The sequence below is a fragment of the Toxotes jaculatrix genome, chromosome 9 (genome assembly GCF_017976425.1).
Source record: "Toxotes jaculatrix isolate fToxJac2 chromosome 9, fToxJac2.pri, whole genome shotgun sequence".
Lineage (NCBI taxonomy): Eukaryota > Metazoa > Chordata > Actinopteri > Toxotidae > Toxotes > Toxotes jaculatrix.
In genome coordinates this window covers 22,767,373-22,908,800 of record NC_054402.1, presented here as the reverse complement: position 1 = coordinate 22,908,800, position 141,428 = coordinate 22,767,373, and the positions used below count along the sequence as shown (strand labels likewise).

The window sequence follows — 141,428 nt, the reverse complement described above, 5'->3', positions numbered from 1 at the left end:
AAAAGAGGAGATAAAGAGACAGGCAGAGAGGAATATTAAAGGGGGGGGGGGGCAGTGTGAATAAGAGTAAGGAGGAAATGAATAGAGGGGGCAAGAGCAAATGAAAAAAGTAAAAGGTGAAGTGAGTGAGTAAAAGATAGAGACAGATGAGCTGTGGGTGAGCAGTGCTCTGAGTGTGTAAAGCAAAAAAAGTTGAGGGCAACAAAATGTGGCTGCAGGGGGAAAGAGTCAGACGCCCCATTTCCACCTGGTATGAACGGGATCTGTATCTGGATATCTTATCTGGATAATGCCATTGGATTATCTTTGCTTTTACACCTGGTATTGATACACATTTCTCAGTTCTGCCTGCACTGGGATCAAATCTGAATATTCAAATTAGGTGGGTGGGTCTGGCTGACTGTGAATAAACTAGTCAGCCAGGTCCAGTAAAGCTGCTGTATGGGAGCTTTATAAACAGCTGTTTTGGAGCTTGACCCATACTAGTGAATGAAAGGATGTCTCAGCCTCTGCTGCTTTGATTTTGACTGCTCTATTCCTTTAATCTGTGTCCTGTGAGTCCCCCCAACTTTATGGAAGGGCAATACAAACTTACTGAGGTTACACTGTGCAGTCTGCATTTCAACGGGACCACCAGATGTGTCTGACTGATCCAATAGCATTCCACAGGCAAAGCACTATGTGTTTTCTGATATCTGTTCAAACCTATTTCCAAAGCACAGTCTACAACTGAATATTGTGAAGTAAAAAACTTAGTTTGTTTGTTACTTAAATTCTAAAAGTTAATGACCAAATAAATCATCATCTGCTGCTTTCTAAATATGTTTACCGTTTTATTATGATGGTTTTTCATTTTATTAGCATCCCTTCTCTGATCATTAATTCACATATTTTCTGGAGACCTCTTGCCCATGGTGCATGAGTCATCTCTTCAGAGTATTTGTTGTCATCTGGCCTGTGCACACTCAAAAACTCTCTTTCATCCTGAAGCTGGAGTGTCGCCAACCAGGGAGTTTTAATATTTATATAATAAACAAATCTCACAAACAGACAACAGAAGTCTTACCAGCAGCAAAACGTGCCTCCTGTTCTCCCTCTGTGAGGTCAGAATAAGAGTTGAAGTCTGATTCGAGGGCTGCTGGAGTGTCCATAGGCTTACACCAGCCTTTCCACTCGATCAGGTGGGCTACTCTGCCCTGTGCCATTGCTGTCGGCTTTGTCACATGGTCCTTCACTACCTGGGAAATACCTGCAAGGCAAACATCAGGGGTTATGCTACAGGATAACCTTGTAAATGATCACACGTTTTCAGTCTGAGCATATATTCATGCATCTACTGTCATGACTAGCCCCTAAGGGGGCTGTTCTTTGAACCCTTTTGTTTGGATCTCTTTTGTGGACATTTGGACCTTTTCAGGTGTTTAGTTTGTTAAGTTTTGTTCACTGTTCCTGTTTTATTTTGAAATCATGGCCCTTGTGTATCTTGTCTTGTTCTACTTCCTGTCTTTGTCTTGTTTCCCTCCTTTTGTGATTGTCTGCCCCGCCCTAATTGGTTTCACCTGTTGCCCATTGCCTGGTGTATTTAAGTCTCGTTATTTCCCTGTGTCCTTGTCGGTTCGTCTGTGTTCCATGCCCGAGTCTGTTTCCTTGCTTGAGTGTGTGTGTCTTCCCGTGATCGTTCCCGTACCTGTGTCTTGCTTTTTTTCCCCACCTCATGGGCTTACCTTGGTTTCCTCTGTTTGCGAGTAAGAACGTTTTGTATTTTCGTTTGGTTTGGTCTCTGAGTACTTTTCTCCTGCGTGGATGATTTTTGGTTGTTTGACTTTTGTTCCCTGGCCCTGGACACTGCCAGTGATTTTTGGTTTATTAAAAGACTTTAAGTTACTCCTAGCCTGTCTTGGGGGTTATTGCTTTTGGGTCCTGGCCTGATCCCTAGTCTTAGCATAACATCTACAGCAAGTACAAATGTACATTTGTATGTGAAGTGGATGCAGGAACTTGTTCGTGTGTTTAATGTTGCACTCACCATGCAGGGAGGATCGCGCTAATGCAGCAATCTCTTGAATGGTGAGAGCTCTTCTTGATTTTGGTAACATTTCAATGGTGTCATCAACATTCACCTGCAAAGACGAGAAAAAAAAAACGAGCGTGAGTCTTGGGAAAACTGGTACGGTAGCTCGGCTCAGCATGAATGTGAGAAAGCCTCTGAAAACATCCTGCTATGACTCACTGGAAAACCCAGTGTTGTCTTTTGAGTTAGAAGGAACTCCTGTGTTCAAAGTACTTCAAATACTTCAGTGTACTTCAAGGCCTCGGAAATTGAAGGTTTTTCTCGTTATGTGCCAATCAGCATTTTAATAAACTACAAGCTGTATGACAAAACACACACATACATGCATGTACACAAATGTAGGACTATGTTTATGATTAAACCATGTACACCATGCATGTTGTGTAGCGTGTTATAGCATATTAAGAGGTTAGAAGTCATTATGACCCAATATCTGTTCAACTAACATCTGATTTGCATAATATCAGATTTGTTGCCACTAACAACAAGCCAGTGGTAATGGTGGCTAGTTATAGCCACATGTGAGCCTCAGTGGCTTGTTATATTGGCCTTTTGGCTAATGAGCAAACAGTTTGTTCCGATGACTGAAATGACTCTTCTCAAACTACCACTGAGAGTATTTTGCTGTAACTATGGATGAAGACCAGAGTGCATGAAAAGAAAAAGAAGTTAATCTTCAGTTTATGTATTTGCACATTATCTGCACACAGCCAAAACCCAAGAGGATCTCAGGAGGGGTGTTCGATGTGGCTGTCAGGATATTTTTGATACAAGTGCAAATATTGAATTAATTATATAGGAAAACCTATTAAAAGAAAAGTGATAAAGCTCTGTGCCCAGACAGCTAGATAGGTAATTTCCTTGCAGTGAGTTAACAGAACCAGACAGTGGGCTAAAGATGGACCCCCCGTTCCCGGTCTGTCCTCCATCAAATCTGTCTGCACTGTAAAGTCAAACCACAGAGGGAGTATCAGGTGTTGACAAGTTCCTTTGTCTGCTAACTCTTTTTATATCCCTACCTGTACTCACGTGGGAAACAGGCACGTCAACAGCAAAGGCCACATGCCGAGCTGACGCTGGCGTGTTGTCACTCAATATGGGTCAACACACCTGGCTGACTGAGCAATTTGATGACGGTTTAAGGTAGACAAGTATATCTCAACAGGTACTGATTGTGTCCAGTCGTGTGATGACTGATAGCAGCTCTCTGACGCTCTGGTTTCACCCGCTTTCATGTAGAGGCACAGCCCTGAGCTACCTGACTCGCTAGAACACCTGAACAATTAGTAAACATAATAACTATCTGGACTGTTGAGTCATTCTCAGCAAGTTAAATCTTCCTATATTTTCCCCTTTCATTAATGAGTCACCACTCAATACAGATTTGATTGCAGTAGATAAGAAAACTGCGATGACGTTAGCTCATCCCAGCAGCGTGACCCTGACCTTGTCCTGTCAGTTCCATTTAAAAGCAAAAAAAAAAACAACAAAATAAAAAACAAACAACAACAAAATTATCTGTCAGAAGGGCCCAGCAAGAGCAAAGGGGAATCCCAAGCTTGCGATGGCATCAGCAGCTGCCGCGAGGCGCGATAATCCTCTTGTGCCGCGGAGCAGCTCACAGATCAGACGGAGGATAATCTGGGGGAGACGTGACATATACCCTCGAGCAGTGTTAGAATGATATATTGTTTTGGTCTTTAATTAAAAATCAGATGTCAGGAAGGTAATGTCGTCCACCCACATCTGAATACGTTTTATTTTGTTGTCAAATTGTTGCCCGGAGAAATCACTCCAGTGTGGTGTGGGAGGATTTTATACAGTACATCTACAGGGCTATCCAACTTTAAAACGCTTCTCTCACCCTGCTTAATGCCTCTAAACCTGATTTCATCACTAGTTTTTCAAGTGGAGTATCCCATGATGATCTAAAAGGCAATTCAATATTTTGACCCAGAACAAGAACAAAATTTGGAGAGAAAATTTATCATTCATAGCCAAAGTTTAATTTAAGCATATTTATCAGTGTGATCTTTTAAAAACTGGTTCCAACCCTGCGCTCAAGCAGCACCGTGTCACACAGCTTCAGCTAACAGCACTGCCGGCTGCCGACTCCCGACTCTGCTCCTTCATTCACCCCCTCCCCTCTCTGGTCCCCCACTGCCCTACTGAACAGCAGAGCGAGCACAGAGGAAGACATGAGCAGTACTCAGAACAGACCGAGCGCTTCGATTAGTCCACCGTGCCGCATCTTTTCCATCACACGCCTCAACAACGTGCACGCAGCATATACATCCTAACATTAATATCCTAAACTAGCACACTTATCAGGAAAGACTTGTGTCCATTGTCAAGATATTTGGCCCTCGTAAGAAAATTTGTACAAACACATATATAGTATCAAGAATCCATAAATCTTCACAGTCTGGTAAACACAGACAGTGGAGAGGCTTCAGCTTTAAAACCATTGGTTAACTGCTGTCTCTGTGAGCGAGTGTGGTGGACTAGCATGGCCTAGAGACAGCGCAGAGAAAGACACAACAGATTCAGGAGTCGGGAGCAGGCTGGGTGCAGGCTGAGAGTGGGTGACGTGACTGGTGTCTCCCTATCTGTGTCACCTGCAGGCCAGCACAAATACACACACACACCAAATCACTCTTCAAGGATTTTAGGGGTTTCGGGTGTGTGTGTGTGTGTGTTTCAGGATTGAGGCTCTTTTCAAAATTTAGATTTGATTTAGATTTGTAAGTAAAATAGATAAATAGATTAAATAAATTGTAAAATCTAATTTAAGAACCCAACATGTCCTTTTAGGCTTAGTTATATTACTTGACAAACAAATGTTAGTGCCTTTTTGTTACTGTACTGCCTCAATACAGCGCCACAGGTTTCCTTAGTGCCGAAGACGTATTTGTATTTATTGCTCTATTTTCTGAGCTAATTAAGGCTACATCACAGCAGAGATCTAACTAGAGCCATTGTACCGGCTGATTGAGTCAAATACCCTTATTCTTATTTAACAAAGGTCAACTGCAAAATACAATGGCATAGTCACATTTTACCTGTTGCTTGGATTGCTCTTTCAGTTCCCCATCAAACACACACACACACACACACACACACACACACACACACACACACACACACACACACACACACACACACACACACACACACACACACACACAGGCATAGATGGAATTCGTTATGCAAAATTGTATGAGAGGGCTGCCCATGAGTGGCTTCAGTGGAACAGACTGGTGTGATATCTGCCTCCCCTGGTGGAAAATAACCTGAACATCCTTTGACATGCCACGTTTCTGCCTGACCGTGCGTACCTCTTCCTCCCTTTTCTCTCTCTCTCTCTCTCTCTCTCTCTCTCTCTTTCTCAACTTTTCCACAATGGGAACATTTCTATGGCAACCGGTCGCCATGGAACAATTCCTCCCGGCATGTCTGCGTGCTTGAATCACTGATGATGTCACACGCTCAGTACACCAACCGACGGTCACAACAGTCAAATTAATGAGTCTTGCACATGCTCCCTGCTTTTACTTACTGTAGACGCTGCTGCTCAAAGATATGCCACGCCTAACACGGGCGTCAGAGACGAGGCATTCGCATCATCATAGCCAAATTTAGTCTCATGTGTTGCGATATAATGAAAGGTATGAGGAAAAATATGTAAGGTATCTACTTCAATATTTTTAATTTATTTCAGTTTTATGACCATGATAAGATAACTTCACATTTACCAAATGGTTACTTTATCAGTTACCAGCTGGCTCCAACAAAAGACGTAAATCTGAATTATTTCCAAACACAAACCCTGACCATCTGCAGCTAATGTGTATCCTTCTGAGTGAAGTGTAAAGCATTAGAGAGCCCTTCCTCTATAAAAGAGATATGATAAGATCAGCAGTCCAGCCAACCTGTCTCTCACCATAGCCAGTATTCAATAACAGGCCCACCCATGAAGACTGAGAGGCTGCATTTCATAATGGATCACTTAGGAGCTGCTAATCGTCACCTGGCTGGCTCACTGCGACACATCACATTCACACCCAGAGGGTGAACACTGATGGATAAAAGAGGCAAGGTGGATTTATCATCCTCATTATCATCATCAACATCATCATCTCTGAGACAAATAAACATCCTTCTAACTTAATGCCAACAGCTTTAAATTAAAAAGCACAGACAGTAATGTGCCTTAAGGTCCAGACTTTCTACAAACAAACACAGTAGGTTATTTTCTGTTGCCTGCTAAGCATTATTTTCTAAACTCACAAACCTGGGGGCTTCTTAGGTTATAGTGGTTCATTGTAGAGCCACCACACTAACCAAAGAGCCCACTGAAGTCCTCTCCTTTGCATGTATCCTGCCTAAATCATTGCTACAACCATCTATCAGGGTGGTTCTTGTCAGTCTTGGGGACAGGCTATCCTGTTAGTCCAGCTGTCTGTGAAATAGAAAATCTACAATTAACTGGTCAGATGGAACCAGAGGAAAGCAAAAGGAAATTTTGAATTCAAACAAACATTTGGGTGGTTACTGCAAATGTAGCATCTCACAGCTGAGTTGATCCAGCCAAACATGCATGGACTAAAAGTACAGTCAGTCCCACGTGCCACACCTCTAGAGAAGAACTTTTGCGTTTTATATATACACAAAATATAACACTTTTTTGTCCAAAGGTTCTGTGTCACTTAAATCCCATTTAAAATCCTAAATTAAAAATTAATTGCTAATTACGCTGAATGACTTGCAAATAATTAGAAACCAACTGCTTAACACTAATGAAAACTAAAATGGAGAAAGAACTCAGAGTTGAAACACATTAAAGACTTGGATGGCTTGATTAAAAAGGTAATTATTAAACCAGGAAGGGTTGAGAAAATAATTTTCTGCTTCATGTAGCGAATTACATCTCAGACTGTCATCTTTGATTAGGTAGATCTGGTAGGTGCCCAACTAGGTTATAATACACTAAAGCTGCTTGTAGGCTGCCTCTAATCATGCAAAGTGATACACATAACATCCCATAATTCATGTAACAATAAAAACGAATATCCTCACAGTTAGCCTACTGTAGCTGTAGCTTTTTCTTACACAAATGGTAAACCAATAACCCAGTGACCACCTATTATTGCTGAAACTGAAGCACAAATTATTTAGCATAATAATAATAATAATAATACTAGTAATAATTACAATAATTCTTAAAACAAAAGATTGTTGGGTTCCACAGCAGGTGATTGTTAAGTTAGCCTAATTACCAAATGGATTATATAAGATTTGTAGACCTACCTGGGGAGCTTTAAACCGGTTCTATAGGCCTATCTACAACTGAATTGATACAGTAGGCTGTTCCCTTATGTGTAAAGGGTGACAAGGGTTACTAAACGAAATGTTGGCCTTTTGGCCTATTTCCCTTGACAGTAGGTGAAATAGCCTACCACCTTTCAAACAATCATTTTCTGATTGCATGAAGTGATGCCAAACTCTTTTGCCCAGCATGGAGACTAATTAATGAAAAGGCAACATTAGCTGGGCTTTGTTACAAAACCAGACCAATGTGAATTTAAAAAAAAAAAAAGAGAGAGAGAGAGAGAAAGGAAGGAAGAGAGAGAGAGAGTTAAGGGCACCTCGCTGAAGTCCAGTGTGCCCAAAGGTGCTGTCAGAATCAGTCTGCGCGCCAAGCAGGTCCGCGTGTTCCCCAAAAGCGCGAGGTCAGACAGGGAGCTTGCCGAGCTCCAGTCCACGCGCAATGAACCGTCAACCGCCACTGTCAGGAGGAAGAGAGCCACGTGAAGATAATAGCAAATGAACAGTCGTAAAACTCATAGTAGCTCCGTACCACGTGCTCGCTCCAGAAACAAATGAATATAGATAAATGTAATATTATATTATGACAACAACGCTTCCACTTTGATGTGACACTAAAACATTATTGTTCATAATACATGTACAGTATTTCTATTACTGCAACAATGGCCAACTATGAGTTTTAAGGTTTTCTCTAATCCTTAGTGCGTGTTGCCTTGTGGTCATAGTTGCAATCACCATGCCAACCCATGCCTCCGCGAGGACCTCAGGGACGATGACCATATCAGGGAATGTCATTTTGCCGTATCTCACTGCAGTTTCCTCCAAAGATAACCACAAACACATAGACTACATTTCATTTAAATACGCCTACATAAACAAACCAGCCAGTGTCCAGGTTTCTTCTAAAAGGAAACATAGGCTGCAGTAATGGAGGGGTTCGAGGCCACTGTGAAACGCAGAGATTCACAGTATTGAATTGAATATTGAAGATTTAATTTCTATTTTCATTTGTTCTTTACAGCACCATCAGGGTGTAGTTAGGCTTTCATTTTGGGTGCTGTAGTGCTTTAGGCGTGTATGACATAAGTCTAGGTGTTGGGCTCAGCCTTCACAGAACCCTTTACTGCAGCGTACTCTGTAGAGACTACTTGTAGTGAGATAACATGGGTGGGGGGACGGGGGGGGGGGGGGGATACTCCCATGCACTTTAAAGCCATGCCATATCATGCAGGTGAGGCTCTGGCAGCAGCCCAAGCCTGTGTGGTATTTTCTGGAGTTGGTCCTGCTCGGTCAGAGGGAAAGCGCGGGTAGAAAACATAAAAAGCACAGAATAAGGGACATGCCTGAGATGGCATTATGCAGTTTTACCCCCTGTGTTGTTTAACACACATTTATCTGACGTGACCAGGCCACGTCATTAACACACCAAACACAGACAAGCGGCGGAGCCAGCAGCGCCGCGTGGAGCGCAAATGTCACCAAGCAACCTTCTGGCTGCACGCGTCACTTTAATGGCTTGCATATATAGGACACCTCGGTTGATTATATGAGTTTAACCTTTCTAACAGCTGCCCTCGCCATGACCTAACAGCCTCGTGGGCCGTGATGGACCAGATCGTGCTTGCAAACCTCCTGCTGCGGATGGGCCCTGGTACTGCTGTCACACCAACAGCGCAGCGTGCAGCGGAACATTTCAGCACCTGGACAGCTCCCATACTGAAGATCCCTCCCTAAGCCCTCCGCACGCGCGCGCACGTGCCATCCTGCCCGTGCTCGCCACTCTTCAAATCAGATTTACAAAACCAGATTAAGGGGTGGGCCTCTAAATGTCAGTGGCTGGCTCCTCTTTCCGGCCCTCCACCGCAGGGAGGCGTTTCCAGTTACTGTCGGTGAAAAGAACAACTCGCTCGATTAGTCGCCAGGACCCATCTCAAATACTGAGCCCAATATCAAGGCCAATCACTCAGCCCGGGGTCAAAGACCTGCCGTTTAGCATGCAGAGCTCAAGTTGCCCACCAGCAGAATTCAATATGTGCCATTTAATTGGGTGTGATGAGATCAGATGCCCGGGGTGTATTGTATCGTTGAATCTGGGGCATCTTGGTCAATGAGAAGAGTGAGAGATGCGCACGTGTTTTTGTATAGGATTGGACTGATGAGCAGAATGTGACAGTCATCTGAGCCCGGTGCAGGCTGTGCAGCCCCGATGTTTTCCTTAACCCAGCGGGATTTTTTTGTTCTGGTGACACGTCAGCAGCTCACTGTCAGAAAATGCTCATATTTCGCACGGATCGCCACCGTCTCCTCCTGTCAACCTATGAGTGTGTTTAGAGCGAGTTCACTGCGACACACCGGTAGAGTTTAAACGGTATTGCGCACATTTCAACAGAAATACTTTGCATCCATGTCTGTAACGAAAAACTCAGGTAAGTCACTGTAGCCCAGTGGTTTTATAGCAATGACCCTGAGTCAGACCAAAATGCAAGTGAAGTCAAATGGACAGGAAGACAGACTGATGGGACTGAACAGAGTGGCATTCTGGGTGAAACAGGAGACACGTATAATATAACAACATATGATGTGTTTGACGGTAGTGTTAGCCTTTTTACTGCAACTTGTGGCGACTCTCTGCTGAGGGCCCTGCGGTCATCCTCCATCTGTGGCTAATTTGTTCATTTTGTTCCATGTCTTTTTATCTTAATTGAAACGTGAAGACATGCAGCCACACTGACAGAGACAAAGGGAAAGGAAACCAAACGAATACGAAATGGAAAATGCCACCAAAGAAAGTCAGTATGGTGCAGGTGAGGAAGAGTTGGAGGAGATCACAAAAAACTTTGTCAGATGAGCTGAGCAAAGTGGCTTAACCACAAGCTGTGACTTGATCTGATGGGTGAATACAAACAACTGAAGAACCTTGTTAAAACTGATAGCCTAGACTTGCAACAATACACACGAATGGAGGATTTAATCCTAAGAATGCTGAATACTGCACACCAAACTTATACCAGGAGGCAGAGACAGAGGGAAACTACAGACGCTGGAATAGCAAGTCATGAAGTCCTCTCAGAGTAAGAACATGAACACTGGGTTGACATACCCTTCTTGGAAGGACAGCTAAACAAAGCCTGCCATAATGGTTCGTATGGTGAATTGAACACACAACACTGCTACGGAGGCATACAAAGAAGCTGGAGGGGACGGGGTGTACCTGAATGAGCATCTGATCACTGGCAGACATGGACGCATCCCAAGGAAATAAGACAAGATACGAGCAACATGGACAAGAAACCACAAAGTGATTTTACGGTTAAATGGAACAACCGGAGAAGTCAATGTAGTCACGATACGAGAACTCAAAGACGTAGACCAATAAAGATAAGGAATTGATACTGACCCGGAAAACCTCTTCTATAATGACATCAACAACAATTCTGAGACCTACACAAATGAACAACTCAACAGCAGTGGGAGAATAGAGGGGAATTTATCAATAATACACACAGCAGAAGCCTCTATGGAAACATCTCTGAAACCACGGACTATTTGAGTGGGTTGAATAAGTTTAATGTAAATGATGTATCTGAGGCTTGTTAATGAGAAAGGTTATGATGTGAAACTGGAAGGATATAAAGTGTTTATGATTAATAAGATCAATAAAAAAAGGGAGGGGGAGTTGCTCTGTAGCTGCTGATACAGCTATAAGATGTTTAAATGTATGTTAAACACCGTAGAAAATATTCTGGAATAATTAACTACAGAAACTGATGTTGAAAAATCTAAAAATATAATTAATAGCTGTGTATATAGAACATCAGGAACCTGTTGTGATACATTCAAGGGTAAATTAGCTGGTAGGATTTACTAATCAAATCACAAAAAGGTGCAAATGTGGTGATTTTAATATTGATTTGTTAAACCCAAATACACACAAAATGTCATAGGTGTCGACTTTCCTGTTTGTGCAATTTTTCAGTTTTTTTCATGATAAAACATGAAAGAAGCTCAAACACCAGGAACCATCGCTGCCCTCAAGGTGGACCTAAGGAAACAAAACTGGAATGAGGTTTATGCTAATGATGATCCTAACAAAACCTATGAGGTTTTTTTGTGGACATTAATTGTGCTATGTGAAAAAAAAGTCAGTTGAAAAAAACTCACAAAGAAGCACAAATACCTGGAGAAGCCCTGAATTACCGAGGAAACAGAGCACATACGCAAAAAGAAAAATGTATCATACAGGAGATTTTAAAACACTACTAACTAATCTCCAGTTACAGACCAGTTTCTCTGCTTTAACACTTCTCAAACATTTTAGAAAAACTATTTGTGCAAAGGCTTGGTAATTTCATAGAAAAACACAATTTGACCGTCAGTATGGTTTTAGAGCGAACAGGTCCACCTCTCTGGCAGTGATGGAACTGATCTTGGAACTGTCTTTGAAAAAAAGAACCCGATACTATTGATCACAGCTTATTGATGAAGAAACTGGAGAGATGTTATATTAAAGGGACAGCACACTCATGGCCAAGAAGATACGCTGATGTTAAGTATCAATTTATACAAATAAATAACGTTAAATCAGATTTGTTGAAGTTGCTTGAGGGGTTCCACAAGGTTCAGTGCAAGGCCCTAAACTGTGTGTACTGTATCAAAGATAAATGTAAAGTGTCTAAACTGTCAAAAAATGAGTTCTGTTTGCTGATGACACTCATTTATAAGGCTCTGGGAAAAGTTTGGAATTGCTTCTATAAGTGGAATGGGAAATGAAATGTCTGATTAACAAATGTTACTGAATTTAGGTAAAACTTCAATTTGCAAATTTAAGAAAATGTTTAAAAATAAGGTGGTGAACAAGTAGGAATCTGAAGTGTGATAATGTGTGATTGTGTATGAAACGTGTGGCATTTTCCTTTTAGTTCCAGTTTTGTTTTGTTTTGTTGTATAATTTTAAACAGGTAGCCAGTGAAAGTGCTGCCTGTTAGAGTATGGAAGGTGTAATAAGATAAAGTTGCTAATAAGGCCCGAAAAAAATAGTATTAAAGACTAATTCATCTGCTTCCCCTGACTGTGATCTGTCTGAACAGCGCTGCAGCTCCAAAAGTGTCTCCTCTTCCCTCAAAGCAAACAAGTATTGGCGTCATTTTTTAAAAATTATTTATTTATTTTACTCAGGTCTCTCTCTCTCTCTCTCTCACACACACACACACACACACACACACACACACACACACTCCTGTGTAGTTCCCGTTGTCGTGGAAACTGCAGATAGAGAGACCTCTGCCGTGCATCTCTCTCATGTCTTCCGGGCTCTCTGAGACTTATGAGCGAATCAACACAATTAGGTCAAGACCAGCAGCAGCGAGCTGTCACCCATATACAGGCTAAATGAGAGTCAAACAGGTGGCTGCTATTGACCTACTGTATCTGACACTCTTGATAAACGTGCAGAAAACTAGCTTTATGAGGGGTTTATGAGACTAGGGCACGTCCTTACGCACTCCGAGACAAGGAGACGGGGACAAGGCGCCATAATCATCAAGTGACTGAAGCGACAGATTACACAACCAATTAGAGGAGGAGAGGGGATCCGCAGGCATGGATGTGACGGATAAATCACAGTCTGGAAGGTCGCATTGCCTATAACACTGACATCACCTGAGGAAAAAAAAGATGGATGGATTGAGGGATGGATGGATGGATGGATGGATGGATGGATGTGGGGCAGGTTTGATTTATAGAGGCTACACAGGGCACCCAGTCAAAGAAATAACATGGGGGGGGACATCTGGGGGGGAGACACGCGTCAGAGGTCGGGGTAGAACATAGAGGACTCGGCCCATGGCGACATTTAGCTGCCAGCGGAGCTGAAGGGAGACACGTACAGCAAAGGTGTAAACAACCGTGAGAGCAAGAAGATGCGGTGGCAACAGGAAGCTCGTCTCTTGGCAACAAGCAACTATTCCTGCATGTGTGCGCCTAGGAGCTTTGACCGAGTCCGTTTAAATTTGGACATCTGTGAATGCAAACTAATCTATGTATTTTACTTAAATACCAAGAAGAGATTATCCCGACATTCTTAGAAATAAGGAGTTCTGTACCGCAAGATCTGTGCACGACCGCATGCGTAAGGATGCGAACCAAAAGGTGTCCTACCTTGCAACTAAACTGGGTCAGCGCGGTCAGAACCATCGTGTCCAGATGAGTCTTCTCGTCACAAATATAAAAGCCGTTTAACAGCGCATCCCTCAATGGTGTCAAGAGCGCCTCTATCTTCTCTGTCTCTGGCTGGCGTGCTCACCATAAAGCTTCTTGCAACTCTCGTAGCATCGCGATGTTTAGGCTGCAGATACCAGCCCCTCAGCTCTATCCCACCACCCCACCAAAACGCACCCCTGCGCACATACACACCATTTAACCTCTAACAGACCGAAACTGTTTAAATTCCAGTTATCTATAACGCGTATTAGATGAAGGTTCCTTATTCCTATGCATATGACTCAGCAGCGCTGTCATGTGTCTCACATCTCGGGCACAGCATGCTGTGCACTACAAGCACCCAAATTATCTCATAGCCTCTGCACCCGCGAAAGGCTGCAGCAAAACAAATGCGAAGAGAGAGAGAGAAAAAAAAACAGGCTTCCTCCAGCGTGCTTTTATGAGAGCAAATTAAAACAACTCTTACCAACTGGCGCTTTGGAGCTGATACAGCCCATTTTCTCAGCTGCATGTAGAGCCTTTCAGGAGAGCAATCTATCAAATTTCTTTCCCTAATTTCCTTGTGAAAGAGACGCCCAGCGTACCTCACTGATCGAAAGCCTCTGTCACTCTCCTCATCTACGGAGGCTCCTCCAGGTTCCGGTACGAAGCGAAGCGGCAGCGCGCTGCTGTGCTCAGACAGCCGGAGTGACGCCGAGGGTGGGGGGGAGTCCAGTCATCACTTCTGCTCCGTGTTTTCTGTGTTTCTGACTTGCTTCAAATCCATATATTTATATATATATATAAACGTATATCTATATGAATATAAAGTTTTACTGCGCTGACTCTTGTGAGTCTTGGATGGGTCTCAGGTCTACGTCACCGGTTGAAGGGTCGGGTCCTGTCGGTTCAGCACCACAGCGGACGGACAGCTCTCTGTCAGGCGGCGGCGGCAGCATGAGTTTCTGTCCCGGCCTGGCAGCTGCCGGCGCTGGGGTTTCCCCTCACGGTCACTGCCGGTCAAGTTAACACAGCATCACACGCCGGCACGGATCTCCGGGTCCCTGTGAGCTCTGCGCGCGCTCTGGCTGTCTCTCGGTCAGGCAGTGTACCATTGGAGGGTGACACATTGATACAAAAATCCCACGCTTAACTGCTTATATACAGCCCAGACGAGTTTCCGCCTCCTGGTGCCGTTTTTCTCCGCTAGGTAGAGGCGGAATGAGACGTGATTGGCTGGTGTCACCTTACATGCCAGCCGACATGGGAAGAAGGGCGGAGTTAGTGGTGCGAGCACAAGAGGAGCAAGTTGTCAACTAAAGGATTGCATTTCCCCTCATGTATATATCAGCTGACATAATGATAAATGAGGAACACACTGCATATTTCAACAGGTCTAAAAGGAAAAAAACGCAGAGTTGATAACAGCCTGGGGCAGGTTATGGCGCTGGCCGGGAAATAATAACAACAGCGCAACACTTGTGCAGAAGGTGAGACATTAATTCATATTTTCCTGTCGAGAACAATCTAACAGCCCGACAGAGAAAAGGTCGTGCTGAACGAATACATGCCCACGGGCTTTGTACACGGTGTTGTGCAGTGATGCAATAATGAGAGCACCCAATTATGGCAGCAAAGGCGCATGTGAGGAAAGTGACATTTTTCACACGCCGTCTGACACGTCTCAGGACATCAGAGCCCAGTTTCACAGTGTCCACGCCGGGCAGCGGCCTCGCTGCAGGCTCATTACGACCTCAAAGACCACGCACCTAAATATAGGCAACGTTACCAAAAATAAGCTCAGGCATTCTCAGCTCATGCACGTTCAATAGGAGTAACCCATTATAGCACAACGTATTCGAAGTGGGCGTAATTTAAAAAAAAAAAAACCTATTGTGAGGTCTATTGTGGCCTATTTGTAAGAGACCCACTCTTGTCTCCAGGCAGGTCGACGCTGAAGCATCTTCATTCTCCCTGAGTCTCTCTTAACGCCCACCAGGACTCTAAACATAGAACCTGCAGAGCTGCTGACCCACGCGACCGCTCCTCCACTGCGCCCATTATCTGTTAGCGGAGAACAGATCCACCCGGGGTCCTCCGAGAGGCATTTTCAATTCATCCACCCTAAAAAGGGTAAATTGGTTACATTTAAAGACACCACGAACCACATTCCCACATTTACCTGCACACAGTGTTCATGATGTCTTCTTGGGTTTGATCCTCAGAGCAGGGAGGAAGGCCTACCCACTGTGGCTCTGTTTAATGACAGGAAAACGTTTACATCAACCTATGCTGCAGGACCAGTATTCCCTCTGTGCCATTCTGGAAGATAAATATCTGATCTAAAGATCTGACCTTCATCTCTTGTCATAATATTTCCTCAACATGTCCCCAGAAATGAATCATGGTGGAAGTTTGGTGGTTAAAAGTGATTGTTGGATACAGGCAACCTGCACATCAGCCCCTGTTCAGTGTATTCAAAAGAACAAGGGAAACAGACCGATATGGTTCACCTTGTTAGACCAGTCAGACCGGTACATTAATACGGTCTAAAGATATCTGGCCCACAATGATCCCGAAAGATGTCAAAGGAGAACTTGGATCGATGCGCCAGCGCTGACCATGTGTGCGTAAAATACGCGCGATACAAACAGACAATGGCAGAAGTAGAGTGAGAATGAAAAGCCACTGGTGACACCGATGTTTTTCTTTTTCCACTGTGGACATACATATGTTTCAGCGCCATCGTGAGAACACGCAGAGGCCAAAAATAACCAAGCTCACAAACAGCAAACATTCTGAAAGTGAATGAAAAACACTAGATCCTGATAACTTAAAGGTAAAGAGGATGGATGTGTGCATAATGTGTCGCTTAGCTCATCACACATTTAACACGTGGGAAGACAGACAGTCACACACTTATTTTTGCTCAGGTAAGGCCTCCTCTTGATCTGTGATTTTACACTTTAAAGCACAGAAGACTGTAATCTTCTGTTCCCCCCCTCTTCTCCCGCAGTGCGCACTCAACTCTCATTTCATAACACTTCAAAGTTGCGGCAAAGCCAAAGCTTGTTCAGCCCGCTCAACCCTCTCCTTGCCACATGCCACTTTATCTAGTGCTCTAGCGCCACCGAAAGGACGGCTGCGGTACAGGCAGCTGTGGGAGCCAGAGCAGTGCTGAGAGCCTGTTGCGCAGTACAGTATGTGACTGCAGAGCCGAGACCGCAGTGCTGTGATGGGAGAACATGGGAAGATGCCATTTTCACAGCCTCAGAGGGAAAGTGTTTGGGCTGCATTAGTGGAAAGCTCCACGTCTCGTGCTCGTATGAATGCAAAATTATTATTATTTACAAGAGACATCTACATCTGTCTGACAATTATATTAGAATTGGATAATATACAAATGTATGTAAAAATATAATTTTAATATCTTACAGTAGAGAAATATTCAAATATAAATATTTTTATTTCTCACATTAAATGCGTTATTTTAATGTAGAGATTAGTTTCTATTATATTTATTGTGGGCAAACGACAGTTAGGATGGAAACTGTTATCTGTAAGAAAAGTTTTTTTTTACTAATCATTTCTAAAATTTCATATCAATAATCAGTAAAGTGATCGTGGGAAAGTGAAAGTGACAGGAGAATATAACTTGATAATTGAACCAAAAATCTGTTTCTCTCCTTTCAACTTGCAAAAACTGTTATGAAAACTGAGAATGAATATTAATTTCTGATCTTGAAAATAGTCTTTTGACAGTCAAACCTATCAGATGGCTTCGTTAATTGTATTCAACACACAGGAACTGTCAGACAGAGTACCAGACAAGAATGTACGACCAGTATAGAGCCAGTGTGTGACAGACCCACAATGTGTGTGATAGCGTGCCTTCAGCAATTTAGCATCTGTCACATTGGGATGAAACGGAGTGAAACATCTTATGTAATCTGAACTTGGAATAGTGCAGCTGGTGTCTGCTGTTGACAGAACCGCAATGTACTCAGTATTCCCTCAGAACATAAAGTCTCAGGCCCAGCTCACCACTCCAGGCCTCTTTCAAGTACACATCAGACACCGTAACGTGATCACTAAACACAGATGCAAACACAGAAACCAACCGTCTGGAGTCAGGAGAGTGAATTATGATGTTACCCTGGAGTGGTCTCAGAGTTTTGAATCTTGAATCTGATATACAGTGGGTACGGAAAGTATTCAGACCCCCTGAAATTTTTCACTCTTTGTTATATTGCAGCCATTTGCTAAAATCATTTAAGTTCATTTTTTTCTCTCATTAATGTACACACAACACCCCATATTGACAGAGAAACACAAAATTGTTGAAATTTTTTACAAATTTATTAAAAAAGAAAAACTGAAATATCACACGGCCATAAGTATTCAGACCCTTTGCTGTGACCCTCATATATTTAACTCGGGTGCTGTCCATTTCTTCTGATCATCCTTGAGATGGTTCTACACCTTCATTGGAGTACAGCTGTGTTTGATTATACTGATTGGACTTGATTAGGAAGGCCACACACCTGTCTATATAAGACCTTACAGCTCACAGTGCATGTCAGAGCAAACGAGAATCATGAGCTCAAAGGAACTGCCTGAAGAGCTCAGAGACAGAATTGTGGCAAGGCACAGATCTGGCCAAGGTTACCAAAAAAATTCTGCTGCACTTAAGGTTCCTAAGAGCACAGTGGCCTTCATAATCCTTAAATGGAAGACGTTTGGGACGATCAGAACCCTTCCTAGAGCTGACTGTCCAGCCAAACTGAGCAGTTGGGGGAGAAGAGCCTTGGTGAGAGAGGTAAAGAAGAACCCAAAGATCACTGTGGCTGAGCTCCAGAGATGCAGTCAGGAGATGGGAGAAAGTTCTAGAAAGTCAACCATCACTGCGGCCCTCCACCAGTTGGGGCTTTATGGCAGAGTGGCCTGATGGAAGCCTCTCCTCAGTGCAAGACACATGAAAGCCTGCATGGAGTTTGCTAAAAAAACACCTGAAGGACTCCAAGTTGGTGAGAAATAGGATTCTCTGGTCTGATGAGACCAAGATAAAACTTTTTGGCCTTAATTCTAAGCAGTATGTGTGGAGAAAACCAGGCACTGCTCATCATCTGTCCAATACAGCCCCCACAGTGAAGCATAGTGGTGGCAGCATCATGCTGTGGGGGTGTTTTTCAGACGACTGGCTGCAATCGAAGGAAAGATGAATGCGGCCAAGTACAGGGATATCCTGGACGAAAACCTTCTCCAGAGTGCTCAGGACCTGAGACTGGGCCGAAGGTTCACCTTCCAACAAGACAATGACCCTAATCACACAGTTAAAATAACGAAGGAGTGGCTTCAGGACAACTCCGTGACTGTTGTTGAATGGTCCAGCCAGAGACCTGACTTAAACCCAATTGAGCATCTCTGGAGACCTGAAAATGGCTGTCCACCAACGTTCACCATCCAACCTGACAGAACTGGAGAGGATCTGCAAGGAGGAATGGCAGAGGATCCCCAAATCCAGGTGTGAAAAACTTGTTGCATCATTCCCAAAAAGACTCATGGCTGTATTAGCTCAAACGGGTGCTTCTACTAAATACTGAGCAAAGGGTCTGAATACTAATGGCTGTGTGATATTTGTTTTTCTTTTTTAATAAATCTGCAAAAATGTCTACAATTTTGTGTTTCTCTGTCAATATGGGGTGCTGTGTGTACATTAATGAGGAAAAAAGATTGAACTTAAATGATTTATAGTAAATGGCTGCAATATAACAAAGTGAACAATTTAAGGGGGTCTGAATACTTTCCACTGTAATGTCTAATGTGAGCCAGGAAACTCAGTTATATCTGAGATGATCGATTAATGCAAACAGAGTATTCATGTTTAAATAAAGTGGCAAAAAAGAATAATAAAAGCAAGTGCATACACTACCAAAAAGCAGAAAAAGAAATGACTCAAAACAGCAACTCCATCTGCTGATAAAGGCAGTGAGATGTGGTTGAAAGGTCCAGAAAAAGGTTGTACATCGACCACAAGCTGTAAAACGTCATTTTTCACTGTTAGAGACCAGCAGCTGTGTTCAGCTTGATCTTAGTGGGTTATAGTGGAGGGTATATTTATTTATTTATTTATTTTTTATTTTTTATTTTTATTTTTTTCAGTTTTGAATAAATTCAACACATTCCACCTGCAAGTACCACAACAGGAGTGCAGTCAATGAATCAAACCTCCGGTGGAAGACAACACACTGGCAGATGGTGCGGACAAAGGGTGTGAGGAACTTAAGGAGGATCTTTAGCAGCCCTGAGGCCATATTTTTACAGGAGAGACAACGCTGAAGAAAAACAGCAGGAGGTCAAGTCAGTCACTCAGACTGGGAGCAGAGATTTAACACCATATGGAAACAACAAAGCAGTGTATGCAAGAGAAAAGTCCAATATTCAGCTTCAGGAGGATCCACACTGCTCATAGGGCTGTCATAGTGTCAGACATCTCTATCTGCTCATTGACAAATTATCTGTTGAGCTATCCAAGCTCAAGGTCTTTGTCCCTTTAGGAAAAAAGTAAACTTTACTTTTCCTTGGTCTGACTTGTCTCTGAGTCATTCTTTTGGGTCCAAACCTTGTTTAACTGAGCCTTTACAGCATCGGGGGACCATAAATCTCACAGCCTATCAGCCGAATAACAAGCCCTCAACTCACCAGTCTGTGGAGAAAATCACACCAAATACCAGGTGGTGCCTGTCCAGCAAAATGTGTTGACAAAAAAAAAGTCATTTCAATAGTAGAGACAAGCTGAGAGATGTTGCTGTCCTCTGCTTCAGAGAGCTCACAGCAACAAAGAACATCAGGCCAGTGAGGCCAATGATGAAACAGAGGTTTTCAGCCAGCAGAACCAAACAGACCTTATTATAAATATATTCCAGAGTTTCAGGCTCTCAGTGCTGAGGCTGCAGATAAGATGGAGATGTTGATCAAGGCCCTGCAGATTCAGCTTCTTGGAAAGTCTTGTGTAAGCAAGATAAGGACAAATGGCATCATGGAGATGCCCGGCTGAGCAGAGGAACAGCAGAGGACAACTGAGTGACAGTTTGAGCTTTGACACAGGTTGAGAACCAACCAGGGAGCCAGTCTCCTGTGGCAAGACGAGATGTCCTGTCCCCTCAGGGCTTCCAATGACAACCGGCAGGCCTTCGTGTGGGGACAGAGGCAGCAGAGCTGTGATGGAGGGAAGTATTCACCTGGAGCAGGAGATGGTGCAAAACAACAACAAAAAAGGAAAACAACTAGCTGAAGAGCATTCCAGCAAATTCCTACATCTACTTCTTGTTTGGGACCTTTTTTAAATTCCAGTATGTTCTAAGTATAACAAAGATTTTTTTTTTTCTAACTGTAATAACAAACCAGGCCTTTTCAGTTTTATTTTGCTGGTAATAATAGGTAACAGTAAAATTGATAATTTAATAAAACTCGTCTTGAAATCCTGTCTTCACACACAAACGATACTGTAAGCCCAAACTTAGTCATGAGATCGTCTGATGTGTTGAGAAAAGAGTCACCGTCTCTGCTCAACAGCTCCTTTCTGCCCAGAAATAGTAACTTCCTCTTGCATCTCCTCTCAAGCTGTTGAGTTTAACTCCACCATATGATCTATAAATGAGTATCAGCTGAACGTGTGTAAAAGATGAGAGCAGGCCCATCATCTGAAACTAAAATGATGGCCTCCGGCCAGTCTAAATGAGTACAAGGAGAGTCAAAATCAGGTTTAATAAACTCCAAACCCCAACAGATGTCCAAAATAATTACCGCAATCTGTCACCCAAAGATAAAAATAGGTGATCTTTAAGTATTTTGCATTATTAATGGATTGCCGTAGTAGTGTCATCAAACACAGCCACCTCGAACCTCGGGTTGGTGCTGCAGATTTTGGAGGAGAGGATCAAAGGAATGAAGAGCCATTTTTAGACTCATCATAAAACAGGTCTGAAAATCATAATTTTTGTAAACTGGAATCTCAGTTTACAAAAATTATGGCAGCATCAGCATCCTATGTTGTTTAAGCAAACATACTAAGCTATTTCATCAAACAGATGCGGCCTGAAACAAACCGTATATGAAAATATACATGTATATCTAATGCGTGCTGGCAAGCTCTTTCAAAGTGGAGCCTGAGGAAATTACTGTACATAGGCACCTATGAGTGAACAAATCTATTTTAAAATATCAGTAAAGACATTGATGGCTAATTAATCTCAGAGTAGGTTCATGTATCAGATCATAAATATGAACATATTCAAGGAATAGCTCAACACTATTCTTACTAAAGCAATACATGACATCTACATTGTTTTATACCAACATTAATGAAGTGACAAACCGCCTCTCTATTCAAGGACAGCTTTATTGGAATGACACAGGGATTCAATAAACTGCTAATGTCAAAAGAAGATGAATTTGCTTTCATTTGGTTGTTATTTGTACAGTGTTATTGCCAATCTTCCTTCATCATCTGGAGAATGGGCACTAACAGTACTGAGGAAAACCCTGGTTCAATGAGCCCCAGAGGAACACATCCACCCTGGGCCTTGGGCAAGTCTCTAAATCCCTGCCCACTTGCCTATGACCCTGACCTCTGATCCCTTTAATGTGGCAAGTGGAATGAGATCTAAAGGATTCACCAAGGAAAGGGATCTTACATCAGCAGTGTCAGTGCCAGCAGCGCACTGAGGACAACACTGAGCAGAGTCGCTGAGCCACGAGTTCCCCCATTCCCATACTCATCATTGGTAAAGGTGCTGTGAACCACAGGTGCTGCAGTTTGCCCCTGGCAGTGCCTCAGGTCGGCACCCACACAGGCCGCATAGGCCATGGCGTGGGCGATGTAGTTCTGCTCCTGGACGCCCTGGAAGAGGTGGGCCATGGGTCCACGGGCAAGCACCGCCACATCCTCTCCGCTGTGGGTGGTGGACTCTGTGGGCGCTGCAGACAGCTGGATGTAGTCTTCAGTTTCTGGAGGACACAGAAATATTCTATCATATTCTTTTTGCATTTGTCCAGCAACAAAAACATAACAGTCAGTGTTTTCACATTACATTCCAGCAGCTTAATTGACTTTAAAGCTGCTATGATCAATATTTTTTTATGTTAACAATGCATCAACTACAGAGCTAAAAACATTAACCTATTCATCAGATGGACACAAACACAACACCAAATTAATGCTAATGTTGCTCTGTGTCTGCCAAAGAATCACCTTTTGGCATTAACACCTCAGCCACAACTTCATAAAGTGATAGTATGTCTAAGTTGTGGTTGCAGTTTGTTGCGTTGTAGATTGTTGTTGATTTACTTGTAACATGTATTTGATTATCATCCATATTACCTCAACTGAGCTGTCAGTTTCTGTCATGGTTTATCTAAATATTTATGAAAATTAAATCACAAAAAATGTCAGAGAGAGAGACAGAGTGGATGTAATTACATTATAAGGAAAGGTCACTCTGTGTTACAGGATATGGATCTAAATGCAGTAGGGTAAAATCTAAAGGCCATTCCAATTTTTTTGGAAATTGTTTTCTCTTTCTCACTGTGTGTTTCCAGTTTTTCTGTCCTTATATGGGCTCAAGCTATGGAAAATAAAGAAATAGCTATGAATTACTGACTGTTCAAGGAGAGTTGGAACTTGTCAGGAAATGGGAGAAATGTTAATGAAAGTATCTTACTGGTGTTGACATTGCGGATGTCAGGACGCTTGCCATTGATGATTTTGTGTCCGGGTCCGTTGCCATACATCAGCGTGGTGTAAGGCAGCATGTCCGTACCCCACAGCGGTGATTTACCTGGAGAGTAAAGAAAGACCATCAAACTTTATCTTTGAGTTATCGTTTTCTTTTTTGTTGCTTCTTTCTGCCTCAGTTTGCTAAACACATGCAAAGATGCATATACACACAAACACAAACACAAACACACACACACACACACACACACACACACACACACACACACACACACACACACACACACACAAAAGAGAGGTCTTTGGATCCCCAGGGTGCTGCAGGGGGTCTAGAGCTTGTTCAATATCTCGGTGTTTCTCTCCAGATGAGCCATTAGCCTGGCGAGTCTCCCCGCTGATGAAGAGCTCAGAGTTTCACAAGCACATTAATCACTGCTGCACCGCTGGGAGGAAGAGGAGGAGGGGGGGAGGGTAAAATGAGGACAGGGCAGGAGAGAGGGAGAGCAGAAAGGTGGGAGCAGCAGAGGGTAACACAAGTGCACAATCAATTTGCCTTCTGAAGGCTGATACTGATGCATCACTGGAGTGAATCTTTAAATGTGACAGTTTTCATACCAGGAAATTTTTTAAAATTTTGGGCAGGGTGGAGAAACAGCACGTTTGAAACTAAAACTTAAATATTTAGAGCTTTCTGAGAGATGCTTCAATGATAATCAAAGAAGGAAAAAAAACTTAAAGAGATTAGCAGCTGTGGATGGTTATCTTAAATCAAACCCTGTTTTTGATATCATTTATGCATTTCCTGTAATAGCCCAGTGTGTTTAGATATTATGGTTGCTTCTTTTCATAGTAGTTTTTATTGGTAGTGGCAGTCTGCGCCACATTCACACTGCACTCCTACGTACAAGGGATTCACTTGTACGTAGTAGTGAATCCTACGTACAAGTGAATCCAAAGTATGTCAATGCTGAAATCTGAATTAAAAGATTTCAGCATTTAATTCAGTGTTATTGTTTGTAATTTTATCTCAGCCTCACTCTTATTATTATTATTACTGCTAATACTAACCCAACTTTAGGTTTCCTATTTATGCTGCTAAAAAGCATCCAGCTGACAAAAGACGAGGTGGCTCTTACTGTGAAAAGTATAACAGGAAGTGCAATGTATTGTATTTATTGTTCATCAGTCAGTTGCATCTACAAAACAGGACACGATCATTTTCTGTGTTTAAATGACAGCGGATCCGTTTTTAACAGTGCACAGTGAGCTGTGAGATGAAGAGCTGCAGGCAACAGGCTGCACACCACAGACTCTACAGCAGCATAACCACCCACCACCTGCCACCCTTCCCCACTTTTGTCATACAAAAAAATCCATTGCCTTTTTATATACAGCCTATGGTTGCCTCTGAACATAAAAGGAATTACATTTCCTACAAAACATATTTGTTGTATAGAAACATAATTTCTAGGAGACAAGGTTCAGTAATCATGGATGTCACCAAATCAACTGTTACATTACAACTTCAGTAGGTGTTTGGATGAAGAGATTTTGAATGAAAGATGAAAAAAAAAAAAGGTTAGCCACTGAATGAATACCAACTTTGTTCTCTGCTCTCTTACATATATAAATGTAAGTTGAACGAAACAGGCCGGCTGATATCTGATATCTAGTACAATACAGACAAATGAATAAATCATTTTACCCCTTGATATTACACTCTGTCCCTCTGTGAATGTGGTAGGTTCATCTCAGGTTTTTTAAACCAACAGTGACGGAGAGGAGACAGAAAGCTGAAGGAATAAAGGTAAGGAGCAAGTGAGGCTGACAAAGAGGCACTCAAAGAGGAGATTAACAGGTGAGGAAGACTGACAGAGTGAGAAGAACTTAGAGAAAATAATGTAAGTGAGAGAGGGGCGTCGATGTCGACAGCCAGAGACAGGTAGATGGAAGAGAGACGGGGAGAAAGCAAGGGACTGAAATAGAAAGGCGAGGGACAGAAAGGCTGCTGGCTATATGTGTTTACGCGGGCTGTAATTGCAGGGGAGAGAAAGCAGAGGAAATGTCAAGCTGCTGGTAGGAGAGGCTCACCGAAGCTGAGAGGAAGCTGGCAGCGCACTGAGAGGCATCACACACACACACACACAAAAAGCACAAAATGCCACCTTGGGTGTCTATTGTCATGGGATGTAAACACACCTGGAGGGGGAATAGCTGGCTGGAGCAAAGGATGGAGGGAAGAAAGGAGGAATAAGGGAAGGATTTTTCACATCTCAGAGGAGGTAAACGCTCTTGTTATGAGCAGGAAAAGCACTGAGCAGATTCATGCCTGCATCTTGCAACTCAATTTAGAGGACAGAAGTGAAGTCAGTTCATAATTACCCAGAATGCTTTGCCCTCGAAACGGGAATCCATTGAAGGTAACAGGGTGAGAGTGGTCAGCCATTACTACAGTGAGAGTTTCATGCTCTTTGGTGAGTTCAAGGCCCTTAGCGATGGCGTCATCAAAAGCAACCGTCTCATGGAGGGCCATGTACGCCCGGCCAGCGTGGTGAGCCTGGTCGATGCGCCCACCTGACCACAGAGGGAGGGAAGGGTTCAAGATGATCACTGGTATAAATAATGGTTTCTGGTACTGGTTGGTACATACTTTGGACTTCTCTCAAATGACCTGACCATTAACTCTAAGTGTCTTGCATGACTTGGGACTGTACTCTGACTGGTCTACTGTGACTTCAGATTTGACCTGGACTTGTCTTAAAGGAGTTGAGACTTGTCTTGGGTGACTTGGCTTGAACTTTCTTTGTTGACTGCTCTGCAAGAAAACATCCCAGAAAGTTCTGGAGTTGAAGTAAATTCCAAATCTGAGACTCTGAGATTGAATTTCCCTGCATATTGTTAGAGGTGAGATGACAACTTATTTCACATAGAGGAGACTCTGAAAAATATCTCTTGGAATAAAACATAAATTGGGAAAGGGGTCCCACAGTCTCCAGCAGAGAATCAAAGCTGAATTTTAAATCAGCCCTCTTGCTGGGAGATCTAACTCCTATAAACATTTTTTTTTACTTTACCAAATTCTTCCAGCACTTGTCCTCTTCACCAGCCATACCAGAAAGTGAAGTAGACTGCGTTTAATAAGTTGTGGTCTCAGTGAGCTGTCAGTGATTGGGTGCACCATATGTCTGCTTCTATTTATACATTTGCCTGTTATTTTAAAGTCATTGTTAAGACACTCAGTTGCATTACGGAGTCCCCGGGCAGCTGCCTCAGATTAAAGGAGAGATGAATGAGGAGGCAGCAGTGTGGAACAAAAACACTCCACTCGCACACACACTGCGGCAAACCCACTGAGCTGCATGCAGAATCAATGTCAAGTCAGCGGATCCACTCCAGGTACACACTGTTCTCTGACCTCATATATTCTGGGGGTTGTCGCTATATAGTAGATGCCATGAGGATCACCTCAAACGAATTCAGTGTCAGTGATGAAGATGCTGTTTTATGAAACACATCTTGATGTTTTAGCAAAGCACAACAATTACTGTGTTATAATCGTAATGATTCAGTTGATCCACCTGGACCAACTATGTATTCGTTTCCTATTTTCAGCAGAACCTTTATCTACCAGGGGATTTTATCATCCAACCTTTGATTGATGGAGTAATTGATTAGAAATGTGTGGAAGGTGGTAGAAGCTCTTGTCCTCACCCTCCACTAGCAGGAAGAAGCCTTTAGGGTTTTTCTGGAGGATGCGGATGGCCTTTTCTGTAGTCTCGACAATGGACGGGTCCTTGCTCGGGTCCCTCTCCGCTTCGAAGCGTAGATCACCAGGTTCAAACAGAGCTGTGGGGTGAGAGGGGGAAAAAAAAGATTCATCAGCCAAAGCTTTGAGCAAAAATACAGTATATCCATTTCATCAGCTTCCAGTGGAGGTGCAGCAACAAGGAAAGTCCCATCCTCCTACTATTACTATTTTCAGCACACAGGAAGGGATAAACCACACTGCAGGGGATCCAAAATCCAGTCTCTACTGCAGCAAAAGCTCAGTCCGGAAACAGGATGACGACTGAATCTCCTCCGCACCATCACCGTCTGCTGACATGATTCATCAAACTCGCTCTACACTTCCTCCCCAGCTAGATAGAGCAAAGTTGGAAACTAGCTGGTGAACATATTGGAGCATTTAGCTGCTAAAGAGCCAGATACTTTCATTCTGGACCAGGTGGAGATCAAAAACAGAGCAAATAGTGTGAATATTGGACTTAGATTTGTGAGATGGACACCAACAACAGGATTTCAAATGAATGCTAATGCTAATTGTGCCCCATGTTTGCTGGATGTAAAAATAAGCACAAATACAAGGTGCAAGGTTTTACACCTTGAAAGCATGATGCAGTCAGTTGCAGCAGTTTGAGAGAAAACACGAGTATTAAAGACATGACGAAGCCGGTGACACCACATTGATGTTGTGTTCTTCAAGGGTCTGATGGGAATGCTTTACCTTTATGTGCCGCTCTGCTGGCAAGGAGGTTAAAAAAAAAAGAAAAAAAGAAACTCACCCATGAGGTAGTCCGTGGTTTCAGGGTCAACAGCATCAAAATCTGTTTTATTCCACACATAGTGGGCTACCTGTGAGACACACAGGACATACGCATTTACACTCTGAGTGGGAGGAAGATAGTAAAGGTCTCTGTGCTTTTTATTAGTCACTGCCTGCTGTACATTGTCAAATACTGACAATTTTACCACCTGACAGTGTTTCTATTTACAATCTGTAGCAATTTTAAAATCCATTATAATTTGACAATCCACTGTCAAATTTAGTGTGATACACTGATGCTGAAAAACAATGACACCATGGCTGAGAATTTCACACTCTGTAGTGTTCCAGGTGATGGTCTTACAGATACTGTACTGTGATGTCAAAACAGAAAGTCACTCTGGTGATTTAAACACCACACAGCTCCTTTCATCAAGTGCTTTGCTTGTGAACAAGTGTGTTAATCCTGACTGCCACTTCTCCCTGTTAACAAGCAAACAGTGTATCTGCTTTTAAAAATGTAACGTACCATTTTATAAGTTTCCAGAAAATCTGCTAAAGGAAATTCAAAGTAATGCGTGTTTCCATCCACTAATGTGAAAATATTAGAAAGTGGTTCCTTGAGATAAGTAGCTGGTGGCACTAATTCTCCAGGGATGTGCCATTAAAATGTTTTCTTGGTCACTGTGTCTGTGCTACCTTTCCAATTTTCAAGCTCTGCCACTCATTGATGAGATTGCGCCCGTCTTTTCTTTTGCCCCTGGAGGAGTAATCACTGGGGTACTCTGGGTCCTTGGTGCCTCTGGGGGTCATGTACTTTCGGCCACCACCAATGATCACCTGGAAACACACACACACACACACGCACACACACACACACACACACACACACACACACACACACACACACACACATAATCACATTCAATTTAACAGTCCTAAAATAAAACTTTAAAATGCTAACATCAGAATGATACAGGGGCAGGGAGTCGTACATCTATGTCTGTGTTTCTGATGAGCTGAGAGGCGATGTCGGTGCAGCCGTCCCTTTTGGCAATATCAGGCATGTCGGCGTCACTGTACCACTTCCTGCTGGCGCTGTGGGCGTAGCTGGTTGCTGGAGTAGCATGTTGCACCCGTGTGGTTGTGACAATCCCAACAGACTTACCTACAAGATCAGTTTGTGTCATGATTAATATACAGTACAGTAGAGGTATATTGGCCTCAAAAGCCAAAAAGTCTTTCCCTTGTGGATACTATATATTATGGTTATGTTGTGGAATGGGGAAGTAAATAGTATTTAGTAATTATGAACAGTTGTTGTCCTTCTAACCATATTCATTCCCAGAATTCCTCTTTAAATCTGGATGCTGAGATGAATGAGTTGGAAGCAGCACACTTCATCAGACTTCATGTGTTTTCACTGGGATTGTCTCACTTTCCTACAAACATCCATAGATGTAAAATAAACTTTCAAATTCAGTGTTGCCAGTATCACATTAAAAAACACTTGCACACAGAGGCTTTAAATAGTTTCAGAGTTTTAGAGTATATTTTGTTTCTGTCTGAAAACTTCAATTAAATCTAGGAAAATTAAAGCTAGGATTGCATCATGCTGCAGAGCAAAACACTGCACCCTGGATGCTTTGTATATTCTGGATGCTTTATTGCCATCTATTGATGGGCATGTGAGGGCTTTGCTAAAAGAAACCGTCTCTAAAATGTGTTTTTATGACGTCAAACAGAGTCCTCCTCAGGTCAAAGACACAAAATACATTCCTTGGACTATGTAAGGCGCACACATTCACACACCTGGTGTCAGTCTCAGCTGTGCTGGGGTCAGGGCCATGGCAAGCTACATGTGTGTTGTGAGATATTTACAGCCGTTGATAACAGTGGAGCACGATAAGAGTCAGGATAAGAGTGCTTCCCTGTGCAGCACATTATCCTGCAGTGTAACCCGCGGGCCGCGGGCTGCTGTTGCTCCCAGCTCCCAGGTGGCCCCTGTAATACCACTCTGATGGAGCACTGCAGCTCACAGCAGAGCGCTCAGCTGTAAAATCGGGTTTTGCTGAAGCTGTATAAGACCTGAGGGAATCTTCTTTTTTTTTTTTTTTGTCAGGAGCCAGAGCTAAAGTGTGATACGACAGGGCACCACCAAATCCCATTTGTTGCTTCAATCATAGAACCATTTGAAAACATCCTGCATTATCATCCCCTCGGTATCGTCAGCAGTGTTTTATTAGGATAATTTTTCAGTATTAATTGTATAAATACGCTGATTTAAAAGTTTGTATTTCTGCAAGTTGACGAACAACCTGAATATTTTTGAATTGATGGAAAAAAAATGTTTTGGGCAATTCAGAGGTCTGGAGCCAGACCTCCGAACTGCCTGATTGAAGACCTGTTCAAAAACGAATAGTCTTTTACTGTTCATTCAGTTGTGACACTGAGGCAGTACAGAATGACTTGCTCTCTATCAGATTTAAAACTTAGTAAAACAATGATTAGTACTGACTTTGTCATTTTACTCCACTTATACAATACAATAACCTTACAATTACATCTTTGATGCAAAGATCCACCTGAAGTCTGACCAAATCTTGTTTCAAACATTATTCCCTCTAACAGACTGTTCTATAAAAGAAACAAAGGTTATCACTGTTATTAGATTATTATTATGACCCAAATGTCATCATTTCAAATCCCCAAAACATGAAATATGTGTGAGAGGTGAGTGGGAATGAGTAATGCTCTTCCCTTGTTCGCTCTGCTGAGTCTCTTAAAATTATAAAAAGACTATGACACTACACATATTCTTTTTATTTGCTTGTTTAAGCACCATTTTGTTTGTTTGTTTGTTTGTTTTATATTGTTCTGTTAGTCTTACCAGCGTCTTTGGCCCACTTCAGAATGGACGTGACCTCGTTGCCCTTCTGAGTCTTGCAGACTCCGTTGCGAGCCGCTGCACTCACTCCGATGACGTTCAGGTTGGTTTTCACTCCACACAGATATGCTGTGGCTGTGGCTGCACTGTCTGGAATCTGGAAATCCACGCTATAGGTCTGCACAGCACACACACAGGACACACACACACACACTTAAAAATGAGCTTGAATAAAATATACTGTTGGACAAATATGCATAAACATTATTGTTCCCTGAGTGGGAAATTGCTCTTGCACCAGAAAATAATAATAACAGAAAAGAAAAAAAAGAATTTAATGAGAAATGAGCAAATGAGGCATTAAATTCAACATAAGCAGCAATTACAGCCGTGTAATCTATCAAGTAAATGGAACCATTACAATGAACTGCAAATTAATCTTTTAGACATCTGCATACATTTTTATTTCTGTTTTTGCTTTGACTTTTTCTTTGACTCTTAATTTGTACCCACAAATGATCAAGTAATGTATGATTGGATCTTTTCAGTGTCATTTTGTCTTGAAACTGTGTTTTATCTTTGTAAAACATTTGACAAACGTCTATCGAAATGCTAAATTAAATTTGAAATGCATTATTCATTTGCACTGATAACAGAATAGATGTAGGGTGTGCAGAACTATAGCAGGATGGTCAACTGAGACAGAAAATAATAATGTGTTCTGGGACTATAATTATGATTAATAATACAGTGTATGACAGGAAAATACAAAAGGCATAAAAACATGAATGTATATTGTTGAATGTATATTTGGCTTGAAAAAGCTTTAGCTAAGGTTAACCAAGGCTATCTCAGCAGCTAGCTCTCACTTTAGGCTTTTGATTTATAGCTTGCTAAGGTTTGTTGATTGTCTTCATGTGGCAGAGACTGCAGTAATGCAGGTGTCATTTACATACTTGTGTTCAGGTACCTGGTTTTATGTCCATTCATCCATCTGAACGTGTGTGTGTGTGTGTGTGTGTGTGTGTGTGTGTGTGTGTGTGTGTGTGTGTGTGTGTGTGTGTGTGTGTGTGTGTGTGTGTGTGTGTGTGTGTGTGTGTGTGTGTGTGTGCATACTTTAGCCAATCCCACACTGGGGAAGGTGTCCATGGTCATCACTGTCTCCTCTCCCGTCTGGTTCTGCAGCTGTCCCTTGAGGATACGAGCCGCTGTGTAGGTTGTGATTCCCATGCCTGATGCACATAGACAAATACATCAAATACATATGCACGCATGCTTCTAGTCTTTTTGCAGTCAAACAACAACTTCCTCTGTCCTAACTGAAGCGTCCCTCTGTAATTTGTTCAAGTCTTTATTCCTTATTCTATCATTGTATCCAGTCACATTTTGTTTTCTTTAAATCATTTGTCTCTTTTTTTGAGACAGTAAACAGCGTGGACAGGTGGCAAAATTCCTTAAAAACAAAAAGTGGGTCAAGCAGTAATTCCTGAACCTGCTTGTCTTACCTACTCAGCCAGGCAAAGGTGCCTTGTGTGAGGAAATGACAGTGTTGTGTATTTTTACCATCTCCTAGGAAGAACAGGATGTTCTTGGCAACATTAGTGTTGAGTTTCCTGTCCAAAGCTGACTGCAGTGTCTTCCGGGCTTGTGACCTCCAGAACTCAGGGTTCTCCTCTTCAACTACAGGTGAACACACAAGTTAGACCGATGTTAGTCCAAAAATATCGGTTATTAGTAGTTAAGTAGTTGCTATGAACTGTAGTATTGGTATGTTGTTGTTTTTTTTAAAGTCAGACCGGTTAAACCTCTACTTTGGGGAAAGGGTTGTAGAGTTACAAAAAAAAAAAGAAAGATAATTAAACTACAGCACAAATATCTCAGTACAGCTGTAACTTTGTTCTTTAAGCAAACATGTGACAAATACAGAGCGTCAAAGAGCCGTTCTGTGCATCCTGCAAACATCAATGAGAGCAGAATTAAAAAGCCAGCTGACTGCTCTTTGTTCAGGCCTTGGGGACTTGAACGTGTCTATTAGCATGTTTGTTTGTATCAGCACCTGTCACACCTCCTTCACATGCTCTCTCATCTACTGCAGTTTATCTCTCTGAGCTCAAACAGGTAGGTTTTTAAAACAGTAGTCCACTAACACGAGTGTGCTGATTTGAAAAGTTTGGAGGCCCCTTTCAAAACAAGTAGGAAAGTGTATAAAAAGTGTAAATGACTGCAAAGGATGAAAGGAAATGTGGAAGCTGCGGAATCAGTAGGGAGAAAGTGAGAGACTGAAATGAGGGTAAAAACAGAGCAGAAAGTGAGAGGAGATGATCGAGTTTTAAAACAGCACATAGAAAAATAGAAAAGAAATCTGACTCCAGGGTAAAAAGGTAGGCATCATACATCAAGCTCAACATTTTCAGGCCACTGTGATGTTATCATTTTAAAAAAAAGGCCCAGATGAGCTGGTTTCTGTGAATGCAAGAGAAAGACGTATAGCGATTTATGTGCATTAGCTGCAGAGTTATTTAATCCAAATATTTAATGAAGCTGCAATGGAAGCCCTGAAAGAAAGCTGAGGTGGAAACACTGAAAGGGGCCTAAGGTGAACCATTTATGAACAAGGGCAGTTGTGGGATAGTAGAGCTGATCGGGTTTTCTTTTTTCTGTGCTGAAAGGAGGCGATGGGAGACCTGAAGGGGTTTGAGTTGAGTGCGGTCAGTCGAGGTGTGAGCACTGAAAGGTGATGAAATGTCAGTTGAAGAGAAATTAAATAATGCAGCAGAAATGTAAGCTTATGTGTAACCACTGAAAGCAGTTGAACTGCCATGTGAAAAACAAAAGATGAAAGCAGCTGGAAAAGTCAGCTGAGGTGTAAGCAGTGGAATTAGACAGTCAGCAGTTGAAATGTTAATTTAAGTGTAAAATCTGCAATTAGTTGTCAGCTGAAGAATAATCAGTCCAAGTGTCAGGTAACAAGTGGATAAAGCTGCAGCGTCAGTGAGTCTAAGTTATTAAGACAGAAAAAGACAGAGCAAAAAACTTTAACTTAGAGATTAACTGAGAAAAAAATTGATGCTGAATTAACATAATAGAGAACAAAAGGTGGATAATGGTCTAAAGTTTGAATGATGTTTCTAATTGAAAGTATGAATGAGTTTTAAGGGGCTGAAGACAATTTGAAAAGGTTCAAGGATGGGTTCAGTTCTCAGAGTCTGATCATTCAAAAAGCAGCAAAAAAAAAAGGTGAAAAAGATTTTTTAAAAATAATGAAAGACCAAAAAAATCTGGATAGAAGCACAGATCCTAAATGAGCAGAACATTTTTGGTTTGCAGAAGAAAACAGTTGGAACCTCCAAAGAAGTGTCCAAAATAGAACAAGTTTAAGCATAAGCAAACTAACAATCACAACAAAGTCAGGTCTTGTTTTTTTTTCTTGCCTTTGGCCCTGGATGATCCACATGCCACCAGCAGAGACAGAACCAAGATGGCCACTCTTGTCGACTCCATGGCCAAGCGCAGGTTGGAGACGGGCTCCTCTAACCTTCCCAACGATCACCTCCGTGGCTGAAATAATGCTTGTCTCCAATCACACCAGCTGTCAGTCATCTTTAATAAGGTGTCATAAATACATAATGACCCGCAGGCCTTTGGTAAATTTATGACTGCTGACTGAAAAGACTGCCTCGTGGTTGGATTGGAGCTGAAAACTGGTGGAAAAGAGACATAGAAATGCAAATGTAGCTAAATGATTATATATTAGAAATTAATATTATAAATGATTGGTAAATGTAGTTGAGATTTGTCCACTTGATCCAGTAAACAGTATTTGAGAAATAGTCAAAATATATAAGGTATTAATTATTAACAGTACTGTTAATAGTACACTTAAAGCTTTAATGATAGTGTTTCACGATAGTGTGGATTTAGGACATATTTATGACACTGTGCTAAAGATCATAGATTGCAGCTGTTTCCAAACAGCTCTGGAAAGAGTGTGTGTGTTTGTGTGTGTGGTTTCTGATCATAAATGAACTGTATCTGACAGATAATGCAGCGAGGGCTACGATTATGTAAGTGAGAAAGACAGAGTCCACGGGGACTGAGCTGAATGGCACAGCCATCTATTTTCCAGTGAATACATCAGCAAGAGAAGAACGTTTGTATCGTCAGTCGTGTTTTGTTCTATTGCTTGTTCCAAAATTTCTCCATTGCTGACACTGAGAGAAAAATAGGTTTCATGGCAACTGATGCAAAGAAGCCTGTTTCAGTTCTAATTCAACAGGTACCATGCGTCACACACCACTAATGGGACATTTATCAAAGCTATTTTGATCACCTAATGTTCCCAGTGAGTTCAGTGATTAGCCTTGCAAATGTGGACAGGACATAGATGACGAGGGCTGTGGTAATTTTTTAACATGCAAAGTGGGTTCAACAACCTGAGTTTGCAGGGGATGAGAGAGGATTATATATTTCTCTGAGCACTGTAAATGGAAGCAGGTAGAGCTACTACGAGGACAGAGAGGATTCAATGCACTGTCTGTGGGCATCTCATAGTTATAACCCTCACTCATAATGACGAGAAAAGAAAATAATATAGAAGACATTAAAAAAAAACAAAAAAGCACGTCTCTGCAGCTTCATATTTCCTTACGTTTTAATTGCCGATGCCAGAGGCCTTCCTCAAAGACTGAGTAGTGTTAATGCGTAGGACACGAAAGACCCAGGACCATGCTCCTCATCTGATTCATCAATTTTATTCAATTAAACCCTCAGCTCTGTGCTATTCCATAAAGCTATTTGCTTTTAACATTTTTCTGGTGTCAAAATTGTTATTAAATCTTTGCTTCCTAATGTTTATTGAGTCAGCAGAGACTCGAGGCACAGTGGTGTGCAGGTGGTGGGTAATAGAAGCTAATGCATTCTCCTCTTTGGCTTCTTGGTGGCACTGTTGTGTGACTAATGCTATAAACAGACAGCTAACAGTTTACAGTGAGAGACATCAGTGGTATTTTGGTAAATCAGAGAATTCACAAGCAGAATTTGAACATGAGTGTGCCGATGCTGGTTCAGAGGGTGTGAACCTAACAGCTGACAGTGGACTGCTGCACACATTGAGGGTTAATTTCAGTATATGATAAACTTGAATACATATATTAATAAAAAGTGTCTATTAAAGTCTGTTGTTTCTGCTTAAGTGATAAAGAAAACCTAAATATAAAATTTAAGCCATTTAAGCCAAATATGTGAATCATTTTAGAGAAGATAAAAGTGAATCAGTCACTGTACATAAACAACAACTCTTTATTCAGTTTCATTTAATAGCACAACATTGTGTTACCTTCAGTGAAACACAGGGTTTATGACTAAATATGACCTTGAACAAACTATGCCTCCGTCACACAATCAAACACACAAAGCTCAGAATGAGAGTGTGACAGCTGAATGGGTTGGTGTAGTTACACGGTGAGGGGTGAGTCGAACCGGCCGACATGTTGTCAATGATGCTGGTGAGGAGACCACACTGTGTCCTCACTGGGGTGGGACTCAGCAAGCAGGCGGGACGGCAGCCTGTTGCACACACCCGCTGCCATCTGCTACAGATTTATGATTCATGATGATATGATGTAGGCTCATTACTTAACTGTACACACGCTGGTGTATGTGTGTGTTTGTGTGCAACTACAGTGATTCCTGTGGGAATAAATGGGTCATGGCAGCAATTACTTTTGCCTGTGTGCTAAATACGAAGCTAACTCCGGAAAGTAGTTGGCGTAGAATAAAGACAGGACACAGGGAAAAAAATCTACCTACCAGCACCTGTAAAGCTCAATGATGAGCATGTTTTATGCTGTCTAAGCTTAAGTGTGTCCCTTTGTGTGTCTGTGTGTGTGTGGGTGGCACTTCTGTGGATGCTGCTATGGTTGTGGCAGACGAGTGTTGTTCATGTTCAGTAACTGTGGCAAACAGGACATAGGATGAGCCTAAACCCCCATGTATGTCTGAAAATAGCTTTCAGTGATGGTAAGGATGTCTTGCTCTGAGTGCTCTGATGGTGTGTGGAGGTCAAAGCAATCAAGTCATCATTTAAGCCCTCCACAGTTGGCTGATTGCTCACGTATTTACAGGCGCTCAGTCCACTCTCAGCAGATGTTTTTCAGGCTAATACCATGTATTTAAAAATGGAGTCTGTGAGATTCAGGATGGCTCTGGGTCACTTTCTCAGTCACAATGTTCTGTTTTTGTCCTCTGACCATCGTAAATATTGTTGAAATCTATTTTAACAGTTGGAATTTCACTCCTTTCTCCAAAAACGACGACGACATCTATTTCGAGATACAGCTTTTGCCGAATGTTTGATTGTGACACCACAGTGTGCTGTAATATATGGCCTCAAATGAATGACTTAAAAAAGGACAATGCGTGTAAAGTTTGTCGAGTATGTTAAAAGCTAAGTATGATCCAAACAGCATGAAATCACATATCAGCTGGGGTCTGTAAACAAGCTGTTCTCTTTTTTTTTTTCAGGACCTGAAGTACACACAACCAACCGTGACAGTTCGTCGCCAGCAGAGGGCGCTAAAGAAAGAAACACAACAAATTCTTCTTACTGAAGAAGAAGAACCTGTCCATTACCACATCCCCTCAGTTCCGTTTGCTAGCTGATAGTCCATAGAGCCGCAAGTATGGAGGAGGCAAAACAGAAAGAGAATAAACATCCCGAAAAGACTGATGAGAAGGCGAAGGACAAGGAAAAGGGCCAGCAGCCCAAAGATAAGGATAAGGAGAAGAAAGAGGAGCAGGAGCTGGTAAGTGGGGACATTTTTCTCATTCAAATATGTGCTAAGTAACGTCACAGAAGCCAGAGGTGTTATTTTGCCTTAGTCACTGCCGCTTTGACAACATGGTTGAGCAGGCCGAAGTCAGTGCCCTTAAAGAGAGACGACAAATGGACTTTCATTTACCGTGTGATGATTTCTCATATGAAATTGCGCCACTGTGACTTATTTATGTGTTGTGGACCTTTATAAATCTGCAGAGAAACTCACCCGTTAGCTCACATTAGCTTAGCCCAACTCAACCGGTAAGCTACCGTTAGCTTGCTAGTTGTTATCGCAGCTGTACTGTCATCAGTGTTAGCTTTGCTGCCTGCAGTACGAGGATACCAAGCTAGCTAAGGTTAGCACTGGGCAGCGTACTGTATGACACAGCAGCAAATGTGTATTGAAATAAACGATCACACCACACAAACAACAGTTACCTAGCGTTAACAGCAGACTGTAACAAGAGACTGATTTGGCAGTTTAGCTTGTAGCCGTCTGTATGGATTAGCCATAGCAAAGTGTCACGGGCCATATTATTGATTTTCCGTTTTTTAGTGGTCATGGTCATCTGAAACTTTATACAGACTTGGAAATGTATCATTTTTGTTTTTATACCGTATTGTAATCAATATTATAAGTTATAGGTTACGGTAGCTAAATGCACCAGCCAGGCTTTCACTGTTAAGTTGGACATTAACATTAGAAATAAAACTAGGACTAGTAAAATCCATCACGGTCAAAGCTTAGCTACATTCATTAGTGGTAGCTGATAGACAGTTCTCTTCCTAACTGCTTATGCCAAACAGCAAACAATTCTTACCATCATGCATCTACAAGGTCATTTGGTTAAGTTTGTTGTTCATGATTTAGTGCCCACGAGTACTTAGTTTTATAACAAATATTCAACAGTACACTATGCTGCAGCAGTTGTCACATAGTAGGACGTGCAAAGTATTAATGCTTCGTTCCAACAAAGCACCAGAAGAAAATAAACATTATCACTGCTGTCATCACATTATCAGCTTAAAACCTTTTGATGACAAAAGCAGTAGTGACTGGTGAATCCTTTATTTTAATTTTTATGCTTTTTGATTTGTAATGATGTTGTTCTCATCTTTCACAACTTCAGTCAGAAGAAGACAAGCAGTTACAAGAGGATCTGGAGATGATGGTGGAGAGACTGAGCGTGAGTATTAGATTTAAAATTTTTATTTCCTCCATGTGTCAGGGTGTAACATCTTTTAGTATTAACATCTATTACGAGACAAAAAACTCACCGGTTTCTACACATTGGCAGGAGAAGAACACAGCACTCTACCGTCCTGCATTAGAAGAGCTGCGCAGACAAATCCGCTCCTCAACCACCTCCATGACCTCAGTACCGAAGCCCCTGAAATTCCTGCGCCCACACTATGGCAAGCTTAAAGAAATCTACGAGGGCATGGCTCCTGGAGAGAACAAGGTAAGGTTCTGATGCTAGCAGAAAAAAAATAATACAGCCTCCATGCAGGTGTATGGAATTGAAACTACAAAGAGCTGTTTTTTTTGTCCTTGATAAGAAATGGAAGTTACCATTGTTTTACCCAGAATAAAAATAACAGATATTCATGCATGTTTGTGTGGCATTTGATGAAAACCCAACTTTAGAATGAGTTTAAATCAGTGGTTCAGTATCAAATGGCATCATAAGGTCTTAAATTTATTGACTGACTGCCAAAACTATCAGGATAAATGTTAAAGCTCCCTCACTTTTCAAAACACTGACATTAAAAACACACACATGAAATCAAGCTAGAAATCGCAAGAAATCCACCAACTTGTTGTGTGGCCATTAAATGACTCAGATTCTGATTTGCAGAGTTTCTGTGCTGACGTGGTGTCAGTGCTAGCCATGACGATGAGCGGTGAGAGGGAGTGTCTGAAGTACCGTCTGTTGGGCTCACAGGAAGAGCTCGCCTCATGGGGACATGAATATGTAAGGTAAGACGACTGACTATCAACAATATATGTTGTAGTCTTGTGGCTATTGGTGAAGCTGTAACTTAAACAGAGGCAAAACAGCTCTTTGATACTTTGATGCTCTTTGACAAATATTTTTTTGTCCATCCTCTTCCAGGCACCTGGCAGGTGAGGTGGCTAAGGAGTGGCAGGAGGTGGAGGAGAATGACAAGACACAGCAGGAGACACTGTTGAAACTAGTGAAGGAGATTGTGCCCTACAACATGGCCCACAATGCAGAGCACGAGGCGTGCGACTTGCTGATGGAGATTGAGAGGCTGGACATGCTGGAGGACTACATTGATGAAAACGCTTATGGCAAAGTCTGCCTTTACCTCACCAGGTCTGTTCAGGTTTTATGGTTCTCAGAGAACACAAACCCTATTTTTAAGCATATTAATACAATGACTTAAATTTGTAACTGGAATATAGCCAGTTAATCTCTCAACTTCCCTCATCATCCCTCTAGTTGCGTGAGTTATGTTCCTGAGCCAGAAAACTCAGCACTGCTCAGATGTGCCCTGAACATCTTCCGAAAGTTCAGCCGGTATCCAGAGGCGCTGCGCCTGGCCCTGATGCTCAATGATGTGGAGCTGGTAGAAAACATCTTCACATCCTGCAAAGACATGTAAGGACCATCAAATCACTATTCTATAGTCTGCACTATAGGACATAAGATAGTTATGGTAGTGATAAAAGGTATTAAGCTGTCAATGTGGATAAGTACAGCAACATTTAAGGGTAAAAATAGATATTGTTTACCTCAGTGCTTTGCTTTTGTTCTGATTCTGTTACACATTTTGACATTTTTCCATTAATTCTCTATAGATAGGAATTCAAGTCTCACTGTGTCATAGCACATGGTGTTTACAAAAGGCAAACTTGCTGTATCTTTTGTCAATCTCAGTGTCATCCAGAAGCAGATGGCCTTCATGCTGGGTCGCCATGGCATGTTCCTCGAGCTTAATGAGGACGTCGAGGACTACGAGGACCTGACAGAGATCATGTCTAATGTGCAGCTCAACAGCAATTTCTTGGCCTTGGCCAGAGAGGTAAGTCTGAGGAGGAAGGAGAGATAAAGAAATGTGTGAAGGTTGGGAAAAGAAGACATCAGAGATTCTTTGTTTTTAATGTTAGTGTATGTGTTGAGTTTCACTAACTAAGCTTTTAATTCTGGAGTGTTAAAAAAGCTAATTCTGTATTCAGGATAAATGTGGTGTATTTTTTTGATTTAAAGTATTTTAGCAGGCATTTAAAAACAACACATAACCAAGTTTTCAAAGAGCATTGAATATTTATTCAAACCTACTTGAGAAGCTGGATACGTTTCTGTCAAGATTAGTGCTGATAAGTCGCTTAGATGGCTGCATATCACAGGTCTGAGATATCAGGCTGTTAACAGAACACAGAAGACAAATAAAAAATCTAAATTTAGACTTCCATTGAGCGAGGAGTTAGCAACTTGGCAAGTATGTCATGAACCAAGTGGATTCTGCTGGAAGCCTTCTACTGTGAAGCAACTGCAGACTTGAGTTTTCTAGTGTCATAGGATGCTAATTTGTATATTAGATATACAAATTATTGTCATCATCAGTAGGTTTAGCATAGTAGCATTATTATTGAAAATACATTGGCAAAATAAACTTGTGTGTTAATGTCACAGCAAATGGTCAAAGAAAACTGTCATAACCCTGAATGTTCTGCCTCTACTGTCCAATGAAAAAAAGATTTGCATGAACAGAAGGGTGTGTACAGCCAAAGGTTAGAATGAGATGAAATGGAAAAGTGTATTGTATGTTGGATGATCTATGATTATGAAAACAAAAGGGTTTGGGGATATTTTATGAAAGGAATTTTTTGTGGGAGATAAGAGGAAGAATGGATGAAGGACTTACGGCCTCTTTGACCACTGGAAACTGAGGGAAGGAAATTTTAGAGGGGTGACGCTGAAAAGATGATGATGTATGATTCACAGTAACTGGAGGGGATTAGATGTCCCACTCTTCTCTTTCTAATAGCTTTTAGTTTGTCAGTATGACTCAGCACATTTCTCCTTTATTAATAACACACTCATCCTGTCCTTGCCAGTTGGACATCATGGAACCCAAAGTCCCAGATGACATCTACAAAACACACCTGGAAAACAACAGTGAGTCCGTATGGTTGGATGAATGCTGTGTTTTGTGATTTACTGGCCACTGTGGCAAGTTAACTGAAAGCTATTTTTTGTTCAGTGGTTGTGAAAATGTACGATTTAGCTCATGTTGCATGGCCTCTGTGCTTGAACATGACAGGGTTTGGAGGCAGCGGTTCCCAGGTGGACTCTGCTCGTATGAATTTGGCCTCCTCCTTTGTGAACGGCTTTGTCAACGCAGCTTTTGGACAGGACAAGCTGCTCACAGACGATGGCAACAAGTGGCTGTACAAGAACAAGGACCATGGTAAAAAGAAACACACAAACACAGTAGTAGCTGCTGTATTCAATCTGTACCCTTTCTTGGCTTAGCTGACATTGTCGTGCATATATCCAAGATGGTTTCTTTTGTGGTCTTTGGATGTCAGTGCAGTTTATTTGATTGCTCAGTGACTTAACGATGATATAAATATCTTCAGGCATGCTGAGCGCTGCAGCCTCCCTGGGTATGATCCTCCTGTGGGACGTGGATGGTGGTCTTACCCAGATTGACAAATATCTCTACTCCTCTGAAGACTACATCAAGGTAAACATTAGGCTAGGAAGTGTTGGCAACCATAACTGAGTTCATATTACTTTCCGATAATGAGATGGTTGTAATAGCACAGTCTTTTTAAGGTCGTCTCAACTTTGTTAACTGTTCTGCTCCACTGTTTGTTTGTTTTTATATATATATATATATATATATATATATATATATATATATAATATATATATATGTATATATGCCTTCAGTATAGAAAATCACTACGCTACATTAGTTTCCAGTCAACTGAATTCACTGTATTGACTGAATTACAACTATATCGTCATTTACTCATGAATTTGACGTTCTGAACAACACAAGCTATTCTCAGGCTTATTACTAGGGAGGATGGGCTATAAAAATGAAGCCCTCCAGGTATCTCTCTGGTTTGTCTTACACCTGCGTCATCTCTCTGTCTGCAGTCTGGTGCCCTTCTGGCCTGTGGCATTGTAAACTCGGGTGTGAGGAATGAATGTGACCCAGCCCTCGCTCTGCTCTCTGATTATGTCCTCCACAACAGCAATGTCATGAGGATAGGAGCCATCTTTGGGTGAGGAGAATGTTCACATGTAGAAAGTTAAAGCATTTTTACGAGCTCCAGGCAGTTACATCATGGTTTAGGATACAGTGCTGCATACTGTTTCTTAATTGTATTATTATTTCAAGTTTCCTCTGCTTATCTGTACCTATGATTGCATTTTGTTACTGTGTCTTGATCCTTGTCGTCTTGTTTTCAGACTGGGCCTGGCCTACGCTGGCTCCAACAGAGAAGATGTCCTTTCTCTGCTTCTCCCTGTCATGGGAGACTCCAAATCCAGCATGGAGGTACGGATGCCTGATTTGTGTTAGGGGCTTTTCTCGTTCTTTGTAATTTTCAGTTTAGCAACATTAAAGTGTTTGTGTGTGTGTTTAATCTCCAGGTGGTTGGAGTGACAGCGCTGGCATGCGGTATGATCGCAGTAGGGTCATGTAACGGCGACGTGACCTCCACCATCGTCCAGACCATCATGGAGAAGAACGAACAGGAGCTGAAGGACACATATGCCCGCTGGCTGCCTCTGGGCCTAGGACTCAACCACCTGGGTAGGTAAAGTTAGCCGCAGGCTCCAGCGTCAACAACTGTATTAAATAACTTCAGAGATTGTTCAAAGCTGTGTGACAACAGCTGTAGTGGCTTGAGGGCTGAAAGACAATAAAATACTCTAACAGGTGTTGTGTGACAGCTTTTTCTGAATGAGTTTGTGTACATCAAGATCTGTTGTAGAGGCCAGTTCCGTTACCACAGTAACTTCTTTCCTTTACCTTAATGTTGCTCTAAGTGTTGTGTTTGTGTCATTCACTTTCCTCAGGTAAAGGAGAGGCAATTGAGACAACACTTGCAGCTCTACAGGTTGTACCTGAACCTTTCCGCAGCTTTGCCAACACACTTGTGGATATCTGTGCATATGCAGGTTAGTCTCACAGTACTTTTCTTCCAGCCATTCTAAAGTGATTTAGTTCAGTGGGCCACAGGGTGAGAATTTACTCATGGTGGTGGGTGGCACAGCGTGTGACCGATGTGCATGCAGAGGCTCATGCAGTTTAAAGGGGGCGAGCGTAAACAAGTTTATTTTCTGTAGCTACAGTTTACTGATGTTCCCTAAACACCTCACATGCAGTAAATGCAAGCTAGTCCCCACTCAGCTGCTGCAGCACACGCAGATTAGACAGAGGCTAAGACATTAGTTTGAAAGCAGTGGAATAAAGCATCAAATGCAGTTGTTGGCACAGCTGCAGCTTCAGCCTCTGCTCCATTCGCTTCGTCATAGCCCCCTCAGGTCATCCACATACAGACCTATATCTGCCGATTTAATCTTTTGTTTTCCAGGATTTCCATAACCCACACTAATAATTTGTCTCCATCTCAGGTTCTGGCAATGTCCTGAAGGTGCAGCAGCTTCTGCATATCTGCAGTGAGCACTACGAAGCCAAGGAGAAAGAAAAAGAGGAAGACAAGGACAAGAAAGATAAGAAGGACAAAGACAAGAAGGACACTACAGCTGATATGGGCTCCCATCAGGTAAGTAACATATTACCATGACTATCCTCATAAATTAACTACTTACCAACAATTCTCCCCGTTTAGCAGTTCCTTTATCAGAGATATTATGGAGGCATGTGAAGTTTAATTTTTTGGTTTTCCTGTCAGGGTGTAGCTGTTCTTGGTATTGCCCTTATTGCCATGGGGGAGGAGATTGGCTCTGAAATGGCACTGCGAACATTTGGACATCTGGTCAGTAGCACTCACTCACTGTCGTTCCCCTGTTACTGTTTTGTTTTTACCTTAACTTAATACATTTTTGTTCCCACATCTCAAAACTTCTTATTTCCTATTCTTTCCATCTACTTTCCGTTGTGCCGTCCACTATTTCTTCTCAAGGAGGAGAGACGCTTTTTGTCTGGTTATTTTTACTAAACTGTGCTTTCAGACTAAGAACAAAGCATAGAGATTTCTGTGGGTCATTCCATCACTACTCACCCAGAATTCAGAACTTTTCCCAGTTCACATCATGGATTTTCTCAAACACAGATTCATGTTCATAAGACCATGCAAAGTCCCATAAAGTCCTATAACTACTACAAATACTTTTTAGTCACAAATTTTGTTGCTGAATGTTTTACAGTCATCAAATTAATAAAAATAAATAGTTTTTTACCTAAATGACAAATCTTTAATTTTCAGAAATTCACATCTCTACTAGTTTTCACTTTCTTGTAACCAAATTTTGATTCTGTGTACTATTAATATGGTTTGATCACATCTAGAGGTTATTTGGACCTACATAAAAAATACTGAGTGCCACAGATCTTCCTAAATACTGCTTCAGTGCTGTATAAACCACTTTTTAAGAATGATTGTTTTAATTTCCTTGTTCCTTTTTTTATGGAAAGTCTGAATATTCATTGCAGATATATAAAAAATTAAAGATGTTATATTACTCCATCATTTAATATTCTTTTGAAAATAGCAATTTTTTTGTTCTTTCACTGGCTATAATATCACATTCAGTTGTTTTTTTTCATAGGAAGATATTTGTACTATGTTGACTTCAACGCTTTCTCTCTCTGTGTGTGTGATACCTATTGAGCCTGTTTTTCATTGGGTTCAGGTAATTTGCAAATTACAGTCTGTAATGGTTTGCTGCATACTGTTCTGTGTGTCAGGACAAAATATGAATCTTATTTCCATAGTTCAATACACAGTTATTGCTTCATATGGGATTTTGCAAGGTCCCAAGAATTACTACAAGGGAGGAAAGGATGAGAAGGATGAGAAAATCCATGACATGAACTGGGAGGTCCTTAGTGAGTTGGTGTATACTGTGATTTGACAGCTTAAACATTTTTGCTCTTTTCTTGCTCTTTGCATCTTAGCGATGCATTTACACTCTTAAACTCTCTTCATTTTCTCTCTGTTTATTCCATCAGCTGCGCTATGGTGAGCCCACCCTGAGGCGAGCAGTGCCCCTCGCCCTGGCGCTCATTTCAGTGTCCAACCCTCGTCTCAACATCTTGGACACCCTGAGCAAGTTTTCCCATGATGCTGATCCCGAGGTCTCCCACAATTCCATCTTTGCCATGGGCATGGTGGGCAGTGGTAAGTAGGATTCTGGGCATTTCATGGAATAATGTTAATGGCTGCCTTGATGCCGAAGCCCTCAGTATGTCTCTAAATGTTGTTGCTTTCATTCACAGTAGCCTATTTTTAAAAATATAAATAAAAAGCCAGTTTTTGGCACCAGTTATTGTAAGACTTACATGTTTTAGCTTAGTACACTGTTTTGAAATAAAACTGACAAAGCCAAGTTATGTGATGCAATCAGGGAACATGTAAAATTAAGTCTCCATCATTCAACAATAAACTAACATCCATTCAACAAAAAGATGAGGTTGAGTATTTTGAGTGCAAACAAATAACATGCTGTCAAAGTGCTATATCATAATCATTGTCTGATAATATATATATTGTCTGCTTCTGGTGAGCATTAAAGTTTGGTCATGTTACAGCTGCAGGGACGGTTTCCATGTCTTTATTGTAGCTTATTTTACTTAGAGGCTCATTATTCTGAAGCTCCATCCGTCCTCATAAAAATGTATTAAGTGCATTAAATGCTGACCCCACTGAAGCTTTTAGAAACTAGAAATAGCATTAAATACTTGATTGAAGGTGCATGTTACATATTTGCCATTTTCAGTGATGCACAGTGCCGCCTCCTCTGGGAGAGCCTCTAGTGTCAACTTCCTTAACACATTTAACACATTTTTCCATTTCCTCAGGCACAAATAACGCCCGTCTGGCCGCCATGCTGCGGCAGCTGGCGCAGTATCACGCCAAAGACCCTAACAATCTCTTCATGGTCCGGCTGGCTCAGGTGGGTGGCAACACAAAAGGCACTCTGTACCAGACAGTGTGTTTGCGTGACTATTGACTCTCTGCTGTTTGTGCCTCCACAGGGTCTGACTCATTTGGGCAAAGGCACACTGACACTCTGTCCCTACCATAGCGACCGGCAGCTGATGAGCCAGGTTGCTGTGGCCGGGCTGCTCACCGTGCTTGTTTCCTTCCTTGATGTCAAGAACAGTCAGTTTATTTTCCTCCTGCTGCACTCGCCTCTGCCCTCTGCTTCCAAACACTTAACATTGTCCATTATGGTTATGCAATTTGAAGGTTGTATTCATTCGTCATTTCCCTGTGTTAATATTCCCTCTGGTGTTCATTGTGTGCATTACAGTAATCCTGGGGAAATCTCACTATATTCTCTACGGCCTGGTAGCAGCCATGCAGCCACGTATGCTGGTCACATTTGACGAGGAGCTTCGACCACTGCCTGTTTCTGTCAGAGTTGGACAGGTAAAACTTAGGATAATTACTCTGGGAAATGTAAAGGCTGGAATGCTTATGGAAATTCTCCTATTTTTGTGTATTACAATTCTCTTCTTGACCTAAAAAAGAAATAAACATACAGATTCATGGAAATGAACAGTTTTCCCAGACTTACAATTAGCAAAACATTGGAAAAACTAGCTGAAATGAAAATAGCTCTTTATCTCATGAATTTGTGTGTATGGTCTATGTCCAGGCTGTGGATGTCGTGGGCCAGGCAGGAAAGCCAAAGGCCATCACAGGCTTCCAGACTCACACCACGCCAGTGTTGCTGGCTCACGGAGAAAGGGCTGAGCTGGCCACAGAGGAATACCTCCCTGTCACCCCCATCCTGGAGGGCTTTGTCATCCTCCGCAAGAACCCCAACTATGAAACCTAGACTGCACCCCAAAACAAAAAAAAAACACACACATTCTCGTTGGTCTCTCCCTCTGTTTGTAAGGGTAGCCTTCCATGGCTCTTGGCAGTTGTTATATTTAGTAGTTTACTGTGTGGCTGAAAAGAGTGAGGCAGGCCTATCCTTCTTCCTTGCTTTTCTCACTGTCATCTGTGGCCTAGCTCCAGCAGCCATTAAAAATGGAAGGTTGGGGTCTGGTTAATTGGACTGGTGTGACAGAGAGAGGGTTAAACCGGGACCTTATCCACTCTACATAAATGGTTTCCTCATTGCTTTTAGTTTGATCCACCTCTCCCACATGTACTGAATCAGCTATCTAGCTGACAGGCGGCCTCTTCAAAAGTGGGAACTGTTCACCACCCTCCTGTATATCTTTCAGTCATCAGTAAATGAATAACAACTGCTCAGTCCTCAACAGTGCTTCAGATTTGTTTTTTCCCCACTACTTACCTCTTCAGTCATTTTTTTGTAATTTGAACATTTAAAAGGTATTCATTCATTATGTTTTTCTTAAGTTTTTATTTTTTTGGGGTGGGGGGGTGTTGTTAGATTACTGTACAAGGTTGTATTGAAAATAAAAACTCAGATCCACATGGTGGAAATGTGATGGCTGTGTGTTGTGTTGATTTTGATGCACAAACTATTGTTTGAGTGTTTATAGTTTGAGTTTAGGACTGATATTTAAATCAAGCAGGCTGCAAGTTCTCCACAAGGAGGAGCCACCTAGGGGAAAGGAAACTGAGAGACTATATTCACACATGTATTATTATCATATATATTCTGTACATACAAATATATACATCTGTGGATATTTTTGGAGGAAAGTAATGGCAACAGCAGTTTAAAATTGCATATATCAATTACAGATGACCTACAGGGAAGATAAGTTGCAAGATCTTTACCTGAGGAATGCTGAGTATAGATAGATGCAGCCTTTGTGTCAAAGTTTTTTTTTTTTTCGTTTTGGTTTTGTTTTTTATTTATTCAGAGGGATTTCTTTTTGTGTCTGTGGTTTTACTAAACTTCCTAGCTGAAGTGAATTAACAGAATACACATCGTTGTAACCTCCAGTGGATATTAAATACTCTGAACTATGATTATGCCTGTGGCTGCTGGACACACTTGGCTTTTTAAATCAATTCATTTTTATTTTTCTAAATCTCTATGAATCAGTTATAAGACTGAGCCTTTGCAGACAACAGACCATCAAGTAACTGAGCCTGAAGAAACAGTCACCTGAAAGAAACAAGTTCATAAATAGTGGCTGATTAGTATTTGCTTTGGCCAATAAAAAAAACCTCCAATCCCATGTCCCATGGAAGGACTTTAAATGTATGAATTTTCTAATTTTTCTAATTTATAAATATAAATAACCAACCATTTTTCAACAATTGCAAGTCATTCTTATACATTATTGTAACCTAGTTTATTGATGTTTTTTTTTTTTTTTGCTTGTAAAATGGGACGTTGGATCTACGTTTGAATCAAAACGAATACAAACATGTTGGTCACAAGCAAAAACAATAAAGACATGATAATACAGTATTTCCAGTAGAGAACATGATTACTGGGAAAACTTCACGTGATGGGATTTTGCCGGAATTACCTTGCTACCGGCTTCCGGGAAGATTTTCCGTCCGTCCGGCTCTGCGGACTCAAGGAGAGAAAGGTAACGCCATGGTTCTAAGCTATATTCTTTATTAAAATGGTTTAAGTGTCAAGTCGCTGTCACTTAGAGACTCCGTAGGGACCTTCAACTTTACGTTTCACCTTTTATCCGGAGATATACAAATTTGCGGTGACTTTCTTCAGTGGTTTCTGATGACTGGTGTTCCTGCTGTGTTTTCAGGGATTAGCTAGCTAGCTCGTAGCTAGCATTCCATGCTAAGACGACGTGGGTGTTCTTTCTTCACTTTAGCCAGTTCAGCTAGCAAGTTTACATTACGGTAGACAGCCACGCTGAGCCCGCACTACTGCACGTTATGTTGTGTGCGTGTGTATATTTTATATGACAAGCGAAAAATAGACTGTCGCATCGCAGTGTTGTTGTTTTCGCCGGTTAGCGCAATTTATGCTACTAGCTATCCAACTACTGACTAGCTAGCCAGGCTCTAAAGGTAGCAGTAGGTTGAATCACTCTGGTTGTGTGGAAGCTGCGTTTGGCTCTGGTACCAGCCTTCTAGCAGTACTTGATGGAGCCTGTGTACTCATGTTTGCCAGCGTGGTTTCATGTAAAGAAATGTCTGTTGACAGTTGTGATTGTAAATAATAAGCATACTGATAACTTGATACCTGAACCCATGTGATGACGATGTGGAGTTGGTGCCAGCAATCCGAAACCATTTGCGTTAGGCGGTAAAGTATGGAAAGCTGGTTAAAATATCTAGTTAAAGTCCTCTAGTTACCCCGATAATCAAAAAAAATGTGCCACTACATGCTGTCAGATATTTCGTGGTAGTTGTAACATGCACAAAGGAATGATGTGACACTCCCGGTGGAGGATAAACAGGGTGGCTGTAGACTGATTTGACAGGACCGTTGTTTTGAACCTTGGAGCCTGTGGCATCTTCAATAGGGCCTTGCTGGGTGAGGTGACAGGTCGCTGTTATGTTACACGAGAACTTGGCAATTGCGGGATTTCCCATCAGCGTCTCCCAACAAACAGCATCCCTTCGAAACGCATCGGTGTGAACGTAGGCTGTCGCAGTGGGAATGTTGCTGTTAGGCAGGGCGAGATGTTTGACAGCGATATGAAACGGAGGTGGCTGATTCAGTCTGGCTAGTTACAGTACTCATCTTTGTCACGACACCGTTGACAGTGCTGCTCCTGTGTTTATACCTACCTAGCTAAAGCTTTGGTGCACAGTTAGCGACTGAATGTGAGTAGCATATTGAGCTATTGAATGCGAATGTACGAGCTAACATCCAGTAGCCACCTCCTTAGCCGGACAGTTATCTAGGTTAGTATTTCCATTCATTGACACGGTCGCCGCCACGTCTGTCCCGACCATTGGCTCCCTGAAGCGTCGTATGTTCGGTATGGTTTATGTTTTCAATGAAATAGGTGGTTGTCATGGCCGATATCGGCTGAGGTGTGGCTGGCATGAAGCCGGCAGCCGTGATGTGCATCGCGCCAATAGCAGCAGAAACCACGTGGTAAATCCAGATTGGGCCTAGGAAAGTTAGCAACATGGCTAACACCACAACATACACCAGCACGCGTTCACACCCTTATTTGTAGGCGTTTTGGCAAGAGCTGTGTGTTAATTATAATGGCATGCATATAACTGTCTTTGTCGTCCGCGGTGTGCGTGAGTAGATAGGCAGACACGCCCCTGTGTCATAGCAGTGTGTGTCCCACAGTTTACAGAAATACCGGTGTTACAACTGGATACTTAGCTATGTTTGAACGTCGTTGTTGTCATACAACTCTGACATAGTGCCAGATCGTTTGTTCAGATGGTGGTACGTTCATGTTTAAGCTGTTTTGATCGGCACTTCACCCTGCTTGCTGCGGCAGGCACGAGGCAGGTGTTGAGGACTGCAGACATGTGACCTTAGCTGAGAATGTGGGTCCAAAATGGATGCTGTTTCCTGTGCATGGCACAGGGACAACATATGTCTAATATGGACAGATGTTTATCCCATGTCTTTGTCTCTCTATAAAATCTTTGTTTACCATGCATCAGTCCAATATGATGCAGTGATCTTGTCAAGTTTTAACCAGAGGGAATGAATGAAGCTAACAGCAGAAGTGCAGTGGCAGGACACATGCATGATGTGTCAGAACCAGGCTGTCACAGTTTGCCTTGCCATAAGGACACTACTGAGCTTCCTGTTGTGAAAATTGAAAGCTTAGAGTCTGGGCATGTGTGGGTTTTGGCAAAATATTAGTTAACCAGAGGAGTGTGGAGGTGGGGGTGGGGGAACATGCTGTGCTGGTGTGATGCTGTGTCACTGGATCTAAACTTTCACTGCCGGTGCATCCTTCACAGCTTGAAATGTCTGACTGAGGCTACATTTTGTCTTAAGTATTTATCACTGACACTTAACGGTTGGAAATGTGATCATGGAAAACCTGTTTAGCTTCATGTTTTGACTGATGTTAGTGGCTGGGAACAGTGTTGTAGAGAGTGTGTTTGTTCTGTGCTTTTTTTTCTCACTGCTGTTTATTTTTCAACATACTATAACTTTGTGTGAAAGGAGCATTCCACTAAATTTACATAAGAAGATTACTTATCATAAAGACTACTAGTCAGCCTGTGGCTCTGTAAGGAGGTGGTCTAAAGTCTGAGAAAATAACCCTGATATCATCAACAATAATCCTAGGTTGGGCTGGAGACTCTCAATTTGTAACAGAAATCTGCCATTACAAACTGGCAGTGTGGACTTTAGAAGATGTAGGCATTTAACACACAGGGATTGTGATTGCATCACCGGAAAAGTAGTATTTCATTGTCTTTGGAGTTTAACCTAGACTATAGATAAATCTGTCTCTGCTGCTTTGATTTTGACCATTCTGTTGTATTTTAGTGTAATAATAAATCAGTGGAATACTCATTTAAGAAGCATAGCATTACAGAATTACTGAACTACACCATTCATTTTTACATAACAGTTATGCTGCTTCCTTTTTTTTACCGGCTAAATTTAAGCTATAGTTTTACAGTGAAAGTGATCCATCTGAGTTAAGTGAAGCCTGCCACCACTGGAGCTTTTTGTGTCACTGTGTTACTACCACAACCAACACTGTGGCTCTGCGGCAGGTACAGATTGCCATTTCAGACTGCAGGCCAGTGAGCTGTATACAACAGAGGAGTTACTGAAAGCAAGGGCCAATAGGATTTTAGCAAAGACTGAAAAGTCAGTGTGTGCATTGTATCTTGAAATCTGCAGTTGGCCATGTACTCTCAGAGGCAGTGACTCATGTATTTTTTTTGCTGACGTCACCAAACATTAGAGTTTGCTTAGTTCTCAGCATCAGTAGTATTGGGAAAATCAGCAAGCACTTTATTAAACAGCAAAGTTGCAGTGGGCACAGTGAGTCTAGATTGTGTGTGTAGAGGCTGTGGTGAACTCACAGTGGCTACACCCTCTATACTGTAGGTGACATGATAGGCAACTTCTTTAACAAAATGTTCTCCCACTCTACTCCTTAGTGGGTCATAGGAGTACATGCAGAGGCTTATGCAACAGTTGAATGAGCATGTTTCACCAGCAGTGGTGCTGGTGGCTGGATCTCCATGGTGCTGCATGTCAGACCAGCTCAAATGACTGGACTGTGTGTGATTAGTTGTGGGGTGGGGGTGCCTTGCATGAGCTCACGTAACCACCAAAAACTCCAGATTCCTGCAGAAATGAGGGCCTCTGGGGTACCCCTCTTTGCTGTTTCTGCAGTGCCGCAGACTACACCCAGGATTTGTTCTCATTATTCATTTTCATAAATTCTGCAGACTTAACCAGTGTGGTGGTGATAGTGTGTGTCGCTGGCACAGTGGTGGTTTGAGAATCAGACCACATCTCACTACTTCAGGATAAAGCATTTCTCCAAACACCTGAAGATTTTTAAGTGGTGCATTCACCAGTGAGAAGGGTAAAGCCTCTGAGGCAGTGTAAGTTGTTAGTCTGAGACCCTATTTTAGCCCTCAGAGTGTTTACTCAGCATTTCATCTCTCAGCCAGCCCCGCTCAGTCTGACAATCTTTCTGTCTGTGGTTGAGCCTTTGAAGTACTGCCTGTCAACCCTCTTTAATGAGTTTTTCCCAAGCAGGATTTAAATGGCAAAGCTACACATATCATGCACAAAATTTACATTTTACACGTACTTAAATCTACAGCCTGTCTTGTGTTGCTGCCCTTCTCTAGGCTCCAAGGCTCTAGTATACTGGGGATTAGCCTTCCATTGATGTAACCCAGTGTTTCTCTAAGCTGGAGATTTTATCTGGCTGTATGGAAACTCTCACTCAGTTAAAATCCATTGTCTTTTTGTCTCCTTTTGTTTGAATGTTGATATAGTCATGGTAACGGTGGTGATGATAACCATTTCTGCAGCGTGATTTCCTCCTCTTTGAAAAAAGAAAAAAAAAACACCCTGATTCATCATGACTCAGGCTTTTTACACTGCTGCTTCTGTGTGTGTGTGTGTGTGTGTGTATCAGGGAGTGGGGGTGTATGTGTGTGTCAGTGACAGAGATAATGTAAGTTTCGACTATAAATACCAGATGTGTCACTATTGTGGGACCATATAACCTAAGGAGGATGATTACGCTGGGATCAGGAAATGACCCTTGAGTCAGCAGGGTGACAAAGTTGCGTAAAAATGGTGTAAATAGTTTCAGCCTTTCTGACAAAAACTGCATTTCGTGTGTGTGTGTGTGTGTGTGTATATATATATATATATAGATACAGTTATATATTAATTCGTGAAGGTGTGTTCAGATTGAAGGCAAAGCAAAAGCAAAGCAAAATTCAGAGGTGCTGCAATTGCAGATCTACTCAAGGGAAGTATGCCAGTGGGCACAGAACAACAAAGAATTGTTCTAGGAGGTGTGAGCTGAAGTTGAAAACAATTCAACTTTTCTATTCAACTTAGACAAATTGGTTGGATACATTGGATTGGTATTGACAATAGTGGCCTAATTAAATGGATTGTGTTTTGGCCAGACATGCCTCACATTAAACACAGTTTCCTTGTCAGTCTTATCATAAAATTGTAACAGTGCAAGTCTGTAAAGATGATACAAACCTAAAATATTATTCAAATTTGTGCAAACTTAGAATAGTGTCGTACAATGCAATGGAAGAGATCATTTAAGTGGTTTAGGAGACATCCTGGCATAAATGCATTCCTTTGTCAATTTCTTATTTTCTGACAAGCTTGTATTCCCTTTCTCATTTTCAGCTAAGGAAATGTGCCAGTTGTTCCCATCCCACCTCTCAACAAAGTTAAACATTAAATATCCTCCTCCTCCAAATATCCACCATTCAGTAGTGATGCTGCAGTTTCTTTTGCAGACAGTAAAGAAACCTCACTTCATTTTGTCCTCTGATTTCAACTGCATTTTTCTGAACTGTAAGGATTAAGTGTGGGTAAAAAGCTGTCGCAGGTCATGTTAAGTACTGATTATTGGTGACTTACTGTGAAGATTTGTTTAGGTAATTAACAGTAGCTAATTTTACAGTGCCTTGCAGCGTTTAGTCCTAAAGTTTTAATTAAAGACAATTTGAGTTATATAAACAGGAAGTCAGGATTGTAGTGAATGATTAAGATATTTTTAAAAGTATTATGTTAAAAATACTGTAAAATACAATTTATAATTAAGGCTTTGAATTTGCTATAGAGGCTAGGGTAATCTTAACATGCACATGCTATTTGTTCATTTCACTTCTCTTAGGAGAAGGAAGTATCTTTGCAGATATTTATTACAGTCCCTGATGATGTCTGCCCGATCCACTGATAAATGAGATCCATTCTGAGCAGACATGTTGCATTTTAACATGGATCTTTCTGGGTAATAGACTAGAACTGAAAAGTATAGAACCCATTTCTGCCATTACACAGTCCTGACTGGAAGCTTGTTGTTGTTTGGAGAACCAGACCCTGTTGGCTAAATTAACAGGTGCAATGTGAGCTACAGGTGTAATTTTAATGCCCCACCAGATTTATTTTTTTCACTTGATAAAATAGTGTCTATAGTAGGTGTACTTAACAGGGCACATTGCTCTTGTGCTAATTAAATAATTCCTTACAAATGGACAGTTGTATTATTCTTTAAGTTGAAGTGTGGAGTATTTGATATGATGTATAACTAATAAGAAGCAGGTAAGAAAGAATACATTGAAAATTCAGTCCTTAAAGTACAACCTTAATGCAGCAGAAGTGAGTTTACCTTTGATCACTGGAAAAATTGATTATACAATATACTATATAAGACAACTTGTACGAGGTAATAAAGTAACCTGTGAAAACAACAGGTTTCTCAGTTTTGGCCTGGGTTGTCTCTAATGCAGCATGGCTCCACATGGTGAGGATCTGCCTGAACAAGTAAAAACCAAATTGTGAGACTTCATAAAGATGCATCAGTAGGCTACTGGGCGTAAGCTGAAACACAGCTGCAGCAGTGGTTAGGAGGTATCCTAATCCTGGTAGCCATACTACCAGTAATAGAAGGCCTGCCCTCAAAAACTTATGCCACACACAGTTCACTATTTACACAGTCTTTTGTTAAATTACAAATAGGTGAGACGTTCTGACTTTTCACAAATATTATCTGTGGTGTTTCAGTGACTGATCAGACAATGTGAAAGACAGGAACTCAACCTCTGTGGACGGCATCCAAGAAGAAAACTATTGCTCACAAAACTGCAAGGTTACACTTTACCAAAGAACATGAAAAGAGGCCCGATGAATGTTGGCAGCACATTCTTTGGTCAGATGAAATCAAAATAAATTTGTTTGGATCAGATGGGGTCCAGCATGTTTGTTTGGACCTGGCCAGGACTACCACAGTGACTGCATAGTGCCAACTGTTAAACATGGAGGTGGGAGTGTGCATGAGTGCAAAAGGTGAAGGGGAGATGATGTTTATACATGACACGATGAATGCCAGTTTGTAAACCTCAGTACTGAATGAAAAGATGATTCCCAGTCTTTTGGCAGGAGAGGAATTTTCCAACATGACAGTGATTCCAAACACAAACACACAGCAAAAATCACACAAGTGTTTGGATGGAAGAAAAAAGTGAGAACTTGAACCTGGCTATGTCCCCTGACTTGAATCCACACATTTTAAAACAGAAGGTAGAGCAAAAAAAAAAAAACCATTGAGCAAAAAGCAGCTGAAAGGAGACATCTGTGAAGAATGGCAGAATATTTCTCCACTGATTTGTGTGTTGTGTTTGGTATCATCCAGGCCTGGAGAGATCGAATCTGTCATCAAAAATAAAGGTGGAAATACAGAATACTAAAAAAAATAAAATGGTGGACTGACTTGTGTTGCAGTTGGATGTTAAATATGAACCTCTCTCTGAAGAAACCTCTGCAGGGGGCCATTTAAAACAGTAATACCCCAGAAATGTACATTTGATAATTCTTCTGCCCTTAAGAGGATTTTATCATCATCAACATATATTGGACCATAAAATTATATCAGCGGAAACATCTGTTTTATGTTTGGTATGCCACATAGTAACCTCTTAAGTAAAAAAAAAAATAGATTATCATAGATGCTGTAAACTATCTGAAATGTGCTGTGAGCCAATAGATTCTCTTTGGTAACCAGGTTTGTCCTTCTGTCTCCCCTGTAGGACAAACAGTTCCTCAGTGTAACCAGACTTAGGACCTAAAAGGATTCATAAATGTGAGTATACAGCTGTGACTGTTAACAGGAAATACCAGCGTTGAGTTGACTCTTCTGTTTAAGGAGAAGGAAGTGGATGTATTTTGATCATTTTATTTTTAAAGACTTATCCATGTAAACCTCTGTTGATTTTCAATAAAGAAAATGTGCCACATTCCAGTCTGTCCTTTCTGTTACAGTGTGTATGACATTAGGCTTCATCACAGTGATGCTGTATGTGACCATAACTTCTGAAATGCCAGGTCATTTTTTTTTTTTTTTATAACCAAAGACCCATTAAACCCGCCCGTTCTCTGTTCTCTCTCTACAGATTTGTACACAGGTCCACATCCGCCTCCCCATGCAGAACTCCATGAAATGAATAAAGCACCACAGCCTATAACGGGACCCCCCTCCACCCCCCACCCCGCCCCGTCCCCTGGCCTGTCACAGGTAATGATCTCTGCTACCCCATTATCTGCATTGGCTCTTTAAGGAACGTGTTGCTTTATCCCACTTTGTTTCTCACAGAGGAAAGGGCTGTCGTTGCAGCATTTTTGTGCACATAATGAAAAGCAGATCACACAACAATGCACTTTCTCTGGAGGAGAATGGTTGCAGCAGCCACAAGCCGACTTTCAACCACGTCTCAGAGAGTGCCACAACATGTTATGCTATGTTTTTATAGCCCGTAGTAATTGTCAGAATTAATGCTGCCAGCTGCCACTGTAGCTTGCAGTGTCTTCATTATTATTAAGTCCACAAAAGCTTGTGGCCTATAATCCACAGAGTTCTTTAAAAATTTGAGTATTACAAGTTCAGAAAGTTTTTCCCCTCCTACTCAAGTGTGTATTCCACAGAACTAACTTCTGTGCCTGTTGTCTGCTCTGTGTTAAATTATGAAAAGATGCTGGTGTTATGAAAAAAGAAAAAAAGAAAACCTGAACACAAATGTTGGCCTGTGTATCAGTGCACTTGTTGACCTCTTGTCTACTTTTAATCCCACTCGCTCCCTTTTGCTCCTGCGTCCCATTCTTCTGCTGCTGATATCACTTCCTATCTCTTGCAGCCCTCATTCCCCCCTGGGCAGCCCCCTTCTGTTGTCTTTGCCACCCCACCGCCTCCACAAATGAACCCAACACCACAGCCCCGACAGGTAGGCCTGCCTACTGCTCACCCACCCCGCAGCACACAGTAGTGGACTTTGCTCCGTTCCAGAAAAAAAAAATACTACTTCTATCACCGATCAGAGGAAATAGTTCTCTAGTTTTTAAAACAGTCAGACAAACTTCACCTTTCTGGTGCAGGAAGTCATCACCTTCCACACAAGTTAATTTCTGTAGCACCTTGTAAATCCACGTTTGGTTCCCTTAAATTCCTGATCCTCCCTTGTGTCAGAGGAGTGGCAGACAATCCAATCTGGATAAAAAGAAAAGCTGGGATAGAGAGTGTCATGGTCTTCATTCTGCAGATGTCCTTGTGTGCGAGTTTGGCATCATTTCCGCTCACTGCTGCTATCTGAAATCTCCCCAGTGGAAAACATAGTGTACAGTCTTAATCTCTGTGTGAATTTCTTAGAGTGCCTGCATGTCTGTTCACCTACTTCTCACCAGTTCTGCACCATTTTTACCGTCAGTGTCAGGCTGTCCTTTGTACTCTTTCTCACAGAGTATACCAGCGTGCTGTGCTACATGCTCACACTTGCCTTATCAACATGATTTAAGCTCTTTTCTCTGTTACTCCTTAATGGTGCCGAATGAGTGGAGGAAATGCAAGTGACTCAAATGGCATTTGTTGTAATTTGTGAGAGGTCAAACGAGTAATTTGTTTTAAACGTTCACAATCTTTATTTGTAGTTATTTATCATTTCAAGTGAAGTCTACAGTAATGATCAGGTTTAGTATGTATTTTTAACTGTTTTAATAATTCTTAAAATACCATTCTTGTAAATAAATTGGAAAGCAAATGGCAGCTGGGCAAAAAACAAATCATAGCAAATCAATAAAAGGTAGTAGCTACAGAAAGTGGGCAGACACCTACTGTATGACTGTCAGAAAGACCGTCTGAATGTATTGAATGTTGGCCTTTAACTGCAGTTGTAAAGATGCAGGACTGGAAGGAGTCTGTCAGTGCACAGTGAAGCATGGATCTTGTGCTTTTGTCTTTAACCACTGTCCTGTCTGCCTCTCTTCCTCTAGTTTGCCCCAGGGCCCCGACCTATACACCAACAGGTACTAACAGCACAACTGACTAACATGAGAGGGGTTGAGTGGGCGGGTGTGTTTCCTGCTCTGCAGTGGAGAAAATTGACAGAGTCCATGATGTACTTTGACCTTAGCATTTGACAAAATCAAATACCACATTATTTTGTGACCTAATACCTTGATGTTAATACAGTGATAAGGGGAGGTGTTGGTGTTAGGGAATATTTAAACATGAAGTTATGGGAAACTTACAAGAGTAATGTGAGCTTCTCAGTGCGGCTTAATGAAGAAATAAAATAGAGAATTGTCTGTTTTATTAGAAGATGGACCAAAAATTCCTATCCTAGTCTTTGTTGAAGCAAGAAAACATGTGGGTGATCAGTGCCCATGTTCCAGTTCTAGCTGCTGAGTTTTAGTCTGGATCTTATTCAACAGTAACTAGACCTAGTTTATTGGGATTCACTGTTCTGCCTGTTCTCTGCATGCTGCTTGTTAATTCACTGCTTGGCTCAGAATGGATGGTTCCTGGGCATCCTCTAACTGATTGTGGTGCTCTCTTTTTCTCAATCCTTCTCTTCCCACCCTCTTGTTGTCTCCATTTGATGTGTCTGTGTGTGCGTGATGTGTGTTTGTGCTGCTGAAGGGAAGCTTCAGGTCGCTACAGGTAACTCAGTTTTCTCTTTCTTCAAGTTTTTCATTCCTTTCCCCCCCCCCCCTCATCCTCGTGAGGAGTGCATATGTGTGTGACTAATATTTGGCAGTGTTGTGCTTTGTTGGCTTGGTGTCGTTTTTCTGGCTACGGCGGTTAGCTCCCAGGCCAGCAGCAGAATGTCAATGAGGAGGCTCTGAATGAACCAGCATTAGCTGCTTTATCTCTTCTGGCAGGCAGGGCCAATATGTTTCCAGTTGGAGCCTAGCCACAGATTCATGGACAAACTATGGGCCTTGCTATTAGGCCGGACAAGCTATGTCTGCTTGGTCCAAGAGACAGAATCATATGAGGGCATGCGGAATATTTTTTTTATGTCAGAGGGTTTAGAAAGCGAACTCACAATTTCCCCTCATTTGTCTCTTTTCCCCCTATTTTCATCCCATTCTTCTTCCCACCTTGCCTCACCTTTGTCTCCCCTCTGTCATCTACATTTGTCCTCTGTCCTCTCAAACACTGTTCACCCTCACCTTTCTCCTACTACTCTTTCTCGACTCCCTCTTTTTTTTGCTCACCTTCCTGCTGTTTAGCCCTACTACGCCAACAGGCCCAGCCTGCCTCCTGGCAGTGGGCCTCGAGGTGTCCCTCCCAGCAGTGCCCCTCGCCCCGTGACGCCCACCCATGTCTACCAGCCGGGCCCTGGTTCCCAAATGATGATGATCCCTGGGCAACAGTTGCCCTTCCCCAGCTCACCACAAGGACCCACCTACTTCATACCGGGACAGGTAGGGGGCGCAAACTGTGATGTTTTCCACTAGTGGCACCCACAGATTTTCTTTATACACAAACGACATGATATAAATAAGTGAGCTGACATGGCACACCACCAGTGCACGGGTTAATTTACCATGCTCTGTGTCTGTGTTAGAACTTATACTTGTCTGAATAGTGATCTTTTATTGCCCTCTCCTTGTTGGAATAAATTCTGTATATGTTGTATCCACAAAATATGAATTAAGTACCTTCAAATGGTCTTTTTGGTAAAGAGAGGGAAACGTATCTTGATTTACAGATCTTTTTTTTTATGCAGCTTTTATAACTGTGTCTAATGATTTTGTCTCTCCTCTCTACTCTTGTTCCTCTCTTCCTGTGCCGTCTTCCACGTTCCCTTCTGTTTGTTTCCTTAGTACCGGTCAGCTACCTACGTGGCCACACCCCAGCAATACCCAGTCCCAACAGGCACCCCAGGCTTCTACGCAGGCACCAACCCCGCTGAATATGGTACTTATGGTAAGAGGCTCTACCTGGGGCCTCACCTGAGCCACTCACACACCGAGACATTCTTTACAGGGCTTTCACACTGACATAGGAGCAAGCACTGGTCCAGCAACGTTCAAACTTAGTCAGAGAGCCAAACAGTTATTAAAGTGGAATTTACCATATCCTCAACATCTAGCATAACACTCCTTAAAGTAATGTAAGGAACATGTTTTCACAGAAGGCAGGCAGTTTGCCAAGCTAACAAAAGTAGCCAAATGTAAAAAAAAAAAAATCTACTAAGATCACCAGTAGTTACTGGTGATTCACATGTTACTCAAACCAAATGTTCACTTCAGCTGGTTTTAAATTAGCATTTTAGCTCTCGGCTGCATTTTCTGTAGACTCTGTAGTCTTTGGTTGTTTGTGACATTCTCAGTTGCTTTGGAAATCTGGGCTTTGTCCATCTGCTGCCCTATTTTGGTGTACAACTAAGCTTTTGTTTGGGAGTCTTCCTGTTCATTTTGTGTGCCTTTTCATACCAATGTTTACAGAAAAGAGCTGCTCTCCCTTTAACAAATCACAGGCTTCTGATGTTACCGTTAATCATTTTCATCTTTATACCAAGTCGACCCCAAAAGCCTCGTCAGTGCCTCTGACGCATCTTAGGATAGTTCTGAATAGTATGAAATCAGACGTAGTAGACCAGCAGGTTTAGAGTCAGGAATGAAACTCATTTTACTTACTGAGTATGTGCATCCAAACATGCAAGCACAGAGCTGTTCTGCTTTTTTTGTTTTTTGTTTTTTTTTTGGGTAAGTTCCTCAGAACTAAAGAGCAGCGACATCCTTCTAGACTGTCAGTTGTGCAATGACACAGTGACATTCAGCAATCACACAAGGAGAAATCAGAAGACTCTGTGAGCCAAAGTAGACCATATGACCGTAATGAAATGCAGCTACAAGACATATTGTTTTCTTAATGATGGGTGCGGCTTCATTCTGGAAAATGTTAGAAGCCACTGACTGTCATAGTCAAAGCAGGTTGAGTTAAATGGATACACCAGAGAACTAAAACTGAAGCATATGAGCGTAAGCTGCATCTGTATTTAGAATTTCAGATTAATGTCTCCATAAGACACTCGAAAAAAAATGTGGTTATCGTTATTAACAGATACATATGGGGATTTCTGCTTTTTACTGTGTTATTAACTCTTGTCATATTCTATTGTCATAAACTGGTATGATTTCACTTCTACCAAATACAGCAGTGCTACAGACAGGTTTGCTGTTGATCCCACGGGTTGTCACGCCCTCTAGAGGTGGCTGATTGTCAGTACACCACAAGAACTGATGATGCCCTGAAAACAAACTTGCTGACCCCCCCACCAGCAGGCATCTGAACTATGTGTTGTCTTTGTTTAAACTGTAGCTCATCAGCAATAGAATGCACAGGCCTGAATACAGGACTGTAAAAACACAATTCTTCCTATTAGGCTGTCATGCTCTTTGCACTTCACTATGCAGTATGTTCACTGTATGATGTGCATGGCACATGAACAATACCTCTGCACACTCTGCAACTGCTCATGCATGTTTTCCAAAACTGCCACTAGAAACACGAAAATGTGGTGTATATTAAATATTTATATTATTTGTCAATTGCAGATTCAATTATTGACATATCCAAACCTCTGTCCAGTGTTTCCAGATAGCTGTTTATTGTCCTAGGGCAGTTTGCCTTTATGAACTGCAGTAGGAAACAATACATGAGTTTGAAAAGCATCACTGTGATTTGAATTGAAAATAAATACCTGCTATAGATTTTTGATAAAGTGGAACCACTAAATTGTGTCTAATACACAAATTGACACTAATACGTCCTTAGTGTCAATTTGTGATCTGAACACTGCTGTTCTGAGGGAAACCCCAGGCCCTGCACACCTTTCTTTTTTTTTTAAATACGTAGACATGCATTAAGAGCTGCTACTGAAAGCCCATATCAGTGTAACTCTCATGGGAACACTCCTCTGTACTTAATGTTTCTGTGCTACTGAAATTAGACAGGAATCACATAAACAAAAACTGATCACCTCTGAAATACTTTACAACTTGTTCTTCTCACAACAGCACACCAGGGGTGCACAGAATATCTCATATGTCTATTATGTTTATTGGTGTGGCTCTGTCAGGTTTAGTGTTACCGTATTTCCTCAAATAAAAACCAGGAGTCAGTCAAAGGCTGGGTCACCGATAATGGCCAGGGGCGTGGTCGACATGAACAAATAAAGGCAGGGCCCCAGATACAGGCTGGGGAGAAAACAAGGGTGGATAAACTCCTGATGCCTGTCTTATAACATGCATGCCAGTTAAGCATTCTGTCCACTGAAATGTTAGGGGGCTTTTAATCTGAAACAGTTACAGGAAGTGTTGAGTTTGTACTAATAGCGTAATGCAGCAGCTTTAACAGAGCAAACGGGAGCTGATCAAAATAAGGCCTTGTACTAGAATATGACAAATTATATTTATCAAGACCTTGGTCACTATTTGAGGGAATTTGGTAATCTAGTGGTTTTCAGTTTGTTGTCCACGTAAATTATTATCTTCACAGTAGCAGGCTGTTGGAGGTGCGTTGCTATTTATACTGTTTATTTTTATGACTATACAGGATAAAATCTCCCATGTGTTTGCGGTGGAGGGTGTGTGTCACACCGGTCATTCTGCAAGTCATGTGTCATGACATGAGGATGGCATATGACCCTAAATAAGTGGTCATGTGACAAGGAGACATGGCTCTCAAAACTCATCTCTGATAGGCTAGACCACTATTTGCTTTGAACAGAGGCACAGTGTGTGTTACAGAGGTAAGGAAGTGGTACAGATATACCCCCAGCCCTCTAAGTGGTGCAGTCTGTTTGACCACTGAGTCCTTCCCTCGTAGTCAGGTAAAAACACACCCACATACGTAGTGCTGATGGAATACGGTGACTATTTTTGAGACCCACCACCCACCCCTCCAAAGTTGAGTGATTTGCTTAACTCATCTCACATACATACGGACAGCCCACCCCCTTAGCAGTAGGCTGCCAAGCCTGTACCAGCATGGATCAGATCACTTGTGCAGGGTGGAGAGATAGGGGCCTCTTCAGCCAAATCAGAGCTGCTCTGAATGACACAAGTGAACAGTTTAGCTTGCCTGTCAGTATACTCTGGAGGGAGGGAGGGAGGAAGGTAAAAAAAAAGTGAAAGGCAGGGAGGAATTGGGAAGGTCATAGGGAGGAGCAAAATGGAGACACGCTGGAAGAGGGAGGGCTGAGCATTAAAAGAAGTCATTTTGAGAGGGCACCTGTAGAGAGGACAGGAAGAAGTCAGAGAGGGGGTTTGAAGAAAAACCCCCTCTCCCTTTTCTGTCTATACACAGTTTTGCCTTCAGCAGGCATTCAGCATGGGGAATCGTGGGTCTCAAGAGCAGCAGGACTCTGATGGTAGGTGTCGTCTAGACAGCGTGTCTCTTTGCAGCCCCCCTCTCCCAAATATCCTCTCTCAACCTCCTGCACTTTGTGAGTCATATCTCAAACTTCTTATTTACAGTATCAGGCCGCTGTCCAACAAGAGTCTCATTCTGCCTTTTGGCTTTCTGGTTTCCAGCATGCTCCCCTTCTGCCTCTCTCTGTCCTTCTCTCTCTGCCTGTCTTCCCTCCCTTTTCCTCTTGCGTGCTCTCTTCCCCCAGCCGGTGTGGGTTTTTGACTATATTTAGGCTGTGCTGCTCCTGGTCAACAATGCAGACTCAGTAATGTGAGTTAGACTGAAATGCATGCTGAGGGGGAGAGAGGCAGCGCAGGAGCTAGCTACTGCCAGACTGAGAGAGAGGCCTCTTCAATCCGAGGATTTTATTGCCCCAGTCCTTTGAAAGTGGGCTACTACTGGTTCTGATCTATAGCTGAGGCCAGTTACAAGGCCAGGTAATATCACTGAATGGGTGGATGTCTTGTTGACATTATTGACTGGTTAGGCTAATAGAAGTTCTTTGAACTTGTGATTTCTTTTTTCTTTTTTCCTTGGTCGTGTTGGCAGCAGCTGTCTTGATAAATGTGTGGACGTGATAAATAATTTATATATAAGAGACACCAATGCACAGCTGGGCAGAGGGGGGCTGCTGTGTCATGGTCTGAAGGCCTACCTGTGGTGCTTTCCAGGTGCCATGTCTGCAGCGGCCACTCGGATACAACATGCAGGGAGATTTTTTACACGGCACAGGAGCACAGAAAGTCAGTGGAAAAACACAATTACAAACAATGATTTAATTTAGAGACAGTAGTGTTCGAGTGGTTTTCCACTTGGTTCTTGAATTTGCATGACTGAGGACAAGTTCATAGTTGCAGGTATGGGCAGTTTGAGGCATTTTTAGGAAATGTTTAATTACAGTCATCTGATACTTGATTTCAGTCACCTGTTACTTAGACTGCATGGGCTGCAAAGTTGAAAAAAAAGTGTTCAGAAGCATCAGAAGATTTATCTGAACCTATTTTGGTAATTAATGAGCTGTTTCAATAATTTTTCTGCAAAGAAAATGCCAAGGACTCATAGTTTCCAGGCCTGAAATGTGAGGATTTGATGGTTTTCTAAATTGAATATCTGTGGATAAAACAAGCAGTTTGAATAAATTACATCAAGCTCTGAGAAATTTTAGTTAGCATTTTTCATTATTTTTCCACATTTTATAGATAAAACGGGAAAATAGTTGGCAAATTAATAGATAGTGGACATGAATGTTAATTGTAGCCCCACGCGTGGTCAAATTTACTCAAAGGAAGCAAGACAAAAAAAAAAATTCAACATGAATTTGATTACAGTTTCAGAGATGAAGAGGAGGAGTCGTCAGGAAAGCAGCTTTTCAGTTGTGGTGCAAGGCCTTGTTTTGCTGGAACAGTCTGGCTATATGACCCTACATTAAAAACAACACGTTTCAAAAAGTAAAGAACATACTGGCATGGTTTACATGAGCTTTTTGACCTGGCATTTAATCACACTATTCAACAAGTCTTCTTCATGAATTTGTCAGAATGCCCATATAGAGTTTAAATAAGTCCCCAACCTCTTGGTCATTCATATATTTATTCACTTGTTTGCACACTCATTAATCATAACTACATTCCCTGAGGTTACGCTGTCCACGTTTGGAAGAGTGTAGTGACAGTTGCCCTGAAATACAAATGAAAGTTTCCAGGCTTTCTCTTTTCAGTTGTCTCTACGGGGTTCGTTGAAATATTGTCAGGACTCTAAAGCCCAAACTTAAACACTGTTTATTTTTATAATCTAAGAGTTGAAGTTTAATTGAAGTGTGTTTACACAGATTGTAAGCTGTTCTTTACTAGAGCATTAGGTAGATGCCTAGAATGTAAATGTAAGCCCAACACATCCTCAGCTGGCAGTGAAAAGACCTAAGTACCTTAAAAAGTGCAGTTACCTCACTGTAAGGACATTATAACTCTGCAGTGGACGTAAAGCTGCAGCTGTTGTGCTGCAGATCCCCAAGAAATCAAACCTTCACGTTGTAGATGCAGCTTCTCTAACTGCCCCAAATTAGCCTAACATGACTTTCAGAACATTAGCGATGCAGGCTTTCATTGTGTAAACACAGCTTATGTGCTGTCTAATGTATTTGTGCCAAGTTATGGGTATAGGATTAAGTCAGTATGTGTTAGTTTACATTCTTCTCTCTATCTGATCCACAGCAGGGGCCTACTACCCCGCCCAGCCTCAGTTCAACCCCCCTGTGCAGGCGGCACCCGTCATTATGAACCCTGCCCCTCAACAGCAGCAACCACCGCCTCAGCCTCCTCAACACATCCCCACCAAACGGGAACGCAAACAGGTACAGTCGGTGTTCCACAACACAAAACATGTTACACCCCTAAAACCAGCACGGTGTAGCTTTGAGAACACTCGCGTGGTTCAGGGTTTCTATATTATATATATTTTGACTTACAGTCTCCTCATCATTCAAATAATAACATTTTACTAGCAGAATGAACCATCAGTGAACCTCAAATAGTTTTTTTTATAATGTTAAACATGGTGGAAATGTTAATAGGAAAGTAACGCAGACTTAGGAGAACGGTTCACTGTAAATGGAAAATGTTATCAGCTCTATTTGGACAACATCTGTTTATCAGAGTAGGTCTGGTACTTAAACTTCCACAATCTCTTATATTAATTCCATGTGAATACAACATGAGAAGATCCCAGCCCCAAACAGCTACTGTGAGATAAACTCAAGGTTCCTCTGATAATTTTTAACCTATCTGTATAAACATCTTCATGTGCATCTCCGAGATATTACAGACTAAAAGCAGAACAAGATTTTTTGGCTCTTGAATGATGGAAAAAAGTTTGCACACTTCTGTATACTGTGTTTTGTGATAATGCGACAACCTTATCTGTTTGCTACAACATTTGCAGTCATGTGACCATGCAAGAGTCTTCATACCTCAGTCACACTCATCTTGAAGTGAAGACTAAGTAAAGTCAGAGAGGAGCAAAGGAGATGCTTTTAGGTGAAGTGTGTAATTAAGTGTCTCTTCTCAACACAGCTATCGACAGCTCACCCTCATGTCAGTCAAAACCCAGTTGAAGTTTGTATCTCTAGCTTAGGGGCAAGCTTTGTTAGCCAGTAAATCTATTAAGATATTAATTATAAAACCAAAAAAACTGTACTTAAATATGGGACATAGAAGTTCCCAATCAGTTTACACTGTTCATTTTCTGAATGCTGTAACTTCACATCAGAGTCACTGTTGGCAGAAATAGAAACAAGGAAACTGGAACATGAATGTTTTGGATTTACCTTTTCAATATAAAAGTGATTTAATTTAATAGTTAGTAGATAATACAGGCTGGCTTGTTGTGTTGCAGTCTCTCTCTGAAGATGATTCTAGAGTCATTCCTGAGTCTGGACATGAAGCTCAGTTTACTGATTGAAATAGAGAGTGGTGAACTCGACCTTAACTTGGTGTTCTGTAAGACTAAGCTGCTGTGCGACATATTCCCCAGTTCTACAGTAAGTCTAGTGTTTCCTTTGCTCTCTAAGATGGCCCTCGCCTGGTATGTGGTAGCTCTCTGTGAACTGAAGCCCCAGTTTGTGCCTCCCGTGTAATCATCGTTTTTACATTTGAGACTTCTGTGCTGATGGTTACGTTGGAGTCACAAATATAAGCCAGCGGTTTTCTCAAAGACATTTCCTGATTCCTCAGAGACACTTCTGTTCAGTTAGGAGGACAAATATTCACAAACTTATTTTGTTTGACCAAAGATTTCAGCCAAAGTGACATATCTCCTTGGTCACCTTGTATAGCAAATTTTTGTTTTCTTATACATACATACATACATTTTATTTATTTATTTATTATTCTCATACATACAAGAGAGTCTTTTTAAAATCCAGAGAGGCACAAACCTGCACTATGTGAACAGGTTTGTCTGCGTCTGTACTTCCATGGGTTTCAGTCCTTCATTGCTCAGCTCATCAGCTGTGTCAGTGTGTCTTGAAACTGGTTTCGGCCAGTTTGGAGCTTTTGCCACATTTTGTGTGGGTTTGTGGTTAATACCTGGCCAGACTGACTGAAGTTTCTTTTTGCTCTGTGGAGGCTGGAACTTAAATATTTGTTTGTCTTCAACTGATAAAACATCCCAAATTGTTGAAAAATATATGGCAACATTATCTGTAGTCTTTAAACCTATGTGGAAGCTGTCATATATTAAGATTTGATATGATTTGAGTTCTTTAATCTGTTACCAGTATTACATGGAAATGGGTCTTACAGTTCAGTGCTGGAACTCTTGCCTCAAGAGATGAATGATGTCTGGATCCCTCTCGTTGGCTGCTTATCAGCGACTGTGGTAGCCTGGGGTGGACTTTGGCCCATTCCCATGGGCCCCAGCCGTGCTACAGCACTCGCTTCAAGGTCCTATGCCCACTCACTGTCTGTGTCACACACACGTCCACACAGCTCCCTGAGCAAACTCAAGATGATAGACTGAGTCACTGGAAAAACTGTAAAAACTAAAAGTACTGTATGTATAGGCATTTGTCTGTGTGTACGTGTACACCACAAGCTCTGCATTCTTGGTTTTTGGGAGTGATGCACTTAGAGAGAGCAGGTAGAAATTCCTTGTAAAAGACACATCAACAGGACACAAAGCTCTGTTGTGGGCAGTGTGTAGCCTTCTATTTACAGGAGTGTGTATTGAAATGCAAAGCTATTTTTCTGCTCTAAGGTAAACAACCTTTGTGTAGCTGCATATTAGTCAGATAGAGGACGAGAGGAAGTGAATGTGTTTGAACTTTCTGGATTTTAAAAGTAGTATTAAAGTATTTTCTAGCCTATGACAGTCATGTTTTTAACTGCCACCGTCTACCCAGTTTTTGCCCCCGTTGTAGCTGGTGACATGTAAAAGCTGTAGCTTTGTAAATTGCCTTTTTTCTGCTTTTCTGCTCTCTTGCTCTCCCTCTCACTGTGTGTCAAAGAGAAAATCTAGAGGGGAGGGTGGGTGAAGGACATGTCAGCACATAGCTCAGCTCCACGTGGCCACCGGTCTCCTCCCCTTTCTGAGCCGGAAGGGCTAGCCAACCAGCCTTCCTCTGCTGCTGTGGCACCCCCTCCTCCTCCTCCTCGTCCTCCTCCTCCTCCTCCTCCTCCTGTGCTGGTTTCCTTTGCTCTCAGAAGGGGTGAGCCTGAAAAAAAATCTGAAGAGAAACTTGAGTGTACAGGATGACAGAGCAGAGAAGGAGAATGAGGAAAAGGGGGAGTTTCTTGAGCTAGCTGCAGCTCATTTGATAACGATAACTTTTTTTTTTCCTGGAAACACTCCCATTCCCCCTTACCCTGCCCCTCCTTCACTCTCCGGCCCCTTTAACTGTCTGTTAGTCTCTGCGGGCGGGGGTGCGCATTCCAGTACCATAGCTTTACAAGGCCAGTCGCTTTATCCTTTTTTTTTCCCCTCACTCTTCTGTTGAGCGTATGAGAGAGGGAGGGAGTGAGTCAAGTTGCTAGCTAGCTTCCTGACAGTCAGGCCCAGCTCTGTCCCGCTCTGCTGGCGTGTAGCTCACCCTGGATGTGTGTGAGTTAAGCCGAAGTAAAACTAAGCTGGCTACATCCACCCGCCGTCCTGATTTGTGGGGTGTAAAGTCCAGCCCCGAGCCTGGTGGAACAGCTACTCCAGCCCCAGGATGAGAGAGGCCTGCTAGGGTTTGTAATGCTCCGGGAGAGGAGTTGCTGACAGAGTAAACCAGGTAAAGGTCAGTAGCGACAAGCAAATATTGTTGTTCTTTAAGTGAAAAGTAGGCCAGAGAGCACTGTTAACTTGTACAGTTAAAGCCTTGTCTAGTGACTGTAAGCCTTACTTAATTTAATAGCTTTCTAGCTCATTACATGACATTCATGACAGCCCTGACTTCCAAAACTATGTATGTAGTGTGTGAGTGAGAGAAAAAGAGTGCTGACCAGAAAACACGTGTTTGCAATGTATGGGCACTCCTTATGAGTGAGTGATCAGATTTTCACTCCGTTTTTTTTTTTCTCCCTCTGCCTGAGAACTGTGTGTGTACACAGCAAAACTGTGTGTTGTCAAGCCTGATTGTGCATAGCGTTTGTGAGAGTCAGGAATTTCCACAACAACTTAAACCAGCAGTGGAATTCGTTTGACTGTTTGGCTTAAAGTCGGTCCACTCGAATCTTGCTCAGCCAGACAGCTTTACTGGTGACTAAGAGGCTGAAGCACGTTCAGTTGTGCAGCAGAGGAATTTGCGTGGCGGTTAGTCTTTGGATTTGGTGTACCTCAGTATTCAGAATGTGAGAAATGTAGCTTTCATTGAATGAGAGGCAGCTAGCGAGTTATAGCAAGAGGGAGGACACAGAAAGCGCTGACGATTATAGATGTTGCATCATGGGAAAGCCACTCTTTACGTGCTGTTCCTCACGCTGAAAATTTTTCTTTTTTCTTTTCGTTTTATGTCATTACTTAAGTGCTTTTCCTACCTTGCAGATTTATTACCTCCCCACTCTCCTTTCTGTCATCTGACAGCTCATCTCCTCCCTTCTCTTCCACAGATCAGAATAAGAGACCCTAACCAAGGAGGTCGAGACATTACAGAGGAGATTATGTCAGGGGGCCGTAGTGGCTCTACACCAACCCCACCACAGGTGAGCTACAATACCATGATCCCAACTAAACACAGCTAACGTAGCAGAGATACAAAACTCAACTGTTATAGCATCCATTATATTTTGAACGGCCATTTAATGTGGGAAAAACAGTAAGCGACAACACTAATGAAAGATATACAACTTCTAGATCAGATCCAATCTGTTTCTTATACCGTACTTTCTTAATTCTAAATAGCACATTAGTTCACGGTGGTAATTAAAATACTTCTAAAACAATAATTCATTCATGGGGAATTCTGCAGATTGCCAACTCTCATACATGTGTTACACTACAAACCATTTTTTCCCTACTCAAGTGGAAAAAGAAGTGTTGTCCTCACCACAAAGGTCACACCTCATTATTTGGTGTGTACATGTGTTTTAACAGACAGCCATATCTGGATCAGAAAACACAGCAGCGGCGCAGGCCAACGGTGAGAGCGTCACAGCTGCTGCTACACCAGCACTGGTTAGACCAGGTGGGTGCCACATGCACGGGACCTTGAACACTTTCATACATCGATATGAATGTGATATCCTAATTATCATTTTGCTATTGTTCATGTTTTGCTTCAGGTGCTAATACTGCTAATGTTTAGTTCAGGAATGTTTTATTGAGTACAGGCACGTCTCGGGGACGTCTCGTTTTGCAGAGGCAGGTTATTCAAACCATGTTGTCTTACTGCTTGAAAACAACACTTAAATGTTCCCAGCGAATGGTTTCTTCTTCAGATCCATTAACTAACCATTAACTAACCATTAACTAACCATTAAGAGCAAGTTTCACTGAGGAATGGACCTTTGAGTTAGGACAGAGTGAGGGGTTGACCCTGTGGCTATGTATGACCTCATGTTTTATGAACGGGCTTACTTATTACAGTAATTAGTTAACAGGGGAATAAACCTAATTAATAAAACAAGTCGACATTTTGTGTGCTGACTTGCTGTAATGGATATAAGGGCATTATGAATCACTGCCTGTAGGTAGGGACAGACACCGGCACCAAGTGGTATCACACAGCAGCCTCTGGATAATGGGACTCATGAGCTGTACTTACTATCAAGTGTATTTGAGGCTTCCATCAACCACATGTGTGCTGATGGAAGCTGATGCATGTTCGCTTGATATTTGGGCTTTTCTCATCTGTAGCAGCAACTCCACCAGGTATTTAAGCAATGTCCATGAAGGCAGCTTGTCTTCTTAGTTAGTGTCTTGGTGAAAATCTAGAGGAAATGACTCATCAGACAAGGTGGCATCTAGAGAGAACATGTATAGTTTTGTTTAGCATTGACTTTTACCCACAGGCAATAGGCTGGGGAATGTAGAAATAGCTGGTCATGCTGGACAAGAACTGGTTCATACGACTTGTTGTTTCGGACACATTGGAAGGCAAAGTGCTTCGAGCTGTTTTGAGTGGAGCACGCTCGAGGGCAGGGTGGAAAGCCAGCTGTTGCAGAGACAGGCAAAAGGATATATAAATATTGGGATAAATAGCTGTGTAAAGAATATAGAAAGAGAACTAGAGAGATAAGTTAAAATCCCTGCCTACCTCCTCACCTCCACACAGCTGGCCAGGCACTGTGTGAAGTGGGTGTGAATATGATTGCCAGTTTTCAAAGAGTTACAGGAACTGTCGGATGCACCCCCCCCCCCATTTCTGATGTTGGAAAGGTGTGTGGAGGGAGGGAGTTTCTCAGGCCTTCATACCATCTGACAAGCACATATACTAGCACCTTTAAAGTTAGGCCTGGCATTTTATTTCTATTAAATCGTCCTGTTTGAAACTACAGTATTCTTAGATATTTTTTTTTTGTGAATGTGATCCCAGGTCTGTAAGGTCTTTATAAAATTATTTGCAGTGATGGTCGACATAAGTGTAGATTATGAAAATATAAATGAACTGATGACGTGGACTGGCCTTAATAACATTGTTTGTCTGACTTTTGAACCTTCAGATGACAGAGGTAAACCTACGCCTCCTCCTCTGTCAAAGACCCCTGAACTTTCTAAGGGTGGCTCCATCCCCACAGAGGCTACATCCTCTGACACGAACACTAAACCCCCAGCACCCCCTCTACTATCAGAAGCAGAGGATACCCCTCTCAACACTATTTCCACCCTTGCACCCAGCGCTCCTGTTGCAGATGTGATGGACGCTCCCCCACCTCCAAGGGAACCCACTCCAACCCCTCAGTCAGCACCTGAGGTGCCAGCCTATCCTGCACCCCTCCCTGACCCTGTCCCCGCCTCTACTGCACAGGACAAAACGGACAAGAAAGCTGCAGAGGAGAAGGAGGAGGTGGAGACTACAACAGAAGAGGCAGCTGCCAGTTTAGGCACACCTCTTGCCCCTCCCTCCACCGCTAACGGTGTGGCAGTGGTCGAACCAGAACGGCTGTCGGTCGTGCTGCCAACCAGTCACCAGGACGCTCCTCTGGAGTCTCCCATTGCACAGCCTGAGGAGCTCCGCCTTCCCAACGGTCTGCCACTGCCAGCTCCTCAAGACCCCGAGGCCCCTGCCGTCAGCACAGCCGAGCATGACGACAGTCCCATTGCTGAGCCTGATGTCAGCCAACACCCCATCATACAAACCTCTACAGCCATCGCTCAGATGGCACCTGCACCTGTTGTCCAAGCCACACCTGCACCTGTTGACGAGCCTGCACCTGCACCCGCTGTCCAGGAGATTCCCCCTGAAGCAGTTGTCCAGGCAGCACCCGCCCAGGCTGAGGTGGAAGACACAGCTCCTCCAGTTGCCCTGGATGTCAAGGAAGATACCCCAGTGCCCCAGTCCACTGCCAAGGAAGAGACGCCATCTCCTGCAGAGACGGTTTCCATAGCCGACAGCTCCCCAGAAACAGTGCCCACTCCTCCCCCTCCCACAGCAGAGGAGAGGGAGGACATCCCTCCTCCTCAGACAGTTACCCCTGCCCTTGTAGAAACTACTATGCAAGGTCAGTCACTTACCTGTATTTGTGTATTTGATTTGTGCTCCCTCTCTGTTTTCTATATGTTGTCAGAAATATCCTTAATCAGATTTGATAGTTTGCCCTGATCTGAGGCTGATGGTGTTTGTCTTCCTTATAGCTGCTGTGTCTGTGCCAAAGAAAAAGAGAAAGATGAAGGATCTGAACAAAAAGGAGGCAGTGGGAGACCTCCTGGATGCCTTTAAAGAGGTGTGTGTGTGTGTGTGTGTGTGTGTGCGTGTGTGCGTGCGTGCGTGCGTGCAGTAATGCATTGATTCATTCATTTCCATGCATTTCTACCTGTTTTAGTGAGTCTGCAATTGTTCCATAGTCTCTTAAGATGATTTAAGCCTTAACTCAGTGTTTAATTCAAATCAACCCCCTAAATGCTGCTGTAGCTGAATTTTAATGTAGCCTCCCAGGGTTAATCTATTCTATGAATAAATTAGAACCATTCTAAGATTGCAGTCTGACTGTCCTAATCCCCCTTCCATCTCTGACCCAGGAGCAGGTAGTGACCCCACCGGAGCCCGAGCCCACCCCTGCACCAGCACCAGAGCCCCAGCCCCCTGCTGTCTCCCCTCCTGCGCCAGAGGAGTCGGACCTGACCTGGGAGGACAAGGAAGACAAACTGGATGCAGAGAACATTCAGCCTGATCCTCCCATGCCAAACGCCACTGACAAGAAGTACCAGTACAAAGAGGGTAGGTCTCTGAACCTTGATGACTTTCAGTGCCCTACACTGGCAATTCAGTCTGAACGATGATCTTATCTCACCTACATTAGCTAGTTAGCTATGTGTCAGTTGACAGCATTTATGTTTGCTTCATTGAAATATGGGAGTGTCAGTTTATCTGACTGTGCTTCTGCTGATGAGAGCAGTGGAAAACATAGCTACGTGATGGCAACATATAACATTTCAACAGGAAGCTGTGATTTTTAAACCGCTCGTAGCTCATGACACTTTTCCTTCTTACAGTTGTTTTCTTCTATATAAGTGCCACAAAAATAGTAAATGGTACATTTGCATTTACAGTGAAATCATAAGAGATTAAGTGTGTCACCTATGAAATACTTAAATATACTTTGTGTTGCACAAAATACAGATCACATGTACTGTTCTGTGCCTATTCATTGATTTATTAATTCATTCATTTGCTAGTCTCCCTGCCACCTTGTGGACATTACCAGGGATAACATTATCTTCAGTTACACTGACCTAGGATCATTTAATCTCCTCCTCTCTGCAGTGCTGCTTGGCTGTGCAGGGAGAACATGTCCCAGTTTAATTCTGGGTTGATACTGATTGGAAAACCGACTTGAAACTGTTTCCAAATGTCTTCAGTAAAAGGAAATTGTGGTTATTTTCTCTTTTATGTCCCCGTTTCAGAACAATGGAAGCCAATTAACCCAGAAGAGAAGAAGAAATATGACAGGGAGTTCCTTCTGGGCTTCCAGTTCATCTCAGCCAGCATGAACAAGCCTGAGGGTCTGCCAGCCATCAGTGATGTTGTACTTGACAAGGTGCGACCACTCACACTTAAATAATTCATCTTATGCCAATAGCTTTTGTTTGCCTTGCTTTTGACGAGGCAAACAAAACAACATGTAAAGAGAAGGGAATCTTTTGAGTCTTGAGGCGTTTTACATTTATTTTTACTTGTTTTTTTGAACAGATTAGAAACATTGATGTGATTAAGGAGCTTATGACCAACCTGAAAAAAAACGTTTTGGCTTTTGAGTTAGGTTCCACCTTGCTTCACTTAAGTTTTCTGTTTTGTCTGTTCAGGCTAACAAGACCCCCCTGCGTCAGCTTGACCCCAGCCGCCTACCAGGAATGAACTGCGGTCCCGACTTCACGCCCTCCTTCGCCAATCTCGGCAGACCTGGCATGGGAGGAGGAAGCAGAGGACCAGTAAGTTAACATTTTCTTAATGCGATCCAAGATCTCTTGGATCGCACGTGAAGATCACAAACCAGAAATGAAATGATATCTTCGTCCCTTCCTCCCTTCTCTCGTCCCAGCCTCCAGGTATGGGAATCGGAGTTGGTGGTACACGTCGCTCTCAGCAGATCCAGAGGAAAGAACAGAGGAAAATCATCCCCAGCATGTCGCTCAGTGATGACGTGCAGCTGAACAAGGCAGAGAAGGCTTGGAAACCTTCAGTGAAGAAATCTGCTCGTAGCCGCGGAGCAGAGGAGCCAGAGGAGAACGATTCAGAGCAGATCAAGACCCAGGAGTTGTTTAAACGGGTCCGCAGCATCCTCAACAAACTGACCCCCCAAAAGTTCGAACAGCTAATGAAACAGGTGACGGAACTGACCATTGACACTGAGGAGAGATTGAAAGGAGTCATAGATCTCACCTTTGAAAAGGCCATCTCCGAGCCAGACTTTTCGGTGGCCTATGCCAACATGTGCCGCTGCCTTATGGGGGTAAGTGGTGCCACACACCATATTCAAATACATGTTGAATAAGCTTCAGTGTTTACTTTAGGACTTTTGTGGTTATAGGTGTTTACTTGGCTCAGATCTGTATTTGTAATTCTCTTTTTGTGAAATACCACGGCTGCCAAAAAAAACCCCAGAAAAACTGAAAAACTGAAAAAAAAAAAGGACATTCACATCACCTCACTGTGGGGCTGATGGATAATCAGCACTGGAGCGCTGCATCTTATCACCCCCATTTACCCCGGGCTAATAAAAGCTGGGTATTTGATAAGGAAATTGATTGATTACCGCACTGCATATAGATTACAGATATGCTGCCAGCCTCATGGGCTGAAGGAAATGAGAGCAACAGGCTGCTGAAAGAACACAGCAGTGTTGTGAGATGTGAGCTGGTTCTAAATCAAACCTGTGAATATTTTTTAATGCTTAGACACTGACCAGAAATCTTTAAAATGGTAGAAAAAGGCTAAATGAAGAAACACAAAGTGGATGGTTTTCTGTGTTTAGTTCATAAGGCCTTCACAAATATTTAGGAAGAAATAACTCTTGGTAATAACTTGACAGGAAAAATGTAGGAATAATATGATACCCATGGCTGGTTTGGTGTTTTTGCCTTGACACTGTGGGTAGCAAACAGAGCTGTGCTCTTGCAGTGGTATTTAGGGTCCAGTGATGACCTTAAATTAGAGCCACGTGTTTGGGCCACTGACCTAAGTGATGGGACTGAGGAACTGAGGAGCCACTTGCCCTACATAACTCTACACCCTGTCTTTTCCTGCACTGTGTTAATCTCCATTTTCTCTGCTCTTTTGCAGCTTAAAGTCCAAACCACAGATAAGCCGGGAGCCACTGTGAATTTCCGCAAGCTGCTGCTAAATCGATGCCAGAAGGAGTTTGAAAAGGATAAAGATGACGATGAAATCTTCGAGAAGAAACAGAAAGAGCTGGAAGCCGCGTCAGGGGTATAGTAAAGCCTCATGAAATATGGGTTGGGTTCTTCATCAATGCACAAAAGAAGTCATGTTAATAGTTAAACTTGGGTGTGTGATGGGAAATATTCAAAGGCAATCGCACATTGTGAGGGAGCCATAATGCTCAGATTCTGAATTTTGATTTTTTTTGCGCACGCGCGCGTGTGTGTTAAATATCTGAAAAGTTTTAGAGAGATAAAGTTTCTACACTTTCCGCTTTTTTCGTCCACAATAAATCACCTTTCCCTGGCAGGAGGAGGAGAAGCAGCGGCTCATTGAGGAGCTAGAAGATGCTAAAGACAAGGCCAGGAGACGCTCACTGGGCAACATCAAGTTCATCGGTGAGCTGTTCAAGCTTAAAATGCTCACAGAGGTCATCATGCATGACTGCATTGTAAAGCTGCTCAAAAACCATGACGAGGAGTCCCTGGAGTGCCTGTGTAGACTATTGTCCACCATCGGCAAGGACCTAGACTTTGAAAAGGCCAAGGTACAACACGCATGGTTACAGAGTGTGATAAAGAGGAAATAGTATTCATAAACATGCATACTCGTGCTAATCTATGTGTAGTTAGATCAAGTTTTGATTTGACGTCGCAATTGTGAGTGTAGGAGGCAGTCCCACTAAATTGTTGTGGTTGTCTTCAGCCTCGTATGGACCAGTACTTCAATCAGATGGAGAAAATAATAAAGGAGAGGAAGACCACCTCTAGGATCCGCTTCATGTTGCAGGATGTGCTGGACCTACGACGGGTAAGTCACAGACGCAGCGCGCACACACACACACACACACACACTATATACACTAAGCTACTTCGCATACAGAAATTAAAAAATTCAACCTTTTCCCTGAGACAACTAAAGGAAAGTGGTGATAATCAGAACCGACCTGACCACGTGAAATGATTGATGGTGGTCCATCACTGCTGAGCCTCGCTGTCAGAATGCTCATACACTTCATGTAAAAGTTCACAAAACATTTTCACTCATTAGCTCCTTATCAACGTTGGACCAGTAACTGGAAAATATGACGATGAATGGACTACATGACGGTCCACAGAATTCAACAGAGCATTACACCATATTTCTTGGAAATAAAGTAAAACCAAATGTCACAGTTTGCTGATCACCAAACACTGTCCTGTTTACAGAAGTGTCCCCCAGGGCGTGATCATTCCAGTTTTTATTGCGTGGGCGTGTCGAGCACAGTATTTGTCATATGTTATTGTGCTCATTCATTGTGCTCATTCATCTGGCAATTTCAGTGTGGACACAACTTTTTTCACGCCGCACGCCTTATTGTTGGATGTAGTCCGACACTGTGCATGGTACTACTTACAGCCCTAGAGACGTCCACACTGGTCCTTAAGCCCTGGCCTGTGTGAGTCTCATATATGGGCTAAGAAAGACATGTCTTCCTCAGCTCTTTAATGCAGGGCAGCTCCTAAACACAGAGCTGCTCTGTGCCATAGGCTGAGACAACAGGCTTTAAAACAGCACCATCTCCTCTATTAGCATGTTAATCAGCCAACATTTGGCTTAATTAACATGTCTTCATTGTGTTCAGTGTCTGTAGTTCCATCATTTTGTTTGTGTCTCATGGTAATTTCCAGTACTTTTTTTTTTTTTAACTTCCTCCGTCTTACTTCAGCGTTTTTCTGTAAAACCAGTTGAGTCTGGTCGTATCGGTGCTCATTTGACTGAAGGAATGCTGCAGTCCCGTAGTTCAGCTCCCCGTCCCACCCACACAGTGTTCCAAAACCTGCTGTCTTCAGTGTTTTTACAAGCCAAAGTCAGCTGCTCCAAGTCAGCACATTGGCCCAATTTAACTTTAAAATACATAGTGTATCCTTTGTTTTTCCTTTTGAGGCACAAGAGAAGAGTTACGAGTCACTTGGTTTTGTATCTCTTCATCCCTTTCAGTTCTTGTCTCTCCAGTCTCCAGTTAGTTGTTAGTTCATTTTTAATTATATTCTTGAGTCATATAATAGGAATTGAAATGAAATTGAAAGGAAAATACAATAATATTTTCTTTTTCTAAAACTTTTCATTTACATTATGTATCCCAAACAGAAAAACAGAGTATGTATATTTCATTTCATGTAAAAAAAAATGGAACAGTCAGTGAATTATTTTTCTCCTCACTCACCTCTGCCCTGCGTTCTCCATCTCTCTCCCTACCCCATCCCAGAATAACTGGGTGCCCCGGCGAGGCGACCAGGGCCCCAAGACCATTGACCAGATCCACAAAGAGGCTGAGCTGGAGGAGCACAGGGAGCAGATGAAGGTGCAACAAGCCCTCATCTCCAAGAAGGAGATGGGTGGAGGCCCAGGAGGCAGAATGGGCGGAGGAGGTCCCGGGGGACGTGGGGGCCCTCACACCCCAGGACGTGGTGCTCCTCCTCAGGACGAGGGCTGGAATACCGTGCCCATCTCCAAGAACCGACCTATTGACACCTCTCGCCTTAGTAAAATCACCAAGGTAGGAGGAGAGGGACAGTTTTCATATACTGTTAATATGCATCATAATTATTCACCGCACATAAGCACATTTTCATCTCTACACCTAAAATAGGACATGAGACATCTGCTAACATCCCATCGTTGTTGTTTCCTGGTTGTAATCTTAGCAGGTGGCTTGTTTTTAACCATCGGTCTTCTCTTTCAGACTCCTGTTCTTGACTTCAACAATCAGTTGCTTGCCCCAGGAGGTAAAGGCACATGGGGGAGCTGGGGTAAGGGCAGCAGCGGTGGCATCAGTGCCAAACCTGCAGATTCTGGTAGGTTTCCTGGACTGATGTGTTTCTACATCAAATACGTATCTAGTAGGACATTTCAAAGCTGAAACTCAGCATGTGCTCTGTGTGTGTATTTTCAACCCCAGGCTCAGAGTCAGGCAGCCGTCCAGCCACCAGCACTCTGAACAGGTTCTCAGCCCTGCAGCAGTCTTCGTCCTCCTCAGGCTCTTCACTGGACTCAGACAGACGAGTTCCTCAGAGGTGAGGAACAGGACACGCAGCACCCAGCCTTTACACGAGACAAAAACAGAGATAAGATTTAAAATGTGACGTATGCATTATGATGAGCGCCTGTTTTGTTTGAGACTCAGTATCTACATCATGTTCCCCTGACAACAGAAACAGCTCGAGTCGAGAGCGTGGTGACCGCTTCGAGCGCTCCGATCGAGGCAGCGACCGCTTTGACCGACGAGACGACCGGCGGGACGACCGCGATCGCAACCGTCTGCAGGTCACCAAACGCAGCTTCAGTCGGGAGAACGAGGAGCGGAGCCGCGAGAAAGAGCAGCGTGGGTCAGCTGATCCTGTCCGCCGAGTAGCGAGCATGACAGACGACAGGGACAGAGGCAGCAGAGAGAGAGCCAGGAGCAAAGAGAATGGTAGGTGACGTGAAAAAGCAGTAGTGTAGATTTAAATTGGATATTTAAAACTTCAAATTGAAAATCTGTGAATTTCCTACCATGCTAATGTATTGGAAGAAAAAGGTTGGTTGTCACCCGCAACCAAAAAACATTTTTCATCAGGTACTGTATCTATGAACATACTATATTTACAAAAAAGATGCTCTGCAATTTTAGAACTGGGAATCATAAATCCAGATTTACAGAATATGATTTTTATTTCTTTTTTCTTGCTGTGTGTGTATGTGAACAGTGAAGCGGGAGACAACTTCCACCCCTCCACCTCCCCAGACCCCCACCAAACCTGCCTTGACTGAGGAAGAACTGGACAAGAAGTCCACAGCCATCATCGAGGAGTACCTCCATATCAACGACATGAAGGTACAGCCGACACTGATCTGCAGTTGTTTTGAAAAATGAAATGAAACCTAACACACTGTTGTCTGTGACATTTCCTTTCCACTGCACATTTCCTGTGGTTGCTTCACAATAAAAGTCACCCTGTGGTTTGTCAGTCAAAGACTTTTAATGTGAAGCAGGAGTTGGAAATTGTGCATGGAAATAATGATATGGTCAGAATACTCACTTACCTAATAACTGTGCATGCAGTGTATATATGTTACAGGCAAGTTAACATTACAGACGCTTGCTGTCACACACAGACGGCCATGACAGTCATGTTGTACCTTATTTCTTGCTACTGTTTGCATGTCCTGCTCTGTTCCAACAGGAGGCTCTGCAGTGTGTGCAGGAGATGAACAGCACTCAGCTGCTCTTCGTGTTTGTACGAAACGGGCTGGAGTCGACGCTGGAACGCAGCGCCATCGCCAGAAGGCACATGGGCCTGCTGCTGCACCAGCTCATTAAGACCGGCATCCTCCCAACACAGCAGTACTATAAAGGGTCAGTATGGAGCCCCAGAGAGGTGGTTTCAGCCAAGCCAAGGGCACGTTCAGTTGGACGTATCTGTCAGTCCTCTGACAGATACGTTATTTCAGTTATTGAAGTGTTAACAGATGTAATATAACAGCAGGATTTACAATGAAGAGAAACCCACAGGAGAGATGCCAGTTTTAGCTTGTGAATTAGAAGAAATCATTTTTAAGCAGCTGCAGAAGCTGAGAAATCTTTAAACCACTGTGGTCTGTTTCCATATGTTTGTGTCAGTGTGGTGCCATTTTGATTTGTTTCTCCATCTGTTTAGTAACTTTCATCTTGTTTGTTTGTTTGTTTGTTTTATTCTTGAATCCTTGAATAAAGAATGAAACTTGTGCACTCTGTTTCTTCAGGCTTCAAGAAATCCTGGAGGTGGCTGAAGACATGGCAATAGACATCCCCCACATCTGGCTGTACCTGGCAGAGCTGATCACTCCCATGCTCCGTGAGGGAGGTATCCCCATGGGAGAGCTTTTCAGGTTTGTGCCTGGACCTCCATCAGCCCTCAGTGCGTTAGGGAGAGAAATCTGTCAGAGAAGATGTGGTTTTGGTTGCTTTTAATTTGTTAATTTGTTCCACTTCCAGGGAGGTTTCAAAGCCTTTGGTCCCTCTGGGAAAAGCTGGAGACCTGCTGGTCCACATCCTCACTTTATTCTGCAAAGAAATGGTGAGAACCGTCATCACTTGTAATAAGTTATCTATATTATATCATAAGTGATAGTACAGTCTCCTGGCTGCTGAAGGCTTGTAAAGGTTTTTGAAAACTGACGTGTTTTAAATTTAAATTCCAGTAACTAACACTGAAGGTCAATCACTGTGAATCTCTTTGTCCATCAATCTACAACTATGTGCATCTCCCCATCAGAGCCATAAAAAGGTCGGCACAATGTGGAGGGACGCAGGCCTCCGGTGGAAAGACTTCCTACCTGAGGATGTAGACGCCAACAAGTTTGTGACAGAAAAGGTGAGAGGTCAAGATTTAGAAATCCTCATCAAACAGCTGTTCATCATCTAATCATACTTTTTAGCTTGTTTTTATGTGAGGCCTCAGTTTAGTTTTGGCATAACAAAGACAAATAGTTGACAGGTTTAGAAACCAGTAGAAGTGAAAGTGCGACACAGGAGCAGGCTTCAGTTCCTGTGTTCCTGAGATCAGATAAAGCTCTTGTAAAAGTGGAATGTGAGAACGTGAGTATAGTATATATTGAAGAGATAAGCACGATGTCTGTCTCTGTCTGTAGGACGTGGAGTTCACACTGGGCGACGAGTCGGAGAAGAGCAAAAAGGGGGAGCTGAGCTCTGCAGAGCTGAGCAAGGAGCTGGACAGACTGATCCAGGACAAGGCCGACAACCAGAGTATCTTTGACTGGATTGAGGTTTGTGTTCCCGCCTCTGTGCAATCCGCTTCATCAGCCGAGCGAAGCTGTGGGTTCCAGTGAATATTTCTGTTTAATTTTGTGTATGTGAAGACTGAAGCTGTTCAGAGCTGTGTCCAGTTTTCTGCATGTGTGTTAACAGATATGTCTCTGTGCAGGCCAACCTAGATGAGCAGCAGACCTCCTCCAACATGTTTGTCAGAGCTCTGATGACCTGCGTCTGTCAGTCAGCAATCATCTGTGAGTCATCTTGCACTCTTCACACTGCTTCTTAAAGACTGTGTCGATCATGAGTGAAATACATGGCAGTATGTCAGTGAGGTAGTAGGTAGAGTCCAGTTTATCAGTTCTGCCCTGTTTAACTTTTACCTCTGCAGGTGAGATTCCCTACAAGGTGGATGGTAAGCAGATCAAGCAGAGGGCCAAACTGCTGCAGAAATACCTGAAGGATGAGCAGAAGGAGCTGCAGGCTCTCTACGCCCTGCAGGCCCTGATGGTGCAGATGGAGCAGCCTGCCAGTGAGTGGCCCATTCAGCCTTATGTTATTCTTTATTAGCAGTGATATTTGATTTTTGTTACCACTTTCTGATGCTTCAAATATCAGTTTGTATGCACAGTTTCCCCGTACGGTAAAAATGATAAAAAGCAAAAGACTGTTCAGATGTGAATTGGGATAAATGGTTCTTCTTCAGATTTTTGGAGTGAAACTGGTTTTACATTTTATTTAAATTGTAATGAAGTATCTTGTGAACATTTCTTGTGTCTCTTCCCTCCATCAGATCTGCTGCGGATGTTCTTTGACACTCTGTACGACGAGGATGTGATCAAAGAGGAGGCCTTCTACAAGTGGGAGTCTAGCAAAGACCCCGCTGAGCAGCAGGGCAAGGGCGTGGCCCTCAAGTCTGTCACTGCCTTCTTTACTTGGCTCCGCGAGGCCGAGGACGAGTCCGACAACAGCTAGGCCCCCACCACCACCACCCACCGCCTCTAGAGCACTGGGAGAACTGGTGGGAGTTCAGAGAGGATCCGTGGGGAGAGTGAATGTTCTGTGGATGATTCAGAATAATCTGAATCAGCAAAATCCTTCTGCATCAACAGAAAAAAAAAAAAAGAAAGAAAAAAATTTCTTCAACTGGGAGAGATTGTATTATAGATCGAACATTCGATCGTAATTTTTTTTGTTTTGTTTTGTTTTGTTTTGGGTTTCTTGTTTTTGCGCAACAGAATGTCTTTTTTGAAACAAATGAGAAATAAATAGAGAGAATAGATATAGAGAGAGAGAGAATGCTGAGAAGTTACGAGCCGTGGGAGATGATGCTGTTTCCTTCAGTATTTTTTTGAGGTTTATCTCCTGTTTTCAAATGGCTTTTCCTCGCCACGGCAACACTATTCAAGACACTTTGCTTAAAGACAGATATTAAAAAAAAAAAAACTTGGGCTGTTCACATCTATATTTTTGATGACTTCATCCTCTATCATGTCGACATGACGCAGCAACATTGTCATGTCACATGCACGGTGTTTGATCTACATGATGTGCTTATGTAGACAGTTAGCTTTTTGTTTCCTTTTTCCAGTGTTGGATGATTGGAGTGTGTGTTTTATAAGAAAATAGAAAACTACAAAGAAAAGTGGCGGGAGCTGTCTAACGGACTTTTCAGACAGCAACGGTTGTGGACTCCGAGGATTTCACGCAGACGTCATGATGTTGGTTTCACTGAGGAGAGGGGCGACGAACACTGACCATTTTGCTGCTGGGGGAGGGGTGACGATGCTTCCCTGACGTCCCCTCCACCCCACCCACCCTCCCTCTCTTTCTCCCATGTGTCTGTTTTACTTGTTTGCTGCGCTTCAAAAAAAAAAAGAAGCAAGGACTGAGAAAGGGAGAGCAGGAGCGAGGGCTCACGGCTGCACCCTGCTACAAAGCCTGTTGATGGATTTTAAAAAGACAAAATATCATTATTGAAACTTGAAAAAAGTATAAAGACAAAAATCCACTTTAATAAAAAAGAACTTAAAAAAAACATAGAGTTTAACAGTATGAAACCTAAGGCCTTTTCTGCTTCCATGAGTGAAAAATGCATTTCAGGAGAGTCCTGTAAATATACGATGAATTGTTTGTTTGTTGTTTTTTTTTTTTTTTTCAAAGAAAAAAATGCTAATGTAATTTTTCCCCACCTCTGAAACAAAGTGGCAGTTTTCCCCTGTATTTATATTTTTCTCTCCTCAGCTGGCAGAAGGTGCTTGTAATTACCCACCCCAAGTCATTGATTACAATTTAATTGAAAATTTGTAAATACTTTTTTGCTTTTCTTTATTAAAAAGATATTTAATTAAAGAAAATTAATGCCTCTTTTCACATCCAAAACTGGAAGAGATAATAAAGATTAAAGAAGATAAAGAAGGAAAAAAAAAAAACACAAAAAAACTCCCATACTTGTGCATTTGTGACAGCAGCTGCTCCCAGACATCTGGGTTTGGCTTTTAACAAAGGTGAAGGTTATTTGACATGTAAAGCTCACATACGCAGTGCGTGAACTCTGGTCCAGATCAAGACTGTAGTGCAATTTAATTCAGACCTGAAGCAAAATTTCAGCGTGTCTCACACATACATCTCTGAGCTGTTGGTAACCAGAGTTAGCAAGAGTTATCAGAATCAGAAAAACTTTATTAATCCTGGTAGGGAAATTCTTTAAACGCTGGACTTGTTCAAAAGTATCAGAATGTTTTGTTTGACTGTGAAATTCATGCTTGCTCTCCCTGGGAAAGCATGAGGCCAGTTCATTTGCTTAATTTGCAGTCAAACTGAAGACATTTTGAAGAGTGGGAAACTGCCTCTGCAGCACCAAATGTTCCCATGTTTAACAGTCTTGTCCCCAGAGCTCAAAATAATTGAAAAAAAATCAAAGGAACCAGCGTTTTAACTCTGAATATAGTGAAAATATAGATTAAGACACTCAGATCAGACCAGCGTCTGTACCTGACTGTTAAAGACATAGTTACACAGTGAAAGTCCAACTTCTCCCATTGTGTTTTGTGTACATACAAAGACTGAAAGTCCTCCCAGTCACATAGTATTTGGACAAACTGGCCATGGGGGAAGAGGGCTGTGGTCACTGGGAGAAATGATGTAACTGGTGCCTCATTATGTCGGACAGTAGGAAAAAAAAAAAAACCCAGCTTAGTATCTGTGATGGGCGTCACACGGACAGGACACACAGTGCTGGACTTTTTGGGGAACTCCAGAAAATAAGTCTTGGCCATGTCTGATCCTCAGTATTTGGTTACATGATTAGTTGGCTAAGTTTGAGGTGGACAAACAGTCAAGAGACACAGAAATGAATCTGCAAAGCTCTAAGTTTCATTTTCTTCTTCTTTTTTTTTTATCCTCTGGCAAAGTTTCCATGCATAGGCTCTGAGTGTGACCGCCACAGGCTTCTATCATTGGGTGCTCTCCAAAATATAGTCATGTTTTTCACAGAGCCGCTTCTGGTGTAATTAAATATCTTAATAGTGCTGAAATGTGAACAGATTTTAACTCTGTATTTTCCTCTTAAGGTTTGGAGCTCTGCAGTGTTTTTGATCCACTGCAACCTGAGGGTCTAGACACTATTAGGTTACATTTTAAGAATTACAATATGAATGAGTTGTTACAGATTTGATGTATAAGAAAGTGCGGATGTGCTCAAACCAGAATTGATTCATCGCATCAGATATTTGTGATCAGATATATTTCTTAACACAAAGGTTATACCAGGAGCAAACCTTGATTGGTGGAAATGTACATTTCTTTATTTTTATTTATTTCTGAAATGGATTCCCACATGGCGGTGATCATCCCGTGAGGTGAGTGAGAGTAAGGTATATGATTACTGAGAGCTTCTCACACACGCTGCCAGTCTTTGTCATGTCAGTAATCCTCCAACAGATTCCTTCTACTAAAACAGTTCAGTAAGAGTTTAACTATAATTTGCAGACATGACAAGTGCAGGTTTATGTGAGTGTAGCGATGCAGTGAAAGGAAAAGAAGATATTGGTAAGTCTGAAAGACGTGTGCTGTATCAATGTCGTGCCAACCAGACTGGCATCCACTCACACTGCATCTATCTGAATTAAAACTAGAAAGGGAAAGGCAGTGAACACCCAGTGTTCCCTCTGGATGCTCCAGTTTCCTCTCTCAGTCCAAAGACATGCAGGTCAGGTTACCTGGAGACTCTACTGGAAACAAAAAGCAACACAGAAACCGCAGCTCGAGCACCAAAGCCAAGTTTTCAAAAAAGCTGCTTTTATCAGGGATAAAGGACTACATGTAATCCATATCTGTGAATAAGCCAGTACTGTGCACTTGTGGTAGAGAGGCACTGGGTTACCAGTTCAGAAATATCAGTGCTGGGGAGGGGAGTGGGCTTCACCCTCTGGCTCTCAGCCTCAACACTCAGCCCCCAGCACCAACCAGGAATAGAAAGTAAGTGTGGTTGTGCTGAGCAGCTCCAAAAAGCACGTCGGACCAAAAGAATGTGCATGCTCGGCAAACGTTTGTCCTGCTCTTCAGCATTTCCACATTTTGACTTTGAACATTTTAAGGCGGTCGATGGTTTTTGATCACCTCAGAGCTCTGCTGCTCAGCCCACATGCTTCTGGATTCACATCTTCCTCCGTACAGATTCCCTCCTAACACCAAACTCCTGTACTCAGGTACACAGTCAGCTGGATCCAGTTTTTGGGTGACAGCTTCACACTGTTGCATCACAGGTGAACCCATCACTCCTATCCATGTAACCCCATCCAGAGTATATTTGCACTGGCTATTGTTAATAGATGAGCAGCCGGGCAGGCAGGGGGCAGTGAGGGACAATCCTGAGACACCTTTCCTTCTTTAGCTTTCCTTTCCTTCTGAGCAAGTTTCAACCAAACTCTGTGCTGGAAATCAGATGAATGCACAGTCAGTTATAGGCTTAAAATATGTTTTAAATATGTTCTGCGCTGAGAGGAGACTGTCATTTCTGGTTTGCTTTGACATTGGCTTCAGACTCAACATCTGCAGTTGCAACATCAAGTTTACTCAAAATCTTCACCAAACACACTATAAATGATTAAATGATCTTTAGCATTTTCAGTAAACACGTGCTTATAATAAGAATACACACTATTTTTGCTTTACTTTAAGGTTATTTGCGTGAAGTTATTTATGAAAGTGGAAATTCACGTAAGGGTATCTGAAGCAGGAAACTCATATCTCCGACGCTTTGCGAGTCTTTTAAGGTAACGTCAGAACTTGTCATATGATCACATGAAACCAAGTCACATGCGCTTCACAGTTTCCCTGTTTATATCAACATGGCTTTTGAAACGTGTGGGTCACCTGTGTGCAGAGTAACCTTATTTTTCCTGTTTTCTCTGCTGGCTGCTGGAGAGGGACAGTATAAGGGTTTCGGGAGGTTTAATCAAGTGCAGGATACCGAGCAGAGAGCTGAGTTTGAGGAGCAATGGTTCACTCAGAAACTGGACCACTTCAATGGTGCAGATAGCAGAGAGTGGAAGCAGGTAAGTCTGTTTCTGTGTCATGTGTATCCTCTCAAGGGTGGAAATTTATTTAGAAAAAAAATTAACAGTGAGGGTTCCAGGTTCGAACCCCGGTCTGGGCTCTTCCGTGTGGAGTTTGCATGTTCTCCCTGTGCCTGCGTGGGTTCTCTCCGGGTACTCCGGCTTCCTCCCACAATCCCAAAAACTTGCATGGGTTAGGTTCATTGGTTACTCTGAATTGCCCGTAGGTGTGAGTGTGTGCGTGTGTGGTTGTCTGTCTTTGTGTGTGTGTGTGTCGGCTCTGCGATTGACTGGCGATGGGGTGTACCCCGCCTCTCGCTCATAGTCAGCTGGGATAGGCTGCAGCTCCCCCGCGACCCTGACGGATCAAGCGGTAAAAAAATGAATGAAAAATTAACAGTGTGATCAGATTTAGCTAGTGCTTGGTGTAGTGTAAAATAAAGAGGGGATGCAGTCAGTGGAAGATGCCATCAAGGACATCTGAGTGTGTCTTTGTCTGTCCGTGCACACCTACCTGACTTTATATTGAGAACTGTACCTTCTAGGCTCATCATAGAGATTACAGGCATACGGATGCACACCTGAATAACACCTCTCTGTCTCTATTTTATTTATTTATTTATTTATTTATTTATTTATTTTTGCCTCAGAGGTACTTTGTAAATGAAGCCTTCTACAGGCCAGGTGGTCCAGTGTTTCTGATGATAGGTGGAGAGGGCCCAGCCAATCCAGCATGGATGCAGTACGGAACCTGGCTCACCTACGCTGAGAAACTGGGAGCACTCTGCTTGATGCTGGAACATCGCTTCTATGGAAAGAGTCACCCAACAGTGTACGTTTCACCTTTCTAGTGCTCTTGTTTAAGTGTGTTTTCCTAGCATGTTTAAAGCAGTTTATGCAGTCTCTAGAGCTTTTTATTCCTTTGGTGCTTTTTGGCAGATGCTAACTCCAGGATCCCTTTAATTCTGGCTCATGTGGGATTAGCTCAAGATAAAATAAGCCAAATACAGAAATGCAACAACCAAAGAAAACAAGCTACATGTGTGAAAGCTAAAACTTGCCTTCACAAGTTTTTTTTAAAAAATGGACAATGTTAATGAATCGTGGATATGAATTCTGCCCCTGCAGTACTGTCAAAGAGGTGCAGGTCTTAACTTTTGACTCCGTTGTGTCATGTTGTTTACTATACAATGAACAAAGAGTTTCCCATTGGGGACTGGGCAAGTATGACTTTACAGAACGACAGAGGGCAGCCATTACCATCACCCTCACCATGTTTTTGCATTTTACATTACATTCAACAGTTTTAAAGCTTTTAATAGCTCTGGTTGAACAATGCACTGGGAGCAACAAAAGGACAAAAATGCATCAGGCCCAGTGATTTCTGTGCCTGGTCAGTACAGAAGCTGATGCTGGTGAAGCTGTTGTACCACTAGATGGCAGCTCTGAATTCAGATAAGGACAGTCCTGCCCATGGCTCATGTGCTGCTGTATAGACTGTATGATGGATGCACAGTAAATGTTCACTAACTGCCTTTCTGTCTTCTCTACATCCAGTGACCTCAGCACAGACAACCTGCGTTTCCTCAGCAGTCGTCAGGCTTTAGCTGACCTGGCTCACTTCCGCACCATCATCGCCGAAAGCCGAGGGCTGACCAACAGGAAGTGGGTGGCGTTCGGAGGATCGTACCCAGGTTCTCTCGCTGCTTGGTTCAGGCTGAAGTACCCTCACCTGGTCCATGCCTCTGTGGCTGCAAGTGCACCTGTTCATGCCACTGTCAACTTCCCAGGTATGAAGAGATGTTGCAAAACATGATAACATACACACACAGGCCTTTATTTTCACCTCATAAAGTATAATCCTGATTCATGCCAAACTCTTTTTATAAAACAGAAAATTTAAGTAAGATTTGCTGTCAGGAAATAAGCACCATGTTAAATATTAATTGAAATTGTTAGATTGCGTGTTTCACTATTAAATTCAGCTTTACACAATGCACCAAACTTATTCGAAGAAAACTTCCTCTTTCGATTTGATGTTGCCTGGAGTCTTCGCAACGAGCTCAAGAATCTTTGTTGAACATGTCAAGCCTTAAATTGAGCTATACAAAAATATTTCCTGTTCTGTTCAGTGTCTTGGAAGTAAGAGCCACAGACAGATCAAAGATGAGGAAGGGTTTATTCTCTATCTGTGTCTGTGTTGTGTTTGGCTGAGCCCATTGTTTTCCTCCGGAAGGCTCCAGGCTGGAATCAAGGTCAGAGTAGCTTTGAATGCGGAGCTGTGCTGTTCCTCCCGCGCACTCATACTATCTTCAAGACACTGTCATACACTTTCAGGCCACATTCTCTTAAGACTTTAGGAAAATTTCTGAGACAAATTACATGGAGAACAGTGTACATGGTGCACTGACGTCAGGTGTACTTTTCCTCTTTGTCCCAAAGTTATTATTTCCTGAAGCAACACTGCAGTTAGTCCACATTATTACCAGCAAGAGACTGGCTTTTATTCCAGGTGGACATATTCCAAGATTTTGTAATGTGGAGTTTCTTCTCTGAGAGCCTGCTTTTAGAGTTTCATGAACTGTGAAATCTGCTCATCATTTCACTTTCAGCCTCCCTGAAACCTTTTTAAATAAATACTTTCACAAGCACTTGAATGGAACGTGATGAACTGGTGCTTTTGCGGCACCTCAAAATAGTCTTGTATGTTTAACTGGGGTTTTTGTGTACCATTGTGGTCTTTTTATAGCAGCCCAGGTTTTAAGTGTCCACTCCTCCCTCTGTCTTTATGTTTTGCCAGAGTACTTGGAGGTTGTGCGGCGTTCGCTGGCCTCAGAGAATACAGAGTGCCCCCTACTGGTGAAAAAGGCTTCAGATACTCTTCTGGAGCGGCTGAAGGATCCTAAGACCTATGACAACATCACTAAAGACTTCAAGTACTGTACATTCACTCCTGTCCTGTTATTCACTGCAAAATTGAACCTGACCAAGGCTAGACAGGATGCATTCATTCAGTGTTTGATGAAATTTCTTGTCCTTTTAATTGTTAGTGTGAATTACATAAGTGATTATATAAAGCAACTTAACAGTTTTTACGAGACCCAACAGTGCCTGAGATAATTTCCCAGTAAAATAGTTAAAACCCCACTCACTTAACTGCACAGGTGTTTTCACTTTTCCTGATCAGAGTTCCTCTCAGGACTGTGTGGGCGTGTACATATGCTGCTTGTTTGGCATTTCCCTCACTCTCTTGTTAGCTTTGTTGTGGTTCTTAGCGCAAGACAAATTAGACCTTATTCTCTTTAGTTGATGACATTTGGAGACCGTGGGAAACTCCCAGCGTGGCTCGATCGGCCTTCAAACCGAGCAGAGGTCTTCTCAGACAGAATACTGGAAACACCTGTGTATAGGCTCATGAGAGCAGATACAGACCTTTTTCCTCCAAAAACGTTTTGACTTGTCAAAGCAGGAGAAGCACAGATTTAGTTAATTAACATTAAGAACGACTCAGTTAGATGGAAGTATACTACCATGCATGCGTCATAATACCAGAGCCAGATGGTGGACTATGTGTTGATACCTGGAGCTTTGTGAGAGGTTCAAAGAGCAGGGAGGGTTGTCTTGGTTCCTGGTTTGATTCAGGTCCTGTTACAGCTTCAGGAGAGTCCCTCAGACATTCTTCGGACTGAGCCTGGGGCTCAGTTCAAAACAAGTATGTACAAATAGTCTAAATAAAAGTAGAAATAAAAATAAAAGAATAGAATAAAATAGAATAGAATACAAAGGTGCAGCAGTAGAAGAAAATAGTGCAAAAAAGAAAAATCTTCATTGCATTTCACAAACATGTATTTATGGTAGTGATCACTACTACTCCCAAACGTTTTAGCTCACAGTTTCAGTGTCACATGATCTCAATACCATTTCATAGGCTTTCACACTATGACAAGAGTAAAAATATGGCTTAATAAACATCATTACTAGGTTTGCTGAAAACTGTTTGCATTAAAGTCTATGGATTACCCAGAGTAACCAGAACATTATTTGTGGAGTGGGTGGAGCCCAAACCTGAGCTAAAAGGAAAGTGAATATTGAATTTACATTCTTCAAGTGGCCAGAATCATGACCGCAAATGAAGGCTCATGTTGCTCCATGTGTGCTGTTAACTGCTAACATGCTAGCCGTAACAGTTTTGTAATGAAAAAACCTGTCAGGGTATTGTTTGACAACTTGTTGTGAAGGCTTTCTGCCTACTGGTTCAAAAAAAATGTAATTTATGCAGCTTTAATACTGTAGTTTTAAATAGAATGAAACCTCCTTTAGCTCTTTCTCCTGACTTTGGTGAAGTAACCCTTTAAAAAGTATGCTGGGCTCTGCCATTTATTTTTTGGACATTTTCTCATTCCTTTGTTAGATTATTTTCTTTTTCAGTGCCTTTCATTGTTTGCTGTCTCTGGTGTTATTTTGTGTGTGTGTGTGTTTTAGGTTGTTATAGTGAGTTGAAGGTCAGTCAGCATGATGAATAAGCAGGCTTAAATTGCTTTTATAATGGTGCGGTTAGTCTCACAGAACTAATAGTGTCATGGAGACACACTAAACCTTTGTCTTTGGGTCCTGCACTGGCGTGGCCACTTTGGACATCTTTTATTTTAGGTTTTTGCAGATCATGTAGGCCGTGGATGCAGACATGTCCTCATGCAGGCACAAACACACAAAGGTCACCAAGGTGGTTTGGAGGCTTGTCCAGCTTCCAAACCACAATGCCTCAGCGAATACAGGACTTGCGTCATGATTTCACCATGAAGGAAATATCATTCTCTGCGCACACACTCACATGCACACACAAGCGAGTTGTTTCTCAAATCAGCATATCACATAATCAGCATGTTTCCTAAATTTACCAGTGTAAAGGTCTGACAGACACTAGAGGAAACTGTAATTTTACCGCCTCAGACTTTTTCACAGACATGCATGTACGTATGTCTTTAGTCTGTACACACCCACACACACCTGCAAAGTATAACAAACACTGTCATTTCCACTTTGACTCTCCACCTTATTACTGTCAACTTGACAGATGGAGCTAATCAGCATGCGTGTACTAACTTTGAATGAACCACTGTTCCACCAAGAGGTATTATCTATTCACATCCTGACATCTTGAGGAAAAAGAAGTTTTTTTCACAAATTGGAACTTTTTTGGAGAGAACATAGTTGGATTTGTTTTGGATCACAGATTGCTTCACCGCTCGTCCATGGCGGTCACTGCTCTAAAAAATAATGTAGCTGGATTTTTTTTTAGATGGTAATCATAGATAGAAACAACTTCTGAACACTTGCCGGTGGCAAGTTGTATACTTTCAGGTAAAATGGCCTGAGCTTTTGGCCTGCAGAGAGCACAAGAAAAGATGCACTGTACACTTGCCAAAACATGCTCGGCTCTAACTTTCCTCCTATTTTCTTCCTCTCTCCCGCTCCAGCTTGTGTTCCAAACTGCAGATCCAGACAGAAATGGACTCTGCCTATTTCCTGGAAACGTTGGCTGGCAACTTTATGGATGTGGTCCAATACAATGAAGACAACAGGGGGTTTGAGGTGAGAGACTCACACTCCAAACAGCATCAGGAAAACATAATAAAAATTGGATTTCTGGAGCCTTAACCATTTTGGATTAGCACAAACAATAGCTGCTATTTTTTGCCAAAGTCATGGTCTTTAAATGTGCTTGTTTTAGAGATATAGGAATTAGAAATGATTCATACGTGTGGACTTGAGACAGAATAAAGGGAGTTTGTGGAGAGGCTTTGTAGGTCTTGAGTTGACCTAGTATCCAGTCTTGGTTGAGTGGATGGCAGCAATGAGGTGTTGGGGGATATAGAGAGCCCGAGCAGTATACTGAAACATAATAAACCCTGCATTGTTTAACAGTGAGAGGCCCAGAGATACTGCCTTGTAAGATGGTCTCCGGGGTTGGTCCTGGGGCTGCTTGCTTGCTTGCTTACTTTGTCTACATACATTATAGGTGGCTTGTGACTCCGCATAGAAGGGAGCAGCAGAGTAAGATAACACTGGAAGGTGGAAAGTAGATTTTGACTTTTAGGTTTTTAAAGAATGATGCCAATCTAGTTTGATTAATGTTCATAACAAACCCATGGTCATTACAAAAGTACCAATTACAATAATAATGTGAATAAGGGTTAGGGTTAGGGTTAGTGAAAATGTTGCATGATAATTAATGTAGCGTAATAGTTTCCCCATAGACAGGCACTGTGACGATTATTTCTACTGTAGATAAACCTGCATTACACAGTAGGACAATCAAATGTATCTGTTGCAACTGAGCAGTATAAGGAGGTCCTGAATAAGACTGGGTGATGCAAAATTACTTTGTCATGTTCACAAGAGTGTAGTGGGGGCAGTCAGAAAAGTGTCGGATGGTTTTCGTTCTGTCGTGTGCTCAGTTGTAGGTTAAGTGTAGATTTGTGACGTGTCTGTGTTCTATGCAGCCGTTCCTTTAATCCAAGACAATTTTCTCTTTCAGAAAAATAAAGCACAGCGACCTTGAATCTTGAAAACTGAGTTTCACATTTTGCATCGTAAAAAATCCCATAATCCCACAGAAAATCCCATAATACAGACAATAAATTGTGGAAAATATTACAGCTTTTTCAGAAGACGTTCCCATTGTCATTGTGGTGAGATGTAGTACACACAGCATTTCTTTCCTCTTTCTTTTCTTATTATCTCTTAGTTTACATCTGTCCCCTTTCCTTTTCCCTCTTGCTGCTCTTTTTTACTAGTTACCACTCTTTTCCCCACCCCCCCACCCCTTTTTTTCTTATCCTATCCCCTCTCTGTCCCCCTGGTGCCTTGAGGAGACGTGAGTCCGGTTACCAATAAGCTGATGTGAAAAAGTAACAAAAGAGTCTTTGGTCTCTCTGGTTTCCTGTCGCCCCAAGCTAAAGAGACGCTTATTAAAGAACTGAGAAGGACGGTGGGCCACAGAGTCCACAGCACTAGGGGACAAACACAGCCAACAGCTGCCTCTCTGACAGAAAGGCCTGGGTATAGAGCAAACTACTAGGTTTTATGAACCATTGAGGAATTTGGGTAAGAACTAGGAGTGAGGTGTAACTCAATCAGAAGAGTCTGTGAAGCAGTGGCTTCACAGTTGAGGGGTTATCAATGGGGTGCTTTATAAAATATGTAAGGACATCATGTAACATTACAACTTGAAGAAAAAGTCCAACAGTTCTTGTTTTTACACAGAAGATGCAGATGGGGTTGAAGTCACGAGTCATTTATAGTTAACAAGGCTTTTGATTTGCACGAAAGAACAGTAACCGCTGCCAAGTGTTTACTCCTCCAGCCATCACTCCAGTAACACAAACACTCACTGAGCACTTTATTAAGAACACCTGTACACCTGCTTATTCATGCAGTTATCCAGTCAGCCAGTCATGTGGCAGCAGTGAAATGGAAATGTCACAGTCTGTCTGAGTGTGTTCATCCATTTATGGCCACAGTTCAACATCCTCTGATGGCCACTTCCAGCAGGATAACGCTCCATGTCACAAAGGGTACAACCAGAGCATTGGACTGAGTAGCCATAGTTTATTACTGAAGAGCAGTGTGGGTAGGTACAGAGGGAGGTGATAACTACAGTTTATCAATCAGTTAAATAATTAGCATTTAATTCACAGTTTTGATTTATGTAGATCTTGAGAACTCTGTATGGTTCAACAGTTGAACACAAGCTTGTACTGTACTATAAACACTCTATGATCCATTGCATCCGAGCAGATGGACTTTGTTACTTTCCACCACTGCAGAGCTGCTACCATGGCTGCAGAGTCTCCTACTTGTTCTTCAGCACACACAATGAATAAAGAAAGCAGTGAAGGAAGCAGTGGGACCAGCATTTATAGGTCTAGCTTTAGTAAATTAGGCCAATACAAAGGAGAATGGACCTAAGTACATGTACTTATGAAAATAATTTGCAACTACATTACAGTAGCATAAAGAGAAAATCATGGAATTATCATAAACATAATGTTTCATAAAAAAATCTGAATACATCAGCAATCAACAATCTCAATAGATCTCTGTCCATTCACTGAACTGACTGAGAGGATACATTTCCTCCCAAATTGCCTGGAATCAGTTCATCTTGACGTCATCGTCGTTCTGTCTGCACGATATGGAAATAAACAAAAATGGGTACATCAGCACTAAAATAGAGAAACCCAGCACACATGCAGAATGTACAGATGCTCGAGTGACAGCATTACAGTTACTTACCGAATATACAGTATATAAAAAAAAAAAAACAGTTGACAGAACAGTTTATCTCCAAGGTCCATTTAATAACTGTTTTGGACTGTTTGTTCATTCCAAAGCTCTGGAACAACCACTAACAACAACTAAATCAATCTTGAGATGAGGTTGTTTTTTCAGCTGCTGTTTCCAAACTCAAAAGAAAAAAATCTTTTGTGGTGTCTAGCCATGGGGATATTTTGTTTTCGCGTTTTAATATAATGGCTTCTCAAACATCATGTGATTTGTGAGACCTTGTGAGACAAGGGGTGGTAGTCAATGCAACCTAGCAACCCAATTTTCAAACCTCAGGCACTGCATGGGGTGATCACTCCAGTGATTAAGTCATTTTCATTTTATCATATTACTTCTTTATTCCTTTTTTGTATCTTGGATAAGTCTCCTTCAATCTGATATAGGGAGAAGCTAATACAAAAAGTTAAGTCTTGGATTGTTGTTGTTCTGTCAATGTAGGGAGTGACCGGCACTAACATCACCATCAAGGTGCTGTGTGGTGTGATGGGTGACAGCTCGCTGGGGGAGCCATATGCACGCTATGCTGCTGCGGCCCGCCTCATGATGGACACCTTCTCTGTGAAGTGCCTGGACGCCAGCTTCAGTACCTACCTCAGAGACATGACTAACACATCCTGGGAGGGGCCGGCTGCAGGGGGAGGTGGGTATGAGCACATCGTGGACGGTGGCTTTTTGTTTGTGTAAATAAGGTTATTTTTGTTGGTTCTATTTAAAACCTCAGTGTAACTCCACGACTGCTGGAAAACAGCTATTTTTATGTACCTTGAATTTTTTTGGTTCAATTCGTTGACAGACAGACAGAGGATAAATGGCCTAGACATTGTGATGTCTCACAGAAATTTTCCACTGTCACCCAGGAGCAATCACCTCCAGTAGAAATCAGTAAAAAAAAGCACCTCGGAAGACCAGAATAAAACACAGCCACAAGACCGGTTATGTGTTGAGCAACGGATGTGGCCATTGTCATCATGTAATTTCACGTATTACGGTGAAATTGTTGCTCAAGAAAAAGCTCAAAGAAAAGTAGGCGAGTCTGGTACTGGGAAACAAATTGCACCAAAAATATGTAATGACATCACTTTATACCCAAACAAAATGTCTGGAATGATGTGAACATCCTAAAATAATGTTTTCTTCTTCCTGGGGTAAAGTTAAATTAAGACCATGAGGACTGAAGCTGTTTTTTTCCCAGCTCTGGTTAAAAATCCAAGGGTATGGGTATGCAGTGTTTTACTGTGTTGTCTTATTGGAGCACTCAGTACTGACTAACAACTTTTCATGTGTAACCAAAAATGGGCTCTCTGCACTCCTTGCTGTATCCTTGCCCTGGGCTGTGGTTCCTTTTTCCAGCTTTGGTTTCATGAGTGGGAGGACTGGAGTGGGATCACTGGAACAGGAAGTGGTCTTTTAAAAAGTCATTGGGATGCGTCTGCATAACGCCCCCCCCCCCCCCCCCCATTGTTTTGTGGGTTTCAGTTAAACTCTCTGCTCTCTTTACTGGGGCTGAAAACTGAAAGTGAATACTTTTGGGAGAGAAAGCCATTTTAAAGTAATTGCTAGTGTTACCTCTCCTGAGTTGTAATTGGTTTGATTTCTGTGAACCAAATGAACATGCTGCCCATGGATAAACAGTGTGTGTGTGTGTGTGTGTTGTCAGGGAGACAGTGGGTCTACCAGACCTGCACTGAATTTGGATTCTACCAGAGCACTGATTCACCCAATCAGCCCTTCACTGGCTTCCCTCTTGAGTGAGTACACTAAACTTTGCCTCTCTGCCCAATAAACTATTATTGATGCTTTTACCCCTGCACCTGCCCCCCCCTCTCCTGCTATTACACATCAAACACTGGCCATTTTTCATCTTTGCATCCAGTTTCATTACATCGTTACATTGTTGATCTGTGTTTTCTCATCTAGGTATCAAGTGAAACAGTGTGCAGACTTCTACAATGTCAGTGCTGAGCAGGTGGCGGAGGCCGTGGCCCAGACCAATGAGTATTACGGCGGCTATGACATTCGCTCCAGCAGAATAGTTTTCCCCAACGGGTCCATCGACCCCTGGCACGCCTTGGGAATCACACAGGACATCACACCTAACCTGCCTGCTGTTTTCATCAAAGGTGAGAAAAGAAAAAAATATGCCTAATATGTGATTCCACTCCAGTAGAAGCTCTCTGACTCTGTGTTTGGAGTTAAGGTGTTTCATGCTGTCACCATAAGTGTATGGTACACAGTCATTCACACCTTCACTGCTCCCTTTATAAAATACAGTTGATTTCTCTGTAGTAAATGTAACAAATGCAGGAAAATGCAGAGCAGGTCCAGTTGATTCAGATTTTGTATCAAGATGGCAAGATGAAAAGATCTGAGAGACTTTAAAAGAATGTTCATTGTTAAGGCACTGATGGCAGGAGCTTCATTCACAAAGACGGAATGATAAAGCTAGTGTTTCAGTAGGAGCAGTGACTAAAGTGTCTGTACATCTGTATTTAGTTCTCTGGGAAAGACATCAGTAAACAGGGTCGGACACTGTTGTTGACAGAACACATTTAATGACCATGATTTTCGTGCATTAAGTAAGTGTAAGTAAAAACTGAAGAGCAGCTCTTCATCAGGTGACCGAGAAAGTCAGTGCAAGACGTTAACAGACTGTGTCAGCAAGAACAGTCTGTTGACAATCACATAGAGAGGGATATTATAACAGGGCTGCAGTGCATCAACCCCTCATTACAAAGATGAAAGCACATCTGAGAGTTCACTGGTGCAAAACCTAGAGGCACTGGTTCACACAGATGTGGACCAGTGATATGTTCAGATGAGTCAGCCTTCACCATGTGTGGCGCACACCAAGAGAACGGTACAGGCCTGAATGTTTGAGCCCTATAGAGAGGAGATCCTGTGGCTCTGTTATGCTGTGGGGGGCATTTTGCTGACATGGTTTGGGTCCACTTGTCCTCTCAGGGGGGGAAGGGTCACTGCAAATTGTTCTGAATCTTCACCTTTGTTCTATGATGAAACATGTCTATCCTGATGGGAGTGGTCTCTTCCAGGATGATAATTCCCTTATCCCATAGTGCACAGGAGGTCACTGAATAGTTTGAAGTATGAAGATGATATGAATTATATGGTATGGTATATTATTATATATATATTGTATATTTTATGGTTTCTGTGGGAGATTTTGGACCGAAAATGTCCTGTTGGTCACTGTTATGATGCAACAAATGTGCGAATGTGGTTCCTCTAAGGTGAAATTGTACATGATGGGTAGATGTCTGCATTGACCAGTTCATCATTAAGCCTGTTCATTAACAGCTTTTTGAATTAGTCTATATCCAGGTTGAAGATCTGTTGCTGGTTAATTGAAGGCTTAATTTCTTTTGTGTTTGCTTTACCTTACAAACACCAAGCAACTCTTTCAAAGTAGAACAATAGGTTGCGTGTTCAGCTCTAATTTTATGAGGTGGATAATTGTTCTTGTAACTTGTTTTACCACTTTTCCCTGCCGTATCCATTATACATCCATTTCTCTCTCTCTGATCCAGGAACAGCCCACTGTGCCAACATGTACCCTGCCAGGAGTGAGGATCTCCCCCAGCTGGCTCTGGCCCGTGACCACATCTTCTTACTCCTCCAGCAGTGGTTGAAGCAATGACTGACAGCTAAATTAGCCAATCAGTGGCTTTGCAAAGCAAACTAATTATTCTTTTGTCCACATTGTTGACATTGGAATGAGACTGCTAATTATACTGCCACATTTATGACTGCTTGAGAAGGCACTTTAAACAAGCTGTAGTAGGTACAAAGTTCAGGGATTTTTAATGAGTGAGACAATTTTGAGCAGATGAATAAAGTTTTTTTTTTGTAATGACTGTATTTTCAGTTTCATTCCAAGTTAACATTGCAAAGGTGGACATGATGTGTAATTAGAACCAGTAAACTGGCTGGTTTCCAGGGCAGGGTATACATATACTGTACATTAAACTAGGAAAAAACAAAGAAAAAACACATGCAAGTATGTGAAACTGAAATTTTCCCAGTATAACATTTGCCTTTGAATTCAGAACAAAATGTCACTGCCTCCTGTTTCATGCTATTAACCCTATCAGCATACACGACACTTTGTGTGGCCAAACTCTTTCAAAGGTTATGAGGAGTGACAGAAAAGTTTGGGGCCTAAGGTAGAAAGAGTCCATTTTAGAAAACCTTGCACATTTATTTTTTTAATCATTTATTTGTCATGGAGCATACAGATCCCTTCTTTGTAGAAATTGGCTTCTTGGGCCTCCAGACTGTGGTCCACAACAGCAATGAAAAAATGATCACTGTCAAAATGGAGACCACTGAGTTCCTTCTTTATTGTCAGGAAAAGGTAGTAGAATGAGGTGTCAAATCAGGCCAAGGACCTCCTTGGGTTGATAAGCCCTCGCGACCGAGATAGCGGATGACTGCACGAAGGCCGAAAATTGCGAGTACTGATTCGCAATTTTCAATTACCCGAAATCTAGTCTTGTATAATCACTCTCAGCAGAACAGAACAACTCCTCTCTTTCTACCTTAGGCCATGAATTTAGCAATCACCCCTTGTTGCAGTAGGTTCATCAACATCATGACTGTACAAATGATCCTTTCTCTGTGGTATTATATGGTTTAAACAGACAGCAGTGAAGCAAAAACAAAACTTTTCAAAAGAGAATTTGTCAGAAATGGCTTTAGTTTATGTGTTTGCATGAGATAAACATGTACACATCAAGTCTTTTTCAGTACAACTTTAGTCTTGTTTGGGAATAGAAGTGTAATTGAAATGTTGTCTTGGCTGCTCAGCCCGAGCGTGATGATGTCTCCAGTGGGACCCCTTTGCCACATCAGTAACTTTTGAAAGTTGTGTAATTTGGACTACATTCTGCAATGTTCTCTCATCTTTTGTCATGAGGAAAATAGTTTTAAGCAGAATCTGCATTAGAAAAATAAGTGGTGTTGCGTGGAATGATTAGAGCACACACAGCTGTGTGTTCTGTCACTGCCGCCTAAAAACCCAAAACACACACACACACAATGACCCTCCCTACTTTGCTAAACAGTGTTTATTTTCCCATTTCTGCATCCCAGCTGGACATGCAACACCCCCACCCAAGCATAAAACACACATTCACAAAGACCATTAGACCAAAATCTGACCTGAGTCCTGCCCTACTATGGGCGTGCCATGCTGTGGCAAAGCCGCCACCTGGGTGTTCTGTCAGAGGCTGTGTAAAACCAATCTATTAAATCAGAGGCTCAGCCCATGGAATACATGTGAAATATGTATTATTACAACAGTCCACAATCCAGTCTTTATTGAGGAAAACATTTTTGATGGATTTAGCCATAATTAGCCCATAGACTCTCATTTAATCCTCTGTAATTCACACTCTCCAGCACCTACTCATAATCCCCTCTTTGGCAGCAGCAGGGATGTTATTGAGCCTCAGCTTCTTTTCTGGTGTGCGTTTGTGTGTCTCCACCCAACTGTATCACCTCACCTGATAGAGGAGCCTCAGGTGGCCCTCTGAGAATGTGAGTCTGTTGTGGGGAAGCAAAACAACTAAACTTCACTGAATATGAGCAAACATAACTAAGATGACAGTGTTATTTCATACATTTCCTTTGATTGCGTCTTCCTGTTGCACACAACTTAGAGGTTCTTGGTTCAGTCAAGGTAGCCAGAGTGGGTCAAAATATTACCGGAAGTAGCTGCATGGACTTCATGAACTTTTGTTCATTTGTTTTTTTGTTTTTTTTTTTTTGCTTAGAAAAATATCTGCGATGGCTCGGTTACAGGACTCTGTCCGAAAATTATGCGAAATTATCAGCTTTGTATTATGAGGGCTGGGAAACTGTATTCCAGTAATGGACAGGAAGAATATGCTTATTTAGGGGATTTTATTTTGAAAGTCCACCGGAAAGTCTCGTCCTGTGAATGTGTTGGGGACACTAACGGAGACACTCTGCTCCTGCTCGCCTCGGTTAGAAGGCGGAGTTGAGTCCATTAAAGTCCACAGAGAAACAGCGGTGGAGTCAGTAGTAGCTCTGACTTTCACTGGAATAAAGCGTGTAAAGTGGGTTTTGTTTTCACTGACATTGCAGACGAGCCTTGGTTTCAGTTGTTTGGTCGACAGTGGACACTGGACTGATAAAGTTATAGTTTCACCTGCGGGATAAGTCGGACTAACGTCACATCCTGATCGGTAAGGACCGTCGTTTTTTTTTAACCTTAATTGTTACAACAAATGTCGACAGGTTCATACATTAAATCTAGTTTAACAACATTTAGCACCACCTTGTAGTCTGCATTCAACCAAACACATTCACATTTATACGGCTGCTTGTATTTCTGTCAGGTGGATTTTGTTTGATACCTTCATTTAGCTCTAAATAATTAATGTTAACTTACCACAGAAAAAAAAAAACTAAATATTTTTGTGAAGTTTAGGTTTTGTTAACGTGAATTGTGAGACAGTATAGCTCCAGCAGAAAGTGTCGAGCAGCTTTCTCGGACTCCCTGCGTGGACTCTGTTGTAACGGGTAAGAGGAGCACGCTGGTCAGGGGCGGTCGGGCTTGTTGTGTGACTGCTCCGTTCCTGCACATTTCACTGAGGAAAAAGAAAACAATTCTCCTGTTTTACTGCAGCTTTTTTTTTTTTTTTTTTTGGCAACCCTATTCAAGATTCCCAAAGTCTCATGCAGCATATTGTACAAACACATCCACTCTCATATATTTTAAAACACTGCCAATTTTATATATTATGGTGAGGTTTCCTGTAACTTTTCTCGACTCTGCACTGTGTTGGGACGGCTTTAACCAATAAAGTACACTTATGCACAGTTCACACACTTTGGGGGAAAAAAATAGCGTAATTACTAAAAAGTCCAGGTACAATAAAATCTCACATTGCACATAAATGTTCTGTGTCCTCTAAACAAACCAGCAGGCAGTCTGGCTGGCTCTGTGAGCGGGGGTGCAGGCTGAATGAATCATTCTCCTGAAGTGGTCCAAAAGATTTAATTTCGTCTAAAATTAAAGAGGAAGAAGAGAACACTTTCGGTGGGCAGGTTGTGGTTAGGCTAATATTTAGACCATGTGAGTAAGAGTTAGTCAGACCCTGCAGCACTGGATAAAAGGTTTTATGGCCTGAGGACAAGCAAAGGTGCATGTGATAATTGTGGTAAACCATGATGAGTCATCTCTTCTCTTGGAAGCGATTTTAAGGAATGCCACTGTTTGTAGATTGATGTTCTGTAGCTGTTGTGATGAGATGTTGATGACAGTGGAAACCAATACATGGAAATAAATCATGTCTCTCCTGGAGAACAGATCAACAATTGAGACTGCCATGGTTCATTTAAAGTTCCTATGATAGTCTCTGCTGTGTTTCTTACTAGGTGCGGTATAAATCAGAATGAAGCACCTCTCCGTATTTTGCCTGTATGCACTTGTGATCCTGCATGGCCTTGAGGGTGTGCTTCCCCAGACTCCCTCGTATGGTGAACGGGGCTCAGATCTGGGCATACAGGTGTTTCAGCAAGTAGTCCGCTCCAGGCCCCTGGGAAATGTGGTGTGTTCACCCCATGGAGTGGCTTCCATCCTAGGCATGCTGCTCTCCGGGGCCCATGGAGAAACCCGGAAGCAGATCATCAGTGGTCTCCGTTACAAGAAAAATGGTAAGGACTGTTTCTGACCGTAGAAGATAAGACACTAGCTTGATGTAGTCTGTCTCTCAGCGTTAAAATGTGGTAGATTAGCTCTCTGCATTAAGCAATGACTGAGAAATAATTCAAAGTTTATTTGGTCTGCACAGGTCCTTACAAGATGTTAAAGAAGCTGCACAAGTCCTTGACATCTAAGTCCAACCAGGAAGCTGTGCTGATTGCCAATGCCATTTTCAGCCAGGTGGGCTTCCCCATGGAGCAGTCCTTTGTGGACACCAACAAAGCCAACTTCCAAAGTGAGACCAGGAGCTTGGACTTCGGCAACCCTGACAGGGCAGCCAATGAAATCAATGAATGGGTCAACAATAAGACCAAAGGTAGGAGTTATGGATGCACATAGCAGCTGCAAGCACATTCTCAAACAGTCCACAAAAACAAACAATGAAATTTATCACAAAAACCTTCAAAGCCCAGTCAGTTATCTATGTTGAGTATCGATACATAAGTTTGGAGTTTAAACTACCACTGAACTCTTTTGTCCTTTTCACAAACCACAGTATAAATCTCTGGCTTTGTGATGTGGTCACTTTTCTGTTGCGTAGACTGTTGTGTCCTTGAATGATGTTGCGGTGTTACTTCCTCATCTGTACAGAAGAGAATGGGAAAGAGATGGTGGTTTTCATCAAGCCTTGCTGATTGAATGTTTCCCCACATGTTGCGTATTTATCCAGGTCACATCTCCAACTTGATCCAACCAGACATGCTGGACTCGGCTTTCACCCGTCTGGTCACTGTCAACGCAATCTACTTCAAAGGCTTATGGAAGTCTCGCTTCCAGCCGATGAACACCAAGATGAGGCCCTTCACGAGGGGCAGTGGGGATGTAGTTTCTGTCCCAATGATGTCCCAGGTATCTGTCTTCAACATAGGTGAGTGGTGGCCGTCTGACTGAGACTGACCATTGGAAGTTGAGCCATTATTCAGTATTAATGATTTGGCTTTGATATTATTGACTTGTTTACATACAGCCAGTGTTTTAAAGACGCAAGATGTTTTTTACTACAGTTCTCCACCAAATTATATTTTAATATATTTTATATCATTATTAGGAGGTTCTGCTGTAGCTAGTTGTTAGTATTGGGTGGATAAGGTTGTAATTTTTATGAAATAATAAGAGCCAGTCAAGACAAGTCATAGAGAATTACACTTCAGCAATATGATAAATACAAAGTTTGTAAATCCAGAGAAGTTTAATTTCTATAATTGGACTGTCCATTTGTCTCACCATAAATGATCAGGAATCACTCTTATTTTGTAGATAAGCTGGATTTGTGGGTAGATTGGTGAGATATATTCAGTCATGCAGTGTAACAGATTTGTTAGATAATGGATAAGTGGGCTTTCCATATTCCAGTATAGAATGAGTGCTAGAAAGTAACTTACTGTGAAATGTCATTTGACACTGAACTGACCCTGAAATTAAAATTATACCAGTTCCCACATCTAAAGAAAAAACGGCATACGCTGTACTTTCAGTGGCAACAGGATCCAATTTGAATGTCAAATTGCTCTTTCTTGTTTGTTCTCGCTCTCCGTTTTTTCATGTTTTTGAACTCCCTGCCACATTTGAAACTATTTTTAAAGGCAAATCTCAGCTCTTAAGTTACTAAAAACAGAAACAGTTATAAGGAGTGCATGGTAGGAGACAGGAGAACAATTCAACATCTTCCAGGGGTGTGGAACAGCTGCTGCTGGCTAGTTCCCATCTCTGATAGACATGCTGTTCAGCATGGTCCTCAGGAGGACACAAGAAAAGACACAGGCAGATAGTTTGCTTTGGGCGTGGTGGATGATATTACCTTTACACGTATCTTAAATACTGAATGGTAATGTAAAGTTAAAGGTTTCGTGTGGAAATGATTTAATTTAGTTTATTTTTGTGATGGAATCCCAGGCACAGTTTGTGATTCATAGGTCAGCTTGTGTTGAGTTGTAAGGACATGCAGGCTTAGACATGCCACATCCATAGGACATTATTGAGCCCTGTGTGAAATGAAATAATATACAAGTCAGTTGTTTATATTTAGATGTGTTGTCAGAGTTGTGTTAGCATGGTGAGTGCTGTGGGTAGATTAAACTAAGGCCGTGTTCAGCTGCGAGGCACAGATGCTTCTCCGTTATCCTGCAGTGTGCTAACTGTGGTGTGGAGAGTCTGTGGCTTTGATTCTTGTCCCCAAATTACTGTATTTAGGTCATAAAGAGAACAAAAGGTAAAGTTTGTAATGGCCCTTAGTCGCTCGGGTTTGGCTACACTTCTGTTTCATGATGATAATGGGATTTACCTATACTTGGCTTTAATGCTATGATATATTTTAATTAATAATTCATGAAAAACTGTAGTTACAGTTAAATTGATGCTTGTGCTGTGAGACTGGTACTGCTGTGACTTTATCTGCTTTCTTTGGCCAACAGTTAAACTGTACATATGTTAGTCTTATTTTTAAGCCAAGTGCTGAACAAGGTGGAATTGTATTGTTATATAAATGGTCAAAGGGCCAGCATACACAGGAGCACCTCAAGCTTCAAGCCATGTTAATAACACATTTAAATGAAGACAAAAGCTCTCTAACACTTCTTGGGAAGCTCAGTAGATCTAAAAATAGTATCCCTGTGTCAATAAGAAGTCATAATCTGTGATATCTGAAAATCACTGTCCCTTACCAACACAGCATTGTTCCAGACAGTGTTCTGCATTTGATATAATGAACCTCTGCTGTCTGGTAGGTCACTTCTGAGAAAGAAACTGTTTGCACTCAGGAAATGATGTATTTTCCGCTTCTAGTTTATTTAGACTAAATAAAAATATTGAACAGTGATAACAATCCTGGTCAGAGAGGCAAAGAAAATAAAGTCACCCACAGAAACACAGAAAATCCTGGCAAATCGGAGAGTTGGATAGCATTTAAATAAAAAAACATTCTTAGTTCTTTATTAACACACAAATAACATTGCATTCTACAGGGCTTAAGTAAATCAAGTCATGCAAGGAGTAACAGGAATAGAAATACCAAAATTTACAAATACATAACAGGGAAAAAAGTACTAATTTCATTCCATTTTTCTTGCATCGCAAGGAAGTGGAAAAGTGGGTTTCACAGTCTCAAAAACAGAGAAAAGAAGATGAAAAAAAAGATTCTCTTCTATATCAGTGATGATACATGAATCAAATTTCACCCGTGCTGTCACCCAGACCTTTGAAATCATTAGCCTCTCCTCTGCTGCCAGGCTTGGCCTCCACACCCCAGGGACTGAAATATAGGGTGATTGAGCTTCCCTATCGTGGCAACACTGTCAGCATGCTGATTGTTCTGCCTTCTGACGAGGACACACCTCTGTCCCGTGTTGTCCCACACATCAGCACAGCCACAGTGCAGAGCTGGAGCAAAGTGATGCGCATGACTAAAGTCCACCTGGCCCTCCCCAAGTAAGACACACACACGCACACTCGCACTCAACAGCTGCAAATTGACTGAATGTGACAAACCTTAACGTGTGCGTGCGTGCGTGCGTGCGTGTGTGTGTGTGTGGTGTGTGTGTACGTTTGTGTTTATGTCTGTAGGTTCACTGCTGAAGCGGAGGTAGATTTGGAAGCCCCCCTCACAGCGCTGGGAATGACGGACATGTTCAGTGAGGACAAAGCTGACTTCAGTTACCTCAGTGAGTGAAAGCACAGTCAGTCCAAACCCAAAAGTGACGCAATGCTTCAAGCGTCTACGAATATTTACAACAGTTTGAAAAAGGGCAAGGCTTAAAAATATGAAAGGATTGTTGGCTGTTTACTGCTAAGAGCCAGTAAGAAGTACGAATCATGGCTAACTGTTCAGTGTGAAGCCTGAATCACTGCTGTTCTCTCTCTGTCCTTCATCCTCCCCCTGAGCAGTGGAATGAGAGGAGCTCTGAATGAGGTGCTCTAGCGCCATCATGTGGAGGACGGTGTACAGGAGTTTATTCTCTCACACTTTCACTCAATAATTGATCAGACCAGTTAATATAACCTTTTATTTGGACAGAGCTCATTGAAGCTGTATTAGCTCTGTGTTATATGCATGAGAACATTTGTGTCGGTGAAACATGAGTGTGCAGGGTGTGCTTTTAATGATTTCTCAGAAGTAGATAGTAAAGTTTTGTTCGCTGATGCTATTGATTGCAAGGATGTTATTACACTAAAAATGTGGCCATCGTGTTGGCGAGGATCGGATTAATATCAGATTGTTAAGAGATTATTATTCATTGTCTAAATCCAGAGTTAACAGTGAGTGTTTTCTCAGGTTCTGAGCCTTTGCATGTATCCAAGGCTCTCCAGAAAGCCAAAATCGTGGTGAATGAAGACGGAACAAAAGCAGCAGCTGCCACCAGTGAGTATTTGTTCAGAGCTGCCTTGTCTTGGACTCAAATGCTGAGGCACACACTGACCTGTATGCTGAATTGATGAGAATGCTCTTTATAACAGTTGTGCTTATAGTATCGGTACAGTCATAACAATAAGCTACGCTGCTGTAGTTTCTCACCTGTTCTTACAATGTGTTCGCTTTTCCATTTAGCTGCCATTTTGCTGACTCGGTCCTCTCCACCTTGGGTTACAGTGGACAGACCTTTCCTCTTCCTCATCAGACATAACCCAACAGGTACAGGCTCCTGTTTCCATCTGGGTTTACTCACCTTTCAACATATATGTAAAGATATTTATAAAGAGGATTTTACATTTGTTCAGCTATAAGACCATTTTGTAATATATCTAATGAAACAAGGTAACGCAAAGAAAGCCAGACTAATTTGAACTTGTTTCATAATACAAAGAGAGGATTATTAAGATGTAACTCACTTTGTGGCGCAGGTCCCTTCGGCTGAGGAACCCGGTAGTCCCAGTTTTAATGTCTCAAAATGCAAATCATCTATCTTGCATTAAATCCTGTTTGTCTTCTTCATATTCTTGTTGAAATATAGTCTACACTTTATCTCGGAGTTGAAGGAACCGCTGCTTGACAGTGATGAGTTCTCCACGTCTCTGTCCCCAGGTACCGTTCTCTTTATGGGCCAGATCAACGAGCCTTGAGCCCAGCCGTCGCTGGCCGGACCCTGGCAGCATCATAGGCCGGCACAGGAAACGCTTATACACTGCCACGAGTGAACACACACATACACATGGATACACACGCACATACACGCACACTTTGCTGTTGACTTATGTACAATGTGGACATATGATGTTATTTGTTATGAATATTGCTTTTTATGTTGCCCATTGTTAGTAATGCATAACATGCTGTATAAAATGTTTTGCAGACTAAAATTTCCCAGCTGTTTTAATTTTTTGTATACTTTTTTGACTTTATTACATTTTTAAAAGACTTTGAATGTCATTTTTTTTTTTAATTTTCTCAACTCTGGAAAATGATAATTTTATTTTTTGATTTATCATGTCACTTTCAGTTCAGAAGTTCTCCAGCTTTCACTCCTAAGTTACGCCAGTGTACATCCCACCTTGAATGCCTTGCATTCAGCTACTTTAAAATAATTGTTTCCTTCACTGAGGATGTCTTCTGTTATCATACTTGCTCCATATTTGATGAAATAAATACACATATTTATAACATCAATGATTTGCCTTACTTGTATTCTGTAATAATGTTTCTGATAAAGGAATTGTGTCCATGTGATACTCTGTCGTACTGTATTTGCATTTTCAAAGATAAAATTGGAATTTCAGCTCTAAGATGTCGAATTACAGGTATAGAACTGGAAGGAGGTCGCAATTATTATTTTACATTTGGAAATTATGATTCCAGAGCTGTAACATTTTAGAAGTTTACTTTTCCTGTCCGCATCTGTACTGTTTGGTAACTGTACCTGTATGAAAAACCGATCGGGGGATATAGTTTATCCTGAACACTGAGCAGAATATTCTATTATACAATAACCTATGGATACAGTTGACACCTGTCCCCATCCCTGGGACGGCCAGTGATGGGTGAAGCTGCCCACAGTCCTTGATGTCTGCTGAACTGTCAGAACTGGCTGTTTCAGACACTGACTGCTTTAGTTTGTTGTGTCATCTCGGGCACTCTTGTCTTAACCACCTTTTCATCTGTAGTCTTTTTGCTGATGCTGCGCAGAACTTTTGAGGTCCGTAAATGCCTCTGGACGTCTGACCTACTTTCTTTGTGGGTAACACGGCTTCTGGTGAACCTCAATCCGGCCATGTCCCACTTCACTAGTTTCCAGTCTCTGAATTTGTTGGGCGCCTTCCTGCCGTCATTACGGTAGTCCTGACAGCGGCTCCCGTTGTCAGCTGATCCTCCTTTACTGGCGACTGAGGAGGAAAATCAGCTGAAGGAAAACACTGCTGGCTAGTTAAAGTCATGGCTGCGGAGATTCACTCGAGGCCTCAGACCGCTAGGCCGGTCCTTTTGAACAAGATCGAGGGACACTCAGACGCTGTCAATGCAGCCGTTTTAATCCCGAAAGAGGACGGAGTGATCACGGTTAGCGAGGACAGGTGAGTGTGCCAAGCAGGCTAACGGTAGCCTACAGCAGCAGCTAGCGGGCTCCGTGTATTTGCTGGTCATTGCGCTCATAATTCTCGGTGCACTGGATGAAAAGGGATAAAACAAAAGAGAAGAAACACAATTTTCCTCCTCTGAGAATGAGGTTTTGTGGTGGTGATATTCCATGTGAAACCAAGCTTAGCACAGAAGGGTGTGGGGATGGGAATTCACCGAGAATGAGTCCTTTCCATAAAATATCCGCGAACAAACAACCAAGTGTAATAGTAAACAACAGGAAAACAACATTCGGTTTTCACTCCATAACGTTTAGTTTTAGGGCTCATTATTTGCTTTACATAACAGTATTAAAACATGTTAGGCTGTATTAACTTAACGCAGACTAGCTGGCTCGCTGCGGCTCATAGTAAACATTGCTTTCTCAAACTAACAGCGTGCTGCCTTCAAATGTTCATCGTAATTTTATTTATTGCTGGTGCTTTTAATGAAACTGTTTTATCCGTACTTTATAATAGAGATGACGATTTCCTGAACACAATATATAACATTTTTTAGATGTGAAGTGATTATTTACGACTTGTTTCATACAGCGCGTCCTAGTCAGCTACGCACGATTTAACGTTGCCATGAAAATGGCCGTGTTCTCCTTGAACATCACATCTGAACCACTCGGGTGTGAATCCTTTTGTTGTGGCGTTGGTCAGTGAATAAAATCCAAGTTACCATGGTTTCAGTAAAACCTGGAGGCTGCAGGACAGCCATAGCAAGACGGACCTCTTCACTTTGGATTGAACGCTGTCATATCAGTCCATCGCACTCACTGGGTGTTATTGTGGCCGTCGTGCTTGGTTTCATGTGTGAAGAAACAACATCCCCCTTTAAAGATTAAGGAACTTTGATGCTGTGAAGAAATGTGAGGCAGTTTCCATCATGCATCTAAACCACTTGATATTCAAAAGGGAAGTTGTGGGGTGATGGTGCCACAGTCAGAGGTTCAGGTTCCGTGATGAAACAGGACTGCACGGTCGCTGCATTTGATATTGTTCATGCTGTGACTTTGCAAACGTTTTACTGGAATAGAAGTAAAACCTTTAACCTGCTTCCTTAAAAGGACTGATGGAAACTTGTGCTAAATGCACAGGAAGCAAAAACTATCAAAACTTCTTCATGGTTTACACAACAAGGTGCTACAAGTTGATAAAGGCCAAACATACAGTTTCAGTAGTGGTTCAGTACGGAATCATCACTTCTGTAATGTGGTTTCTACAGTAATGTTCCCACAGCTGAAGTGCATGATGGGTTGTCATTTGGATAACACTAAAAAAAAGTGACTTGCTAAGAACAGTTTCTCACCAGTTGAAACGATTGAAACTAATAAAATTTGTAATCCTACTCCTTCCAGTTCTGTTTCGTGAACAGAATCAGGCTTTGTGTGTAAAGACAATTAGGGCTGGTTTCCCAGATGAGGATTAAGTCCTAGTCCTGGATGAGGGCTTTCTTCAGTGGATATTTCTGTTGAAAAGTGCCAAGTCTGATTTTTGCAGCAAGTATGTATTTGTCCAACTGCAAGGTCAGGCCGTATGTGCAGTTAGTAAAGTAAAAGGATTAGGTCAATAACATAAGACATAGGAGAATTCAAAGAATAGAAAGAAAAGTTATTGACCTAACATAACATAAGACATAGGAGAATTCTTTGAATGTGATGTTTTGACATTTTCCCTTAGAACGATCCGGGTATGGCTGAAGAGAGACAGCGGTCAGTACTGGCCGAGCATCTACCACACAGTCTCCTGTAAGTAAGGCTGCATTGTTTCTGTGGGGGAAAAATTCTCAATATGTCTGTGTTAGTTTGATGCACTGCAGCCATACAATACAAACCTCTCTGCAGCGTGGCATGGTGTACAGTGATGGCCATGCTCACGGAGAATGTCTGGATAACTACGGCTTATTTCTTTCTCCCTTAGCTCCGTGCTCTTGCATGTCGTACCACCATGACAGCAGACGCATCTTCATAGGCCAGGACAATGGAGCCGTTGTGGTGAGTGAAGCTAACGCAAACAAATGGCCTCATACTCGTGCTGTAGGCTCATACTTTTAGTTGTTCAAATGGTGTAGATAAAAAAAAAACCTGAATCTCTGGTTCAAAATTTCAATATTTGGACTCCTCTAAATGCCTGTGGGGGCTGGGTAGTTATTGTGTGTGTGTGTGTTTGCTTGCCTCCCAGGAGTTTCTCATCTCTGAAGATTTCAACAAGATGAACCACGTCAAAACGTATCCAGGTGAGAACGTGAGATAAGGACACTTTACAGGCAACTGTCAAATCCACGTAACAGCTGACAGAGCTCATATCATCTCATGATATATGAGTCAGATGTGTTGATTGTGTTCTGCTCATTCTTTTCCCTCTTGCTTACCAACAGAAACATATAAGGATGTGTGTGAGGCTTAAAATAAACAGTTTCTTATCATAATTTCAATAAAAGAAGTCTTCAGATCAAATCAGTCAGATCTCTGGAGTGAGTTTGGTCTGTGCCTGTGAGTAAGTGTTCTGTGGGGTGTGTGTAGTGTCCACCTGCCGCCCCAGGAGACACTATAAAGGGACAATCACATAAAGCATGACAGATGCAGCTGAATGCATCAGTACACTACATTTCAGTACTTACACTGTAAAGCTACTATGGAAAGAGATCAGAGTCAGTGGAGAAGGGGACAGATGTCCTCATACTGTCCATAAAGCTTAAAAAATAGTTACATCAAAGGGGACAAACCTGTGTTATTATGGAATTAAGTTATTAGTAGAAGCAGATAGTTGAAGTTTTTGCCTCTTGTGTGATCATTTTTAAATTCTCATTTGTGTTACCTCAGATACATAAGTAAATGGACAGGAAGGTGTGCACTGTGTTTTGTTGTTAGTCTGAATTCTGGTCGTCGATGCTTAGTCTCCCTTAAAGTTGCCCTGTGGGGGTTTCTTGTCCTGTAAGCAAACAAAGTTATATTTACAGACAGTGTTTCCCACCAGAGCTCGTTGTGTGTGTCCTTGAGGCCTGACATTAGTGTTACATATTTTTTTGCTTATTGATATTGACAACAAAAGGCCACAGCTCCCATATACAGTTATTACATCTTGATTTCATCTCCTCTCATGTTGTTGTAATTGGATGGCTATGAACAGAACGCAGTTCCTGTGACTGTATCAGCAGCCATTTAGCCTCCTCAGTGGAATATCAAGCTTTGGGGGTGGGGGGGTGGAGTGGCCTGCCTGTTGCTTTAGAGGACAAAACACCACATGTCACCACTGGAATGCTCCATCTGGTTTCCACCGCTTAATGCAAAATCAAGCAGCAGAGCCCGAGCAGCAAAAACATGACTCACAATCAGATAAAACACTCATTGAGATGTGACTAAGCTCTTCAAAGATAGGCGGGGTTTAATGCTGCCATTTGCCTTTTGGCAGGTACTTTCCTCAGAGTTGCAGACAAGGAAGGGAGAGAGGCCAAATTTCCCTCAGAGCTTAAATGTTACATTCATGGGGGCATCCAGAAATACAATGAGTGTTAATGTGATGTAATGCTACTGTAGCTGTGTCATTACGGAAAACAATGATGTGAAAATAAGCCATATTTATCAATATCAACTTTATAATTGATAACTATGACAAGTTGTGTTTACAGCTTGTAGCACTGCCCCCTAGTGGCCAGAAAACTAATCACTGCAGCTTTAAATATAATGCTTAAATAAATAGCATATCAGCACATATTGTGTATTGATTGTTAGCGGGGTTTTGGCCACAGTTCTTATCGATGTGGTGCTTCGGACTGGGTTAAAACCCTGTTGTCTGTGAAACTGGAGTCTTTGAACACAGAGATTTGACCACAAAAGTATGCACCTCAGGGGTGATCCCAAGATGGGCCATTAAGACTGATGGGAGCACAGATCGTTTGAAGGGATTTGTTTGTCTTAGTCTGGATTACTGCAGCACTAAGCAGAGCTTCTGATGGGATCAGCACATGGAAATGGCAAATTAGTCTTAGACGGTTCTCATCCATGACGCCTCAGATGTAAAGCCCAATGGGATGGATGTGATCTTGTTTGATGTTTGTCCAACACAGCTTGTGTCTGTTAAACACTGTGTATGTGTGTATGTTTTGCAGCCCACCAGAACCGTGTGTCGGACATGGTGTTCTCCCTGGAGAGCGAGTGGGTGGTGAGCACTGGCCATGACAAGAGCGTGAGCTGGATGTGCACCCAGAGTGGGAGCATGCTGGGGAGACACTACTTCACCGCCTGGGCTTCCTGCCTACAGTATCCTTCATTCACTCACTGAGCTTACAAGTCCATAGAAGTGTCTCTCAGTTAGGTGGTTTTAACATGTGGAACCCGTTGAAGCCCTGACTCCGCACTCAGATACGATCACGAGACGCAACATGCCTTCGTAGGCGATTACTCAGGACAGATCACGCTGCTGAAACTGGAGAAGCAGACGTATTCCACCATCACTACACTGAAGGGTCATGAAGGTAAAGACACACGCTGCATACACACCTGCTTACACGTAAAGAATCACATCTTTCATCAGCACAGAGCTGTTGTTTTCTCATAGCGCAGGTGAATTATCAGCACTGCTCGTCTGGCATACCGCTACGCATAAACAGGCCTCTGATGTCGGATATGCAGATGTGGCAACAATAAATAATAGATGACCCAGATGCCTCCACATGACTTCATTATAAAAGAAAAAAAAAAAGACCAGCTGGATCCAATACAACCACAAACACTCTTTCATTTAACTTGCATGATAAGCCAAAGTATGGAGAGTTTCTGCTGTCGTGAATGGGACATTATGACCAGCTGCTGGAGCAGCAGGATATCTGTACAGCCCATTGATGCCACACAGAAGGAATGTATACCTCTGCCTTCGACAAGAGTCAGAGGATAAAGGATTGCTTTATGAGGGAAATAGTAATTATGGCGAGTTATAAATGTTTTGGCTGGCTGTTTCACCAGAACATTTCATTTTGAAAATTGAAACAATTCGGCACAATATTGCAAAAGCTCAAATATGGCTGCGTTCTTTGGAAAACAACTAACAGAAGGTGTAAGCAGATGGTAGCTATTGGGCTTAAACTTGCAAAATTGCTGGCATTTCCTTTTTAAGCACTAAAATAAAGCAAGACCCTGCATGCATTATGTCAAATAGAGCATTGAGCCACCGCACACTGCCACAAAAGCTGTGATAAAAGCCTGTCATTTACTTTCTAAGTGAGCAGAGTTTCTATGCAGGACTGCTCCACGAGCAATTTCACTCTTATTCCGTTTTGGATGATGACGGTGGAAAACGCTGTCTCACTCGCTGCTTCAGAAATCCCCATAGCTGCTTGTTTGAGTTGAGATCTGGCAACTGTGCTGTTTTCACGCTCATCAAGCTGTTCAGTGACCGCCTGAGCTCTTTAGATGGGAGGATTGTCATTGTGGAAAACTCCCCCTCATTTAGAGAGAAATGCATCATCGCAGGACGAACGCATTAGCTCAGATGGGATTTGTATGCAGGGGTTCAGCGTGCTTGTAGCTGCGCCAAGAAAATGAATCCCACAACAAAAAATGAGTTGCCGGGATACTTCGCTGTGTGAAACAAACACTTCCCTGTGTTCTTCTTTGAGCATGTATCACACAAGAAGTTGTTGAGTACAGGGCGAGGGAGGACTCGTCTGACCAGATGACGATCTCACCACTAAAGAAGGGCTTATTTTTTACCACAGACATATTGCTTGTAGGTCAGCCAGAGGGGACAGACATGTGAGTATGTCCTTTGCCTTTTGAAATGTAGAAAATGTACAAAAAAAAAGAACCTTACACCATAATTTTTTTATTTCTTAGCTCTGTCTTTGATCTGTAAATGTGCCTTGGTGCTTATGATAATACATGGTAATTGGACTGATAATACCAATTAATGGATGTGGTGCTGGGCACAAGCTGGGTGCAAGGTGGAGCTGCATCCAAATATTTAATGGGAATTCCGATTGATCAAATTTGGAAAACAGAATGGAAAGGTCAGACTGCACATCAGCATCACAGAAACACTTCTACACCTGCTATCAGTCTTTACGATGTTTTGTTTTAATTATATGAATGACATGATATGGAAGTATAATGTAAAAGTACATTAATCAAGACTAAGACTTTCAGTTTTACACGTAGTTTTCTGACATGTTTCATGTGTACATGTGAGTATTTCTCTTCTTTCATGTCAGCTGATAGAAACATGCAGCAGAGGAATAAGAAGTTATAACTACTGTTTCTCCACACTGGCTCCAAACACTGTCAGTAACGCAGCCATTAATGGAGCTCCCACTGTTTGGTTTCCTCTGCAGCTCATGCAGCTACAGTTACTGCCAGCCTAATCAGCCCTCCACCACCTGCCACAGGCCATCAGTCATCATATGACTGATCTGACTTCAAGAGCTGTAATTCTCTGCCCCGCAGCTCCTTTCCTTTGAATGTTGAATATTGAAAACATGAAACAACTGGTTGCTGTTAGATTATTTTAAGTTGTCGTAAATGTGGTTTGAAGGGCTTTTGCATTACAGTGTGACAACTTAGCAGCGTGTTTAGCAGTCTGTGGTTTTTGGCCACAGCCAGAGAAGGATAGCGAGTGTTTAGCGTGTGTTATAGGCTCTACCCTCTGAGAAGAATGGACAGATGGTGTTGGTTGTGTGGTTGATCAGCTGAATACAACTGAGTTCTCTGCAGAATTAAGGCCAAGGTCCAAGAATAGGACAAAATCTTCTTTTGCTCACCAATGGCAGCAACTTTTTGGTCTCCAGTATTCACACTGAGGTGTTTTTTCTTCCTCTCAGTGTGGAGTTATATAATAAATGTTTATGATATATTCATCTGGTAAGATACAGTGCTTCATATAGTAGTCAGACTGCTTTACCTTTTACACATTTTGTTGTGTTGCCCATCAGTCTACACTCAGTAACCTAAAATAACAAAGCAAAAACATATTTTTAGAAATTATTGCAAATTTATTTAAAAAAAATCAAAAACCTAAATCTCAAATCTCTCTTTTCAAAAGTAATCAGACCCTGTAAATTGTGGCCATGTGCATTGTGTTTGCTTTCATTATTCTTGACATGTGTCTAGAGTTTGACTGGCATCCACCTGTGGCAAACTGAATGGAAAGGACATAGTTTAGAAAGGCACACACTTTATGTACATAAGGTTCCACTATTCACTCTGCATGTTGGGACAAAAACCAAGACATGAAGTCCAAGAGACTCGCCGATTGTAGCAGCAGGACATGCTCTGGTCTGATGAGACAAAAATTGAACCCTTTGGAGAGAACCGCAAGCAGGTGCTGCTCATCACCTGGATAATACCTCCCCTACAGTGAAGCTTGGTGGTGAGCAGCATCGTGTTATGGAGGGGGAGACTGGTCAGAATTCAGGGAAGGATGAATGCAGCCAAACACAGAGAGGTCCTTGAAGAAATCCTGCTCCAGAGTCCATGCAACATCAAACTGTGGCAACGGTTTACCTGTCAGTACAACACTGACCTGAAGCTCACAGCCAAGACAACGCTGGACAGGCTTCAGGACAAGTGTCTGTCCCTGAGTGACCCAACCAGAGCCCAGACTTAAACCCCATAGAAGATCTGTTTAGAGACCTGAGGATGCTCACAGATGTTTCCCATCCAGTCTGACAGAGTGTGAGAGGATCTGCCAGGAAGATAAATCCAGGTGTGCAAAGCTTGTAGAGACTTAGCCAAGAAGACTGGAAGCTGTAATCGCTGCCAAAGGAGCTTCTACAGAGTACTGAATTAAAGCTCTGAAGACTTTTATACATGAGAGATTTCAGTGTTTGATTTTAATCATTTTTGCAAGTATTCCCTAAAAAGTTTTCACTCTGTCATTATGGGTTATTATTATAAGTTATTGAGTATAGACTGATGGGACAAAATGGCAATTTTACCCATTTAAAATTAAATCTATAAAATAAAGTGTGCAGAAACGAGTATGAAGCCCCTTTAACTACAAATGAACCCCACTGAACCTTTCTTTGCTCTTCCAGACCAAGTGTGATGCTAATAACATACTTTAAGGTTATAGTGTTGTGGCCTACATGAGCGATTCACTCTTTGGCAATCAAACCAAGCTAAGAGTCGCCATTTACTGAAGCAGTTCATTAGATATTGGTATAATTATATTAACATGCAGTAAAACACTGGAAAAAGGGCAGATGCCTTCAAAAGAAGGGGGTTCTCCATGCTCCAGCTGCAGCCAGCTTCAGGTTAAAGGTTCCTGCTGCCTGTAGTTCTTCCTGCATGCACCGGGTGGAGCCAGTAGGTCAGACCATAACAGTCTATCATCACAGAATACAGCACATATAACAAGAGTGTATTCTTTTGTCTTTTGTCCCGTCCAGGAAGCATAGGAGCTCTGTGGTGGGACCCCGTCCAGAGGTTGCTGTTTTCAGGGGCCTCCGACCATAGCGTCATCATGTGGGACATCGGGGGCCGCAAAGGGCGGACGCTATTGTTGCAGGGACACCAGTAAGTCCTTCAGTGTTTGCATGGAGCCTGAGTTAAGTCTCCCTGCTCTGTTTGTGTCAGGGATTGGGAGGCTTAAAAATTAAACTACATAATTAGATAAACTGGCTTCTGATGAAATGGCACAGTTGTGCCAGAGATTTCTTCGAATTCATCCACGTGCCTAGCTTCTTCATTTCCTTTCACAGCAGTGTCCATGTATCTCTCTGTGGCACTCATCTCCACTCTCTCTTGTCAAAGACAGGTCTCGTTGGTGTCAGTAACAGCTGTCCCCAGGCACCAACTCTGTTTTTTATCTCCTCTTCTCCGGTCTACTTACATATTTCACCCCCTCCTGCCCCCCTCCCGTTACAGAAGTCATCAGTAAAGCCCATGCGTACTGATGCGCGTCAGAGCAAGCCTTCGTAGATCCTGTTGCACCATAGCAGGATTTACAGAGGTTTGTCTCTCAGACAGCCATAAAAATGAGAGTTGTCAGTTTTAGTTCTGACAAGTATTAAATTGTGTTTTGACCCAGTCCTTAGCTCTTTTCAATCCCTTCTTTTTTTTCTCCACTGTAAAACCGAGCTGAGACCTAAGAGAGCTCAGTGGTTTGAGCTGCTGAGTCAGGTGTTGAATATCTGTGAATACCTTCTCAGTGAACATTGTTTAATAATACAGGTTTAAGAAGTCTGTTTTTATTGTTGTCACTTAAACCCTTCTTCCTTTTCTTTCTTTCCCTCGATTCTTTGCTTCGCTCAGCGAACGTGTTCAGGCGCTGCGTTACCTCCAGTTGACGAGGCAGCTGGTGTCGTGCTCAGCCGACGGGGGCATCGCAGTGTGGAACATGGACACACAGAGAGAAGAGGTCTGCATCACTGTTGTTACTGCTACACAGAGGCAGGTTGTAACGATACAGTCAGATAGAGGATTTACGGTCTGACACGCTCTTAAATAACCTTATTTTCAAATGTTATCATTTATGGTTGATAATAAAATTTAAATGGACTTGTAACTTTGTGCAGTGCTCGGTCAGTATAATGGTCACAGTAGAATACAGTTCAGGAGTTACCAGGGAACGTATTGTATTTTAATATTAGAGGTTGGTTGTAATTGGTAAGGAGTTTGTTTCTCTTATGTTTTGGTCTCAGTTCTAAGGTAGGAATATGATGTGTGTGTGTGTGTGTGTGTGTGTGTGTGTGTGTGTGTGTGTGTGTGTGTGTGTGTGTGTGTGTGTGTGTGTGTGTGTGTGTGTGTGTGTCTGCAGGCGCCTCAGTGGTTAGACAGCGACTCGTGCCAGAAGTGTGAGCAGCCTTTCTTCTGGAACATCAAGCAGATGTGGGACACAAAGACTCTAGGTCTCAGACAGGTACAGAGGGGTCTGATCACTGTCCTCAGCAGCTGTTGTCTCCTCGGTCATGAGTCATTCTAACACATGGGCGTGTTTCCTGTGTACAGCACCACTGCAGGAAGTGCGGTAAAGCGGTGTGTGGAAAGTGTAGCTCCAAACGCACCACGTTTCCAATCATGGGCTTCGAGTTCCCTGTGCGGGTGTGTGATGCCTGTTTTGACACCATCAAAGAAGAAGAGTGAGTGAAGGGCTTCTCTAAATGTTTAAAGTGTACTCCTGTTTTCAGAGTACTGAGGGCAACTCTGATTAAATGCTGCTATTGTGTGTGTGTGTGTGTGTGTGTGTGTGTGTGTGTGTGTGTGTGTGTGTGTGTGTGTGTCTGTGTCTGTGTCTGTGTGTGTCTGTGTGTGTGTGTGTCTGTGTGTGTCTGTGTGTGGTGCAGTCGAACACCACTGGCCACGTTCCACGAGGGGAAACACAACATCGCCCACATGGACATGGATCCATCCAGAGGCCTGATGGTGACTTGTGGAAGCGACCGCATTGTGAAGGTCAGCAACAGCTCTTTGGTACCAGATAATTCATGCACGTGTTCAGATCGTGTCAAACACAGAAGCTTTTAGATCAAACTCCAACCAAAACTAATCTAATCAGTTTGATCCCTGTAACGCTTCTGTTATCCTAGATTAATACTGCTGCCGGCAGTCCAAAACTCAAAGCATTAAAAGAATAATATCCAGTGATATATTATGGTGTGAAGCATCCTGGATGGTAACTGATTGAAAATTCAAGCAGAAATATTAAATGCTCCTTATTTCAGCTTCTTAACAGTGAGGACATGCTGCCTTTCTTTATTATTAGTTTTTTTTTCAGCTGTTGTTCTGACAAATCAAGCTGTTTGAACACATCATTGTAAGAGCCATTTCCACCATTTTCTCACATTTTTTTTTTTACCAAACAATCAGTGGATTCACTGAGTCTGTTCTTCATTAAAAAAAAAAAAAAAACTACTCCAAACTTTCCGCCCGACAGGGATTTAAAACATTTCAGTGTTTCTTGTAGTTCTTATGTGTAAGAATCATGTTTTCAGTGGTTCCTCTATTTCACACGTGCTGTGTATTTATTTTCATTGCATGATTTAGTGTAAATCACCTGTGAAAAGTCTGAAAGTCTCAGTATCAGTAGCAGAAACGGTTCCACTCAGTTCATCTAACGTGTTCATGATAATGCAGAAACCTTAAATGCTGCTTTGTACCAGGCCTCCTCTGTCACCGTTATTGGCTGGTTGTCTCCACAGATCTGGGATATGACGCAGGTGGTTGGCTGTAGCTTAGCAACAGGCTTCTCTCCGCGCTGATTGGCCCAGCCCACTACACGCCCCCCCCCCTGTGCTCCGTCCACTCTTCCAGTTTCATGGAAACCCGTCTGTACAGTACATCTGCCCATCACGCCTGGGATGTTCAGCTGCAACCAGGCCTGTTCTGGCTGAATGTGCGTGTGCGTGTGCGTGTGTGTGTGTGTGTGTGTGCGTGTGTGTGTGTGTGTGTGTGTGTGTGTGCGTGTGTGTGTGTGTGTGTAGGGTGGGGTATTGATAGTGTCACCCTCCATATTCCTTTTTGCTTTTCATAGAAAAAAGAAAAATTCTCCTCCTGACAAAGAAAATTTCACTGACTCTCAGTCCAACATGAAGGCGCGTGTGTGACTGATTGTTGACTTTTAGCGCTGATCCCAAACAGAACCCTAAGCACAATGGTGTGTGTGTATAAGTGTGCATGTATCGTCATGGTTTCTCCTGTGGGAGGAATGGTATTGATATTAGTGTTTACATTCAATATTTCTGATGCTTCTTTTGACAACAGTCATTTTTTTTATTACCCCTGCACTGTAAGAATTTCATCAGATCTCTGACCTGCCATTCCTGTAAAAACACACTAGCTTCTCTCCCTTATTACTGTGGCCCACTAACTGCATATTGCTCAGTCACTGTAACATGTACAAAGAAACCCTAATCATCTGTGTATAGCTCTGCATCATGTGTATAGTAGATAGCTGCTTGAAATGACTCTCACTGATCAAAGTGATCAGCTTTTTCTGTCTTTTTTTATTTCCTCTCTTATGCTCTTTAATTTTTTTCTCTTTCACTAGTCGGCCTTAAATCACTCTCAGGAGGTTTTACATCAGTAGGTTGTCACTGGGCGGGGGCTCTTCATGTCAGTCGTCAGCGTTATTAATGTGAGATTACACGGGTGCAGTAGGAGCATCAGCAGACCGGCCTCTTTCACACGTACGCCAAGGAAATCTCTTTAAGTTGCTGCCACAGAGATTTGATTCGGTTGTCAGATGTTTGCATGACGGCACCGACCCAGCCTCCACCTCATGATCCCAGGTGAGGCATGGGAAATTGGAATATGTTGCCGTAGTAACATTAGCTGACAGCCGCATCGTCCGACATCCTGTCGCAGCCGTCCTGAGGCATGCCAGAGGAAAGTCTGCAACTTTATTTAGAAGCAAGTTTGAAAAAAAAAAAAAAAAACAGCACAGCATCATCATCTCCTAGGTATTTATCACATTTATCACTCTCTAGAAAACTTCAGTTGTGTAGGTAGATGCCACACGGCACTGATAGTGTAAACCCAAGACTCTAATGCCTCGTTAGAATTACTTTTCATCTGTTGTTAAAAAAACATAGCTATTTTTTTTTTTTTTTTTTGTTGTTCAGAATTGGATTTCCTCCTACCAGAAAGGCACTTAGGTACTGAACAGGTACTCTAAACTAAATGCAACAGTAATGCTGGCATGTTGAATCGTCCCCAGGTGAATCATGGGTCGGAAGAGGGCTGCCCATCTCCCTTCAAAAGCCTTAAAGAGAGAAGGACACACCTACAAAGCCTTTTTAGTGGTTTGTCAGATCTTACAACTGTTCACTCGTGCTCGTTCACTCCCGTGCACTCACCTCGTCACAAAGCTCTGAATATCTCGTTGGCATTTCATTTTTTCTTTTTTTCTTTTTTTTTTGAGATCCTGTTCTGAGCTCTCCCCTTTTTCCCACAAATCTGTGTATCAAGGATGTCTCACAACGCTCGCACCACTGCACTGAATTGCACAACTCGGTGGTCTTTGTCTTTGAATTAAACAAAACGTTTTTTTCTAATTTGAGATTTGGGAGGGACAATAGCTGGATTCAATGTAGCATCCTTGTAAATAGCGGCTAATATCTTCTAATGTTAGACTAATGCTTGCCTTATTGTAAGTGGAAAAATGAGCATCATAATGTTGGAAAATTCCTGATTTCAAAATGTAGTCACATTCCAGTTTTTTGATCATGTAGTGTATATTTATATTTGTAGTAAAGTATTTATCTATTATCAGTGTAAATGGTTGTTTACTTTTCTTCATGCCCATCTAATAGTCTTAACTTCCTTGTAGTAACAAACTTGAACATGACGAACACTCTTTAATGAAGCACATGCAAACTCAGTAATGTTGAGATGGACTGCAGTGTCACATCATACAGTATTTTACATGTTAATATGGACAGAGACTGACTGGTTGTTGAAGTGACAGCACTAGCTCTAACCTCTATTGTTTCCTATCTCCGACACCTTACTCCATGACATTTAGATGTCACACAATATCACAACTGGGGTTAGACTGAAAACTGATGCTGATTTGATTTGTCAGTAGCCAGTATTTTACAATAATGTTCATTATTTTTAAATTTCTTTCTGTCGTTTCCTTTCAAAATTGAATTTTTGTAACGTTGGAACAGCCTCTGAAAACAGGACTTTTTCCCCACAGTGGACATGTCTCCATTCTGGAGTTTATAAACGCTGTAAGGTTCCACAAAAACAGTAAAGCTGTGGGTCGTAAAACCAAAACAAGTAGCTATAAATCATAAAATATTTTGCAGAGCGGTGTAACTGCAGAGTTGGGTGATAATTGTCTTAAAAATTTTGATTAGTGCAGCTTTAAAATCTTTGCATGTTTGGCTGAACTATTTTCAGTACTGGCAAACCGACCTCAGTCCAACCCTCAGTGTGATGAAAACCTCATGTCACGAAGCATCTTTGGGGATCTACAGGGTTATTGACGACGCTGCCATACAATCAGGGGTCAAAGCTCTCCTTTCCCTTTTTCAGTTAACTGGGCATTGATGCTTCCTCCAGTCATTACTTCTTATCACAGCCTTGTAACAGATTGCATGTAGTGATAAAGGAGTTTCTGGCTCTGGAGGCTTAACTCAGCTGCAGATGGACGAGATATTAAAGGTATGATGGATGGCAGGTTTTGCTGTTTGCAGAAACATCTAATGAAACATCTTCAGATCGCCAGACCTTCGCAGGAAGGAAGGAATAGATTTTGTCATTTTGTAAACGGTTTACGTTCTTTTCTTTCACCAGATGGAGCAGTGACAGGAGTCGTTTTGTTTTTGTCATCTTTAGTTCATCAAACACTAGAACGGATGGCCTTCACGTTGATGGGAGGCCATCAACACTTTAAAAATGACTCATTTTCCACAGCACCGTGGCCCATAATTTCAAAGCCTGTAAATTGATTTCTGCGTAGTTTGACTTTTTCTCTTCAAACTGCTTGTAAAAGACACTTGCTGTTCCAACATGATGTTAATGTATATCTCAGAATACTTGTATTTTTAAATACTTTTGCTGACAATACAGTACTGACTTTAGGCTCTTGGTGTCCTCAGAGCAGGACACAGAGAGAAAATCAATGCTTAATAAAGATATTCTGATATGTTTATTTGACTGTTCTTTTTTGGTGGGGAGAATCTTAGCTGCGCAGTGACACAGAAAAATTAGTAATGTTCTTTATTCAAGCGTGCATTTACAAGACAACCTCACACCAAAGTCACAGTCAGTAAAAGGCGTTTTTTTTAAAAGGTGCTGGGCAGATAAATACATCGGTTTTATTGCACATGTCAAGTGACGCTGCTGTGTGGTGTATTTAAGGCACACTGGCCATAAAGAGAACACTTCATCTCCAGCCTGAGCTCAACCTGCACAGTACGGTAGCTGTGATACGATATAGCAAACAATTGAGTTACTTACACAGCTGTTTAATACACATCAGCAACATGACGCTTTTGTAAATCATACAGACAAACACACTGAGCCCAAAACTGGTATCATGAAATGATAGTGGAGACACACATTGTGTGTGTGACTTTGGCCACATCAGATTCCCATCTGATTGACAACTTTCATAAAGTCACAGTAACAGACTGGGTGGGTGGGTGGTTTATACTGGTGTTCTCTTTATCAGCAAGATGACCTCCTCACCCACAGAAAGCAGCGTCACTATCAAACACTCAGGATAAAGGTTTAAGCCACAGAGGTGTTAGTCCCTAAAAAGCACAGCTCACAAATAAGAAAATGTATTGATCATATAAATAGTTCAAAGCGTTCACACTGATCACACTGATCCCTCAGTTATAGGTGAGTTTAGTCTGCTGGGTTGGGTTTCCATTCGTTCCTCTTAAAGCCAGCGACCAAAACTGATTCTAACACTCCAAATGCTTTTGGGAAAACAGAAGCAGGTCCATTCTGGAGCCCAGCCTCGGTCAGTATAAACTGATGGTGTTAGTGTCGGTGGTGTGCTGGTACTGGGTTTCCTGCTGTCTCAGTGTGGCTGGAACGTCTTGGCCAGTTCCTCCAACAGAGACATTAACTTCTGCTCCTCCAAGGGCGAGCTGTGGGTCCAGGCCAGGGGCAGATGGGTGGACACCATCTTTCGGTCTGAGCACAAACACACACAGATGTTAACATACAGGTGTTTACATTTTAAGCTGATCTGTTTGCTCATATATTCCTAAATCCCTAGTGTGGTTTTAGCTGTCAGGGATCAGTCAGCCCAGCATCAGAGGGTCAGCTCTGATATGGCCTGTGTTTAATTTAGCCAAGCATCTCTCCTAACACTGAAACATCATTTAATGAGCAGAGTTTCTGCCAGACAATTAAGGCTTTTAAGACCTTTTTAATACCACACAGAATTCACTCTAATACCTGAAGATCATTAAGGTCAAAGTATGCAGGTTTGATGAAATGACCCAGAATGATTTGTTATTATATCAGTATGTTATTAGTATGTTATTAAGACTTTTAAATAACTTCAAGTTCTTTCCTGAAGAAATCTGAATTAAATGCTTTTTAGGATCTGCAGAAACCCAGAGACTCAGTCAAATGAGATGTGTAGGTAGAAGCTTATAGTACTTATAGTATAGTATATTATTACTAATTGTATTTCTAGAAACGTTTCTGTTGCTTGGGAAGCAGCCAGAGTTGGAGGTTCCATTTTCATTGCGACTGTATTTACACTGCAACTTAAAGTGTCTGGATACTTTTTTTTTTTAAAATTGAATATGTGCAATAGCAGACCCCAGGTTTTCATCTTGCATAGGAATGCACAAATCAGAATGTATCAGTGTTGCCACACTAATAGTAAATATCGCCTTTGCTGACAGCTGTTCTGATTTTGGCACCTGTAGCTGTTTGGACGAGCGAGTGTTGACATGAGCTTAAAGCAGTGGAAAAAAGCCGGACAGACAGCTTGACTGGTATTTATGGAGACACCTCAGATCTGTCAGAATTTGGGCTTATCCTGCAACCAGGATCCAAACAGACATGATGTCTTCAGTTAGATGTGATGTCCTCTAAAGCATGTCATTTCCACATCAGTGTGGCCTCACGGTGGTATTAAAGAAATGTAAACAACAAGGTCGATCAGCTTGCTCACAATAAAAAAACGAGGACACCAGACATAACTGCCTCGTATTACATCTCATTGAAGATGAGCACAGGATGTTTGTGTCTCTGTTGAAGTGTGTTTTTCCTACTATCCTCCCTCTTCAAGGCCACTGGGGTCATTGTGTATGTGTCTGTGTGTGTGCACACCGAAGTGCATTTGTGTGTGTGTGCTCATTGAGGCACTGTACTCTCTGGCAGTATCTGGCACCAAAAGCAGCCCACTCCAGCTGCAATGGACACAAGCCAAACCCTCACTCACACACACGCACGCACACACACACACACACACACACACACCATGCCCCCTCTTCAACCCACAACTGACAAACACATAATTCAGGCAGCAGTCCGCTATCCTGTCCTCTAATGCCATTCTTACTCTTTTTTGTGGTTTTGGGTGATTAGGTTTTTGCTTTTCTGTGTTATGTCAAACCTTTTTTTTTTTTTACCCAGAAATCCCTGACAGATAAATGAGCGCACAATGAGCGAGTTAAAGATTGCTTAATTTTTGCATCATACCCTGATAGAAGCGTCCACTAGGATTTGTGGTTGCGGCCTCAGAGACAGCCAGCCACACCACGGTGTCAGCCCCCTGCTCCGGGGTCCGCAGACTGTCCTTCATGGAGCGATGGAAGTCTGGCATGGCGTTGGCCACCGCTGGTTCACACAGACAGAGACAGAGAGGGAGAGAAACAAACTTGGATATGTATTGGGGAATGAGGAGGATCCAATATAAAGAATTATTTGGTTAAATTAGCAGGTAACCCTTTGTATGTGTGAGTGGCCAGTACCTGGAGTGTCCACCCAGCCAGGATGCATGACGGAGAAGTGGATGTTTGTGTGAGTCTTTGCCAGCTGCTCTGTCATCACCACCTGCTGCCTCTGGAACACGCACACACACACATACACAGAGCGTGTCTTAGAGGATGTCTGAAGGGTTGGACTATAAGCAGGTGAAGTGCACACGTCTCTTTGACATGTCATTGTCAGTTAACTGATCGACATACTTGAAACAGACTTGAAACAGGCACAGATCTGAGGCATCCAGGCTCAGATATCATCTGATGTTTTCTGAAGGTGGAAACTTCCATTTACCAGAATTGTGCATGTATGCTTTTTTATATTTGACCCTAAAAGTTTTATCAGAATTTTCTAAAACATTAATACTAATGTTTCTACAGTCATTTATATCAAAGATAAACCAAATATTTAGAGACTGATTCGCGAATGACCTCAATTAACAACAAAAGGCCCAAATCAGCTGCAAACTGAAAGTGTCTACCCTGCAGTCTAGGCTTTTCCTTCTACTGTAAATCTTACAAGAAAATTAACTTTATATGTTTTGTCTGTTTCCTTCAAATATCCAAACAGCCTGTTAGTTCTTACTTTGTGCTGGGCGTAGACCATGGTGCCGTCGTAGCGGCCTCTCTCAGACTGCAGGTTTCCTGTCCTGAGCTTCTGCACCAACATTCCCCCTGATGACACTGTGATCTGAACACGGAGGAACGGACACAGGGGCGAGGGGCAGGAGAGGGAGCTGGGGTTTTAGAGGTTGTGATATATAAAATCCAATTCTGTGTTATGTGTATATCCTGTATGTCAATCTTCACTGCATCCAGTGGTTTATTCAAATACTTCAAAGTAAGTACAACTTTTAGGTACACAAGTACTTTCATTTTATATTTCAGCATCACTGATCTTACCTAACCTTTCAGATATAAAATTTTACATACAACGCCTATGATCAGCTTGTAAGATATGACGCATTATTTTAAATTACATTACTGAATACATATTATGCATCAGTAATAATAATCAAACATTGTATTATAATATAAAATGACACTGACAGGAGACATTCTGCCTTTATAATTATTACTTATATTACTTACTGAGTCCTTTTTTTAAAAAAATAATCAGTGATCAGTGACTCAGTGAAGAGTAGAACCACCTATACTCCAGCTACCGCTGTTGGTGAATCTGTCAAGGTCACGGATGGGTTTAAATTTCTCTGCATACAGATTCCTAACTCGTAATTACACGGATTATTTCTGGTAACAGCCACTTCAGATTGATAAAAGGCACAGCAAAGGCTATTTCAGATGAAATCTCCCATGTGTCCAAAAACTCTAATCAGTTTCTACTGGCTCTATTGAAAGTGTTCTTAGAGGAGGTTTAATAGTGTGAGTGGTCGGTGGAGTTTGCTCTCCAGAGTAATGGAGAGCAAACAGCCATACTTAGGTGAGATATATGATACTTGGTGCAGGAAAAGAGCACAAGCCATTATCAGGGAGAACACTCATCCACTTATTTTCGCTGCTACCATTGGCTAAACAATATCAAAGTGCACATCAGTTGTTGTAAAGACGGCTGTTATCCTCAGGCAGTAACAGTCCGCAGGGCACAGGAACAAATATCTCCTGACCCACTGTGTTAGTAGGCGTCTATAACTTCTGTGAGGACAGACACACCTACAGCAGAGCAGACAGTTGGAGATTCAGACTCACCACTCTGGGATCTGTGCTCTTCTCCAGCAAAGGAATGAGGCTCTTGGTGAGAATGTAAACCCCTGGCAGACAGACAAGGATGGAACAACACGTTTCATATCTATCCCAACCTTTCCTCCTTGTTGTTGTCTTCACACCTCACCCCCCTGACCTTTGACTCACCAAGGACATTGGTGGCGAAGCTCTTCTCAAACCCCTCAGCATTCACATCCCTCTGACTCATGATGGAGCCTGCGTTGTTGATCTGCACAGATTACAACACGAAACCAAGATGTTTTGTTTTTTTAACTTAAATTCAAAGATCCAAAACATATCAGATAAAATCAACAAATGCGTGAATGACACTAACATGAAGATTATAATCTGTCTGATATTTTCATATATGAAAATAGGTAACTAATGTCACTCACCAGTACATTTAGGGTCTTGTACTTTCTCTTGAAGGCCTCAGCAAACTCCCAGACCTTCTTGGTCTCAGACAGGTCGAGGATGTGGACGTAGACCTCCTGTAATGACACCAGCCATTTAGAATACTGAATAATGTCATGTCTGGGGAGCCAGAGTCAGCATGAAGGTCGTCTGTCCACATGTTTTGTTTTGTTTAGTTTTTTTAATATGTGTTGAGAAGTGAATCATACTGTACTTTATTTCCTGTCTCCTTGACAATATCAGCCCTCGCCTCCTCGGCCTTGTCCTTGTTCCTACACACCATGTGGATCGTTCCACCTGTTACAAAGACAGAATATGCGACTGTGATGTGTTGTACCAGCTGATATGAAAATAGTAGCCGACCACATTTCTGAGAGCGGGAGAAGACTATTGGATTTATCTTCACCCACCTGTGATGCATCCAACTTCATATCACTGCATGACCTACAGTGTTTTATGCATATTTCTCAAACATTTTGTTCCTGTTTGTTTGCAGGCAGTTTATGACAACAGAATAAACACAGGAGACAGACCATACAAAATATTAGGACATGTTTCTCACACTGAGCAGCACACTGGCCTTTAAAATCCTTCTGCCCTTTGTTATGTACAGATTTAGTAAGTCAAGTCAGTGTTCTGCTGTTTTTCTAAAACTATTTTTGTCTTCCTGTCGACTGTGCCTAATACATTATTGGGATGTGCATTAGCTATGTCTGTCTGCACCTAATCTGTGCACAAAGGTTTAGCATCACTACATGGTGCAGGGTTATTTTAAGAATTAGATATTCACAAAATGACTTGCAGATTCACTACAATGACTTATAATAATAACACTAGATGCTTTCAGGATATGTGAGTGTCAGTTGAAACATGTGAGAGTGGTACCTTTCTTAGCAATGGCCATGGTGGTGGCTTTCCCAATGCCACTGTTGGCTCCTGTTATCATGAAGGAGCGTCCAGCCACAGACACATCCAGGTCCTTCTCCACAAAGCGCTTGGAGGCTGACAAGAATGCATTCCTGCAAGATATTACCATTTACCATATCAGCAGTCTGCTTATCTGCACATATGTACTACTTCCATGCATCCACATCTCTGCCTCAGTGCTCAGTTTAGTGTGTGCGTGTGTGTGTGTGTGTGTGTGTGCATGCGTTCAGGTCATAATGGGTCAGTGTTTGAGGTCAGCCTGCTTACTGTATTTCGCTTCACAGCTTTACTGTACAATGAAGGAGAGAGGGTGCCTGGCATCATCTCTGATAAGAAGGGGTTTGGGATGAGACTACTGACAGTGGCAACAGCTTTAGCGTGTGTGTGTGTGTGTGTGTGTGTGTGTGTGTGTGTGTGTGTGTGTGTGTGTGTGTGTGTGTGTGTGTGTGTGTGTGTGTGGGTCACCAAGGATCTCAATTCCCCCCATTGTCCTGGATGCCATTGTTGAGGGCGGCTGAAGGGAAGGGGGGGGGGGGGGGGGGGATAAAGGGGACAGGGTGGGGGGTAATACTAAGGCTAAATGCCTGCTCTGTTCACTGGTGTCATGCAGAGAGCTATTAGTGCAGGGTCAGAGCGGGTTGCCGGGCAGCTCTCTGGGAGAGCCGATAACACAGAACAAAGGGGAGAAGGGAAACAATCACAAAAGCACCTCTTCAGACAATTTGGCTTTCTGTACACTGATGAGGAAAGACGCCTCAGGGCTGCAACAGGTCAGATAGGACCGATAAAGCATTTATCAGTGAGTTCAGCGAGTTGTGGCTGAACAACCATCTTACATGGCTCCTGGTGGGTCACTATCAATTTAATCGATTCATAAATCAGTGACATTCAAGGGTGTGCACTGTTTTCATTGTCTTCAGTGATGCAGTGACAACTAAAGGGTGGTAAACTAAAACCTCCAGTGATCACCAGGGTGCAACCATCCACCAGCAGGAACAGAAATCAGCTGTTTTCACCAGTGCATGCAAGTTAAACAGCTTCCCTTTCAAAGATTCAGACCTCATACAACTTTCCTCCTAACTCGACCTCATGTGTCTATGTAATTTTTACATTGCTTAAAATTACAGCTGAAAATATAGAGATAATTTTCTTTTTTTTTAAATAAATAGATTTGTTTTTAGTGAAAATGCCCATTACAGTTTCCTAGCTAACATCTTGTTTTGTATGATCAACAGTCCAAAACCCAAAGATAAGTGATTTACACTGAAAATACAAAAAGGCATGAAATCCTCTCATCTGACAATTTGAAATCATCAAAGATTTGACATTTCTGGTATAAAAATGGACTAAAATGACTGATCAGTTAACAAAATTATTTATTTCCTGTGGAGCAGCTAATTGATTATTACTTGTTTCAGCTCTACTTGTCTCAATTTTAACTTTAATTAGAAATGTCATCAAATTATTTATGACAGTCTTTAAATGAAAAGGCCTGTTTTAATTTTTTTTAATGGCCAGAAATAATTCAGAGGTTAAACACTGACTTTTATCATGAAATGAACCAAAAATAAAGAAAAGCATCTTTACTTAGAAAAACTAAATCTATTTAATCTGTGTGCAAATTAAAACCTGAGTAGAACGTAACTTTTTTTCCAATCCAATTTTCCAATCAGTTCTGACTAATGCAAAGATACAACGGTCTCAGATAATTTGGTACCCTGTGATGTTTACTCCCATCAGAATCCGAAATACAATAAAAGAATAAAATCATGAGGCAAAGAGCAGAAAATCACTCTCAGTTTCATATTAGGAAATATTTAATATCAAATAGTTTAATATCAGTAGTCAGCCTATAGTATAGTAAGTATTAAATCTTTACACTTTCTTCTACATTAAGTTTCTTAAATGACAGTTTCTCTGAGAATGCATAATTAGGATCACTTCCATACACGCAGACCAGTGAGGATGCACACAGGACACATTAGGAGGCAGACTGGCTCCAGCTCCTAAAAAAAACCCTGCAGTGAAGTAGTGTAGGACGGACAGGTGCATCTTACCTGGTGAACTCAGTCATTCCCTTCAGGAACCAGGCGGAGTTGCGGTACAGAGACATGGTGTCGCTCTGGAAGCCTCTCGCTGAGCTGAGCTCCGTCCTCTGCTTTTACTCTGGACCAACAACCACGTGTAGCTCCGCTGAATTAACATCAGCGAGAGAGACAGAGAGAGAGGGGGAGAGAGAGAGAGAGAGAGAGAGAGAGGTCCACCGACCACCCAGCGGAGGGAAGGAAAGCTGCACGAGCTCATTTAACACAGAGACACACGTTTATCCCGTTTGTTGTCCTATAACATCTTCTAACATGCTGTTGTAACAGTATAGCCTTAGCCCGCATTATGAGCAGACCCTGCAGCCTGATGTTCCCACTGTATCTACACTTCCTCAGGATGTTTTGTTACTTAGACATTAACGTGATTTCTCCCATAAATAAAACCACCTGCTCCAGCTCCTCTCACACGGGAGAAGAGTCGCCTACCAGGGCTCATGGCAAAGCACTTCACATGAAATATTCCTCCTATACAATAAAACATAAACTACCTGACAGAGACAGATAATGAAGCACACATAAAACTATGGAAATAAAACTGCTCCATCTTCAACACGAACTTAACTACTTAGATTAGTGTTTAGCTAAAAATATTTCCTCTTAATTAAGTAAGTGAAAACAAACAATAATACTGAAGAGAGAAAAAATATTTTTAAAACATTTACCAAAAGAAACAATAGCATGGTAAATAAAAAAATTACACACACCTTTATATATAGATATAACATTAACCGTATTATTTTCTTATAATATGTGATGTGTAAATATGTGTATTTTACATGTGCACTCAGTCTCACATAAAAGTATGTTGCTTATTCCAAAAGTGACTCCAACTAAATTAAAGACTCCACAACCACCTGCCATCCCCTCACTGACTGCGCTGACACACCTGTCTGCGTGCGGCTTTATCCGGTAGTTTCCCCGGAAGCCAATCAGCAGCAGGAGCGCAGCAGGGCGCGGCTCTGACCGGAGGTGTACGCGCGCTGAGGATCAACAATGTCGCCTCTTCTCAAAACGCGCACGGTAGAGTAGGACTCTACGATAAGACTCATTATAAACCAGCGTGTGGGTGTGAATTTAAAGCGACTTCTCTCCGACTGCTCCTGACAACATGGTGAGTATCCGAGAATGGTGCTGCGGCTGGATGTACTGAGTTCTGTCCATGCACGTGTAGACAGCAAAATATAACTATAGTTTTTTTTTGTTTTTGGTAAACAAATGAAAACTGCTGACGGAATGGGCAAAATTGAATTTTATTTTATGGTTGTAAATCAGTTTAGGGAAAGGACTTCCTTGATCAAAGGTCACTAAACTAGTACTGGAGTGGGGGATTATTTTGTCTTATGTCAACCTCCTGATATTTCCTGGACCTTTTTTGTTTTAACGTGGATATTGCAGCCGGAAAACAATATATGATTCATCTGATTTATTCCTTTGAATTAAGAAATCTGAGGTCAGAGTGGAAAGCTTATAAGGGGTGGGCGCTTAGTGTGACAACAACATCTGAAAGGCAAATGAATGCAAATGTTCTAATCTGTAAAATGAGCTCATTTTTTTAAAGATGTTATTTAAAGAAAACATTACAGATGATAATCCAGATTCACACATACTCATCACATTATGTTAAAATGAATGTTTTAGCCAGTAGCTGATATTCTGTTGTGTTCCTGACCGCCTTTACTCTTCATGTCCCGGTTTATCTTGTTGCAGGCAGAAACAGTGCTGCTTGCAGCTGCACCTCAGGGCAAAGAGCTCTCATTAATTGCCCTTGCACAACACAAGTATTGTATTTAGTGTGTCATAACACATCTCTGTCTTAAAGGTGATAAAGGTGTTATGTTTCCCTGCTGATCCTCATTCCCATAGCTAGTTGTGAAATATAGTTGTTGCATGGTAAAGCTTTATGGTTGGGTTCAGTTTAGCTGCAGATTTGGGACTGGAGGATGGGCTAGTATCACTGTATGCATGTGTATGTTTTTGCACATGCATCTGTATGTGGCTGTTTCATCACATGTCTGTCATGACAGTCTATACGTTTTAACCCTCACAACACACGATGTTGCTCCTGTCTGGTTATTTTGTACCACAACAAACATTTCCTGTCCTCCTCAGATGCGCTTCCTGTTGCTGTTCAGTCGGCAGGGAAAGCTGCGATTGCAAAAATGGTTCACGCCGTTAACGGACCGGGAGAAGAAGAAAGTGATCCGAGACATGATGATGTTAGTGCTGGCCCGTCCACCACGTTCCTGCAACTTCCTCCAATGGAGGGACCTGAAGATTGTTTACAAGAGGTGCCTATGAGAGTCACAGACGTGTTTCTTTCCCTGTTATCATTATGAGTTACTGTGTTTTGTAATCTCTTATCATGGAAGTTAGAGACTGAGGTGTTTAATAGAAACCCCCCCTGAGCTGACTCTCTTCATGCTGAATGGTTCATCTTTGTGTTTTCTCAGCCTGTGCTTCAAAATACACACAAAGCCAAGAGACACACCCGTTCTCTGCAATGGGTTAACAAGACCTAGAAAGAGTAAAGGTCAAGTTAAACACACAGAGGATCACCTAGATGACTGGCAGCACGGTGGTAGTGATGGTGCAACACAGTGCTTATCCTCTAACCTTTTATCTTCTCTTCTCACAGTAACAACCTTGTAATAAAAGTAGAGCTACAGGGAGTGGGCGAAAAAACACCTCACAATATAATGTGATTCAACCAGTAAACCAGTAAAAACAGAGTAACCAGTAAATTCAGTGATAAATTTGTATTAAGTGTCAAATTAAATGCTGTAGTTTTTGAGTTTTTCCTGTTAAGTGTTCCTGTTATTTTGACCACTCTCTGTATATGTGTGTACATACAAGCAAGAACAATAACAGTAAAATCCTCAAGCATCAAAGCTAAAGCTGTGTGCTTATTTTTCAGCAAAGCCCTGCTATACTTTCACAATTTCTAATTTCTTTTTTTTTTTTTTTTCATTCCAAGAACACCTGTAGACGCAGCTGCTGACCTTTGTCCTCTTGAATTTCAGGTATGCCAGTCTGTATTTCTGTGCTGGTCTGGAGGACCAGGATAATGAGCTGCTGGCCCTCGAAGTGCTGCACAGATATGTTGAGTTATTGGATAAATACTTTGGCAACGTAAGTACAACTGAATGTCTTGGTCCAAGCAGAATTCATTGTTCATTTACAACCAGTTTTTAATCTATATAAACTCACAGTTTATATAAGGAGTATATAAGGAGTAAGAAATACTCAGAGCAGAGTGAGGGAGACGTCAGTGAAGTACAGTCTGCACATGCTCACTTACAGTCCTGAGAAGAGGTCTAATCAAGCAAAGTGAAAACACCTGTGTGGGTGAACTGTGGCTGTGTAGGAGCTTCATTTTATGAAGATGACCTCCCCTCTCAAACACTACTGTTGTCTCAGAATGCTGTCACTGTCCAGACTCCTAAGCAAGCAGCTCCATACTGATACAGAAATGACAATACTAGATATACGCTAGGTAGTGTAGGTAGTATCATGGTGAAACAGGAAAGGGCCTGCAAACTAACTAGTAAAGCTAGAAGCACCTTAATATCAAATATATCTTGTATGAGTGCTGTAGCAATATGAGTTCCCTTCACTTAAAAGTACTGTGTGTCATACATGTACGTGGCCACATAATGAATGTCTGTGCTACAAAGAGAACACAAAATAAGTGATTACAGACAGTCTGTGGAAACAGAAAGCTGATATGTTTCGATTTATCAACAGTCAGTGCAATTATATACAGATATCACAATGTAAGCTGCAGTGGCTCTTGTGTTACACTGTACAGTGCTCACTGTGCTCTTTACCAGTCAGACTCCCCCTGGTGTCCATAAGATGCCTCTGCTTCAAAACCTCTGCTTTTTTCTCATGGGTGAAATGACCTTCCATACCACCGGCCGAGAAAGTGTGACTTTAGTTTAATGGATAGCTCATTGTTGTGTCTTCACCTGTCAGGTGTGTGAGTTGGACATCATTTTCAACTTTGAGAAGGCCTACTTCATCCTAGATGAATTTCTGATGGGAGGAGAGATCTTAGAAACCTCCAAGGTAGCGGTGGGTGTATCTATGGAGGAGGCTGACACGCTCCAAGAGGTACAGTAAGATTTCCTCGACTGTCAGATAATGTGGGTTTTGTTATTGCTCATATGTAAATGTGTTCATGTACTTCTACCCTCATCACAGACAATGGAGGAATACATGAGCAAACCCGCCTACTGAGCCAAGACAAGATGAGAATTTCAAGACTTGAACCAAAGGATTTATTACTCTGGGATATTTTTACTTAGTGACTAATAATGACTCATTTGGCATAAGGCGGTGGTCTTACAATAACCACAGTCCTGGTGATTTTTCATGCTTATACTTAAGTTTTAAGAATTGTAATTATATTTGCATCTGTAAGTGCCTTTTTTTAAACCTCATATTTATTCAACTCAGGGTTTATGACAGGAGAGATGAGTGAAAACACTCATATTCCAGTTTATCTAAATACATTTTTTAAAAAATATTTAAATATGTTTTTGCAACCCCAGTAAAACGTGGCAGGCAAGGCATATTTATATTTAAACCCATGCACTGTGTGATGGTGAGGAAATGAAGAAACACTACACAGTAAGGAAAAATAAAGTCAATGCTTTATTAACCTCAGGTATGTCACATATGACCACATTTAAGAAAGAATTACCAAAAAAACACAAGTGAATCTAAGGGATCCAACACTGATTTTGGTTGTGTGTGTCTGTGTGTGCGTGTGTGTGTGTCTGTGTGTGTGTGTGTGCTCAAATGTAAGGCTGGTGAATCACATGTACTGGTTGTTTAGTACTTTTGAAAAAAAAAAAGCATCAAATGAATGTCTGAACACTCATATTTCTGCTAATAAATAACAACAGAACAACTAAAATTAACAGCATCATTTATTCTTTAAAATACTTTATTTTAATCTTCTCCCTCCACCAAACTCTCTCCCTCTCTCTCTATATATATATAGGTCCAAAAGTCTTAAATGGGACAGTGGTCTCAGAGTTTTGGACCCTGCTACACATATATACAGCCCTATTTATATTCCTTGGGCAGTTTTGGCATCAGTATCACTTTCCTCAGTTTCTGGGTTCAGGTAGCTCAGCAGTTTCATCACGGCCTCATTGTCAGTGCCTTGCATTTGTGTGTCATCGCCCCTCTCACCGTCCTCCGACTGTCTCTTTTCATTTGGGCTTTGATCTGAGTCCATGTGATCAAAATAGTCCTGTATGGCCTGTTCAAAAGAGCCTGTCATGCTCTGTTCAGCCTCATCCCGCTTTTGGCTCGCCCTGTTGTTGTTGTTGCTGGACGCGAGGTTCAGATACTGTGCCGGCATCTGAGCTGCTAAATACGCCGCCAGTTCATCCTCATCCATGTTGTTGTCATAGTCATCCCTCAGTGTGGTGGGAAGGCGCCGTTGAGTGGGAGCAGAATCCCCCGAACGCCCCATAGGCAGAGTGTGAAGTCGTGACAGCGAGCTCTTGTACTGCTTCTGCTTCCTGACAGGAGCTCGATCCTCCCTGCCCCCTAACCCCAGGATGTTGAGGATTTCTTCTGTCCTCATCTCCTCTGGGGATTTTTGAGTATCAGGCAGGCGTCTGTTGTAGAACCTAGCCTCGGGAAGCTTGTGTATCTTCTTTGAGGATATCTGAGAGAGCCTGTTTTGTGCTCTGGATAAGTTGTTGCTCTTTCGTAACTTGTCTTGACTCATTATCTCTCCGGTTTTGAGCATGTCCATCAGGTCTTCAGGTGGAATATGGTATTTCTGGGAGATCTGAATGAACTCGTAGATGGTTCGCGGGAATATGTCATCTCTGTACTGTGTCTGAGCCACTCTCCTCTCAGCCCTCTTCTTCTCCTCCTCCTCTTCCTCTATCTCTCGTTTCTGTTCCTCTGTTTTCTCCAGCACTTTCAGGAGGTAATAGTCCACTAGGTTGGTAACATCATCTGGATCTTTTGACCTCTTGACTGGATAACTTTCATCATCTTCCTCTTCATCATCCTCATCATCTTCTTCATCATTGTCATCAACATAATCAAGCCCTCGGTCAACCTCTTGTTTGCTGTCCCTCTCCTCTTCCTCCTCCTCCTCCTCCTGGTCTTGTTGTGGACCCCAGTTGAGTGCGAGATCCCCACCCACATCATCATACGCCACATTGCTGACATTAAACATGTCGTCATCTTCCTCATCATCGCCCTCCATATCGTCTTCCTCGCCTTGACGTTTATGCACGGTCTTCGCACCAGTCAGCTTGTCCAGTTCATCAAACACAGATTGCAGCGTTGCCAGATTCTGTGGCGTATACTTCTCCTCCACGTTCTCATTGGTGCGCTTGAAGTGGCTCTCGTGCTTCAAATCTGGCCCCTCGTCCTCTTCTTCTTCACCCCCCTCACCCTCTTCCTCATCCTCAAACATTAGCGGAAGCTTCTTTTTTTGGAGCATGGTGCCCTGTTGCTTCTGCTGCACCCGGGGATACATGCCGTCCTTCATGGCTCCTCCTCCGGTGCTGGGGCGAAGTGAATCTGGCTTGGGGGCCTTCTCCACCTGCTCGAGGGTACTGAGCACAGCCTGGAGCAGCTCCTCACTCTTATCCTCCCTTCCCTCCTCCTCTTCCTCATCCTCATTTTTACTCTGCACAGGGTTAGAGGCCAGTCTCAGCATCATACGCAGCTTCTCAGCATCATCCATGTGGCTGGCATCGTACCCTGCAGAGAGGGGGCTGTTAAAAGGGTGTCTGTGTCGGTTCTCTGACGGAGGCTCTCGGTGCACTCCAAGGCTCTCGATGTACTCCAAGGCTTTGAGCATGTCAGCATCAGGAGCCTGGTGGACATTTCCCCTCTGGGAGTCTGAATCACTTCCCCACAGTTTGTGCTCTCTGAGTGGCACCCCGTGAACACCAGAGGAATTAAGGAAGAAGAGGATTAAGAGGAGGTTGGCAAAACAGAGGAGGAAGAGATTGTTTGTTGTGGAGGTTTCAGGGAGTGCGGGCATGGTGACGCCTGCGGAGGAAAGACAAAGATACACATGTCAGCACTGACCTTTACATGTTAAACTAACAGGTTCTCACCGGTTACCGCTGTGGCATTTCTCTCACGTCTTTTGCTCTTATCACTTCAAATGGCTGGTCTGATGATGACATCACAGACCACAGAGACCTTTGTGCTGATTTAAAGCCAGATCAGCGTGAAAATCTGAGCCATGAATTTCTGCTCTGCTACAAACTAGTTGAAACACCTAAATTTA

General features: G+C 42.2%; 10 protein-coding genes and 1 non-coding gene across 19 annotated transcripts in view; 7 read left to right on the top strand and 4 right to left on the bottom strand.

The window, feature by feature from the left end:
* The window catches only part of zgc:165508 (uncharacterized protein LOC100101652 homolog), a 13,228-nt gene extending 5,389 nt beyond the window's left edge, over positions 1–7,839 (bottom strand). The window contains exons 1-3 of the mRNA XM_041046934.1: positions 7,720–7,839; positions 2,027–2,120; positions 1,067–1,249 (exon numbers count right to left, since the gene is read on the bottom strand). Coding sequence (XP_040902868.1) covers positions 1,067–1,249; positions 2,027–2,096 — 253 coding nt within the window. The 5' untranslated portion in view covers positions 2,097–2,120; positions 7,720–7,839. The remainder of the gene's footprint in view (positions 1–1,066; positions 1,250–2,026; positions 2,121–7,719) is intronic.
* A 14,453-nt stretch (positions 7,840–22,292) lies between these two features.
* On the bottom strand, positions 22,293–34,267 carry alp3 (alkaline phosphatase 3). The gene is made up of 11 exons (XM_041046428.1): positions 34,198–34,267; positions 32,330–32,446; positions 31,883–31,998; positions 30,770–30,944; positions 28,875–29,047; positions 28,579–28,719; positions 27,899–27,968; positions 27,048–27,182; positions 25,719–25,910; positions 23,323–23,439; positions 22,293–22,609 (listed from the first exon to the last, which is right to left on the bottom strand). The coding sequence occupies exons 1-11, from the start codon at positions 34,265–34,267 to the stop codon at positions 22,293–22,295; spliced, it is 1,623 nt and encodes a 540-aa protein (XP_040902362.1).
* Positions 34,268–37,415: 3,148 nt separating this feature from the next.
* On the top strand, positions 37,416–48,230 carry psmd2 (proteasome 26S subunit ubiquitin receptor, non-ATPase 2). The gene is made up of 21 exons (XM_041046792.1): positions 37,416–37,569; positions 38,714–38,770; positions 38,882–39,046; positions 39,443–39,564; positions 39,701–39,925; positions 40,052–40,210; positions 40,490–40,634; positions 41,671–41,731; positions 41,877–42,023; positions 42,196–42,302; positions 42,725–42,852; positions 43,040–43,127; positions 43,223–43,385; positions 43,652–43,753; positions 44,210–44,361; positions 44,491–44,574; positions 45,771–45,939; positions 46,620–46,714; positions 46,797–46,923; positions 47,075–47,193; positions 47,423–48,230. Exons 1-21 carry the CDS (start codon positions 37,447–37,449, stop codon positions 47,603–47,605), a joined length of 2,721 nt encoding a protein of 906 aa, XP_040902726.1. The 5' UTR covers positions 37,416–37,446; the 3' UTR covers positions 47,606–48,230.
* A 1,021-nt stretch (positions 48,231–49,251) lies between these two features.
* Positions 49,252–84,881, top strand: LOC121186981 (eukaryotic translation initiation factor 4 gamma 1-like). 9 transcript variants are annotated; one of them, XM_041045951.1, is made up of 32 exons: positions 49,252–49,292; positions 56,929–56,981; positions 57,292–57,413; positions 58,030–58,116; positions 59,808–59,828; positions 60,404–60,598; positions 61,001–61,103; positions 66,806–66,945; positions 71,180–71,272; positions 71,664–71,754; positions 73,232–74,230; positions 74,364–74,452; positions 74,748–74,946; positions 75,633–75,766; positions 76,032–76,157; positions 76,268–76,678; positions 77,509–77,655; positions 77,918–78,154; positions 78,313–78,417; positions 79,856–80,146; positions 80,333–80,444; positions 80,549–80,663; positions 80,802–81,061; positions 81,336–81,463; positions 81,813–81,985; positions 82,372–82,497; positions 82,604–82,685; positions 82,884–82,982; positions 83,260–83,394; positions 83,553–83,634; positions 83,772–83,912; positions 84,174–84,881. In XM_041045951.1, exons 3-32 carry the CDS (start codon positions 57,339–57,341, stop codon positions 84,353–84,355), a joined length of 5,178 nt encoding a protein of 1,725 aa, XP_040901885.1. In that variant the 5' UTR covers positions 49,252–49,292; positions 56,929–56,981; positions 57,292–57,338; the 3' UTR covers positions 84,356–84,881. The 9 variants fall into 9 exon arrangements, with proteins under 9 accessions (XP_040901885.1, XP_040901884.1, XP_040901883.1 ...); XM_041045950.1 differs by lacking the exon at positions 59,808–59,828 and adding an exon at positions 59,159–59,191 and having other exon boundaries at positions 61,001–61,094; XM_041045949.1 differs by lacking the exon at positions 59,808–59,828 and adding an exon at positions 59,159–59,191.
* LOC121187909 lies at positions 77,358–77,432 on the top strand. Its single transcript, XR_005894663.1, has one exon. It is a non-coding gene; the product is annotated as a small nucleolar RNA SNORD66 (small nucleolar RNA).
* A 3,821-nt stretch (positions 84,882–88,702) lies between the features above and the next one.
* Positions 88,703–101,350, top strand: prss16 (serine protease 16). The gene is made up of 9 exons (XM_041047251.1): positions 88,703–88,938; positions 89,589–89,770; positions 90,496–90,728; positions 91,739–91,874; positions 94,416–94,530; positions 97,726–97,927; positions 98,945–99,035; positions 99,205–99,407; positions 100,833–101,350. Exons 1-9 carry the CDS (start codon positions 88,732–88,734, stop codon positions 100,940–100,942), a joined length of 1,479 nt encoding a protein of 492 aa, XP_040903185.1. The 5' UTR covers positions 88,703–88,731; the 3' UTR covers positions 100,943–101,350.
* A 1,918-nt stretch (positions 101,351–103,268) lies between these two features.
* serpine2 (serpin peptidase inhibitor, clade E (nexin, plasminogen activator inhibitor type 1), member 2) lies at positions 103,269–110,633 on the top strand. Its single transcript, XM_041047034.1, has 9 exons — positions 103,269–103,514; positions 104,710–104,988; positions 105,126–105,353; positions 105,708–105,905; positions 108,262–108,460; positions 108,596–108,693; positions 109,305–109,391; positions 109,578–109,661; positions 110,052–110,633. The coding sequence occupies exons 2-9, from the start codon at positions 104,727–104,729 to the stop codon at positions 110,087–110,089; spliced, it is 1,194 nt and encodes a 397-aa protein (XP_040902968.1). The 5' UTR covers positions 103,269–103,514; positions 104,710–104,726; the 3' UTR covers positions 110,090–110,633.
* Positions 110,634–111,333: 700 nt separating this feature from the next.
* Positions 111,334–124,780, top strand: wdfy1 (WD repeat and FYVE domain containing 1). Its single transcript, XM_041046593.1, has 12 exons — positions 111,334–111,532; positions 113,264–113,331; positions 113,504–113,577; positions 113,765–113,819; positions 115,692–115,842; positions 115,945–116,057; positions 119,964–120,090; positions 120,829–120,934; positions 121,334–121,435; positions 121,525–121,655; positions 121,860–121,968; positions 122,715–124,780. Exons 1-12 carry the CDS (start codon positions 111,396–111,398, stop codon positions 122,772–122,774), a joined length of 1,233 nt encoding a protein of 410 aa, XP_040902527.1. The 5' UTR covers positions 111,334–111,395; the 3' UTR covers positions 122,775–124,780.
* A 1,948-nt stretch (positions 124,781–126,728) lies between these two features.
* Positions 126,729–134,193, bottom strand: dhrs12la (dehydrogenase/reductase 12-like a). Its single transcript, XM_041046167.1, has 10 exons — positions 134,099–134,193; positions 132,000–132,133; positions 131,329–131,411; positions 131,096–131,191; positions 130,848–130,929; positions 130,686–130,747; positions 129,565–129,669; positions 128,970–129,060; positions 128,698–128,835; positions 126,729–127,170 (listed from the first exon to the last, which is right to left on the bottom strand). Exons 1-10 carry the CDS (start codon positions 134,152–134,154, stop codon positions 127,055–127,057), a joined length of 963 nt encoding a protein of 320 aa, XP_040902101.1. The 5' UTR covers positions 134,155–134,193; the 3' UTR covers positions 126,729–127,054.
* Positions 134,194–135,123: 930 nt separating this feature from the next.
* Positions 135,124–139,055, top strand: ap1s3a (adaptor related protein complex 1 subunit sigma 3a). Its single transcript, XM_041046166.1, has 5 exons — positions 135,124–135,257; positions 136,256–136,434; positions 137,167–137,275; positions 138,122–138,259; positions 138,350–139,055. The coding sequence occupies exons 1-5, from the start codon at positions 135,255–135,257 to the stop codon at positions 138,383–138,385; spliced, it is 465 nt and encodes a 154-aa protein (XP_040902100.1). The 5' UTR covers positions 135,124–135,254; the 3' UTR covers positions 138,386–139,055.
* A 57-nt stretch (positions 139,056–139,112) lies between these two features.
* scg2a (secretogranin II a) lies at positions 139,113–141,176 on the bottom strand. The gene has a single exon (XM_041046165.1). The coding sequence runs from the start codon at positions 141,174–141,176 to the stop codon at positions 139,224–139,226; it is 1,953 nt and encodes a 650-aa protein (XP_040902099.1). The 3' UTR covers positions 139,113–139,223.
* Positions 141,177–141,428: the final 252 nt, after the last annotated feature.

Coding starts and splice junctions, on each gene's coding strand:
- psmd2 (XM_041046792.1), top strand. CDS start 37,447: ATGGAGGAGGCAAAACAGAAAGAGAATAAACATCCCGAAAAGACTGAT. Junction 40,635..41,670: donor TCTTGGCCTTGGCCAGAGAG/GTAAGTCTGAGG, acceptor TGTCCTTGCCAG/TTGGACATCATGGAACCCAA. Junction 47,194..47,422: donor TTTCTGTCAGAGTTGGACAG/GTAAAACTTAGG, acceptor GTCTATGTCCAG/GCTGTGGATGTCGTGGGCCA.
- wdfy1 (XM_041046593.1), top strand. CDS start 111,396: ATGGCTGCGGAGATTCACTCGAGGCCTCAGACCGCTAGGCCGGTCCTT. Junction 113,332..113,503: donor CATCTACCACACAGTCTCCT/GTAAGTAAGGCT, acceptor TTTCTCCCTTAG/CTCCGTGCTCTTGCATGTCG. Junction 113,820..115,691: donor CCACGTCAAAACGTATCCAG/GTGAGAACGTGA, acceptor TATGTTTTGCAG/CCCACCAGAACCGTGTGTCG.
- serpine2 (XM_041047034.1), top strand. CDS start 104,727: ATGAAGCACCTCTCCGTATTTTGCCTGTATGCACTTGTGATCCTGCAT. Junction 105,906..108,261: donor GGTATCTGTCTTCAACATAG/GTGAGTGGTGGC, acceptor CTCTGCTGCCAG/GCTTGGCCTCCACACCCCAG. Junction 109,662..110,051: donor CATCAGACATAACCCAACAG/GTACAGGCTCCT, acceptor CTCTGTCCCCAG/GTACCGTTCTCTTTATGGGC.
- dhrs12la (XM_041046167.1), bottom strand. CDS start 134,154: ATGTCTCTGTACCGCAACTCCGCCTGGTTCCTGAAGGGAATGACTGAG. Junction 131,192..131,328: donor TCAAGGAGACAGGAAATAAA/GTACAGTATGAT, acceptor GTGTCATTACAG/GAGGTCTACGTCCACATCCT. Junction 129,061..129,564: donor TGGTCTACGCCCAGCACAAA/GTAAGAACTAAC, acceptor TGCGTGTTCCAG/AGGCAGCAGGTGGTGATGAC.
- prss16 (XM_041047251.1), top strand. CDS start 88,732: ATGGCTTTTGAAACGTGTGGGTCACCTGTGTGCAGAGTAACCTTATTT. Junction 88,939..89,588: donor ATAGCAGAGAGTGGAAGCAG/GTAAGTCTGTTT, acceptor TTTTTGCCTCAG/AGGTACTTTGTAAATGAAGC. Junction 90,729..91,738: donor TGCCACTGTCAACTTCCCAG/GTATGAAGAGAT, acceptor ATGTTTTGCCAG/AGTACTTGGAGGTTGTGCGG.
- ap1s3a (XM_041046166.1), top strand. Junction 136,435..137,166: donor CTGAAGATTGTTTACAAGAG/GTGCCTATGAGA, acceptor CTTGAATTTCAG/GTATGCCAGTCTGTATTTCT. Junction 137,276..138,121: donor TGGATAAATACTTTGGCAAC/GTAAGTACAACT, acceptor TTCACCTGTCAG/GTGTGTGAGTTGGACATCAT.
- LOC121186981 (XM_041045949.1), top strand. CDS start 57,339: ATGAATAAAGCACCACAGCCTATAACGGGACCCCCCTCCACCCCCCAC. Junction 75,767..76,031: donor GTGATGTTGTACTTGACAAG/GTGCGACCACTC, acceptor TTGTCTGTTCAG/GCTAACAAGACCCCCCTGCG. Junction 76,158..76,267: donor GAGGAGGAAGCAGAGGACCA/GTAAGTTAACAT, acceptor CTCTCGTCCCAG/CCTCCAGGTATGGGAATCGG.
- scg2a (XM_041046165.1), bottom strand. CDS start 141,176: ATGCCCGCACTCCCTGAAACCTCCACAACAAACAATCTCTTCCTCCTC.
- alp3 (XM_041046428.1), bottom strand. CDS start 34,267: ATGGAGTCGACAAGAGTGGCCATCTTGGTTCTGTCTCTGCTGGTGGCA. Junction 29,048..30,769: donor GAAGTGGGCCAAAGACGCTG/GTAAGACTAACA, acceptor CTGATCTTGTAG/GTAAGTCTGTTGGGATTGTC. Junction 27,969..28,578: donor AGAGCTTGAAAATTGGAAAG/GTAGCACAGACA, acceptor TGTGTCTCACAG/GTAGCCCACTATGTGTGGAA.